Here is a 122464-nt window from a genome sequence, read left to right as displayed (position 1 = left end):
GATGGGGAAGAGGGGAGAACATGGTACTCATGATAAATGACCTCTTTTTTCTGTAAAATATGTGACAAGTTTCTCCCCTGAGAGTGTGTGAGGATAGATGGATAAGATCTGGATGAGCTATAATGAAGGGTTGGATAATGAGTTAATACTGTCTTGCATCGGTGAGGTCCCCCTTGAGGTTTTGTAACATAAAATTGTAGTAGACCCCTCCAGAATTGTTCTGTGATTTTCTCCACTTTCATTCAGCTGCATGTGCATAGAAGAAAAGGCAGCAGAAAGTTGTGGGAATTATTCAGTGGTGAGACTAGCTAGGACATAATTTGTGAAATTATAGGTGACTAATGATTCATAAGAGAAGGACAGCATAGAGTTGAATTAACAAAGGGATCAAGATGGAGAAGAGAAGAGGGTGGCTAATGCACGAGAGATGACCTAATATATGATAATTAAAATGTCAAGAGACTAGAGGTCTTGGGGTAGATTTAGAGTAGATTTTTGTATGGGAAGACAGAGGAACAGGTGAAAATTTTCTAGACATTATGGTTGGATAAAGGGATCTGAGAATTCTTGAACTTTGGAGGTGGGATATTTATAGGTGAAAGTAAGATCTAGGATATGATCATTACTGTGTGGGCCTGAGATGAAGTGGAGTAGTAGGTCATGGAAAGTGAGTAGGTTGAGGAACTGAGTGATTAGGATCATTGAGAAAGAGTCAATATACATTTTGAAGTGCCATAATATAAGGGCACAAGTTGGGGAAGAGAGAAAAATTGTGAGCCATATGTCAGACCCACTGAGGAAGGAAGGGGAGTAGCCTGGAGTTCTGTAGACAACAGTTACCAGGGTGATAGAAATGGATAGCACTCTGCTAAACACAGAGTATACAGATATAAAAGTAAAAATAGAATTCTCCCTCAAGACCTTACTTCATAATGGTGGAAACAACTCAGATAGGGAAGCAGTGTGAGGGAGTGGTCTTTTGGTTTGGAAAGTTGGAGGTTTGCTAAGAGGAATGATAGGAGAATAAATTTACATACCCTTTTCAGTAGCAATGGCAGTATTGACTTGACTGTGGTTCCAAAATCAGCCAGTGGAGGTGAGAAATTAAGTCTAGACCTAAATGTAATGGCCTACCCAAGGCACTCACCAAGCAGGACTTATGCTTCTAGTGCAAGAGTCTCGTAGATGAAAATTTTAAAAAACCATCCAAGACATGGTCTCTGGTTTGGGAGCTAAGGCAACTGGTGAAAATTTTCATGTCTTAAACCAGCTCACATATGGTTGGCCATGTGAGGTCCTCACCAAATCGTGATATCAGATACCGTGGAGGAGAATTCCAGAACTGAAAGGTTTAATTCCTCTAGGCCATCTGGTCTGGGTGGAAAGGCAGGTGGTGATAGAGGTGGCCTGTGAGACCTCGGGCAAGTCATTTAACATCTATGGGCCTCAGTCTATAAAATGAGATGGTTAGACTTGATTGACTTTGCAGTCCCAGATCTAAATCTTTGTTTTATGAATTAAGGAATCAAGGAGTTACAATCTGTGTTGTTAGAAGAAGAAACCACCCTGATGAATCCATGAATATTTTGAAGTATTCAAGAAGAATGGGCCATCATTTATCATTAATGTCAATAACATTAAATTACATATTTTCTGTCATCCAAATGTGTGCTCTTAAGATCCATAATTATCCTTTAGGGAGAAGGGGAGGAAAAAGTCAGCTTAGTAGTTAGAAAGTATCAAGATTTAAGGCTTGCCTGTTACACATACTAACCATATAACCATGGATGTCAATAAACTTCTGAGTGTCTTGAACAATACTTCAAGATTGCAAGTTTCAAACTACTTTGTCAAAATGCATCGGTGAAGAGTTTCCACAAATGGAGTTTCTCATAAAGGTAAAACTCCAGTTCTAGACCATGGATAGGGAGGAGAGGAGAAGAAAAAAAAGTATGTGACCTTATATTGTATTTTCTTGAGCTCTTAGTGTACCCTTTATTCACTTGGTATATGTCTTATGAATAGACATATATTACCCATTGTCTCCTCCATTAGAATGTAAGCTCCTTGAGAACAGGGACTATTTCCACTTTTTTTTTTATTTCTAGCACTTAGCAGAGAGTCTGGTACATAGCAAGCTCTTGAAATGATTTCTGATTAATGACTTAAGTGAATAAAATATTTAATGAAAATTGGAATAGTAATCCTGAATGAGAGGCATCATTTTTGCCTCAGATACATTAGAATGGTGAATAATTTATTAGTGAAGCACTTTACCATCTTCCTTTGCGATATTGATTTCACCTTTCTTGTCAGGAGGCTCTATATATTCATTTATTATCTATCTATCTATCTGTCTATCTATCTATCTTTCTATCTATCTATGCATGAACACACATATATAAGGTATGCATGCATATATATACACACACACATATATATCTTGCTTAGTTTAGTACATGTATATTTGTATGCACACTCACACTAAACAGTTACTACTTGAATCAATGAAAAAGTCTATCAACACCTGATACATGTGTGTGCATATATACATATACACACAATCACACACATTTTATGTGTGTATGTATACATACACATATACATATACATGCATGCACATGCCTGTATATGTGTGTATATATATATATATATATATATATACGTGTGTGTGTGTGTGTGTGTGTATGATCAGGATAATTATTGAAAAAAAACTTGGTCGGGGGGGAGTCATAAATACTAATTCACTGATTACTGATATATGAAGATTAAAAGAGATATATGAAGATTAAAACATCCCCATCAAAAAAGAAAGGAAAAAATATTAATAGATATTTTTAGAGCACTTGATAAATAAGCTAAAACATCTTTTATGTACCTTTGAAAAAAAAAGTTTTCACTTAAAAAGTAATAGCAAAGGCTGACAATCCCTAGACACCACTCATTTTGTCAAAAGTAATCTGAAGTAGTTTATCAACAGACAAAACCTAGGATATGGCTAAGATTCAAATTAAATGAAAAGGAACTCTATGGACAACATCCACATGAATCCACAACAATTTCCTGACCCTTCTAAATTCCAATGTCTTCCTTTTGTTAATTATTTCCTACTTTTCCTGTATATAGCTTGCTTTGTATGTATTTGTTTCATGTTGTTTCTACCATTAGATTGTAAGGTCCTTGAGGGGAGAAATTGTCTTTTGCCTCTTTTTTGCATCAGGTCATTGGCAAAAGAATTTGTTGTCAGACAGTCAGTCAACTGACAAACATTTATTAAGTACTTTTTATCCTACTAGATGACACAGTGAATAAAGTGCTGGGCCTGGAGTTAGGAAGACTTGTTTTCCGCAGTTCAAATCCAGCCTCAGAAGCTTACTACCTGTGTCACTTAACCCTGTCAGTTTCCTTATCTTTAAAAGGAGTTAGAGAAGGAAATGACAAACCAATATATTATCTTTGCCAAGAAAATCCCAAATGGGTCACTACAAGTTAGACAAAGCTGAAAGGACTGAACAACGAGAACCTTATTACATGCCAGGAACTGGGCTAAACATTGACAATACAAATAGAAGAACTAATAATAGTTCCTGCCATCAAGGCATTTATATTGTAATGAAAGACAATACTATATAAAAAGAAGCTGAAATGGGGAGGGAGAAAGAGAAGGTACTCAACTAGGTTCATGAGAGCCTAGAGAAGAGTAAGACTTGGCTGACCTGGACGCTGTTTTTAAAAGGAATTTCTAAGAAGAGCCATTCAACGAGATTGAATGATTACAGGGAAGGAAGAACACTTAAAATGTGTGCATTCTGAAGTTGGAGAGAATCCAGAGTACAGCATAAAGAGATGTAAGTTTATCCTTAAGTTCCAGAATTATTTTTCAATGCTTATTCAACAAAGTATTGGAAATTGTTCATGTACTGTAGACTGAAAATAAAACTAGAAAACTAGATACCAAGAAAGACATGATAAGGTTGCTTTAATTATATACCCAAAGCTTGCTATCTTTTTATGAAGTAACAGATGACAAATCCCCATACTACAAACACAAACTCCAAAATATCCTTGAGAGTTCAGCAAATAAACCATATTGGCAGTGAAGCACCATTACAGACAAAACTGTTAGATGTTGTGATATCAAATACTCATAATCTCTAAAATACATGGAACAAAAACTTAAAATATAGAAAACAAGCAAGAGAAATTAAAAACATATGGGAATTGGATGAAGTATTTGCCATCTCTGCCATTCTGCTACTATTGGAGTTGTCACAATAATGCTTTCAATGAGTTTATAGAAAATAAGCTTACATTCAAATATTCTTACTCAGTTATAAAAAACACAGTTATTTTATACACATATTCAATGGTCAGTATCCTAGTTTCGTTACATATCTTTCTACCTCTATTTCTAGTCAAACATGTCCTTGGTGATATATTTCATTTCATTTAAGGATTATAAGGTTTGACCTAATTTCCTCTTCCTTTTCAGTCTTTCTGAAGTTATGATCCTTCTGAGATGCTAGTCCTAGAACCACACACAACTATGTCATATAACAGGAAAATATTGGTATTAAAAAGATCATGTTTGTGGCATATAACGTTTGAGAATAACTGAAAGCATTTCACAGTTTCCCAAATAGAACTCAACCTGCTTTGCTTTTCAATTCTGAGCCCAATGTGCATCTGCCATGCCTGTCCAACACAGTAGTACTAATGGACAAATTCAATGGCCTGAACATCCAAGTTCACAAATATAATGATTACATGTAAAAGGATTGGCAATTCCCCCCCACCCTTTTTTTTCCAAACAAAAAGTAATACTTCGATTGAAAACTTATTCAGAGATAAATATAGAGATGAACACAGCACAGATGTGATGGCCTCCGATCACAAGAGACTTGAAATCCAAGCCAATTCAAAGATAAAACTAAATGAACAAAGATACCCAGAGAGAAACCTCAAATAAATAATATCGTTGTACCTGCTACCTTCTGATCACAAGATTTACTTCATTTTTATAAATGATTTTAATTTGCTCTGCTATAGGACTTTCATTCAGTGTGAGCTTGATAAAATATAATGTAATTACAGACAGGTAAACTAGGAAAAAGAAGGTGTGATGGATGCATCATCTCACACACAATCACTCCAAGAACCATTTTATTGAGGGAAGATAAAACTGCCATAGGAATTGTTCATACAGAAATGCTACATACTGGAAATTAATCCACACAGTAACTGATCAAAGTTAACCACCACCTCTGATTCTTCCCATCTGTTATATTGTAAGGATGATTCAGTTCTGTTTTCCAGACTTTGCAGTAGAACATACAGTAGAATTGTAATAGTTCATTGCAGTACTTAGTATGAATGAAGTACTAATGAAGACTTTTGGGACACATTCAAATGACTGGAATGTAAGAGTGAGTTAAGTACATATTAAATAAAATTTCAAGCTCCAGACAAAGCAGACTGAAGTGTTTCTATCTGTCTGTGAAAATGGGTATGCAGGGTAAAGAGCCTAGGGATGGGGAAGGGGGAGTTCAAGGAGCACAATAACTCTGTGGCACAGGCATATGGGCTTAGAATCAAGAATACTCTAGTTCAAATTGTGCCTCTTTTACTATCTGTGTGATCTTATGAGCAGTCATTTACTTTTTGGGCTTCAGTTTGTTCATCTGTAAAATGGGGGTGATAATAGGTCCTCCCTTACAAGGTTTTGTTGTAAGGCATCAAATAAGATAACATATATAAAGCACTTTGCAATTCTTAACATGTATCTTAAATGCAAGTTACAACTATTATTACTAATGCATATGTGGAAATAGTTATGAAATGAAATGAACATGGTGTGGTAGAAAGAGAATCAGAGGACTATCACTTTTGATGTTGGACAAGGCACTTAAGGACTCTGAGTTTATAACATGAGAGAGATAGATCCAATAACCTAGAAAATTCCTTTCATATTTAAAGCTATAATTCTAAATAAATTTAATAAATAGACTAGAAATTTTCTTTCCAACACATGGAATTCCTTGTTAAAAAAACGCATTGCAAATGTATTGACCAACTTCCATATTATAAAACAAATACAGAGGAACAATTTTGAAAGTGAAATTTGATAGATAAGTTAGGCCCTAGCATTCATTAATTGACTACTATGTGCATGTCAGTGATCTAGATACAAGTGAAGTAAAATCATCTATTGTGGTGCTAATGTGATCAAAGATCTTCCGGCCCATTCAATAGGCCTCAGGTGAAACTAGTTAAGGGAAGCTTGATTAGCAGAGGCTTGTTTATAGGCAGGCCCACACTCTTTTGCTATTAGGTGTTATGCACCAGGCCTTCACCCTTTTGCTACTAGGTGCCACAAACAAGGTATATATATCCTGTGGGCAACCATCAAGCTCAGAGTAGAGAGGGCTGCTAAGAAGACAGAACTGAGAGGAGAAGAGAGAACTATGAGAGACACAGAGAACTGGAAGAGACAAAGAGATGGAAGGAGAACTGGAAGGGCTCTGAGAACTGCAAGGGCTTTCAGAACTGTGGGTAGAGAGGACAAAGGCAAGCAGACATGCAGGATTTGTAAGTGAATGTTTGTAGGAAGGCCCCAGCAGAGGGGAAGGTTACAGGATGGCTTGGCTCCTTCCTGTGATATTGTGTTTTAATCTCCTTGTTGTTACATTAAGGTGGACTTAGTGGTTTTGGAATACAATTACTGCTATGTCAAATTGGGGTTATTGGTACTGGGATTTGATCCTCTGGTGTCTGAATAAATGTTTTACTTCTGCCTTCTATACAGACAGTCTCTTATGCTTTGCAATTCTGACCTATACAGGCATATTCATGGTTACCATCAATATCATGAATCTTGCCTTATTGATACATCTATATACTCAAGGAATTTCTATTCTACGTGGGTAAAACAGGTAAATTTAGTTACCAAATTTACAAAGTAAATACATATGTATTTTAAAGGAGAGTACTTGTGTTTGTCCTTTGTTTTCAAAGAAGACCATGACATCAGGAAAATGATGACATGACTTGCAGTTGACTTTGATCTGAGGGAGGGAGGGCTGTGCAAGGTCACCAGCCTCACTTTCTCCTCTAGAACCATCTGAGTCCAATGGCCTGATAGTCATCAGGAGGACTGGAGACGGCCCAGGATGCAATGGGAGACCCTGGCCCTTTTAGGCTAAGGCCTTTTCAGGTTCTCCCTTTGAGTGAGGTAATGCCCTTTCAGTGAATAGGCCTCTTTAAGAAGTGAGTCAAGGGATGGCTACTTTAATTAGAAAAAAACTCAGACTGGAAGGGGAAGATCCTCAAAGTTGCTCCTCAAAGGAGAAACAGTTACCATTGACAGTCACTGAGCCAGGAGTGTCCAAAATATAGCCATTAAGTGGAGCTTGGGCAGGGATCTATTGTGGTCCAAGCTGAATGAGAAAAGAGTATAGGAGGAAAAGTTTTAGCCTAAGCCTTGAATTGAGGAAGTGAATTTAAAAGATAGAGGCAAAGATATTATGACTTGCCATTTTAAAGAGCATGCAGAGGAGTTTGTATCAAATGAATTAACAAATGTAAAATAATTTGCAAAACTCGAAGTGTAATATGAAAGTTGTTGATGTTATTATTATATTCTAGAGGAAATAGAGAAGGAAAAAGGGCCAAGGACAGAATCTTTGGGTATACCAATTAAGAAGGAATTTTCAGATTGAAGAGAAAACTGGGGTGGGGGGGAGAGGGAGAGAGAGAGACAGAGAAAGACAGAGGGAAAGAGAGGGAGAGCAGGGATGAGATGATACCTATGAGAAACAAGGACAAGGTAATCAAGAGATTTATGCTGCATAGAGTCAAAAAAAGAATTCCAGATGGTAAAAAAGGAGTAATAAAGAGATCTATGGCAAAGCAGTTTCAATAGAGGGACATGGTATGAAGTTTTATATTGAAGAGTGAGTGGAAGATGTCTTCATGGAGACAATTACGAATAGCTTAGCTTGAGGGGGTGGCAAGTTCCTGGGAAGGTTTATTTGTTTTCTTAAGGATAGAGTAGATGTAGGCATATTTAATGGAAGCTAGATGTAGCTGGTGGATTAAAAGGAAGTGAAGATTAGAGGGAAGGGATAATTGAAGGATCAAGGGCCAAGTAGAGCCTCGATTAGAAGAGAACTATCTCTTCCTCTGAGAGTACAGGAAAAATGGAGAGAAAAGATGACAATGTTAAGGGGATTTGAGATACAGAATTAAGAAAAAGGAATAACTCAATAAATATTATTTCATTTTTTCCAGTAAATTATAAGGGCTGGTTTTCAAAATATACATATTTACAATGTAATCACCTTTCATTAATGATATTTGAGGAAGAGATAATAGGAAAGCAAATTCGAATCTAAAAGGGACTAAATAAACATTCTCCAGATATGCGCTAGTAAAGTGATTTGTACATTTGAATATTGATTTATTTCTCCAGGCTCCTGCAACTAAGGCTAGGTAGAATATGAATATTCATTATAGCCCTTGGTCATCCCTAAAACTTTGTTGACAAAGCCATTGAAAGTCATTCACTGTATTTGTTTATCTTGCCAAATTTGTCCCAGTTTAGCATCAGCTGGGTTCCTTAACACCAATCCAACTGCCAAGTTTACATCTTGCTTTAATAAACCTCCCACTCATTGTCCTCATTCTCCAGTAATGGGGTGTTAATTTTTCAAATGCATCTTCCCTGTTGTCATACTCACTGCGTATAAATTGCTCCTGGGATTCCAGAGCTATGCGTTCCTTTATTGTGTTAATGTTACCATTAGTTTTGATTGCTTCTTTAAGTGCCTTCTCATGTTCTTCTGCTGAGGGTATTTCAGATTCTCATTGTAGGTTTTTTTGAGCAATTTTACTTTAATGTTTTGTTTGTTTGCAATGTTTTCCTGATTTTGTACAGGAGCATTTGCTTCAATTTTCCTTTGAAGTGGATTCCAGTTGTGCTATGGGTGAAGTAGAAAGTGATTTTCCATCATCATGGACAGCTTTATATTTTCTTAATGGAGCTTGCTTCTCAGTTTCTAGGAGGTAATTTCCCTTATTTAGTAGGGTTTCACAAAAATAGAAAAGAACTCTTTCATTGTCTTCAGTCTTTGGAATTGTGTCATTTCATCCTTCAGATTCTTGTCTCTTGTGACATTATTCAGAACTAATACCAGTCACAGCTGTGACATAGCCCTGGTGAAATCTGGTTTATTTACTTCTCAATCACTATATTAGTTTAGTTTCTTCAAAAGCAAAGTCGCAAAAGTTGTTAAGAAGATTCAGAAGTGAATAAATTTAGAATTATCATTTTCAGAGAACATTATTTCAGGAAGGGTATGGAGGTGACCAGGAAAGCTGCTGATTAACTTGTTGAATTCTCTATTTGTTGAAGAGAATAAAGGATATAACCTTTGGAGTTTGGTGGGTATGAATGCTGTTATGATGCTGAGAGGATTCAAAGACCACCTCTGATCAATTCCTATTGACCGGGGCTATTTTTTACCATAGACTTGCAGATCAGAGCACAGCTAAATAGAACATGTGTGTGTGTGTGTGTGTGTGTGTGTGCGCGCGCGCGTCTGTACGTGTCTGTGTCTGTGTGTGTCTGTGTCTGTGTGTGTCTATGTGTCTGTGTAGGTGTCTAGAGATCCTTCTCCCTAGCCCCCTTCCCAAAAGTAACTTTGTAACTCGCTTCTGATGAAAAATAGAAGACGCACGTGGCAAAAGCTATCCATATGCTTGCCCAAGTGGTTTGAAGCTGACTCTTGGACTTCAAATTGCCATGTTTTGCTTTTGTTTTCTAAGCACAGATCAAAGAGAAAATACATGAATAAAATATATAATATGTATGTATGTTTTATGTATGTATGTATACGTGTATACAACAGTAAATATGAACCAGACACTATGCTATTCATTCAGCAATCATTTATCAAGTGCTTATTAAGCCCTACCCTAGTGTACTGGAGATAGGAATACAAAAGTGAAACATTCCCTTTAAGATGCTTGCATTCTAATAAAAGAATGCAGAACAAATAAGGATCAGGAAATGGAATTTGGGGCTGAGAAGTCATATAAATGGTGAGTTGAACCATAGGTAAATAACCATCACATCCTTTCTAATGGCAACAGTAATATGGATTTGAGTATTGATATCAGAGGAAAAAGCAGAAAAGGGAGGCAAGGAGGAAAATGTTATATGTAATGAGTTTTGAAGCATGTCTGGTCTGCCCAAGAGGGAGTCATTTATGTTTGAGACTGTAAGGCCTGCTTCTTGGAGACAGGAGAACTGGTACTTGCAGGAACATTCTGTGTTGGCCTACAAAGTTGCTTAGGGGCAATCTCTTTCCATTGACTGGATTGTTGTTGCTGTTAAATCACGTCCAGTTCTTTTATGGTGACCCATGTCAAACCATAACAGAGTTTGTTCTAAGAAAGAGACAAATGAATTAGGTTGTGTCCACGTTTTTAATTTCTCTCAAGCTGACAATATGCATTACATGGGAGTTACAGTACAGAATCGGGCCCTCCTAAGGGGGCCAGTCCAGACCAGGCTCAGTTTGGTGGTTGGGGGTACAGTTATATGCCCTTTAAAGAACAGGTTTTCCCAAGGTGTGCCAATCAATTCTGATTGGTCAGAACACTGGGAGATGGACTATATTAAAATGAGGGTCCTGGGGTACTGACTTAGGTCACTTAATCTTAGTCAAAGAGACCTCAATTTCCATATCACCTCTCTTGACAATAGGAAGGAATCAATATTTCCTAGACCTGTCAGGGCAACATAATGAGCAGGAATTGAGCCATTCCATTAGATAAAGGGGGTGGGGAAGCTCTGAGTCTCCACGATAATGATTACTAAGAAAAATCACTTTTCACACCTATTATGGGCTTTTTCTTAACAAAGATACTGGAGTGGTTTGCCATTTCATTTTCCAGTGAATTAAGGCAAACAAATGTTAACTGAGTTATCCAGATCACACAGTGTCTGCTGCCAGATTTGAACTCAGGTCTATCCTGACTCCAGGCCCAGTGTTCTATCTACTGAGCCACGTAACTACATCTTTTCATCAGGTTGTTTCTGGCATTTATGAATCCAGATAAAGGACTCACTAGAAGCAAGTGACACTGTGGAGGGGCTGAGGACCAAACTCCTCTCCTAATAGGTAAGAAGGTTATAAGGCTAATATGAGATAATGCTGTAAAGCACTTTGTAAGACTTAGTCTCTATAAATGCTTATTATCATCATCATCATTAAATTATCCTACAGTCATTATACCTCCAATATGTTATGACTTCACCTGGGTTTTATACTGCTCTTTTGTGTATCTCAAGTACTATTTAGAGAAAACAAACAAATCAAGGGCATTTTGGTAAATATTTAACATTGGGCTGGGGGAGGGAATTTATAGATAAATACATTTAAACTTAATCTGCATTATTAACATATTCTTAAATCTGCAAATCAATAACAACAAATCAAGCCCTGATTTGTAGAGACTGCTGATTTCTCAGATGTAAATGCCAACACTGAAAGTTTAATAATGTGCTGGCTCCTGCATACTCTTGACCTTAAGCCATGTGGACCCTAAAAATGAGGGGACACAAACTGTGGGAGCTTGAACCAGTGACAATAGAACAGAGACTCCTCTAACCCCCTCAGGGTACTAGAGAACTCTTTGTGGGGAGATTAGGGAATGAATATAACAGACTAGATGGTCATATGATTGGGCCAGAGAAAACCTCTGTTGCATACACATGAGGTATCAGAGAAGGCGGGAAGATGCTCTGGGCAGGCCATGGTTTCCTGGTGAATGACTGAAAAGGATGTGAATTATGAAATTTGTTAAGCTAGATATACTGAATTAGATGAACTCACATTCACCAATTAGGACTGCTCAGCCCAAGCATGGAATTCTAGATACAAGACGATTAACTTTCCCAGAGAATAAATTTTCCCTTACCCAAGCAACTGAGACATTGTCAGAGTTCTTGGAGAAGCAAATGGCATTGATAGACACATGTTTCAATGAGATTTACAGAGGGGAGAGCTATTAAAAATATGCTTTTTCAACCTTGGGACTTACCTTGTGAGTAATCTAATGGAGAGGCTTTCCCCAGTTCAAGAGATCAATTCCTATATTTCTAAAGGTACATCGCTTCCATATATTGCTTTTGGAGAAGAAAAATGATTGCCAACATGGGAAACAAATCTAGAAGACTAGAACCATGTTATATATGATAAGCCTGTGGAGGAATTATGGGCCTTTCCACCTCTTTTTGGCCACTCTTTCCACTATTGGCCACACTACCATTCGTTGTCCTCAGCTCACTGATCAAGGGAGTTGAAATACTCCTTGCTACCCATTGCCACTTTCAGGTTCTCCCCCTTCCTCCAACACTCAGTAACCTCTGTTGCTTAGAGGTTCATGTTATTCTTATTTCTGTACTATAATCTCCAATCCCTTGACCTCTCAAGTCTTTCTCCCAAGCCATTTCACCAGCACTAGCCACTTTCTCTTCTTCTCCACATCTTGACTCCTTGGTGAACCAGTTCAACTCTACAATGTCCTCCTTTCTTGAAGTTCTAGCCCTCTTATCCTAACATTGATTATATCCAGGCAAGCTTCAACCTTGGCTCATTCTTTCTACACAATGGTGGAGAAAATCAAGTAACTGTTTTTATTAAGTCCACAGCAAATTTATGTTGTATAAACTCAACTGGGCCATTATTGTTGCTAGGCAATGCTATTATACCTTCCTTATCAATACATTATCCCACTTTCTGTAGCAGCTCTTCCAAATCTTCTCATCCCTCTTCAAACCTCCCATAACTGCCCCTACCCTGACTCTCTTAGCTGAGAACCTTGTCTCATAGTTTACATGAAAAAATGGTAACCCCCCTACATAAAAAATTTCAGTGCTTTCCTATTTTTTCTGAGATTAATTAGAAAATGATCTGTTTGGCATTCAATGTTCTTAATAACCTAAGTCCCTCCTACCATTCCAGAGTGCATATATCTTACTCCCCAACACACTCTCTTTGATACAGTGACACTCACCTCCTGGCTGTTCTACTAATAAGACACTCCATCTGCACTCCAAGCATTTCTCTGGCTGTCCCCTGTGCCTAGAATGCTCCCCATCTTCCATTCTGCAAATTGACTTCCCCAGCTTCCTTTAAGTCTCAACCAAAATCCTACCTTCTATAGGAAGCCTTCCCTAAGCCTCCTTAATTTCCCTGTCTTACTTCTTTTAATTGTTTCTTATTGATCCTATGTATAGCTTACATTCCATTAGATTGTAAGCTCCTTGACATGTTATCTCTTACATTAGATTGTAAGGTCCTTAGTACAGGGACTGTCTTTTGCCTCTTTTTTGCATTCCCACAATGTAACACAATATCTGGCACAAGGTAGGTACATAAGAAATGTTCGCTGATTGATTGTTCAGATTGTAAAGATCTGAGGTGAAATGGGATTGCTAGTTTGACAGAATTTTTCCACCACCTCCACCCTGTTGTGTGTTTATCTTGGGGAGTAAGGGTCTAAGGGGCTATTTAAATGCTTTATGCTCTGATGAGTAAAATAAAGGCTGCCCCCACCCAATAGCGATATTCCGTAGTCAGGCCTGTTTGGGACTTGGGCACATATTGATATTAAGTCCATTAGGGGAAATCTAGCCATAAGCTCCCTTTACCTTTTTTCCCCCGAGATTTTCCTGTTACACTGTAGGTAAGGACAATGAGCCAAGAAGAGATAGTGACCCCTTTGGGGTCACCTCTCAGGATTAGAAGGAGATTGCCTATGATCAGATCTTTGGAAGGCCCTGGACCACAAATTAATTCCTTTAAAAATTTCCAGAGGATAAATTTATTCCGTCAGTTCCTGATAAGTCTTTATCAGAAGACTACTTCATAGTCCACAGGGGATAAGCCTAAGTCAGATACAGTAACCGGAAAGCATTTACTGGGAAGTTCACATAAGATAAACAAGAGGTAAACAAAACCTAGAGAGCAGAAGTAAAATCAATCTTGATGTCAACCAAGGCCAGTGTGGACCTTTGAAGTCATAATGATTTGCAGTCAGCTACTTTAGCCAATTTTACTTGGTTTCAGTCTAAGGATCAAAGAGTTTGCTCTACGCTCTTGTTGAATTTGTTCATTTGAGAGGCTCAGATCTCGATTATCTAAAGTTCTTTAGCAATGCAAGATTTGCTTCTAGCCTGTGAAAGTCAGAACTATTTCTAGTCCATATGAGTAGCTCAAAAGTTATATTCATCTTTTAGTATTGTGCAAGTCTATTTTTTGTGTGTTGTAGGGATGTAGTAGTAGTGGAATTCACCTGTTAGTAAATAATATATTTCTCATATTCCTCTTTGTATATCCACTTATAATGTTATATTTTTTCTCAAGAAAGAGAAAATAAAATGCTACATATGGAGTCTAATTGAACATCAATTCCAAACCATGGGTGTATACACACATACACACACATGCACACACACGCACAAGCACATTCACACAGCATAGATCTTATTACCCACCTACCTCTATTACCACCACCACCCATACCCATACACAAACACTCAAAAATCTCCGTTGGCTCTTATTTTTCTAGAATCAAATAGAAACTCTTCTAAATCCCTACACAAACTAACCTCAACTTATCCTCTCAGCATTATTATTAATTAGTATCCTTCACACACTATAGTACAACCAAATTAACTTTTGTTTTGCCTTCACAATCATTTCTGAATATGCCACCTCATTCCCACTCCTCCCAATAATTGAACTTCCAGTAGTATAAAAGAAAAAGAGCTAAGCAATAACAGCTGATATTATGTTAAATTCAGAGAAACATGGGAAGATTTTTATTCACAGATGTAGTGAAATAAACAAAGGGGAAAAAATATAGCAAAATAACGCTGACCATATATGATGTATGCAATGCTTTGTACTGCCCAGCCTCCCACACTTTGATGAGTGGAGGGAAACATATTTCAGCATTTGTCATCCCAGACTAACAACAGTGATTAAATTACTCAGAATTAGCTTTCTTTTAGTGTACTTTTTTCATTAATCATTATGCTGTATTTTGGTAAATATTTCTTTTCATCTTTAACTTTTATGGCATATATGCCCAAAGTGGGATCACTGGTTCAAAGGTTATAAGCAATTTAATCACATTTCTTTCATAATTGCAATTATTCATTAAAATAAATCTAATTATTTATATTAAATATCATTTAAGATCAGATATAGAATCAAAAGAGTTTGATTCTAAACTTCTTGTCACAATTTTTATTAACAGAATAAATATTTCTATAATTTCTTTGAAATGTCTAACTTCAGAGATTTCAAACTTCTTTAGAAGCAATGTTCTCTGATGTTATCTAAAGATGACATTGTTTCATTGGTTGGTGCACACTTCCAGTGTGGGAAGACATAGTCTCTCATTTTTTTTTTTAGTTCACCAAGGTTTTCCAATTGCTTTTGAGATATTGTTCCCTGTCGCTTTTCATTTTTCCCCCCAATTGAAGCTGAGAAATTCTCAGCATGGGAGACTGCTGCTTATTTGCAGGTTCAGCTGTTTTTCTTTGATAAAAAGTTGTTTTCACTTTGTTGGGTGTTTTTTTTCTTTTTTTCTTTGACCTTTATCTTCCAGGTTTGGGGGGTAGGGGAGCAGACACACAATCTTCACCTTTTTTTTTATTTCATGATCCAGAAGAGAGAGATACACTCTTTTAAGGGAACCATAGTCTTTTTTTACCTGGCTGTCACAAATTCCCATAATTGTAGTGATTGGTACGATTTAGAGTAATTGATATAATTAGAATGGAATTACCAGCTGCTTGGGGGTGTAATTTCCTTATGTTTTACCATTGTTTCTGTTTTCTAAGGGATAACAAAAAAGAAAGTGGAAGAAATGGGAAACATAGAACGTTGTTCTCCCCTCCCCCATTTGGCATAGAAATGTTCTTAGTGTTTTCCTTCACTTGAAGTAAATGAATTCAGCTTCTGTTCCTCCCATTCCTTGCTCAATTCAATTCAACTAACATTCCTTCCATACCTAGAGGATGACAGAAACTGTGCCTAGGTAGTAGAGAAAAATATAAAAAGTAAAAATTAAGTAGGCCCAGCCTACAAGTAACTTCCAATCTACTGGGGGAAAAAAAACAAATACAGAGATGATTGTAAGAAGACTCTATTAGGGGTGAGGGGAGTTTCCCTTGACCAGAGGTTCTTAACCAGAAATTCAAGAATTTGGTTTTTTTTTATTTGGTAACTATTTTGATATAATTGCTTGTTAAAAAATCTTGTGTATTCTATTTTGTGCATTTAAAATATTCTTAGAAGTGGTCCATAGGCTTCACCGGACTAACAAAGGGGTCCATGACACACATAAGAAAAGTTAACAATCCCTGTCCTAAACTTATTTGAACATATTTTTTCCCTTGTAGTACAGGTATAGCCACATCAGTGCCTCCTTGCAAGTCAACAGCAGCTTCTGATTGGTTTTGCAGTAACTGGAACTGCCTCCAAAATTATTGTCTAACTAGGACTCAGTAGACTGGAAAGAAATGCTAGCTCCAGAGACCAAAGACCAGGTTTGCATCTTACCTTTTATGCATACTGCCTCTGTGACCTTGAGCAAGTTCTAAGCTTCAGTTTATTCATCTGTAAAATGAGGAATTGGGGCTAAAAGTCCTCTGAGGATATTTCTACCTCTAAATCTATGACCCTATGGTTCTTATCAGAGGCGCTGTCCCTTTTTCTAATCTATAAATATGAGCTTTAAGGCTCAGTATCTTTTAGTCTTGTACCTTTCACTTCTGTATAAGGTAGAAAGGAACAAAGGAAAATTGATCCAGGTTCTAAGTAAAAGTAAATATTAGTAATGCATGCACATGAGAGTTACATATGCTTACTCACCTCATTCTGTTCACTGGTCAAGAGGGAAGACTGAAATTTCTACAAAAGCAAATAGCAAACTCAGTCATCTGCTTACTAGAAGAGATAGCATAGAAAGTTTAAGAAAGAAGACCTTCAAGTTCAAGAGATGATGGCAGCCAAAATATCAATAGTTGCTGTAAAAGTTGATGGGGCTTGCACTTGACCCAGGAAAAAAATTCATGGATAGTGTTCTTGAACAGCATCATTCCTAGAGAAAAAAACAGAGTGCCCACGTGGCCCCTAAGGTGGGAGAAACAGTGAAGTAGACCTACTTCTTAGAAAACAAAGGATTTGGACTTTGCCATACCCCAAACACACACCCTACACACTATATTACAATTAATAACTTGAACAATATAGGTTCAGTAAGAAATGATGTTCATCGGTCCAAAATATAAATACCATCTTGATGGGGCACTTATGAGGTATTTAAATGTTTTATGTGCTTTACACATTTTTATGGAGTCCTCTGCAATATTTTCATAGATATACATACATATATAGGCGTATACAAAGTCACAGAATCAGGAGACAGAGGAGGGGAGGGGGAGCATTTATTAGGCATATACTATCTCTATTTTCCAAATGAGGAAACTGAGGTAAACATAGATTAATTTACCCAGGATCCCACAGCTCTGAGGACAGATTTGAACTCAGGCCTTCCTGACTCCAGGACCAATGTTCAATCTACTGCGGCACCTGGCTACCTTGAAAACTGTAAGTAGAGTAGTTTGACTGGAATGTAGAGTACATGAAGGGTAATACTGTTAATTGGTTTAGAAGGGTAGATTTGGGCCTGTATTGTGAAGTGTTTTAAATGTCAAGCAGATAATTCCTTTCTTTTTAACCTTAGTTGTAATGTTGCCATTTCACAATGTCTTGTGGAAGAACCATTTCAAAGAATTCAGTCAGACCACTTCTAATCTAAGTATAGGCATTTATTGAGATTGACACCTCTCATGAAGCATGCTAAGTTCCAAGAGGAACCAGCAACTTCAATGAAAGCCAGATGGATTTTATAGGAAAAATATAATTATATAACAGAAATTATGAATATTAAAAAGGTAGGAGAGGTTTGTTAAGACATTAGATAACAGGGGAAAAAGGTCAGTGGGAATATGCAACTACCCACAATGCATACAGGAAAAAACCCATTTGAGAGGGATTGTATGTATAATGATATTATAATAATCCTCTCTATGTCATAGATTCACCTAAAGGACAGCTTTTTCTATTACTGCACAGGTGCCTACTTACGCAAAGTCCCTTCTATTATTTTGGGGTACACATCCTGCTTGGGCATCCTGGTGGTGCTGCTTTCTGTGGGAAATATGAGGAATGGGTCTGGGAACAGTGGCTAGACAAAATGCAGTGGTTGGGATCCCATCACATGGACACACCTGCTGTTCTGTGAGAAATATGAATTCATGGATACACCTATTGTTCTAGTGATCAGTGCAGCATATATGAGGAAGTTAGGATATTGAGTCCTGGGGGATGGAGGTTGGCTAAGTAGGGGAAGTGGCCATATTAAGTCTGGAGGCCTGTGGTGTGGTTAAAGCCAGATTGTGTGGTTAAATCAGGACATGCCTGCTGTTCAGTGAAGCCCATAAGGAAATTAGAGTATTGGAGCTGGTGGTCAGCTTTATTAGGATTCCATCAGGTAATAGAGAGTCATGAAACTTTTTGAGCAGGAGAGTGACAGCCTGCTTATGCTTTATAAATATCAATCTGGCAAGTGGGTGTATGTTGAATTGGAGAGAGGAGACATCTGAGACAGAGGCTTGTCCTTTTCTTCCTATCCTCATTATCATCGGTTAGAATTCCTTTTGCCCTTTGCGTACTGAGGCACATATTTATTGTGCTTTACTTACCCATGCAGAAGAACCAGACAGTCCAGAATGGATTTTTTTTGACCATCATTTTATTGGCTTTTATAGAGGAAGAGCAATGGGGAAGGCCTTACCAGATATACTAATTCTTTACAGAAAATACTTTTTCCTATACTTTAGACAATAAATGCCTGAGTTTTTGCCAGTGTTGTGGTAGTTTCATGGCATGGGGCTGTAGGGATCTGAAGGGCTCAGGTGTATTTTTCTCCTAATTATCATAAAAGGAAAACCCAAAGCATTTCATGAAATTCTAAAATATGACTCTCAAATTTTTACTTGCTTTATTCATAGTTTGGCATGGATGATAATGTGTCAGCATCAAAAGACCTAGGTTCCCATCTCCACTCTGTCATTTTTTAGCTGCTTGACTTGGGGAGGGGAGAGCAGTAACTTATCTTTATCACTTTCCTTAACTCTAAAATAGGGATAATAGTAATAACTATCCTAAGTTACAAAATTTTATGAGCAATACACATGAAAATGCTCCATAAATTCTACCATACTATACCAAAAAATATGGCAAGACGTGGAAGAACTAGAAATTATACTATCTTCATTCACATCCTCACACATACTCTAGTGCTCCTTATAGTTACCAAGCTCACAATATTTAAGAAGGAAAAATTGATGCTTTCTCTATGTACATATTTCCCACATGTTATTTTTTCTTCCTCCCTTTTGCTTCATACTTATATTCCTTACCAGACTCTTCTAAGAAGGAAATACTGTTTTGTTCAAGAGTCAACAAAATTATATTGTTGAATCATAGAAGTCCTTTGCAGTTAGACTCCCAAACCTCTATTAATAACCCTCCTCCCCCAATGCCTTTGAACTTTAATGGAATCTGGACTCAAATAATGAGTGTATTCTACAATGATTCATATTCTATTTCCTGACAATTTTGTCCCTGTCTTTCCATGATATCCTTACTCTTTGCAAAGTTTCCTTACAAATTTTTATCTGACATCTTCATTTTCTAGGGTCACAGGGATATTGCATACCATGACAGTGAATTTGGAGGGACAGTCCTAACCTTTGTACTTTCAAATTTTGTTACCAACCTTACTCCTTCCATCTGAAGTGACTATATGTTCGAGTTAACTTGTGTGTGTAGCTGAATCCTGAATTTTAAAGTATGGTATCTATTAGGAACTAACAAAACCTTACCTATTAGCCTTGGTGTTATAAAAAATCTTCGTGTGTTAAAACATAATTTTTGCAGTTCAAATAAATAACTGTTAAAACTGTGTTCTTTTTCCAAAGGAAAACCAATTCTCACTTTTTAGAGTTTTATTGTAAGCCCAGCAAGGAGCCAATACTCATCACTTTTCTTCATGGTATAAAACACCTCACACAGCTCAAAATTTAATGTAAGTAATTCAACTAACTCAAGTTTCTAATAAGTATATTTAACAAAAATGTTCTGAAGCAGGTTTACTGCTAACACAATCCGTCTTGAAGCTTTCCAAGTCTTATTTACAAATGGAGCATGAGAAATAAGTCATTATTTAATTACTTTTTATCATTAACTTATACAGGATCACGCCAATTATATTATTTAACTACAGTGTTGGAGTTTCTCAAACATGCCACCAATGAAAAATGATAGGGAAGGACATTGGAATTGATTAGTCTGCAGTTAAGTAAGTCATTTCCTATTTGGGAAATAAACTAAGAGGGAAAAATTTATTGCTGATCAATCATATATTTTTCACCATGCCTATATATTTCTTCAGTAGTTGTCCCTTTTAAAATTATCCCATTATTTTAGCAATAATTTCCCTTAAAACAGCTCATTTGGGGATCTTTTATTTTGTATAGTTTATGATGATGAATATGTTTATAGTAAGTGAATAAATAATTAAATAAAAATGTACATTGAAGTAAGGTAAAGATTGATTAAAATCAGTATTCAGGAATTAAATCACCTTTACCTTTCCAAGGAACATGTAACTATCATTAATTTGGGTTTATGTGGATTTAAATTTGGCTCTCTTTTACCTCCTTACCATTATGTTCTCTAAAACAGATTTTTGACAATATAAACTCCTCAAAGACCAGATATTCTGTATTTACCTAATTCTTTCTCTTTACTTTGCCTATTTTACTCTAAAAAGGCATTTATGACTGAACTAGGGGCAAGGAGATAAATTATAAGCAGTGGAGGAGCAGAGAGTTATAAATGGAATACTTGACCTTGAAACTTGCATACCAATTCAGACTCATGCTTAGCCATTGTGTGACTGGGTAAGTCATTTAATTAATCAACCAACTTCAATAAAATACCATTATATGTGCTTAGGTTCTATAAATACAAAGACAAAAATGAAAAAAGTGCCTTCCCTCTAGATTACATTATATTAAAATAGACACCATGTAAACATTAATAATATACTAAACAAATACATCAAAATTTAGGGGAAGATTTTTTTCTTGTACATATCTACTTGGCACTCCTTGAGAGGAGAGATTGTTTTTATTTATTTGTTTGTTTTGTCTTTCTTTGTATGTCCGGTAGCAGGGCATTTATGCCTGGTGCATAGTAAAAGCTTAACGACTGTTAGTTTAATGACTGATGTTCTTTAAAGTTCTGTATTTGTCATATGTTGAAAGGTGCTTATTCACCTCTCCATAACCTCTGTGTGAGATTCATTTTCACTTCTTTGGAGATATGTTTCATGGTCATAGATTAATACTGGTAGGATATTGGTATTTTAAAAAATAGACCTTTGTGGGAGAAGTTTAAGGAGTTCTGCAATTCCCTAAAGGTAATCCAATCTGCTCTATGTGTTTAATTTTTAAGACAATTTATTACCCATTTCTTTGTTTTTCCTAGTATATATGTATGTGTGCATTTGTGTGTTTGTTTGCATAGGTATATGGATATACACATATCTCTCTCTATATATATATATTATATATATATATAATATATATATCTGTATATATGTGTATAAATGCTGTAATGGAGCAGCAGATATGAGTGTATATAAATATATATACATATATACATACATATACATGTACATACGTGTGTGAGTGCACACATGGATTTTCTATATCTTATCTCAATTACACATGAAGTACTTTATTTTTTATTTTTTTTGTTTTTTCATTTAATATTTTTAGTTTTCAACATTGATTTTCACAAGATTTTGAGTTACAAATTTTCTCCCCACCCTCTCACCCTAAGATGGCATAAATTCAGATTGCCCCTTTCCCCAGTCCGCCTTCCCTTCTATCACCCCACTTCCCTCCACCCATCCCATTTCCCCTTACTTTCTTGTAGGGCAAAAATAGATTTCTATGTCCCATTGCCTGTATATCTTATTTCCCATTTGCATGTAAAAACAACTTTTTTTTTTAAACATTTGTTTTCAGGACTTTGCATTCCAAATTCTCTCCCTTCTTCCAACCAAGACTATGGCTCCAATCCAAGCAGGGCAAAGCAAGAGAACACTGTCTTAATGCCAGCAAAGAGATCCCTGATCTCTTGCTCTCATCAGCCACTTGATTCCCCCCACTCTGTGGGCCTGGGCCCTGAAGCAGCCACCTGCTGCTGCTGTTGCTGCTGCTGCTGCTGCCACTTCCACTGCAGCCACCTTCGCTGCCCTGGGGCTGCAGGCAGGGCACACACTTCCCTCATCCAGATCCAGCAGTTTTCCCACTGACCTGCTTAGTTGTCTTTGGTGTCTGTGGGTTGAGAAGTCTGGTAACTGCCACAGTTCAGTGATTCAGTTCCATGAGACCTCCTCTATCCGGTCTACTCTGGCCTGGTCTGTCCTGGAGTGGCCCAAATTGGGCTGCACTCTGCTCCCAACATGGAGCAATAGACCCTTCCCAGAGACCATGCAGGCTGTCTTGGGCTGCAGACTTGTTTCCCTCTGTCGTTACATGAGTTCTGTAGCTCTAGAATTTTAGTCATTTTTTACTGGTGTTTGGAGGAATTTGGGAGAGAGCTTAAATGAGCCCATGTTTTCAAGCCTCTATCTTGACTCTGCTCCCATGAAGTATTTTTTTGTTCCCTCTTTTAGAAAGAACCTACACATGAGGCAAACCTAAATTTCCCTTGTGTATTGGTACATGGGCTGTAAAGAGTCATGGAATGTTGATTTTAACTCAGAGAGAATCAATAAGAGTCTAGAACTTATATTTGATGACAAATTTTATGATAAATACTAGAAGGTAGGGTGCATTAAGAGCCAAAAAAGAAAACAAGTGAAGATCCATGTCTTCAAATATTTGAAGGCTTGTCTTGTAGAATAATAATGATAGCTGAAATTTCTAAAGGACTTTACAATTTAAAAAACACTATTGTATATATTATTTTGTAATTTATTTGCATTTTCTCATATATGTTATTTTATGTATGTAATCATCTTACTCTTTTAACAACACTTTGAAATAAAAGAGTATCTCCTTTTTTTATATATTGAGAAATCAAAACTGAGAATTTAACTTTTCCAAAGTTCCATGATTAGTAGAGGTAGTACACTATCTAATTCTGACACTTGTGACAAGTTGTGTGACCGTTGTAAATCACCTCTTTTCTTAAGATTGAAGAAATCCCCAGATCAGGAGTTCTCAACACTGACAAAGTCACAGATTTTTGCATATATGGCTAGTAAGTGGTTGAGCCAAAAATAGCACTCAATTCTTATTCTACCTAGCTATAGTAAGCAAAACTAAGATGCGTGTGGGGAGATTAAAGTGAGGCAGAATTTGTTTTACTGTAAGAAAAAACTTTCCAAATATTGGAGTTCTCCAATAATGGATATGATTGCCTGGAGATGTAGTAAGATATTAGCGGAAATGTTCAAGCAGAGATTGAATGATTATATTCAATTATCAGGAATATCGTAAGAGTATTTCTTCATTTGGTGGGATATTAGATTATATGTCATTACTGCTGTTTCTATTTTAAGATTCTATTTTATTTTTATTGCAATTAATAACTATCACAGCTTCAATTTTAATTATAAACATTTTAAACAGACATCTTTATGCAAATAGTTCTAGTTATGTAAATTACAAAGCAATCCCTTTGTTACTTTTAGTATTTCCACTCCTTAAAATCATTTCTTGTTATGTTGTTTGCTTTTTTTCTTTCCCCCTGATGAGTATATCCACTTTTCATTAGTCCTGAAATATCGTTAACATTTTTATTAGCCTCTTTAGTTTTGATTTTTTTCCTGAATCAATTTGAAGAATTTTTTGACAAAATAAAACTCCTATTTATTTCAAGTTAGAGAGCTAAAGTTTTAAATAAATTAAATAATGTGTTGTGAAGTATATTTTTACATTGTCAAGAAAAGGGGTAAACATAAACCATGACATTGGTATCCCAAGTACAAATTATTTACACATGATATTTTCATATGCTGAAGTTATATAATTGTAATAGCTGAGAGTTAAATAGCAATTTAAAACATGCTGGTCTCTTTAAAGGGGAATTATAAGGTCTTATGATGAAATTATGCTCCTAGTATGTTTGTGGCTGCTTGTCTTAGTGCTTTTAAGAATATTGTAAAAGGTCTTTCTGCTTACGTGTAGCAAAATTATATCACATAGAAAAATGACTTTAAATGTAAAAAATACTCTTGTAGTCCATGCTTAGTTAATTATTTTTAGATAATATACAAAATTTTTGCATAATATTCCTCTTATGTAGATCTCTATGTTTATTTTTTTAAACTGAGGCAAGAATCTCAATTGTATGTGATTTTCTCAATACTTGTAATTATAATCTCTGAGCTGGATTTTGGCAATATTTTCCTTCTTGTCACCCACATCTAAATGTAATGTCTAAAAATATTGTTACATTAATCTAAAAATCATTTGATGTAGGGTTATTTAAAATGTCATCATGTTTTAGGTCTGAAAGGTCAGATGCTATTAAGAATGATATAAACCTTCAAGTCCAAAGCATTTACTAGTAGGTCATATTGTTTATTCTCCTTTGAAAGAATATTTTGTTTGGCAGAGGTACTCATAAAAAGGTAAACTCAAGCCCAGCTCAAACTGTTAATGACACATACAAATTCAATATAACTTCCCAGAAATGTTGTTTTCATTGCAATGAAGGATTCTCCCATACACACCTATCAAAGGTGAGACAATCATGATATTTTAAAAAGATTGCTCATCCAAATACATTACAAATTAGCAGTTACCATTTCCAGTTCTCTTAGCATGCACCAAATATAACTGAAGGAATGGTATGGGTCAATGAAAATCCTCCTTGACTAGAGTTTTTAGTCAGTCATTCATCGTAGCTGGCAAGATTTTTGCCAGAATCCACCTTGATAGACTAATCTTTCAGCTGGAAGATGGTCATCTATCTGAGAGTCAGTATGGCTTCAGAAAAGGTTGAGGAATGATCAGCATGATGTTTGCTATCCAACAAATCTAGGGAAAATACCAGATGCAGAACAGAGGTCTGTCTGTACACAACATTCATTGATCTGACCAAGGACTTTGATACTGACAATTGTAACGGTTTTTGGAAGATCATGATGAAATTTGGTTGCCTTGAGAAGTTTATCAGTATCATAAACCAGTTCTGTGATGGAATGCCTGCACGGTTTCTAGATAATAGACATTCCTCTCACACTTTCCCAGTCATCAATGAAGTGAAGCAGGGCTTTGTGCTTGCTCCCATGCATTTTAGCATGATGTTTCCATTAGTGTTGTCAAATACCTTCTATGAGGATAAAAATACTATCAAGGCCAGTTATCACACTAATGGTTAATTATTTAACTTGGAAAGGCTACAAATCAAGACTAAAGTGGAGGGAGAGTTGGTGCTTGACTTTTTGTTTGTAAATCATTGTGCACTCAATGCAGCCTCTGAGACTGAGATGAAACAGAGTATGGATTAATTCTCTGCAAATTGTGTTAGTTTGGGCCTGACAATTAACACCAAAACAAACAAACAAAAACCAAAATAAAACACAGGAGAAGTTCTCCATCAGCTATCATCATGTCATCCATACATGGAACTATCAGTTATTGTAAATGGAGAAATTTTGCATTCTGTGGACAAGTCCACGTACCTTGGCAATATAATTTCGGTGGGTATAAGTATCAATGATGAGGTTGACACACACACATTGCCAGAGCTAGCTCAATGATTGGAAAACTCTAAAAGAAAGTGTGGGAGGGAAGAGGTATTAGGCTGCCTGGCAACATGAAAGTCTACAGAGCTATTGTGTTGACCTTATTGTTATATACCTGTGAAACTTCTACAATTTACCAGCACCATTTCAGGAAACTTAATCACTTCCATTTGAATTGTCTTAGAGAGAGTCTGAAGATCAAATGGCAAGAAAATGTGCTGAACACTGAGATCCTTTCTCCAGCTGCACTGTTAAACATTCAAACTCTATTGCAGAAAGCCCAGCTCTGTTGGACTGGTCCATAAGAATGCCAAATGTATGTTTGTCTAAAAGAATATTTAATAGAGAACACACACAAGTCAAGCACTCACATGGAGGTCAGAAGAAGCAATATAAGAATACTTTTAAGGTCTCTCTGAAGAACTTTGAACTTGATTGTGAGATGTGGGAGACACTGGTGCAGGACTGCCAACCAAGGTGTACCCACATCAAAGAAGATGTTAAATTCTGTGAGCAAAGCAGAATTGAAGTAGCTCCAAAGAAATGTGAGATGTGCAAATTTAGAGACACCTCCACTCCAAATGTTCATATGGACTATTTGTGCTTGACCTGTAGTAGAGTCTTCCAAGCTTGTATTGTTCTGATCAGCCATAGTCAGGCACACTGCACCTTGACCTGGATACAGTGGTGTCATTTTGGTTCTCTTCATACACAAAGGACAGCAACAATAATCAGATTTTCTTTAATGGAATTTTTGTCTAAATGTAGAACCTACATTGGATGGCATGCTATCTTGGGGGGGGAGGGAGGAGGAGAGGGAGGGAGAGAAAATTTGGAACCCAAAAACTTGTGGAACTGAATTTTGTAAACTAAAAATAAAAAAAAATTAAAAATAATTATATCTCACCATTTACTAGTAGCCTTAGGATTTTGCTTTCACCTATAACTTTCACAGACTGAACTTTTTAGGTTGAATTAAATTTGAAGTGCTTCATGATACATCAACATTTTGTAGCCCTTCCTCCAGTCATGTGCTATTTTATGTAGTGTATGATATCTGAAATTTTATTGATAATTATAACAAAACAAAGAAATATGAATGCCCATTAAATGAATGTTTAAATATTTCAATTACAATAAACATGCCATTAGAACAATTATGTCTTTGTCTTATATTCACTTATTTCTCCAAGAATACTACAAATAAACTTGATTTAAATTTTTCTCAATGCTTATTCTGTTTGGTTTGAGAAGCATTTTTAATGATTTGTTTTCCATTATGTTAATAATAACACAAACCAGCCAAGATGGCAGAAAAAAGGTAGGGAGTTGCTTGGGGTCTCCAAAATTCCCTTCCAAACAATGTTAAAATAATGCCTCAAGATGAGTTCTGGTGCAGCAGAACCCACAAAAGGATGAGGGGCAAAAACCTTTCCAAGCCAAGACAACCTAGAAAGTTAGCAGGAAAGGTCTGTCACAGAAGTGTAATAGTGGAACATGGTACAGCATGGACAATGAACCAGCAATCCAGCAGCAGGCCTTGGAGGCAACTCAGTTTGCAAGAGTGGATCCTGGAGATCTCAGCCCACAGAAAGTAAGGAGGTCAAAAAACAGCCAAAAGGAGATTACAGTGGTATCTTTGCTGGACTAGGTGCAGGACTCTATATTTTTGCCAACACATGGATCTAGGTCTCAGTCCCAGGACAAAGAGGAGCTCTAGCACATCAGAGCTTGTGGCTCCAAGGGATTAGGAACCCTGGTCATAGTTCCATGGTGAAAAAGAGTGCTTGTGGTCACTCAGAGACCAGAACATAGATCAGAAGAGAAGCAAACACACCTCTCCTTAGACCACACCACCTTGAAAGAACTGAAAACATACAACCCCTCACAATTGGTTCTGACAACAGCTACACATGCATGCATGTGCATGCGTACACACACACACACACACATAAACCCCTGAAGCTTGGAACAGTGCTTATAGTGCTTCCTCTACCCTGGGAGCAGAGACAAACATGGACATAAAGTTAGAAGTCAAGAAATAAATTGGAAAAATGAACAAACAACAACAAAAGGAAAATGATCATAAAAAGTTACTATGGTGACAGGAAAGATCAAAACACAAAAAGGGTGTTGGTCTGAGGCCCCCAAATAATTCCTAGAACATTTCAAAAAGGAATAAAAACAAATAAGAGAAATAGAGAAAACATTTGAAAAAGAAATGAGAGAGATGGAATAAAATCATCAAAAAAAAAAAAAAAACCAAGTCCCCAGCTTGGTAAAGGAGTCGCAAAAAATACTGAAGAAAACAACACCCTAAACAAGAAAATAGGCCAAATGATAAAAGAGACACAAAAATCCACTTTAGAGAAGAACTCCTTAAATAGCAAAATCGTCCAAATGGAAAAAGATATACAAAAATTCACTGAAGAGAAGAACTCCATGCAAAACAAAATTGATCACCTCAAAAAAAATGTACAAAAATTCACTGAAGAAAAGAACTCCTTAAAAAGTAAAATGGCCTAATGGAAAAGGAGGAACAAAAAATTCCCTGAAAAAAAGAATTGCTTAAAAATTAGAATTGGGTAATGAAAGCTAATGACCCCATGAGACATCAAGAAACAATAAAACAAAATCAAAAGAATGAAAAAATACAAGAAAATATGAAATATATCACTTGAAAAACAACAGACCTGGAAAATAAATTGAGGACAGATAATTCAAGAATTATTGGACTAACTAAAAGCTATGACCAAAAAAAGAATCTGGACATTATCTTTCAAGAAACTATCAAGGAAAACTGTATTGATAGTTTAGAGCCAGTAGGTAAAATAGAAATTGAAAAAAAACATCTACTAATCACCTCCTAAAAAAAATCACAAAAAGAAAACTTTAAGGAATATTAGGGCCAAATTCCAGATTTACTAGGTTAAGGAGATAATATTGCTAACATCCAAAAATAAAAAAATTAACTATTGTGGAGCCATAGTCAAGATAACACAAAATTCAGCAGCTTCCAAATTAAAGGATAGGAGGACTTGGAATATGTCATTCTAGATAGCAAAAGAGCTGGAATTACAACTAAGAATCGCTGACCCAGCAAAACCAAGTATGATCCTTCAGGAGAAAAAAAGAGTGATACCCAATGAAATAGATGACCTTCAAGAATTCCTGATGAAAAGACCAGATCTGAATAGAAAATGTGATTTTCAAATATAAGACTCAAAAAAACCATAAAAACGAAACTGGAAAGATATAATGTAAGGGATTCATTAAGGCTAAAGAGTTTACAGTTATCTCTCCCAAATCACAGGGCTCTAGGGCATGGCACCCCCAGGATCTGGAAAATCCAGGTAAAAATCCACCTTCCCTTCATACCAGAGAAGTCTATTTTTTCTTTTTCTTTTATGGGATGTTTACAGTGTTATTGTAAAATTTCAGTTAAGTATTTGGTCATATATAGTCTCTGGGTTGTCTGCTGGCTTTCATGTGCTGTCTGTGACTTCTGCAAAACTCTGAAAATATTTCCATCTAATTTCTTATGCCTACCCATGATATACTGAAACCATGATGGGGAAGGTCATGGTGCGAAAGTTTACATTCTTAGGTTGGAAAGATGATACTTGGAACTCCTAAGAATTTTATCATTTTTAGTGAAATTAGAAGGTGGCTATGGAGGGTATGAATATTAGTTGAATATGATGAAATGATATAAAATTAAGAGGTGAGAAAGGGGAATGCATGGGAAGAAGTGGAAGGGGGAGGTAGAATAGGGTAAATTAACTCACATGAAAGAGGCAGAAACAGCTTTTATGGTGGAAGGGAAGATGAGAGACTTGGAGGGGGAGCACTTGAACCTTACTCTCATCAAAATTGGCTCAAAGAGGAAACAAGATACACTCTTCAGTATAGGTAAGTAATGTAAGAGGGGAGAGGGAAAAGAGAAGGAATCATGCTAATAAAAAGGAGATTGGATTCGTGGAAGCTATATATAGCCATAGCTTCCATTGCTTTGTCTAAACACCTGCTTATTTACATCCACTGTCCATTTATCAATTGGTGAATGATTTGTATTTTTATAAATTTGACTCAGATCTCTAAATATTTGAGAAATGAGGCCTCAATCAGAGCAGCTTGCTGTAATCATAGTTATGACTACTGTGTATTTCCTTCCATCCTATTTTCCCTCATTTATCCTATTCTCTCTCTTTTTCACACTGTCCATCCTCAAATGTGTTTTGTGTCTCACTACTGCTTCCCCAATTGTGTGTTCTTGCATTCAAATGCTCATTTCTAGATTTTGCAAATATATTTATTGAAACCAAATCCAGAAAAAGAATACAAGTTTTACTAATAAATTTACAACTTGTGGTAACATGATACATATTGCTATTGAGTTACGAGCTTGTGGTAAAAGTTTTCTGAAATTAGTAAACTAATTAGTAAATTAGTAAAAATTCTTTTTCATATTAGAATGGTTAAATTCTTCAAATGCATTGGTAGTAGCTATTGGAGTAAATCCATGAAGATTTTAATGGTGCAGAGAAAATGACTGTACAAATTCGATGAACCCTATTAGCATTGATATGTGTAAGTAAATTAATTTTAATCTAAACATATTTTTATGAGCTTTCAGTGAGTTACAGGCTTGGATTATTTTATGTAAAACTATTTTATGTAAAAGTACAAGTCAGTCAGTTGGTCAATAATCATTTATCAAATGCTTAAGTGATGGAGATAAAAAATAAAGGTAAAAAGAGCCTCCTGCCATCGAGGAGCTCACTTTCTAATGGGTAAGAACATATCCAAACAACTATGTATATATAAGGAAGACTCAGTGACAGCCAGAAGATGGAGTAATAAAGAAAAAAATTGAGAAAGAAAGCAAGTGGTTTTTTTTGTTTTGTTTTAATTATAGAGCCTTTAATCCAGAGAGTACAGCAGAAAGGCTGTGTAGAAATGAAGTGGGACATCATTTGTCATGGTTGGGTTGGGAGTAAGGGAGAAGGTATGGGGGTTGACTGGAAATGGAGTGTTTAGTGTAGCAGTTAGAGGTCCAGGATCACTGCAATGGGGTGATTATGATATGTTGCTATGCTGACTAGCTCCAGTCATGCTGTTATGCTCTTCTACAAAACATATTGATGTATTGTATTTTTCTCCTTGTTCACAGAGTGATTTATTTACAAAAATCCTGCCATAGAGTCTAACATTAAAAAAAAAAACTTAGTTATAGATGTAGGAAATATTGCCCTTCACATGTAGCATAGGAGTGGTGTGTGGCTTAAAGGGAGGTAGAATTGACATCTCTAGCTTTTTCTCTCCCCACCTTTATCCAAGGGAGACTTTAATTCCTGCCAGGAGGGAAAGCAAGAGGTTAGGGCAGGGGACATTCTATTCTCTTTAGGGAGAGAATTTACCAGGTTAGAATTATATTTATTTGCTGTCTTAAATATTACTAGTCTAGCGGACATGATTTTTAGGTTTAATCTAATTTCTTATCATTGTTTCAGTAATTGGGAAGAAACAGGATCATACTTTATATCCATGGCTTGAGTCTCTTTCTACAAATACCAGTTCTACAACAAATACACATAGTAAATAGTCAATAAAAATTTTTATTCAAACAGCAAAATAAAAATCAGAAGAAATAAATTACAGAAAATATATATCAAACAATACAGTGTGAAGGAGTTCTCCCACTGAGAGGGAGGTAATTCAACTCAACCAAGAGAGAATGCTAGATCTCAATAAAGGGGAAGTTCTCCAAAGTGTCTAGTATAACCAACTGGGGAGAGGGACATGACAGAGGCCGTTAACCTAACTATTATGAAATTTGTGCTGTGGTACATGGACTAGATGATGTCAATAATTAGAGACTTACAGTGAGGTAAAACTACAGTTTATTCATTCAAGCTTGTGATACACCATCAGTAGTCAATGAATATATTTGTGTCATAATTCAGCAGGTGATATTTATATATTGTCCCCACTCAAAGCTATGTGAGACAGACAGAGTAATGAAAGAGGAATTGTGTTATGCTCTTTTGTCCTGTAGAAGAGGAAAGAATATCCTTATTAGCATAGTCATTCTCACTAGATCAAAGAGAATTGCCACCCTTTATCATATAAAATATAGAGAAGGTGCAGACTTGTTTCAGCAATCAAAGTCCTCTCAGTCCTCTTTTGCAATCATAAAGCAATTTAGAGGCAAAGGAAGATACTGGAGAAAAGTAGCCTGATTCAAACTGATTCTAAGCTGAGGCAACATAGTAAAGTGGTAAATACAAAATAAAATGGAGTTATCTACATAAACTCTCAACAGATCATTAAGCTCCTAAAATTTCTCTTTGAATATTTTTGAGCTCATCATCCAACAGAAATTTTTCTTTCCAGTTACTCATGATGTCTTAAAGAACCAAAGTGACAGCGTATTCTCAATATTCATCCTCTTCCACTATTATTATCCCCAATTTTATAGAAAAAAGAACACACTCAGAGAATTTAAGTGACTTCATAGTTCTAAAGCAGGAAATGGACTTCAGAAGTCATCTAGTACAATTCTTAGTTGTTTTGGTTTGTTTTTCAATCAATAAGGAAACTGAGGCCCAGGGACATTAATAAATTACTGAAGATCACAGAAGTAACATACACTATAAGTCAGATTTGAACCTAAGAACTCTGACCCCTGAGCCAATATTCTTTCCATTTTCCTTGATATCATAGGAGTATACTGCTTTGTGTGTGAGTAAGGATTTTAATCTAAGTCTTGAGGATTCTAAGTCTAGTTTTGTATCCCCTATGCCAGCTTCCATGGGGAATATTTTGTATTGGTTAATGTAGAATATTTGAGAAATCTAAAGACAAATGAGGAATGAAAGCATGGAATAAGGACATTTACACAAAATTGTAGGGGCTGAGCAGTGGATATTAATCAGGAAAAAGCAAAATAATCAGTAGATGGTGGAAAAATCAAACTATTGTGAGCTCAAGAGGTTTCTGAGAGTCATAGAACCTCTAGTTGTTTTTTTTTTTGATTGTCATAAATAGGGAAATGCATTTTATTCCTTAGCAAAATGGGAATTTAAAAAGACTGGTTGGTTGTTTTCCTTCATTCTTGAGGAAGACCAAAATGCTATCATTATGCTAGAGTCAAGTTTCAATGTGTCCAGCTGTGGCCGATCAACACAATTTGAGCTTGGAGTGCTTTACCACAGGTTGAGCACAAATAGCCCATGTGAACATGTGGAGCGGATATTCTAAATTTGTGCATCCTGCCTTTCCTTTGAGCTGTTTCAATTCTGTTTTTCTCAAAAAGCACAGCTCTTTCTTTGATCTGGGCATGCCATGCTGAGTGGTCCTGTGCCAGTGTCTTCCATGTCACACAATCAATTCTAAAGTTCTTAAGAGAGACCTTGAGAGTGTCTTTGTATTGCTTCTTCTGAACACTATATGAATGCTTGACCAGTGTGAGTTCTCCCTAAAATAGTCTTTTGGGCAATCGTACCTTTTGCATTCAAACAGTGTAGCCAGCACATCTGAGTTGCATCCTCTGAAGCAGAGTTTGAATGCTTGACAGTCAAGCTCAAGAAAGAACCTCAGTGTCTGGTACCTTATTCTGCCAGGTGATCTTCAGAATCTTCCTAAGACAATTCAAATGGAAACTATTCAGTTTCCTGGCATGGCACTGGTAGACTGTCCAGATTTTACAGGCATACAACAATGAGCTCAGCACAAAAACTCTATAGACCTTCAGTTTGGTAATCAGTCTAATATCTCGTCTCCCATACTTTCCTTCGGAGCCTCCCAAACACTAAGCTAGCCCTGGCAATGTGTGTGTCAACCTCATTATGTATGTGTACATCCCTGGAAAGCACACTACAAGGTAAGTGAACTTATCTACAGCATCCACAACTTCTCCATTTGCTATAACTGATGGGTACACTTTTGGATGGTATGGTGTTAGCTGATGGAGCTTGTGTTTTCTTGGTATTAATTGTTAAGCCAAAACGTTTTGATATAAAATGCTCAGCATCAAATAATGTAATCATTTAACAATATATATGTTACATATGTCTATATGCATATATGCTTATATATGTATGTTATATACCTATATGGTCCAAATCTTTCAAGTTTATCATGGAAATCCTAGGTGTTAAGTTATTTAATCACAGTGGACAGTAGTCAAACAGGAACAATAATGTTTCCTAGGAGAGACAAACCTCATGCTAAGCATGTACTGGAGAATATTAAGCCAAGAGGAAATAAACTTCTGTTTTCTTTAGTTTGCCTTGGGGTGTGGCAGAAATGTCTAATTGCCAATTAAGGGAAGCTGAGCTAAGAGCTACTTCTGTGAAAGAAGCTACCGTATATCAAGTTAAATTTGCTTAGCAACCCACAGCAGCTGAGCCCACAGCAGAGGGAACAGGTATGACAAATAGGTAATTCCTATGAACAGTTGGCTAGGAGGTTTGGCCAACTGAGCTATCGAAAAGAATATAAAGGATGAATATCTCACTTTAAAGATAGAGGACAAAAGCAAATTTGCAATTAGCTACAGAGGAGGCAGCTAGGTGGCTTTTTGGATATTCCACTGGACTTGAAATTGAAGGAATCCACTGATTGCTTCTTGAAAAAGATCCCAAAAAGAAAACTCCTAGGAATATTATAGCCAAATTCCAGAGTTCCCAGGTCAAGGAGAAAATATTGCAAGCAGCCAGGAAGAAACAATTCAAGTACTGTGGAAACACAATCAGGATAATACAAGATCTAGCAGCTTCTACCTTAAGGGATTGAAGGGCTTGGAATATGATATTCTGGAAGTCAAAGGACCTAGGATTAAAACCAAGAATCACCTACCCAGCAAAACTGAGTAAAACACTTAAGGGCAAAATATAGACTTTCAATGAAATAGAGGACTTTCAAGCATTCCTGATTTAAAAAAACAGAGTTGAATAGAAAATTTGACTTTCAAGTGCAAGAATCAAGAGAAGCATGAAAAGGTAAATAGGAAGGAGAGATCATAAAGGACTTACTAAAGTTGAACTGTTTTATTTACATTCCTACATGGAAAGATGGTATTTGTAACTCATGAGACCTTTCTCAATATTGGGTTATTTGAAAGTAATATATGTGTAGATAGATAGATAGACAGACAGACGGACGGACGGAACAGGGTGAGTTGAATATGAAGGGACAATATCTAAAAGGATAAAATTAACAGGTGAGAAAGGAATATATTTGGAGAGGGAGAAAGGGAGAGGTAGAATGAGGTAGATTATCTCACCTGAAAGTGGGAGGAAAAAGCTTTTATACTGGAAGGGAAGAGGGGGTAGGTGAGGTGGAATGAGTGAAGCTTGCTCTCATTGGATTTGGCTCAGGGAGGGAATAATGTACACATTCAGTTGGGTATCTTACTTACAGAAAAGTAGAGGAGAAGGGGATAAGAGGGACTGATGACAGAAGGGATGGCAGATTGGGGGAAGAGGTAGTCAAAAGCAAACACTTTTGAAAAGGGATAGGGTCAAAGGAGAAAATTGAATAAAGGGAAACAGGATAGGATGGAGGGAAATATAGTTAGTCTTTCACAACATGACTATTATGGAAGTGTTTTACATAATTATACATGTATAACCTATTTTGAATTGCTTGCCTTCTCAAGGAGGGTAGGTGGGGAGGGAAGAAGGGAGAGAATTTAGAACTCAAAGTTCTAAAAACAAATGTTTAAAAGTTGTTTTTACATGCAACTGGGAAATAAGATATACAGGCAATAGGGTATAGAAATGTATCTTGGCTTCAAGAAGGTAAGGTGAAAAGGGATAGGGGATGGAGTTAGGTGATAGAAGGGAGGGCAGACTGGGGAAAGGGATGATCAGAATGCATGACATCTTGGGGTAGGAAGGAGGGTGGAGATGGGGAGAAAATTTGTGGCTCAAAATAGTGTAGAAATGATTGTTGAAAACCAAAAATAAATTTTAAAAAATCTTTACACACACACAAATAACTGTCAAAATTTATGACCATCACTTTTTTTTCTTCTGCTTATTCATTTGAAAATTGTTTCTCTCCATGGTACTGAAGTTGCAGTTTGTCTTTCTCAAAGAGGACTATGATATCGGGAAGATGATGCCATGACTTGCAACTGAATTGGATTTAAGTGAGGGAGGGCTGTGCAAAGTTACAAGCCTCACTTTCTCCTCCAGATCCATCTGGGTCCAGTGGCCAGATATAGATCAGGACATTTGGAGATGATCCAGGATGCAGAGGGAGACCATGGCCTTTTTAAGCTAAGTTATTTCTGATTTCTCACTTTGAATGAGGCAATGCCCATTCAGTGATTAGGGCTGTTTAAGAAGTCAGTCAGGGGATGGCCCCTTTAATAATTAAAAAAATCAAACTGGGAATGGAAGATCCTCTGAGTTTCTGGCCAAAGGAGAAATAATTACTATTTACATTCATTCTGAGCCATGGGGGCCCAAACGACAACCATTAAATAGTACATTAATGACAGCCAGAGTGAACTGGATTTCAGGCATGGGCTTTAAGAAAGAAATCTACCTAGTAATCCCCAAGATGTCTAGGTAGGTTTCAGCCTTCAAAATGTACCTGCCTTTGGGCAGAGCACCCTTAGGTAAGGGGATGATATCCCATGTGGGGAGAGGAGAGGAGAGGAGAGGAAGAGTTGAGTTGCCCAGCTGGAACTGACCACTTGTGTCCCCAGTGGGGCATCTTGGACTATTCACAGGTTGCTACTTGTCCTTTGTTCTCAAAGAGAACCATGAGATCAGGAATAGGATGCCATGACTGGAGAGTGAATTGGATTTAAGCGATAGAGGGTTGTACAAAGTCTCTAGTCTCACTTTCTCCTCCAGAGTCCATCTGGGTCCAGTGGCTAGATGAAGATCAGGACAACTGGAGAGCCCAGGATACTGAAATAGCTAAAAGTCAGAGGTTTCAAAGCTACTGGATTGGTTCTCCTTAGCCATATCTTATAATTCTTCTCCCGTCTCTCATTATATACATATGCTAGCAACTATTAGTATTAAAGTGTTACCTGGGGCACTGAGAGTTTTAGTGACTCACATAGGCAGCATCTGTCAGTGTCAGGTCTTGAACCTAAGTCTTCTGGGTTCCAAAGCCAGTTCTCTATTCACTGCTCTATGCAGAATCCCTCTTAATACTTAATACTGTCCAAAAAGGCAATAGTCAATATTGAAGAATTATAGAAAGACAAACCCACTAATTCATTGTTGGTCAAGGTGTGAGTTGGTATAACTATCCTGGAAAGTGGTTGGGACTATGCAAATAAGTGACTAAAATCAAAATACCCTTTGGCTTGTTCATTATACTCTTTGAACCATCATTTTCTATATACCCCACAGCGGTTATTGACAAAGAGAAAGGCTCCATATAAAACAAGATACTTATAACAACATGTTTTGTTGTAGCAAACCACTGGAAAGGAAATGCATGACATAAATTGGGGAATATATAAACTAGTAGTGGTAACTGAAAGTAATGGAAGATATTACTGTGCTGTAAGAAATGATGAATGTGATAAATGTAGAGGAGCACTGAAAGACTTAGTTGAACTGACACATAGTGAAGTAAGCATGGCCGATAAAACAATATGCATGACAATGCATAACAATGAAAATGGAAAGAACAATAACACAGAAAATCGAAAGTCAATGTATCAAAATTATAAAGATCAGTCATGACTGTTCTTGGAGCTGAGAGGTCCACAAGTGTTGGACATTGCACATATTTTTGCACCTCTTCAATGTCTCCATTGGTTGTGCTATTTTTTTGTTCTCTTCTTTTTTTTACATATTATTTGTTATAAGGGTTGGAGCTCTGACCAAGAGAGGAAGACAGATTTTGGGGAAACTATGATGATGTAAAAAACAAGACAATGATAGAACAATTTTATAAAAAATAAAAACAACAGATATTGTCCTTTATTCTCAAAGAGGACCAAAATGACATCACTATGCTAGAGTCAAGATTCAGTGTGTAAAATTGTGACCGATAAGACAAATACAAGCTCAAAATGCTCCACCACAGGTTAGGCACACAGTCCATGTTAACATTTGGGGTGGATTCTCTAAATCTGTGCATCCTGTGTGTCTTTGAGCTGTTTCAATTCTGCTTTGCTCACAGAGCACAGCAACTTCTCTGATATGGGCATGGCATGCTAAGTGGTCCTGTGCCAGTGTCTTCCATGTCACATAATCAATTCCAAAGTTCTTAGGAGAGACCTTGAGAGTATCCTTGTATTGCTTCTTCTGAATACTATATGAATGCTTGCCCTGTGTGAGTTCTCCATAAAATAGTCTTTTTGGCAAGTATACATCAGAGTTGCACTCTGAAGCAGTTTGAATGCTTGGCTGTCCAGCTCAAGAAAGGACCTCAGTGTCTGGTATCTTATCCTGTCAGGTGATCTTCAGAATCTTCCTAAGATAATTCACATGGAAGTGATTCAGTTTCTTGGTGCTGGTATATTGGCCAGGTTTCACAGGCATACAATAATGAAGTCAGCACCCGTAGACCTGCAGTTTGATAGTACAATACCTCTTCTCTCCGATGCCTTTCTTTGGAGCTTCCCAGACACTGAGCTAGCTTTGGCAATGTGCACATCAACCTCATTATCAATGTGTACATCCCTGGAAAGTACACTACCAAGGTAAGTTAACTTCCCCCAGAGCATCCAAAACTTTTCCATTTGCTTTAAACAATGGTTCCATATATGGATGGTGTGGTGGTGGCTGATGGAGCACCTCATGCTCTTTTTTTGGTGTTGTTAGGCCAAATTAGCACAAACAGCAGATAATTGATCCATACTTTATTGCATCTCAGCTTCAGAGGCTGCATTGAGTGTGCAATCATCTGCAAACAGAAAACCATGTACCATCACTCCCTCTACTTTTGTCTTGGCTTGTAGCTTTTTCAAGTTTAAGAATTTACTATCATTGTGGAATTTGACCTCAATGCGTTGTTCATCCTTATTGAAAGCATTTGACAACATGACTGAAAACATCATACTAAGAAGCATGGAAGCAAGCACTCAGCCTTGTTTCATTGCACTGGTGACTAGGAAAGCACTAGAGAATTGTCCATTCTCCAGAAGCCAGGCAAGCATGCTGTCATGAAATTGACATACTATGCTAGTAAACTTTCTTGGACAACCAAATTTTGACATAATTTTCCATAAGCCCTCATGACTGACAGTATCAGGGGCCTTGGTCTGATCTACAAACATTGTATACAGATATCTGTTCTGCTCCTGGAATTTCTCCTGGAGTTGTTGGGCAGCAAACATTATATTGACCATTCCTTGGCCCTTTCTGAACCCGTATTGGCTCTTAGATAGATGACCATCTTCCAGGTGAAGGATCAGCCTATTATGGAGGACTCTGAAAAGAATCTTGGCAGCAATGACTAAGAGAGATACCCACCATGATTGTCACAGGACAATCTATTTCCTTTGCCTTTATAGAGATGGACAATGGAAACATCCTGGGGGATAATCTCCTCTTGCTGTATAACCTGGAAAATTTCAGTCAACTTTTGTATGAGCGATGGACCCCCTACCTTGTAAATCTCAGCTGGAATAGAATCAGCACCAGGTGCTTTGCCACACAAAAGGAGCCTAAAAGCATTCAAAACCTCTTCTCCTAGGGAGGGACTGACTTCAACCTGAGCTAAATGGTCAGTGGCCTCAGCATTGATTGATGATAGTCTGTTGAGAACACTATGTAAGTGTTCAGTACATCCCTCTATGTCATGTCCTTATCTCTAATCAATGTGACTCTGTCAGCACTGAGTAGTTGAGATATGTCTTTGGCCCATAAATGCCCTTCAGGGCATCATAAAAGCACTTTGGATTATTGCTATAAGCATAAAACTGAATTTCATTTGCCTTCTAACTGAGCCAAGAATTCTGCATCTTTCTAAGTTTTGCTTGTACTTTACTTTTGATGCAATTAAATGCTACCTTCTTAAAGATGGATGAACTATCCTGATGGTAAGCCCTGTGGAGTTTTCATTTTTCATTTAGCAGCTTCTGAACTTCCCGATCATTTTCATCAAAGCTGTCTCGGTGTTTGTGAATGTTCTGACCCAGATGAGCAAAAGCAGTTCTATATACCAAATCTCTGAAAACTGCCCATCTCTTTTCTCTTCCACTGTTGCCAACTGTGTGTTGGCTCCACATTCCCTCCAAGCTCAAAGAAGAGCTGTAATCTGTTGACATTAATTTTTGTGGTACTCATTTTGCCTTGAGAATACCAATTTTATTGAATGTGAATATTTAGCTTGGAGAGGATAAGTCTATGATCAGTCCAGCACTCTGCACCACACATTGCCTTTGTCATTCTCATATCCTGTCTCTCTCGTCTCCTTACAGTCACATAATCTATTAAATGCCAATGTTTCCTTCAACAGTGCATCCATGAAGTTTTATCATGTTTAGGTAAACAGAAGACAGTATTGGTTATGAGAAGGTCATGAGATACACAAGTCTTCAGTAGTGATTAACCATTGTTGTTGCTGTTTCCAACTCCATTCTTCCCAAGGACTCCCTGCCAAGTCTGACAGTCTGACCCTACTATAGCAATAAAGTCACACAAAATTATGTTTGTCTTCTTTTGGCATATCTATGGTAACGGTCTCTAGATCTTCATAACATCTTTCTTTGACCACATCAGGGTTCATTATGGTAGGAGCATAGGCCCTGATGATGGTGGAATGATGTTTTCCTGCAAGTGTCAATTACATTTTCATGAGCCTGTCATTTACTCCTTTTGGTAGGCACACTTGCTTGTTGATTAGATCAGTTTTCATTACAAAATCTACACCAGCATCACAGTGTTACCATTCACTGTGGCTACTCCAGCTCCAACTTCAGTAAGTTGCCCTTCATTTGCCAGCCTTATTTCACTCAGGGCTGCTATTTGGATGTCATACTTGCTGAGTTCTCTTGCAACAAGAGTTGTTTATCTTTCAGGGCTACTGGATTTTGTGTTTTCTATAAGTGTGAGCACATTCTATGTACAGACTGTAGGTGCAATTGTCTTTCACAGATGTTTTTGTACATTTTTTGGGTGTGTGTGTGTGTGTGTGTGTGTGTGTGTGTGTGTTTCAGCTGCAGAGTTGTATTCCTTGTCTGCTGTGGTTATCATGCCAAGGTTGGGTAAGCAGAGAATTTTTAGGGCACCTTTTCTAGCCCCTTCCCTACACCAGGATATGAGCAGTGTGATCCTATAAAGGCTGCTCAGAAACCTAGGGGATGCTGAATTCCACTGCTGCTTCCAGTGAGAAAAAACCCTATGGCCTCAGCCGCCTGTATGCAGGATTGCAACTTCACCTCCCAGTCTATCCGCACCTGCTGCTTTGTCACTTGCCTTTCACCACAGGACTTGGAGATTCATTTGTAAATGTAACAATAGTGTTCCTAGCAGCTGCTGTGGAGGTGAAAGACTAACATGAGACCAACAATAAGAGCACACAGGTTCTTTGATCTGCTTTTCTAAGGAAAGCAACTTTAAGGGGTTAACTATCTAACTTTAATTAAACATACATATATCATTCCCTTAGTTCAGGGGAAAAATCAGCACCCTGAACTTCAAAGCAAATACAAATAGAAATTACAAGCAGAAATTATATAAACAGAGCGAAATAATACAAATCAGCAGACAGGCTTCTAGCTGTCTGTCCAAGCAATATATAAACAGTTACCAGAGAGAGAAGCACCAACATCTGGATTTTCAAAGTGAGGCGTGTGGGGGGAAGAGGTCTTGATGGCTACCCAGAGTCTCATTTGGTCAAATCACTAACACTCTTGCAATGAGTGAAATCCCCAAAATAAAATGCCAACCTCAGATCCCCTTCTTCAGGATCAGAGAGCATCACAACCATGTGACTCAAACCCATGTGAACTACGTTTTCTTGTTTCTTAAGCTGGTCAACAAAGACTCTTGATTCAATCAAAGAAACAATGGCAACTCCCATCAAAGGCACTTGCTGAGAAGCAGTCAAACAAAAAACACCAAAATGTCCCACTTTGCTTGCCATTACATTTGAAAGGCAAGACTCAAAGGTACTTGGTTACTTTAGCATTCCAAGAGAGAAAAAAGTAAAAAAAAATCCTACTTTTCTTACTATTACAGTAAATTGGATTTAAGCAAGGCAATGTTTCATGAAGTCAGCAGCCTCTCTCCCCTCCAGAATCATCACAATCCAGGGGCAGGACAGAATCAAGATGAGTTAAATGGAACAGGTGGACATGAAATATGGAAAGCAATCCTGAAAAAGGCTCAGCAGTCATCACACAAGAGGTACTAGTCTTCCCTGAACGCACCCTACAGAGATTTTGGGGGAACTATGATGATATAAAAAAAGACAGTGATAAAACGATATTATAAAAAATAGGAAAAAATATGAATGTTGGTATTATCCATAATGAGGTTAAAATTTATCTGTGGAGTCACTCTATAATTTCTAGCAAGAACTATCCTTTTAAAAACTCCATTAACCTTTTTATTTAAAAAAAATGAGAGAACTAAAAAAATGAATGATTCAGAATTAGGAAAAACAAGGTTGTACCCCCAAAAAGCAAAATGAGAAGATAGCTCCCTCTGACTCATTTATAAGGATGGGGAATCCAGAGGTGAGGAACATGGCATATAATGTCAGATTTTTTTCAGTTTTGATTGTTTTTGTTTATTTCCTCTTTTTCTTTTTAAAAATTTTATAAGAAGAAATGGCTCTCTGGGATGATACAGGGAGAATGCCATGTAATGTAAATAAGAAAGTAATTTATTAAAACCATTTAATGCTTTTTAAAAAATAAAAGTTTGGCTTGCTTTGGGAGGTGGGAGGTTTTCTCTGACTAAGGATATTTAAGGGAAAACTCTGTCACCACTTGCAGAATTCCAATTAACCATTGTTCTTCTTAAAATGTGACTATCTTATGAGCCAATATGGTGGCTGGAAAGCAAGGATTTCTGTGAGTTCCCACCCAGGTCCCTCCAAACACCTATAAAAAATGGCTCTGAACAAATTCTAGAACTTCAGAACCCACAAAATAGCAGAGGGAAGCAGGGCTCCAGCCCAGGACAGCCTGGAAGATCATGGGGTAAGGTCTATTGCACTGACCTGGGAGTGGAATAGAGCCCAGCGTGGGCTGTGCCAGGACCAGTCAGACCAGGAGCTGGGGAGAACAGGCCCTAGCGCCCTGAATCAGTGAGCCGTGGCAGTTACCAGACTTTTCAACCCACAAACACCAAAGACAACAGAGAAAGTTAGTGGGAAAAGCTGCTGGGACAGAGTGAAAGGAGTTTGTGGTTTGTCCACCGCCCAGGGGGCGGTAGAGGAGGTGCAGCTACAGAACAGTTGCTTCCGGCCCCAGGCCCACCTGGTAGGAGGAATTAAGTGGCAGATCTGAGTGGGAATGCAGAGCCAGCTTAGATCTGAGTCCGGTCTGGGTTAGCAGTGCTTGGGGGAGGAGGAGCGCTGGTGTGGCAGAGCTCACTGTGTAGCTCTGAAAACAACAGCACATCCCCTCAAGCTTGGAACAAAGTACACTCTACTCCACAAGCAGTCACACCCCGATGAAAAACTCAAAGGTCAAGTAAGTTGGCTGGGAATGTGGCCAGGCAGTGAAAACACACTCATATTCAGGCTCAGACTTTGGAATCTTTCTTTGGTGACAAAGAAGACCAAAACATACAGCAAGAAATAGACAAAGTCAAAGAACCTACATCAAAAGCCTCCAAGAAAAACATGAACTGGTCTCAGGCCATGGAAGAGTTCAAAAAGTATTTGGAAAAGAAAGTTAGAGAAGTAGGCAAAAAATTGGGAAGAGAAATGAGAAGGATGCAAGAAAACCATGAAAAACAAGTCAATGACTTGCTAAAGGAGACCCAAAAAATACTGAAGAAAATAACACCTTAAAAAACAGACTAACTCAAATGGCAAAAGAGCTCCAAAAAGCCAATGAGGAGAAGAATGCCTTTAAAGGCAGAATTAGCCAAATGGAAAAGGAGGTCCAAAAGACCACTGAAGAAAATACAATTTAAAAATTAGACTGGAGCAAGTAGAAGCTGGTGACTTTATGAGAAATCAAGATATTATAAGACAGAAGCAAAGGAATGGAAAAGTGGAAGACAATGTGAACTATCTCATTGGGAAAACCACTGACCTGGAAAATAGATCCAGGAGAGATAATTTAAAAATTATTGGTCTACCTGAAAGCCATGTCCAAAAAAGAGCCTAGACATCATCTTTCAAGAAATTATCAAGGAGAACTGCCCTGATATTCTAGAGCCACAGGGCAAAATAGAAATTGAAAAAACCCACTGATTGCCTCCTGAAAAAGATCCCAAAAAGAAACCTCCTAGGAATATTGTTGCCAAATTCCAGATCTCCCAGATCAAGGAGAAAACACTGCAAGCAGCCAGAAAGAAACAATTTGATTATTGTGCAAACAAGATGAGGATAACACAAGATCTATCGGCTTCTACATCAAGGGATCAAAGGGCTTGGAATATGATATTCTGGAGGTCAATGGAGCTAGGATTAAAACCAAGAATCACCTATCCAGCAAAACTGAATATCATGCTTCAAGGCAAAATATGGATTTTCAATAAAATAGAGGACTTTCAAGGTTTCTCAGTGAAAAGAGCAGAGCTGAATAGAAATTTTGACTTTCAAACACAAGAATCAAGAGAAGCATGAAAAGGTAAACAAGAAAGAGAAATCATAAGGGACTTACTAAAGTGGAACTGTTTTGTTCACATTCCTTCATGGAAAGATGATGTGTATAATTCATGAGACCTCAGTATTAGGGTAGCTGAAGGGAATATACATATATAGAGAGACAGAGGGCACAGGGTGAGTTGAATATGAAGGAATGATATCTTAAAAAATCAAATTAAGGGATGAGAGGAATATATTGAGAGAGGGAGAAGGGGAGAGATAGAATGGGGTAAATTATCTCACATAAAAGTGGAAAGAAAAAGCAATTCTGTAGGAAGGGAAGAGGGAGCAGGTGAGGGGGAATGAGTGAATCTTACTCTCATCAGATTTGACTTGAGGATGGAATAACATACACACTCAATTGGGTATCTTACTCCACAGGAAAGAAGGAGGAAGAAGATAGAAAATGAGGGACAATAGAAGGGAGGGCAGATAAGGGGAGAAGGTAATCAAAAGCAAACACTTTTGAAAAGGGACAGGGTCAAGGGAGAAAATTCAATAAAGGGGGATAGGTTAGGAGGGAGCAAAATGCAGTTAGTCTTTCACAACATGAGTGTTGTGGAAGGGTTTTACATAATGATATGCATGTGGCCTATGTTTAATTGCTTGCCTTCTTAGGGAGGGTAGGTGGGGAGGGAAGAGGGGAGAGAATTTGGAACTCAAAGTTTTTAAAACAGATGTTCAAAAAAAAGTTTTTGCATGCAACTAGGAAATATGATACACAGGCAATGGGGCATAGAAATTTATCTTGCCCTACAAGAAAGTAAGGGAAAAGTGGATGGGAGGGGAGTGGGATAACATAATGGAGGGCTGACTGGGGAATGGGGCAACCAGCACATACGCCATCTTGGAGTGTGGGGGTGGGGTAGAAATGGGGAGAAAATTTGTAATTCAAACTCTTGTGAAAATCAGTGGTGAAAGCTAAAAATACTAAATAAAGAAAGAAAAGAAAGTAAAAAAGAAAAATACGTGACTATCTTTTAATTCCATGCTGCTATATATTGCTAATTATTTTCTATATATAAATCTCACACTTTTCATTAGTCTATAAGATCCTTAGAACATTATACTTGACCCATATTCATTTTACTACAAAACACAATTCTTAAAACTTTGTCAATAGTTGAATAAATGCATTTTAATTGTATTTTTGTTTTTAGCTTTAAATTCATGTGTAATTGGAACACCGAATTGTAAATTGGTCTGTTTTAAAGTTTCTGAGAGACATACTTCTAAGGTATAATGAAGAAGGGAAATAAAAGAAATTAATATGAAATGTTGCCTTATCTGAGCCATTCCATGGGTTGATATTGGATATTGCTAGACAGTCATTTGAAGATAAATTATCTTCCTGCTACATGTTCCTAACTCCTCAGCAGATGCAAAAAAGTAGTATATGGGAAAGAAAGGAGGTAAGGAAGACAGCCCCTGAGCCAATAAAAGTAAATTTTCTTGCTTGGAAGCAATATTGATGCAGTGCTAATAATCCTAAACTATAATTATTTTTTGTGTCATCCCTGAGATTAAGATTAGTGTTCTGACTTCAAAGTGGAAAATTGCTTCCTTATCCTCAGATGAGCAGTGAAGTACTGCGAACATAGTGAATAAAACTGAAAAGGCAAAAATAGTCTATTGTGGCCAATCATATTTTGCCATTTAGGACCTTGTGTCAGAGAAAGAAGGCAGATTGATGGGACATTAGGATACAATAATACAGACACATCACCTAATATCAAAGGTAGAAGTTTGTGTGATGAAAGATTTTTCTCTCACTAATGTTAACTTATTGCATAGCGAGTTCCCTTATGCAAGGCTATGCATGATGTTTCCAATTGCACTGACTTTTAAAATATCATTTATAAAGAAAAGTTTGACCTTAACATTTCAGCAGTGTTAATCAGACTAAATCAAAGAAAATACCAATTCAAGAAAGGCCATACACAAAGGAATGTAAGAAATATTCCCTAAAGTTTTAGAGTATGGATGAAATGAAACTAGCAGTATTTAACAAAGTTCTAAATTATCTTAATAAGGCAAAAAATCAGGACTAAATAAATAACCCATTCTGTCCTTGTCCAAAGTTTTGAAAGTAACTAGAATTAAAATACATTTTCAAAAGACCTACAAATGTCTATATTGATTTGAAAAAGTATTTTCCATTGCTATATCATTTTTCTTTTAATAAAATTCTACCATTTTTCCTCTAATCTCTTATCATTTTCTTGTTTATGATATCCATTTTAAATATTCCGTCTACATGAATGGAGAGTTGTGGTACAAAACAAAATAAAATACCAATATGTTCTCCTATTATATAAGCCAATCATGCAAGGTAGGTAATGTTTATTTTTTAATACAGCTATAAATTATGTCTAGAATTGTGATTCTTAGTGATTCTCATCTGAGTTATTCTTTGCTAATGTTTCAAATTGACATCCATTGATATATTGATCTTATGAACTTGATTACTACTGAAACCTACTATTTTCAGTCATGACTTCATCTATATACAAATCAAAGTGGACTGATGAAAAATTATTTTTTCTTTTCTTCCACAATAATTAACCTAAAATCATTCTTGCAGTTAAAAAAAGAATAAAAAGAGCAAAAGTCAATATACCTATACTTTAAAGGATATCAGACTTTAAGCATAAAAATGAACAATACAGAGTTTTCCTGCTTCAAAATTCTAATTCTTAATTGATTTGAACATATTTTTTCTCTATCTCACTTTTCTTTTCCTTTCTCACTCATATTCCTTTTCATGTCTTAAGCCATATTTTCTTTTAAAAATCAATAATTCTACCTATCCCTTTTTCCCCTTCTTCACTATGTATTTATATTTTCTAATTTATTCCAGCTTGTTTTACTGATAAAGTACCACTGTCTTCTCAGGCTTATAACCTTGGCATCATCTTCAACTTATCACTCTTCCATAACCCCAACCCCCACAACCTAATTTCTTGATAAGATCTGTTGATTTTACCTTCGTAACTTCTCTTACATATTCACCTTTCTCTAATCTTCTTAAAATATAGGTTTAACCATATTACTCCCTCATCATTCAATAAATTACAGTGGCTCCAGGATAAAGGATTAAATACTCTGCCATTCAAAGACCTTTGTAAACTGGTCTCTTCCTACCATTCCAGTCTTATTACATCTTACTTCCCTCCACATACTCTAAAATTTAGTGGCACTGATTTCCATGCTGATCAACAGACATGATACTCCATCTCCTGACGCAGGGTATATTCACTTGCTGTCCACCCCATGCTTAGAACTCACTCACTCTTCATCTCTGGCTCCTAATCTGCCTGGCTTCCTTGAGGTGCCAGCTAAAATCTCACCTTTACAACAAAACTTTTCTGATCTGCCTTAACACTAATGCTTCCTCTATGTTGTTATCTCCAATTGATCCTTATATATCCAATTTGTTTTCATTATGTCTCTCCTCAACAAACTATGAGCTCCTTAGGATCAGGGACTGCTCTTTTCCCTTTGTATCCCCAGAATTTATCACAATGCCTATAATAGTTGGTACTTAATAAATGTTTGTTGGCTAACTGATTGAGTGTTTAGCTTCCCTTTCTTTGATTCCTATAAGAGTGAGATTCACAAGATCTTTCTCCACCAGCCTTCCATGTTTGTATATCCTTCTGTGATGAGAAGTGATGAGAAGAAATTCCCATTGCTTCTTCATTTCTTCTACTTCTACTCCCCTGCCCTTATCATTCCTACTTTAAAATTAAACAATAGCAACTCAGAATAAAACCACAGCAGTGCTCTGTATTTGTCTACCTTCTGTGACCCATGTTGATATAAAGATTCTGAAGAGACAGTCATTTCTTCTTTCACTCTCCCCATAAAATCTAGTGGCTTCATATTACATCCAGGATCACATGTAACATTCTCTCTTTTGTATTTAAAGTTCTTTAAACCTCTTCCCTTACTACCTTCTCAGTCTTATTCCACTTTGTTCCCTTCTATATTCTCTCTACTCTAATGGCTCAGGCCTCCTTGTTATTCCTGGCACTGAACACCCTCCATCTCCTTTAGTCTTTTTTTTGGAGGGGGGAAGGCAGGGCAACTGGGGTTAAGCGACTTGCCCAAGGTCACACAGCTAGTAAGTGTGTCAAGTGTCTGAGGTCAAATTTGAACTCAGGTCCTCCAGGGCCAGTGCTCTATTCTCTGTGCCACCTAACTGCCCCCTCCATCTCTTGAATGTACTATTGCACTGGCTATGCTTCCTTCAAGACATTCCATCTTCTAAAGCACAGATACAAAATTAGTTTCCTTAATCCTCAAATTTGCTATATCTTTTTGGCTTAGATCTCACTTTCAATTAATTAATTAAGTTTTTTTTTGAGGGGTCCAGATCTGTGATTTCATTGGAGCACTCCCTGTTGTGGAAACTCAATCTACTGTTGCTCGTTGACAATTCATCTATATCTCAGTCTTAGGGAGCTGTCTGAGGGTACTTAAAGGTTAAATAGCTTGATCATAGTCATATAGGTTCTATGTGTCAGAGACAGGACTTGAGCTGATGTCCTGCTGACTCCAGTGGTGGTCCTCTAGCTAATATATTGCACCAACACATTCTTATTTTGTAATTTTAACTGAATATTTTGTACTGTTATTTATTGTCATACTTCCTCACTAAAGGGTAAGCTCAATAAGGTCAGATACTATGTTTTATGTAAATGAATTTCCTCTCCTGCCTCATACCATGTTTTGCATGTGAGTTATTTAACAAATTTGTTCAAAAATATCTTATGGCACTTTTCTTTTTTCTCATTCTAAGATCTTTTTGTAAGAAGACTAGACTGTAGAACTGACTGGAAAAGGCTCATAATGGAGAGAAAAAGAGGGTGATCAAAGTCTTGAACCTGGGGTCATGTAATACTAGGGATATTTGAAGAGGAAAGGGAATGCGATAGATGATGCACCATTGATTCTGCCCAGCTAACATGGCTAGCCTTATTTCTTAAACCCTTATTCCAAAAGAGAGGAAAAACACTAACTCTTCATTTTATTAGGCTTCTCCAGGGAACACCATATTTTGATTAACTTTGCAGGGTTATGGATGACAGAAAGGCTCAAAATATATGAACATGAAACTGTAAGTGCTGAGTCAAAAGAAAGTAGTAGGGGGCTTATTTTTAAGATAGACAGGTTTTTCATTTTGGTTGTCTTCGGAATGTCTTGATTCTCATACCCTTAGCAATCTTAGCCCGCATTGCATCAAAGTCTGCAGACAATAGAGACAGTAACAATGAAGAGTATGTTCAGAAAATTAAAATGTTCATGAATATCTAAGTTTCTATGAAGTCTTCATATGCAGTACATATATGTATTCTCATGATTCCAGTGTCAGTTCCTTCCAAATGACACATCCATTTGTCTTTCAGTTTTTCATTGAGATTTGAAATATTGCTTATATACTTTAAGTCTGTATGTGGGTTAGAAATGACTCTCATTGTATTTTTTTATTTCAGTAAAAATATTAGTACTGCATTGCCCAATAAAACTCAAGAACAAAACAATTTTACCTATGCTACATATTTTGGGTGTGCTTTTTAATCAATTAGCTTTTATTTTTGTTCAGATCTGTGATTTTATTTCTAAGGGAATGCCCCAGGTAAGTGAGTCAGTTTAGGTCACTAATTTCTGTTTAATTTTTCATCTTAGACAGTTGCCTCATTTAAGTGACTTGCCCTTGGTGATACAGTAAATATGTGTCAGGCACGACTTGACTCAAATTCTTACTGGCTCCATGACCAGCCTCTTATCTTCTAAATCAGGCTGCATCTTTTATATTATTTAACTTACAAAAATAGATATTTTAACTATAATTAGAAGGCTAAATTTTTTAAAAGCCTCTATATGTAACAGTAGTCATTAAGCACATTGCTTTTTTTAAGTCTTAGTAGTTATGCCACATAATTCCTTTAATATTTTACTCACTGATGTTTTAGGAATCAGGCTGTAATGAAGAGCAGGGCATTACACAGTAAAACCACAAAGTTTAAGTACACCATTGACAGGAGCAACTGACATCATTTTGCAAGTAGAATATGTATGCAAAAAATAAAGCACTCGGTAAGTGTAAAGCTATTACATCAAGCAAATACATTTATAGAGACTTGGAGCCGGTGGGTTGGCTCATTCTATATGAGATATCTGAATTATGTTGACAATCTAATAATGTGCCTGAGTAGCTAAAGGCTGATACAGGTCTTCAGCAGACAGTAATGTTGTTGCAACATTTTATAACATTAAAGGCATCATGGAGATAAATGAGACTAATATAGCTTTAAAATTATCATTCCTCTCCTTTTTAAAGAAAGATTTAAAATATATGAATATTATATATCTGTGTGAATGGAAATCATCATTCAGCCAATATGTGTGTGGATCATAAACACATTCATAGGGTCTGCTTTATACAATACATGCAAGTGAAGCTAATTGCGTCTGCATCAGTAAATGCATATACATATATATTTATGCATATACATATCCCTCACTGGCTGTGAAAACAGAATCATTGTCAGTGACTCCCCAGTGACTACTAAATATAATTTGATCTCCTTGCCTTGGCATTCAAGGCTTCCCATAAATTGGCTCTAATCTACCTATCCTCCTTATCCTGCTTCATATAAACTGTATTCCAGGCAAAGGGGATTTACTACTTACTACTTCCTATCCTTTTATTCATCTCCTTCTCCTTTCTCACAGCAAATAAATAAACAGACAAAAGTGTTAATATACTTGCCTTCCCTTCAAAACTCAACTCAATTGCTACCTCTTTCATGAAGACTTCCTTTACCTTGTAAGGTAACTTGTAACTTTACCTTTCCATGTATGAATTATCTTTCCAGCCTTAAATTTCTCTCAATACTTTATTTGAATCTCCCCTTTGCATATATTTCCTTTTCTCTTATATTTTCATCACTATTAGATTATAAACTTCCCGAGGGTATGTCATAGCTATCTTTGTATACCAGGACCTAGTACAATGGTTTGCATGTAAGAGATGTTTCATTAATATTTGTTGAATTGAATTATATATGAGGTTGTGTTGCAATGCTACTTAATATGCCCTTAATAATGCTAACTAAACTATTATGGATAATAAAGTGTAATTTGAAATTTGAGCATAATTATGAGAAGCAGGGATTCCTATTTTCCTATTGTATTTAAAGCATCATTATAACTTTAAGGAAAATCATAAAAATGACACTATATGACAAAAGTAATGAAGTGTGGGTGGAAGAGTCACTTGAGATGACATGCAAAATGAGGCCTTTCATGAGTCTATGTGATGGGAAATTAAATATTATAAAAATACTGCTCAGGGCAGCATTTTAGAAACTGTTTGAAGAGCTTATTTGATCCTGTTTTGAACAGTTCTAAATACAAGCAGTGATGTTTTCAATGCGAATACTTACATTTAATGAGTTAGGCCTTTTTTTAGTCAGAGACTCTAATAAATAACACATGTCAATATTCAAGACATTGTAATTATTTCAGTGCTGCTAATTATGCCCCATTCTGAAAGACAATGCACTTAGTTAGAATTTTTTCCCCAAACAGGAAGATTCCTTTTATGTCAGTCAAACCATTATAAATATTCACTTAAAATCATATGCATATTAGTTGCTCTGAAAATGCAGGTAAAATAATTTAGTGTAAAATATTGCAGTAGAAAGCACAAAACCTAGGTAGAGGGGACATGTAATGTTGGTTTCTACAATAAATAAAAGGTAACATAAATCAAAACTTGTTCATTTCTCCATCTTATGTTTTCTTAGTTGTTGAGTGTAAACAAAGGAAATGTTCAGGGGAAAAATGATTTAGTCATTTCTTTAATGATTCTTTTTTGACCTATTGTTATTTTGATCCATGTAAGTGGTGCCCTTGGAAAATCTTTTAATTCCATTTTTGCATTTGGCCATTTGATAGTTTTTCCAAAGGCAAACTACTTTTGGTTCCATTAAACAAATCCAATGGCATGTATTCATTGCCAGCCTCAACACTTTCAAATTAAGTTATATCTACTTATTTTAAAAGTATTTCTGCAAGTTTTAACCTGTTTATCATATTCTGTGAAAATATCTACCAATTCCTTTCCTCCTTTTTTTAAAGAATTGTTCATCTTTCCATAGTGGACTTAAGGCCTTGAACTCTACATTTTATTACCATTGCAGTAGTGTTTGTTAGTATAATTTCAAAATTTATTAGTGTTCATTTTACTGATCAGAAAGAGTATGCTAATGCTGGCTAATTACTTTGAATATTTTCTGTCTTTAACTTTGATTCCAGAATGCCAGGAAGTCTCTTCACTTAACATAATAACAGTTTCTCCTTCAAAACTTTATGCTCAGTGGAACTTGCCTGAAAGAGAACAAGGGATCTACAAGTATTAACTTCATTCATTACTTCAATTTGACCTCCAGATTCAAGCTCAAAGCTTTATTTTTCTTTTATCATTAAGTACTTTAAGGATTTTTCAGTTATCTAGTCTAAATATGTTTTGATATAGAAAGATCCAATAATATGATATCACCTATTTAAATCAAGTAGTTCATAATATTTTGGTATGATTCTTCTTTAACTTAGAATCTATAGTATTTAGGAAATGTGATAATGGATTTAAGGCTAGACAGTGTCATAACGGGCTGAAAATGTCTCTGAAAGATTTCACATTTTACATCAAATGATCTTAGGATTATTATTTTAGTGGCATTTTTAAAGAGATAACAATTTTCTTTGTGAATTTAAAGTATTCCAGTAGTCTTATAATACCTGGATCAATTTTTTATATTTATGGCACATGAATAAGCCATGACTTCAGAACTGAGTCAAAGCATTTATGAATACCAATAAAGACATCAGGAATATTGTAGCAGATGGTATGATGGAAGTAATATTTACTTTATGTTCCTGCATTTAATTTTTTTAAACTTCCAGATTTTTATGATTTGAAAGACTTTTGTCTTGGATCGTTTAGAGGTTCTGAATATGCATTATGATAACTTCAATTAAAACCAATTTCTTATATTTAATGAATCAATGATGGTGATTATGAGATATTATTGTTGGTGGTGACATGTCATCATTGTTTTTCTATCATTTTATTAATTTATCTTAATAAAAACAAAGGTATTATTTATCATTTAATTAATAAAATTAAGATATTTTATTTATTAATTTATTAGTTAACTTTGTTAATTTTATATTCTCCAAGACACTTGAATTCCTAGAACATGTATATGAAACCCTCCTAATCCACTGAGTTTCAAAAAGTGGCACGTATGCTGGCAGCTTGCAGACTTGTCCAAAGCCCATTTGTCTTTGTTATTTTATAAGATTGTATTTTAATATAATTTTCTTTATATTTTGTAAAGGAACATTAGCACGGGAAAAGAGTGCCACAGTATATGCTTTAGTGATATTGTAATCAATCTTCAGCTAATTAGTTTCCCTTTCTATATTACAACTCATTTGCAGAGGCATCTCATTAATCATTAAATAGGTATTCCTAATCCCACAGTGCACAAATGTCTCTTTCTTCTCCTTGTGAACTCTCCCTAGATAAAACTATCACTCTATCCTTCATGAAAACTAAGCCAATCTAATTTTTCCTTATTCTTTCCATCATTTACATTTACTGACTGTGCTAAGAAAAATTGTGAAATTACTGAAAAGATACTCCCCAGACTTCTCTTACTCTTTGCATAGTCTCTTTGTTGTTTTTGTTGCTCCTGCTACCGCTGCTGCTGCTAGTAGTAGTAGTGGTAGCAGCAGCAGTAGTAGTAGTAGCTGTAGTCATCATTATCATTGTCATCTCTTCTCCCAAACTTCTGGTACCCTCAGAGAGCTCCCAAGATGTCCAGAATCAATGTCTTTTTTTTTACATTTTCCTAGCAGCAGGTCCACATTCCAGGCCTGCCTCTTCTGTTGCAATCACCAGAACAATTTAGTGGCTAATTACTTTTAATCTATAGAATAATAACATCATAAGACTGCTAAGTTAAAGAAAGTCATCTAGTAAAATCTCTATGTAAAGTCTGAACCCTGTGTACAAATCTCAGAAAAATGGAATATTTGACAATATCCAGGAAAAGATGGAGAATCACTCTTGAGAAAGCCTTTTCCATTTTGGATTGAGCCAGTTATTAATTGTCATCATCATCATCATCATCATCATCATCATCATTGCTCCAAATCTGTATTTATTACTTTGCATTGGTCCTAATATGTTCCCTCACCCTCAAAGAAACTACGTCTAATCTTTTATTAACATGAAAATTCCTCAGGATTTTGCAGATTTTTGCTATTGTCCTGCCTTATTAATCATTAAATAGGCATTCCTGCATGATTTTCACGTTAAAAATGAGAGTTATCTTGCCTCCCATTCCCAACCACTACCATTAAGTCTTATTCTCTAGGATTAATAATCCCTGTAACTGATTCTGAGATGGCATGGTTTTCTTCCACTATGTTAGACTCACTGTAGCTTGCCAATCTCTAGGTCAACAAAGGTAGTACAATGGATAGAACACTACATCTGGAGTGAGGAAGACCCAAGTTCAAATATGAGCTCAGACACTTACTAGTTTTGTGATGCTGGACAAGTCACTTAACCCTATTTGCCTCAGTTTTCTCATCTGAAAAAAGGAGAATAAGTTTTTTTCATTTATTATTTCTAGAGGTTTTTGCTTTCTAATTTATTTCCCCTCTAATTTTTTAGCTTCTATGCTTTTGTGTCTATTTTAGGTTTATTCATTTGTTATCTTTCTAAAAAAAATTAGGGGCAACTAGGCGCCACAGTGGATAGTTACTGGAAATAAAATCAATAAAATAGCAAACCAACAATGTAAAATCACCATGAAACCAAAAGAAATAAAACAAAATAATGAGACATATTGTTCACAGTTATATGCTAACAAAGCTGAGAACACAAAGAAGGAGATTAATATTTAAAGCTATAAAATATACAAATTATTGGAAGACCACATAGAGATTTTAACTTCATCTCAAAAAAGGGGAAATACATCTATTCATAAAGTATTCTGTAAATGCAGTATTAAGTTCTTTATTATTTTATGTCTGTCTGCAATGCCATTGATTCCATTGTCAAAGAAAATCATTTAAACCAATTTGTTTCATATGAGTAAGAGGATATAAACAAGAATGCATATTTCATGAATTAATGAATGCACAAATAGAAAAGCATTTAAACAGTATTTTTTCCAATTATATGTAAAAATATTTTTAACGTTCATTTTCTTAAAAAAAGAAATTAAGTCCCAAATTTTCTCCCTCCCTCCTACCTCTCACCCCCTCTAACATGGTAAGCAATTTGATATAGGGTATATATGTACAATCAGTTAAGACACATTTCCACAATCATCATCTTATGAGAGAAGAAACAAACCAAAAGAAAAAAAACACACATACATGCACAAAAAAATAAAGAAAGTAAAAATTCCTTTGGATGTGGAAAGCCTTTTCTATCCTAAATCCTTTGGAATTGTCTTGGATCACTGTACGGCTAAGAACAGCTAAGTCGTTTATAAAGATCATAATACAATGTTGCTGATACTGCATACAATGTTCTCCTGGATCTGTTCACTTCACTTTGGATCATTTTATGTAAGTCCATGTTTTTTTTAATTTTTTTTGAAGTCTGCCTTATCATCATTTTCATGACCCAATATTATTCCATTATATTCATATAGCACAACTTGTTTAGTCATTCCCCAATTGATGGGAAACCCCTTAATTTCCAATTATTTTCACCACAGAGTTACTACAAATAATTTTGTTGATGTAGATCCTTTTCCCTTTTGATGATCTCTTTGGGATACAGATCGAATAGTGATATTGTGAGATCAAAGAGTATGCACAGCTTTATAGCATTTTGGCCATAGTTCCAAATTGCTGTGCAGAATGATTCGATCAGTTCACAACTCAATCAGGAGTGTATTAGAGTCCTAATTTCCCCACATCCTCTCCCATATTTATTATGTTCTTTTTCTGTCATAATAGTCAATCTGATATGTATGAGGTGGTACCTCAGAGTTCATTTCATTTGCATTTCTGTAATCAATAATCATTTAGAATATTTTTCATATGACTTTGATTTTTTCATATAGTTTTGAATTCATCTGAAAAATGCCTGTTCATATACTTTGACCATTTTATCAACTGAAAAATAACTTGTATTCTTATAAATTTGACTCAGTTGTCTATATATTTGAGAAATAAGGCTTTTAGCAGAAACACTTATTATAAAAATTGTTTCCCAGCATCCTGATTTTTTTAATCCTGGTTTCACTGGTTTTGTTCATGTAAAACTTTTAAAATTACCATAATCAAAATTATCCATTTTACATCTCATAATGCTCTCTATTTCTTATTTATTCATACATTCTCTGCTCCTCCATACAACTGACAAGTAAAACACTCCTCATTCTACTAATTTGCTTATGGTATCCCTCTTTATGTGTAAATCATGTACCTACTTTGATCTCATCTTGGTATAAAGTGTGACATGATTGTGTATACCAAGTTTCTGTCTTCTTTCTGTTTTCCCATTTTGCCAGCAGTTTTGTCAAATAGTGAGTTCTTATCTCAGAAGCTTGGATCTTTGGGTTTATCAAACACTAGACTACTATGGTCATTTACTACTGTGTCTTGTGTACCTAATCTATTCTACTGGTCTATCAATATTCATTAAGGAAGTTGCTCTATAGTTTTCTTTCTGTTTTGGCTGTTTCTGGTTTTGGTATCAGCACCATGTTTATGTCATAAAAGAGATATCTTCATCTATTTTTTCAAGTAGTTTATGTAGTATTGGAATTGTTCTTTAAATGTTTGGTAGAATTGACTCATCAGTCCATCTGGAGCCAGGGATTTTTTCTTAAGGAGTTCATTGATGGCTTGATCAATTTACTTTTTTCTAAAATCAGGTTAAGTATTCCATTTCTTCTTGTGTTAAAATGGGAAATTTATATTTCTGTAAATATTCATCTGTTTTCACTTAGATTATCAGAGTTATTGGCATAGAGTTAGTCAAAAATGCTTCTCATCATTGCTTTAATTTCTTTTTCACTGGTGGTGAATTCACCCTTTTCATTTTTAATGCTGGTAATTTGATTTCTTTCTTTATTTTACCACTGAGAAAAAGGTATATTCCTTTCAAACACCATTTGATTTTCTCCAGAGGTCTATCTTATGTAACTTTTCTAAAATTCTATTCACCTCCTTAACTTCCTTCTTGTGTATTTTGTGGCTAGATTTATCTAGTTCTGAGAGGGGAAAGTTGAGGTCCTCTACTGGTATAGTTTTATTATCTATTTCTTCCTGCAACTCATTTAACTTCTCCTTTAGAAATCTGAATGGTTTTCCATTTGGTGCATATATGTTTAGTATTTATATTACTTCATTGTCTGCAGTACCTTTTAGCAAGTAGTTTCCTTACTTGTCTCTTTTATTTAGATCTATTTTTGCTTTTGCTTTGCCTGGGGTCATGATTGCTACCCCTGGTTTTTTTTTTTTTTATTATTTCAGCTGAAGCAAAATATATTCTGCTCCAGTCTTTTACCTTTACTCTGTGTGTGTCTCTCTGCTTCAAATGTGTTTCTTGTAAACAACATATCATAGGAATTTGTTTTTTAATCCACTCTGCTATCTACTTCCACTTTATGGATGAGCTCATCCCATTCACCTTCACTGTTATGATGACTAACTGTATATTTCCATCCGTCACATTTTTTCCTGTTTATATGCGTTTCTCTCCTTTCACCCTGTCCCTCTTCCCCAGCATTTCTGACCACCACCTCCCTCAATTTCCCTACCTTCTATCAGCACCCCTTTCCTCATCCCCCTCCCCTCCTACTTCCCTACAGAAAAGCATTTCTTAAGCACCATCTAAAAGCAAATCACTGTGGCAAACAAATACAAAAATCTAGACAGACCCTACTCTTGAGGATCTCACATTTTGATAAGGGAGATAAAAAATGGGAGGTTTGTTTTCAGTTCCAAGTCAGATGGAAAGGTCTTTAATATGCCCTGGCAAAGTAGATGGTATTGCACCTTCCATACTAGGATTTCCATTGAATTAAACCCTATCAATTTCTTGTGTTGAAACATTTGACAATGCCACATGTTTTATAAAAAAATTATATTTTGTAGGTTTTTTTGCTTACTATTGATGAAGCTGTCAGAGATTTTGAGTAGTCATAATTAGAATTATATAGAGAACTCTAGTGGTAATCTTTTTTATGCTCACATATTAAATTTTGGTAACATCAATTTTGAATTTAGTGTTGGACGTGCTATAATATATTCATTGTGCTTTCCAGTTTTCTCAGAAAGTTTTATTAAGCAGGAAATTCTTTCCTATATAATAGGTTTTTTACTTTATTGGCCACTAAACTACTGAGTTCCTTTATTTCTGAATCTATCCTATCTAATCTGTTCTATTAACCTACTTTTCAATTTTTTAAGCAGTACCAAATTGTTTTAGTGATTAGTAGTTTACAATATAATGTAAAATCTAGAAATTTTGTTTTTCTTGTAATTCTCCTTTTTTTTTCGACTTTTCTTTTGACAGTCTAAATGGTTTTTTTGTCTAGATCTATAAATTGCCTCTTTCATAGTTTTATAAGTATAGCATTAAACATATAAACTGGTTTAGGTACTATTGTCATTTTTTTTTCTTATTTTTTTATTTTTTAAAAAAATCATTATTTATTTAAGATTTTTAGTTTTCAACATTAATTTCCACAAGAGTTTGAATTACAAATTTTCTCCCCATTTCTACCCTCCCCCCACTCCAGGATGGCATATATTCTGATTGCCCCTTTCCCCAGTCAACCCTCCCTTCTGTCACACCACTCCCCACCCCCATCCCTTTTTCCCTTACTTTCTTGTAGTGCAAGATAGATTTTTATGCCCCATTGCCTGTATATCTTATTTCCTAGTTGCATGCAAATACTTTTTCTTGAACATCTGCTTTTAAAACTTTGAGTTCCAAATTCTCTCCCCTCTTCCCTCCCTAAGAAGGCAAGCAATTCAACATGGACCACATGTGTATCATTATGCAAAACCCTTCCACCATACTCATGTTGTGAAAGATTAACTATATTTTCCTCTTTCCTATCCTATCCCCCTTTATCCAATTTTCTCCCTTGACCCTGTCCCTTTTCAAAAGCGTTTGCTTTTGATTAACTCCTCCCCCTATCTGCCCTCCCTGCTATCATCCCCTGCTTTTTATCTCCTTCCTCCTTTTTTCCTGTGGGATAAGATACACAATTGAGTGTGTATGTTATTCCTTCCTCAGATCAATTATGATGAGAGCAAGATTTACTCATTCCCCCTCACCTGCTCATTCCTCCCTCCCAACAGAACTGCTTTTTCTTGCCACTTTTGTGCAAGATAATTTGCACCCTTCTATCTCTCCCTTTCTCCCTCTCTCAATATATTCCTCTGTCATCCCTTAATTTGATTTTATTTTTTTAGATATCATCCCTTCATATTCAACTCACCCCGTGCCCTCTGTCTATATATATATGCATACATGTATATTCCCTTTGGCTACCTTAATACTGAGATCTCAAGAATTATACACATCATCTTTTCATGTAGGAATGTAAACAAAACAGTTCAACTTTAGTAAGTCCCTTATGATTTCTCGTTCTTGATTACCTTTTCAAACTTCTCTTGATTTTTGTGTTTGAAAGTCAAATTTTCTATTCAGCTCTGGTCTTTTCACTGAGAAAGCTTGAAAGTCATCTGTTTTATTGAAAATCCATATATTTTGTCTTGGAGCATGATACTCAGTTTTGCTGGGTAGGTGATTCTTGGTTTTAATCCTAGTTCCATTGACCTACAGCATATCATATTCCAAGCCCTTTGGTCCTTTAATGTAGAAGCTGCTACATCTTGTGTTATCCTGATTGTGTTTCCACAATACTCAAATTGTTTCTTTCTGGCAGCTTGAAGTATATTCTCCTCAATCTGGGAGCTCCAGAATTTGGCAACAATATTCCTAGGAGTTTTCTTTTTGGGATCTTTCTCAGGAGACAATAGGTGGATTCTTTTGATTTCTATTTTACCCTCTGGCTCTAGAATATCAGGGCAGTTCTCCTTGATAATTTCTTGAAAGATGATATCTAGGTTCTTTTTTTTATCATGGCTGTCAGGTAGTCCAATAATGTTTAAATTATCTCTCCTGGATCTATTTTCCAGGTCAGTGATTTTTCCAATGAGATATTTCACAATGTTTTCCATTTTTTCATTCCTTTGGTTCTTTTATAATATCTTGATTTCTCATAAAGTCATTTGCTTCCACTGGCTCCAATCTAATTTTTAAGGTAGTATTTCCTTCAGTGGACTTTTGGATCTCCTTTTCCATTTGGCTAATTCTGCCTTTCAAGGCATTCTTCTCCTCATTGGCTTTTTGGAGCTCTTTTGCCATTTGAGTTAGTCTATTTTTTAAGTTCTTATTTTCTTAAGTATTTTTTGGTGTGTCCTTTAGCAAGTCATTGACTTGTTTTTCATGGTTTTCTTGCATCGCTCTCATTTCTCTTCCCAATTTTTTCTCTACTTCTCTAAATTGCTTTTCCAGATACTTTTTGAGTTCTTCTGTGGCCTGAGACCAGGTCATGTTTTTCTTGGAGGCTTTTGATGTAGACTCTTTGATTTTGTTGACTTCTTCTGGCTGTATGTTTTGATCTTCTTTGTCACCAAAGAAAGATTCCAAAGTCTGAGACTGAATCTGAGTCTGTGTTCGCTGCCTGGCCATGTTCCCAGCCAACTACTTGACTCTTGAGTTTTTTGTCGAGGTATGACTGCTGGTAGAGTAGAGAGTACTTTGTTCCAAGCTTGAGGGGCTGTGCTGTTGTTTTCAGAGCTATTTCTACACAGCAGGCTCTGCCACACCAGTGCTCCTCCTCCCCCAAGAACCGCCAAACCAGACCGTGACCTAGATCTTAAGCAGGCTCTGCACTCTTGCTCTGATCTGCCACTTAATTCCTCCCACCAGGTGCACCTGGGGCCAGAAGTAACTGCAGCTGTATTTCTGTCCTCAGAGCTGCACCACCTCCATTGTCCCTGGGGCGGTGGCCAAACCTCGAACTCCTTTTATTCCCCGCAGCTTTTCCCACTAACCTTCTCTGTTGTCTTTGGTGTTTGTGGCTTGAGAAGTCTCATAACTGCCACAGCTCACAGTTTCAGAGCCCTACGGCCTGTTCCGCCTGGCTCCCAGTCTGGTTGGTCTGGGCACAGCCCATGCTGGGCTCTGCTCCACTCCACTCCCAGCGCCATGCATGATAGACCTTACCCAGCAACCATCCAGGCTGTCCTGGGCTGGAGCCCTGCTTCCTTCTGCTATTCCATGGGTTCTGCAGTTCTAGAGTTTGTTCACAGCCATTTTTATAGGTTTTTGGAGGTATCTGAGGTGGGGGGGAGCTCAGGCAAGTCCATGCTTTCCAGCCACCATCTTGGGTCCCTATTATCATTCTTATTATATTGACTTGGCCTAGCCATGAGCACTATCAATCATTCCAGTTAAGTTGTTCTTAATTTCTTTAAGAAATATTTTGAAATTGGATCAATAAAATAATTGAGTGTGCTTTGATAGCTATTTTAGATAGATATTTTAAATGGGGCTACTATTTATATTTTCCCCTCCTATATTTTGTTATTCGCTTGTAGATATCATGTTGATTTTTATGGATTTATTTTGTGTCCTGTAAATTTATTGTCTCAATTACTTTCTTTGCTGATTCCCTAGAATTTTCTAATTAAACCATCATACATTCAGTGAATTTTCAGCTTCATTTCTGCTTTGCCTATCTTTTTGCCTTTTCTTTTTTCTCATTTATTGCTTTGCAGGCTTTTGGAAAACCATGACAAATTACCCTTCCCCCCCAAAAAAGTGCATTGTTGATTTGCTCCTATATTTATTGGGAACTCTTAGTATTTCTCCATTGTATATCATGTTTGCTTTTGCTTTTTGAATAGATCTCTTTATTATGTTAAAATAAGATATTTAATGCCTATATTTTGTAGGATTTTTAGCTGAAATGAACAGTGTATTTGCCAAAACTTTTTCTCCATCTATTGTGATAATAATGTGGTTTAGGACCTTTTTTGTTTGTTTTTAGTGGATCAGTTATGTTTACTGTTTTCCTAATGTTGAGTCATCCTTGTAACACTGGTAGAAAATCAATTTGATCATAGTGAATAATTTTTTGAAGAAGAATTCCTAATAGATGATGATGAGGTCCTCTAGTTCCTTCTGTTCAGATTTTCATCAAGCCTTAAATAATATGAGAAAATATCTAAAATGATCTCTGTAATCCCTCAAATATTTGGCTTATTTACACAAGAAAATGAATTGGATAAAAATTTTTATTGTCCAGATAGATAGAAACCCATAAAACTGGCCCCTCAGTATAAAAATTCTGTAATTGGATGGGGGTGGTCATTGAGCTAGTGCCAGAATTTAATGAAGAGGAAAATAAGCTCAAAGAACTTTGGAAATTGTTCAGTACTTTTAATGACCCCAAGCTTCTCCCTGGGGGAGAAACCTGGGGGAAAAACCAAACACTCATTTCTTCATTATCAGGATTCTTCTCATCATGTTGACTGGGTGGGGAATATGTAAGAATAACAAAGTCTCTGAAGTCAAGAGTCAAAGAATTGAAAATAAGAGGTACATGGTAGACAAGTACAACCTGGAAGGAAAGAAGGGAAGGAGGGAAGAAGAAGGAAAAGAAAATAGGAGGAAGGGTGAAAGGAAGGAAAGAAAAAAGTGATTTATTACGCAGCTATTCTATGCCAATTACTTTACAAATATTGTCTCATTTGATATTCACAACAACCCTGGGAGATAGATGTTAGTATTTTCTCCATTTAATAGTTGACAATGTGAAACAAATGATAATTTTTATAATAATCAATATGATATATGTAATGAATATACCAATAGATTAGATTTTTCAGAATTGCCTCTCTTATGAGTCAGAATCTCAAAATACAGCATGAAATGATTAATCAAACATTGACCGTGCTCCCAAAATTACTGGCATTCTTGTGCCTATATACCGTAAGTAAAGCAAATCAAAGACTGTAGAACCTGTTCCCATCACAGAACTCTGGCACTGCAATCCAACAAGTAATGAGTCCCAAAGACTTGAGCAATATTGTTACCACAGGATTCCAGAACTGTTTTATTGTTCTCCACTCATGGTCTTCTCCTGGGAAATTGCTCAAGTCCTTGGAACAATTGTTTGTAATCCACCTTCCCCTCTACCTTCCCATTGTGATTTATGTATTTAATCTCTGTCTTCACTTCAGCAAGGTGGAATTTTGATCTGGAGAATTACTGATTTGCAAATTTGTTCCTCATAATGAAACTAATCAATTAAATGTCTACCTAACTAGTGATACTTCGTGGCCTGCTGTTTTGTCATTTGCAGGTTAGAGACTAACTCAGTAAAATCCTGTTAACAACAAAATAGAGGCAGAAAAAAGGTTGTGACATGCTCATGGTTACATCACTAATAAGTGCCTAAGGCTGGATTTAGAAATCAGGTCTTCCTGATACTGAGCCTAGTGCTCAATCTGCTGTGCCACTTGGCAGCCATTGTAAAACATTGCCAGTGAAGAGTTAACTCATGAAAGAAAAAGGAAGTAGAATTGTCATGCACCAAGTGAAGGGAAAATAGATAGACAGACCTCTTGTTCCAAAGGTTTCAAGGACATGTTAAGAATTCTAGAGAAAAGACAATATGAGTGCCCCATCTTGAAGTAACTACCCACATTTAGATAAAAATATCAAAATTTGTGATTATAAGCTTATTTGTGGGTCAACTGAAAAGAGAATGACAGGGTACTTATGAGAAATAGTGTGTACTTTATAATGAGCTGGATGAATTTTGATTCAGCCTTGTGAACATTCACAGAGATACATGGAGAGTTAAACCAGTAACAGATGAAGTGTTTATCTAAATGAATTTTAGGATATTAGATTAATTCTGAGAGTGATCTAGGCCTTGGGTGGCTCAAGAAATCCTTTGCCAAAATTGAATACATAGAGTAAATGAAGCACAAGGCCACTCTGAATTTTTCTTCTTATTCTGCATATATTTATTTATTTTTGACAAATCCATTAACACATTCATTTGGTTCTCGGCCTCTCCAGATATGCAGGTCTTGGCACCCAACTGTAGCTAGCATCATCACCACTGCCCCACTCCTTGCCGATCATGCTTATAAAGCAAGCACTACCCACTAGCTCCAGCAGCCCTCCAGTCATGTCTACCAGGTACTTTTACTGCTAGATGTTCCCCAGCAGCAGCAGTTGGGGCAGGTGGCTGCCTCAGCTACATGACCTTGAAGACCTTGTACAGCCTGGGCAGTCCCATCTCCCAGAGCACCAGCAGCAGCCTGTACTCCTCCCCTGATGGTGAGTAAGCCAGGCTCTTGCCAAGGAGCTACCAGGTCCCTGGGGTGATATTGCTCTTGGACTTGGTGCTCTTCCCTCTGGCTGATGCCATCAGGAGCTCAAGAACACATCACACCAAAGAGAAGATGGAACTGAAGGAGCTGAACCACCACTTCATCTACTACATTGAGTAGGTGAGCTTTCTGGAGCAGCACAAGACTTTGCAGGCTGAACTTGAGCATCTCAAGGGTCAGGGCATGTCATGCCTGAGGGACCTGCAGGAGGAGGAGATGCGGGAGCTGTGCTGGCCTGTGGACCAGCTCACCAAAGATGAAGCTCAGGTGGAAATGGAACAGGACAACCTGGCCATGGACATCCTGAGACTCCAGGAGAAGTTGCAAGAGGAGATGCTACAGAGAGGGGAAGCTGAGAGTACCTTGCAACTTTTTCAGACAGAATGTTGATGAGGCTTCCTTAGAAAGTCTAGACCTAGAACATAAAGTTGAATCCCTACAAGAAGAGACTATCTTCTTGAAGAAACTTCATGATAAGGAAATCTAAGATCCACAGGCCCAGAATCAAGAATAACATATTCACATCATCGTGGATGTTGTTGAACCCCAATCTCACCGCAGCCCTGTGTGATGTCCATCAGAAGTATAACGTAAAAGCATGGCTGCCAAGAACCATAAGGAGGCTGAGGAATGTACAAGCCAAAATTTACTGACCTCTTTGAAACAGCTAATAGAAACAATGATTCCCTAGGCCAGGCTTTTAAAAAATTATTACTATTATTGTTCAGTAGGCCAGATGAGGGAAAAGGAATAAGACACTATCAGTCACGTGCAGGATGAAATCCAGATGGAAAAGAAATGGTTCCTCACCTTTGTGAATATAAAGACCTGCTGAATGTCAGGATGACTCTTGATATTGAGACAGCTACCTACAGGAAACTGCCAGAGGGAAAGGAGAGCAAAATTACTTTGCTTCTTCCAAATTTTTTCTTTCCTGACTCTGAGGGAAACCAACATACCTAACTAAGACTGTTGAAACTAGAGATGGAAAGGTCATCAATGAAACTTCTCAACACTATGATGATCTGGAATGAAAAGTGCATACTGAGTGCAATAAAATGTTTCTAGCAAGAAGAGCAGAGTTTCCATATATTAAAGAAATAGCTTTTAAGTGCCTTTCTGCAGTTTTCCAAGAACACAAGATAGATTTGGATAGTTATAATGGAAGACTTTTTTAATTCTTATTAACTGACCCTCATAAAAGATTTAGAAAGTTTACAACAAAATCTAGTTTACAATGATATCTTGTACTACAGTTCTTTTTAAGAAGTGTTTTTGAATACCATAAAATTGTCCTTTTTTAAAATTTCCAGCCAGTCTCTGACCCCCCATTACTGCTTCAATAAATTTTTGGAAAATTAAAAAAAATCCTTTGCAATTTTTGTCAAGTTGCTCCATTTACATATGTTTTATTATTTCAAAACAGATAACAAACTTCTTGAGGGTAGCAAATGCCTTCTTTTTCTTATGCATCCATTCACTATGCCTAGTAAAGTGTCTTTAGCAAATGATCAATAAGTAGTCATTAACTAATGTTCATAGTCACTATGAAATACATTTTGATTTAAATGTGCTCATGTTTTATCACACACGACACATTATTTATGGTTTGTTTTTCTTTAGTTGCCTTTAGAGCATAGTTAATTGTAAAAATATTTTATGGGCCATCCTTGCTCCATAACTCATATTTCCCTTCTGGTTTTTGTTTGTAAAGCAATAAAGACATTTGGCTTGATTTCTAACACTAATTATTCCTACTGCAAAATAATCTATGATGGTGATTTAGCTGATATGCACAGGAAAGAGGAGGAAGAAAATATGGGAGGTTTGTGGTTTTGTAATCTGAATATCATGATTAAAACAACAAAGAGGCATTAAATAAGCACATTTTAATATCATTAGCAATGGTTTATAGTAGACTGGAGTATTTTCTAATTAACCCTTTTGTTTTAATTTTAGCTGCATATTAGTTTGTAGGTGTTTGTAATTTTTTAAAAAATTATACATGGTCTATTATAGAGGCCCATAAATTTGAATTTTTTACATTATTACTGGCATATCATCCATTCTTTGAGGCAAATAGGTTGTTTTTCTTTTAGTTTTGTTTTCCCTTCCCTGATCAAGAAGGACTTCTGAGTAAATAGGAAAGTTGATCTTTCTGAATAGGAAGTTTACAAAGTTAGATTGTGAGTTCCTTGAGAACAGGGAGTGTCATTTTCTTTTCTTCATATCCCTAGCACTTAGTACAATACTGGCACATAGTAAGTATTTAATAAATGTTTAGTAACTATATGATTAATACCGAAGAAAAAAATAGGCAGCAAAACAAAGTTAAATAGAATATTTGGTAGTCGGTCCTTTTTGTTTATTATAATCATGTTTACAAATAATTATAATCACCACTTTGGGTCTGCAGTTCTTGGTTTCAGTTTTATGGAACAAGTAATTCCTCCCAGGATAAACTGATTACTTCTAATCTTATCACCAAGCTGCTAACTCAAGCCTTAGATATAGAATATCTTAACATCTTCCTCAATCTCCTCTATTTTCTGATTGGAGGTCTGGGCAGTGGAGCCCTAAGCTGCTCCCAAGCATTTCTTTATAGAAAGAATTGGACTTTCAGCTAACTCCATTGCATCTGCAGCTCTGCTTGGTTTCAACTCCTTGGAACAAGATGTCCCATCTGTGGGCCCCTTGGTCCCCCAACCCCATTTTCAGCTTCCTTTTCTGTGTTGTCTTCCTCCATCAGATTGTAACTCCATGACGTCAGGGAGTGTCTTTCCTTTCCTTATATGTATCCTCAGCACAGTGTCTGGCACATAGTAGGTGCTTAATCATTTTTAAAAATTGAATTGAATCATAAACACGCTTAAAAATAATTCTGTGAAAGTAACTTTGCTTTGTACCTCACTATTACAAGGTGCAAACCCCATTGGCTTTGCAATTAGAACAAATGGGTTTGAGTCCTGCTTTTGCCATTATTTGTTTGAATGTATGTCATGAAAAGAGGAATGAATGTTGAGTCAGAAATCCTGGATTCAAATCTTGACTCTGCCATTTATAACCTGTGTGACCATGGATAAGTCACTAAATGTCTCTGGGAGTTCCTTATCTGTAAAATGAAGGGGCTGGAGCCAATGGAATCTAAAGTGATATCTAGTCTCAGGAGCATATACTCTCACTTCTTATTTGTAAATAGAAAAGAACAAAAAACAACGAGTCCAAAAACATTACAAATGACAGAGGAAAAAGAAATAGTTATCTATGTATGCCACAAGTCACATTCCATGAAAAAAATGACGTAGCTACATTCAAGGTTTAGTTGTAAAAAAAATTCACTTTGATTTCCTCAACAGATTGCTATAAAAATATTTACACCATTAGTAATATCTTCAGATTAAAAAGTGTTTATTATCTCTTATCTTTAGCAAGTGGTAGTTCTATGTTCCTCTTGTGACAATACACTAGCTCTTTACCTGGTGGTTATATCACTGGATTAATGAGGGATGACAAGTATCTTTGCCTCTAGTATCTTTTCAGTTAGTCAGTCTGTCAATAAACATGTTTTAAGTGCTTATTATATGATAAGCAACAACACAACAATGAGGTCAGCACAACGGCATTGTAGACCTTCAATTTGTTAGTCAGTCTAATATCTCTTGTCTCCTATACTTTCCTTTGGAGCCTCCCAAACATTGAGGTAGCTCTGGTAACATGTGTGTCAACCTCATTGTCAATGTGTACATCCCTGGAAATTACACTACCAAGGTGAATGAACTTCTTCACAGCATTCAAAACTTCACCATTTGCTGTAACCAATGGTTCCACATATTGATGGTGTGGTGGTGGCTGAAGGAGTACCTGTGCTTTGTTGTTGGTAATTGTTAGGCCAAAATTAGCACAAGCAGCAGAGAATTGATCCATACTTTGTTGCATCTCAGCTTCAGAGGCTGCACTGACTGTGTAATCATCTGCAAACAGCAAACCATGCACCATCACTCCACTTTGGTCTTTGTTTGTAGCCTTTTCAAGTTGAAGAATTTACCATCAGTGTGGAAGCTAACCTTGATGCCATGTTTATTCTCATTGAAAGCTGAAAACATCATGTTAAAAAGCATGGGGGCAATCAAATAGCCTTGTTTCACTCCATTGGTGACTGGGAAAGGACTAGAGCATTGTGAATTATCCAGAAGCCAGTCAAGCACGCTGTCATGAAATTGATGTACAATGCTGATGAACTTCTACAGGCAACCAACCCACACAACCAGCCATTGTGCCAACCTCATTGTTGTATGCCTGTGAAACCTGGACAATATACCAGTGCCATCCCAGGAAACTGAATCGTTTCCATTTGAATTGTATTAGGAAGATTCTGAAGATCACCTGGCAGGATAAGATACCAGACACTGAGGTCCTTTCTCATACTAAACTGCCAAGCAATCAATGTCTGCTTCAGAGAGTGCAACTCCAATGGTCTTCTCACACTGTTTGCATGCAAAACACATGCTTGCAAAAAGACTATTTTATGGAGAGCTCACACAGGGTAAATGTTCACATAGTGGTCAGAAGAAGAGGTACAAGGACACTCTTAAGGTGCCTCTTAAGAACTTTGGTATTGATGGTGTGACATGGGAGACACTGGCACAGGACCACTCAGCACAGCACACCCACATCAGAGAAGGTGCTATGCTCTATGAGCAAAGTATAATTGAAACAGCTCAAAGGAAATGCAGGATGTGCAAATTTAGAGTATTCAACCCAAATGTTCACACAGACTATTTGTGCCTGATCTGTGGTAGAGCATTCGGAGCTTGTATTGGTCTGATCAACCACAGTTAGTCACACTGAAATTTGAATTTAGCAAAGTGATATCATTTTGGTCCCCTTCAAGAACAGAGGGCAACAACCAACCAACCATACGACAAGCACTTGTTCTTGTCGTTCTTACGACAAGTAAAGTTCTGCCAAAAGACAATTCCTGCCCTCAAACAGGAAAGAATGAGCAACAAACGTGCCAATGAGGACAAGATACAGGATAAATAAATAAGATACTGGATAAATAGGAAATAATTAAAAGATGGAAGCCATTATAATTAAGAGGGCTTGGGAAATGCTTCCTCTAGGAAATGTGATTTTAACTGGGACTTAAATAAAGTGAATAAAGGCAGTATGTGGAGATAAGGAAGGAGAATATTCCAGGGGGGACAGAGAGAGAAAATGCCCAGTCAAGAGATGGAATGTCTTGTTCTTGGAATGGTCACTGTCACTGAATCTGAATAAATGTGGTAAGGAGTAGTAAAGTATAAGAAGACTGAAAAGGTAGGAGAGGGCTAGGTTATAAAAGTCTTTGAATGCCAAACAGGATTTTTCATTTGACTCTGGAGTTAATAGGAAGCCTTTGAAGTATATTGAATAGGGTTGGGGTCAGGGCATTGGCATGGTCAGACATATGCTTTAGGAAAACTACATTAGTAGCTGAATGATGGGTGTATTAAAGTGGAGAAATACTTGAAGCAGGCCGGCCCACTAGCAGGTTATTGCAGTAATCAAGGTGTGAGGTGATAGGGGGCTGCATTAGAGTGATGGAAGCATCAGAGAGGGGAGCATATTTGAGAGGTGTTGCAAAGAGGAAATCAGCAGGCCCTGGTAATAGATTGGGTATGGTGGTGGAGAGTTACTGAGAAATCCAAGATGGCTCCTAGGTTGACAGCCCCAGGGACTGAGAGAATGCCCTCTACAGTAATAGGGAAGGTAGAAGAGAGGGAAAATTTAAGAGGAAAGGTAAGTTATGTTTCAGACATACTGTGTTGAAGATATCTACTAGTCATACAAGTCAAGGTGTCTAAAAAGTAGTTGGAAACTGTCTTTATAATAATTTTATTTTCTCTGGTTATTCTATTTCATTTTTCTTTCTTATTCTGTGGTTCAATACCAAGAATTTATTAATGAAAAGAAGACAAGTTGCAAAAGGGAAGTTGAAAAGGCCAGTCTCTGATGTTTTATAGACATTATACTCTGTGTCTTTAGGATCTTGTTACTTTCGCTGTTGTGTAACTATTGGTGCAACATATCTTTTGATAAAGTAATTGGGATCAGAGACTCAGTCATGCACATGCGCTTATTTGCTTTTTTTCTGCTGTCTCTCTAGTCCCTACAAAAAAGCACTTCGGTTCACTGTGCCCTAGAGTATAAAATAAGAGAGTACTGAATGATTCCTTCTGAAATTTGACTTTTGAATGTCTCCTAGAACTTTGAGTTTTCTAGTCCTCAAGCATCTAGGATGCATTGTGGGAAGCTGCTTTAAAAAGTACCCAGGTTGTGTATGGGAGAAACAAAAATCAAATTAAAGTATAAAATTCCACACAGACAAGCAGAGTTCTTTGAGATGTTGTTAAAGCCACTTAGTTATTCGGCTTTCTCATATAGAGAGGTTAAGCTATCGCCGTGATTTGAGTGACTAGTGGATATTTCATTTCTAAAGCGCTGTAGCTAAGCTGGGTAGTCTATATCTGGGTCAACTCTGAAATACAGCTAAATGAAGTGTATAGATTACAGTTATGACAGGGGCTCTGCTTTAGTCAAAAATTCCATTTTTAATCATTAAAAGGTTGTGTTTTATTTGATGCTAAATAAATTGTAGCAACAGTTCAAAGAATCATAATTTATTTTCCTGTTGGTTCTCATGATGAATTAGAATATCAGCAGATTCCACCAGGTATCTCAACTGTATAGATGCATCTCTATGATGCAGCAGCTACTATACAAAAGAATATAATTTTTTTTCAATTTATGGTCAGATAGTAGCTGGACATAGAGCTAGTGCTTAATACTCATAGGGTTTACTAATTCATTAGCTTTGAAGTATCATTCCATAATACTCTACATCCTGCCCTTCCTCATTATGTGATATTAAGTCATTTGTAAAACGATGTTAGTTATCTCCTCTGACTTTTTAATGGCCTCAGCATAGGATAACAGCAGTAAGATCTGGGATGAAGGAAAAAATAATGTTATAATAATGACAAAGGACATAAATAGATCCCATCTTAAAGACTCCTTTTTTGAAGCAGGGTCCAAGGGAGGGACATAAAATGTCATCTTTGGTGGAATGATGAGAGTTAAGGTTCAAATCCTTAATGACATGAGTAGAAGGTAAGATTTTTATCTTAATGCAATTATTAAGGCAACATGTTGGTGGGGAAAAACATAGCTTGACAGATAATTCAGTAACAAAATACATGTTAATATATATCACTGTATTCATAAATTTTAATGGACCTATTTATCACAGCAAGGACTATTAGAGAATTCAGTAGGCTTTCTGCCATTGTGGCAAGATGAATGATGAATCAGATGCAACAGAGGCTTCCTTAATAATTTATTGGGTCATGAGTTATGGTTTTATTCAATTGAAAATTATTAGATGGGTTTGCCCCAGGCAGAGAGCATGGTATATGGAAGAAGAAAATAGATTAAGCAAACACTCGATGAGTTTAATCATTTCAAACAGGGCAGAGGATAAAGGGCCTGACATATTTGTCATTAGTTCAGCTGACATTTTTACCTCCATACAACATAATCACAAGATGGAAATTGTCAGTGCTCCTCAAAAAACATGGCATTCATAATGAATAATCTGGAAAATTCATCATTTTTACAGAATTTTTTTCTGTAGTGAAATCAAGGTGTGTGTATGGGGGGGCAACTCAAAGGGTTTCCTTACCAATCTCACCTATGCCTCTACTCAAGTTTTCTGGTGCATATCTTCTAGTTCAATGTTTTCTATAACACCGTGCTCAGATTTGACTACTATGAATTTAATTGTTATTGCTACAAGTGCTATGCATTGCATAATAAATAGCCACTAACAGTCCTGATAGAGTCATTTGGCTTATAAAATTATATCAAAATTTACTTAATGTAATAGAACTTACCATTTGTACATATTTAATTTCAAACCCTACAGTGATTCAGGACACTATTTTATATAATGATGAGAAAATTAGAATGTGATAGTTCATGATATAGACATCATTAATAGAATGACTGAATTAAATTATATTGGTCATTAAGTCACTGGGTAATTTATTCCTTTCCTTGTCTTGGATTTAAGGTTATATTGTAAATTCTTTGTGCCTTAGAAGTTTCCTTTTCTTAATTATAGTTTTAATTTCACTTATGAATTAGACAATCAAAATAAGTCTGTATTACTTTTCTTGTTGGTTGATTCAAATTTCATATGGCTTTTATGCAGTTTATTTTCTATATATTCTCTGATTCAATGTATGGTTCTGATTGTTTCTCAAAGAAATAAGAATTGTTTACCTTAAACATGAGTTGAGTTCCCATGTAGTTTACAAGGACATCCATTTTTGAATTCAAAATTTAGAATTTCAACAACATTTACTGTTATAGATCAGTGGAGTAAGGGAGAGGGACAGTGGAGGAGGAATAATGGAGTAATATATTTTGAATATATACTGAAAAATAAACCTGCTGGCTTAGGGTGGCAACATTTCTAAAATTCAAGTCATGTTTGTAATACTGAAGGGTTTGTTTGTTTTTAGTGTTATTGCAGTAGCTTAAAGATAGCACTAGGAAAAATGAAATGATTAGTATGCATCATCCTCCTGAAAACATGATTTAACTGCCAGTATTGAGAGATAATCAAAGAAATAGGAAAGTAGATTAAAAACAAACAACTCTCATTTTACTTTACATCATTAATTACTGAATATTCTGAAGGCAAGAAATCTCATAGTAGATAGGCCCAATATATGTATTAATATGCTATGACAGGTCCAATGGGATTTCCATCTGCATTCTTTTCCCTCTTGGGTCCCCCAATACACATGAGGAATAATATGAGGCAGCAAAAATGGAAATCACATCTTGAAGTGAACTGAAATGTGTGTGTGTGTGCGTGTGTGCATGCATGTGTGTGTGTGTGTGTGTGTGTGTGTGTGTATTTGTTCAGCAGTAGTCTTAGCACTTCCATCCACCTCAGGAGGCTCAACAAACTTTAAGAAAGAATCCAGCTTCTGGGCTAAGAATTCACTATTTCACAAAAACTGCTGGGAAAATTGGGAAATGGCATGGCAGAAACTGGGCACAGATCAATCTTACACCATATACCAAAATAAAGTCAAAATGGGTTCATGATTTAGGAATAAAGGCTGATACTATAAGCAATTTGGGAAAGCAAGGAACAGTTTACCTATCAGATTTATGGGTAAGGGAAGAATTCATGACCAGAGTTACAAAATGCAAAATGGGTAATTTTGATTATGTTAAATGGAAAAGTTTTTGTATGAACAAAACCAGTGCAACCAAGATTAGGAGGGAAGAAATTGGGAGAAAATCTTTACAACCAGTGTCTCTGATAAAGGATTTATATCTAAAATATACAGGGAACTCAGCCAAATTTATAGGAATACAAGTCATTCCCCAATTGATAAACAGTCAAAAGATATGAACAGGCAGTTTTCAAAGGGCAGAATTTAAAGATATCCATAGTCATATGATAAAATGCTCTAAATCACTATTGATTAGAGAAATGCAAATGAAAACTCTTAGGTACTGCATCACTCCTGTCAGATTGGCTAACATGACAAAACAGGAAAATGATAAATGCTGGAGAGGATGTGGGAAAATTGGAACATTGTTACATTGTTGGTGGAGTGGTGAAGTGATCCAGCCGTTCTGGAGAGCAATTTGGAACTATGCCCAAAGGGCTATAAAAATATGCATATCCTTTGACCTAGCAATACCATTTCTAAGGCTATATCCCAAAGAGATCATACGAGTGGGAAAAGAACCCATATGTACAAAATATTTATAGCAACTCTTTTTCGTGGTGACAAAGAAGAAATCAAGGGGATGCCCATTAATTGGGGAATGGCTAAAAGGTTGTAGTATATGAATGTAATGGAAAACTATTGTGCTATAAGAAATGAGGAGCAGACAGACTTTATTATAACCTGGAATGACTTATACAGATGCTGAGTGAGGGGAGCAGAACCAGGAGATGATTATATATGATTACAGACACACAGTATCTGTAAGGACTAACTTCGATAGATTTGACTCCTCTCATCAATGCAAGGTTCAAAGACAGCTCCAAAAGACTCATGAAGGAAAAGGCTATGCACATCCAGAGAAAGAATTATGGTGTCTGAATGCAGACGGAGGGAAACTTTTTGCTCTCTCTCTTTTTTTTCTTTCTTTTTTGGTTTTGTTTCTCCTTTCTCATGATTCATTCCATTGGTTACAATTCTTCATTACAACTGGGCTATTATGTAAATAAGTTCAATGTAAAGGTATATGTAGAACCTACATTGAATTACATGCCATCTTGGAGGGTTGGAGGGAGGAGTCAGAGGGAGAGAAAATTTGGAACCCCAAAACTTGTGGAACTGAATGTTGTAAACAAAAAATAAAAAATAAATTTATTTTAAAAAAAAGACAAAAAAAGAAATGATGCTTCTCTAATGGTTCAGAAAATCTCTCAGCTCACTTGGTTTTTTGGCTGTCTCTGAATTATATATCTGAGTCTGTAAATAGCACGCTAAAAGTATTGGGAGAAAGGGACTTGCTCTTCTATGAAGAAGAAGAAGAAGAAGAAGAAGATGATGATGATGATGATGATGACAATAAAGTAATGTGACAAGTTACATATTTTTGAGGTTTCAGATGGATGCTAATAGTCTTTCTTCTTATGGTTTGGAACTTGTTGAATCAAAGTTCCTCCTTTGTTGAATAAATGAATGAATGAAACAAAAATTATTCAGCATTTCAGGCCTTCTGCTAAGTGCTAGGAATACAGATATAAAAGGAGAAGAAATTCCTGCTCTCAAGGAGCTTACATTCCCAAGAAACCCAGAGTGGCAATACTGGTCACTCTCTTTCCCAAACATTCATCCTGTTTCCAGTAGAGTCTATGTGGACTCATCCTGGGAAGCAAGCTATGTGAAGATGAGACCTTGTAGCTGTCCTGCTTTTTTGTTTGCATCCCCAGTGGTCATCACAATGCTTTGTATATATGAAGCACCTACTGAGCACTTTTTTTCATCCATTCATCCATTCATTTATTGGAGAAGATAATACATAAAGAATGTGACTAGGGGAATGTGGCCAAGATGGCGGCTGGTAAGCAGGAACTAGTATGAGCTCCGTACCGAGTCCCTCCAAAAACCTATAAAAAATGGCTTTGAACCAATTCTAGAACAGCAGAACCCACAAAACAGCAGGGGGAAGCAGGGCTCCAGCCCAGGACAGCCGGGATGGTCTCTGGGTGAGGTCTATCCCACATGGAGCTGGGAGCTGGGAACGGAGTGGAGCAGAGTCCAGCGTGGGCGGCGTGGACCATCCAGACCAGAAGCTGGGCGGAGGGGGCCCTAGCGCCCTGAATCAGTGAGCTGCGGCAGTTACCAGACTCCTTAACCCACAAACACCAAAGACTGCGGAGAAGGTTAGTGGGAAAAGCTGTGGGAGTAGAAAGAGTTCGAGGTTCGGCTTCCAGCCCCGGGGGCTGCGGAGGTGGGGCAGCTACAGCTGTTGTTACTTCTGGCTCCAGGCCCACCTGGTGGGAGGAATTAAGTGGCAGATCAGAGCAGGAGTGCAAGGCCTGCTGAAGATCTAAGCCCAGTCCGGGTTGGGGGTGGTGTAAGGAGCAGTGCTGGTGTGGCAGAGCTGGCACCTCCCCCCGAAACGTGGAATATAGAACTCTCTAGTCTACAAGCAGTCATACCCTGCTGAAAAACTCAAAGGTCAAGTTAGTTGGCTGGGAATATGGCCAGGCAGCAAAAACGCACGGAGATTCAGTCTCAGACTTTGGATTCTTTCTGTGCTGACAAAGAAGACCAAAACATACAGCCTAAAGAAGTCAATAAAGTGCAAGAGCCTACACCAACAGCCTCCAAGAAAAACATGAACTGGTCCCAGGCCATGGAAGAGCTCAAAAAGGATTTGGAAAAGCAAGTTAGAGAAGTAGAGGAAAAATTGGGAAGAGAAATGAGAAGGATGCAAGAAAACCATGAAAAACAAGTCAATGACTTGCTAAAGGAGACCCAAAAAAATACTGAAAAATACACTGAAGAAAACAACACCTTAAAAAACAGACTAACTCAAATGGCAAAAGAGCTCCAAAAAGCCAATGAGGAGAAGAATGCCTTGAAAGGCAGAATTAGCCAAATGGAAAAGGAGGTCCAAAACACCACTGAAGAAAATACTACTTTAAAAATTAGATTGGAGCAAGTGGAAGTTAATAATTTTATGAGAAATCAAGATATTATAAAACAGAACCAAAGGAATGAAAAAATGGAAGATAATGTGAAATATATCATTGGAAAAACCACTGACCTGGAAAATAGATCCAGGAGAGATAATTTAAAAATTATTGGACTACCTGAAAGCCATGATCAAAAAAAGAGCCTAGATATCATCTTTCAAGAAATTATCAAGGAGAACTGCCCTGATATTCTAGAGCCACAGGGCAAAATAGAAATTGAAAGAATCTATCGATCGCCTCCTCAAGTAGATCCCAAAAAGAAATCTCCCAGGAATATTGTCGCCAAATTCCAGAGTTCAAAGGTCAAGGAGAAAATACTGCAAGCAGCCAGAAAGAAACAATTTGAGTATTGTGGAAACCCAATCAGAATAACCCAAGATCTGGCAGCCTCTACATTAAGAGATCGAAGGGCTTGGAATATGATATTCCGGAGGTCAATGGAGCTAGGATTAAAGCCTAGAATCACCTACCCAGCAAAACTGAGTATCATGCTCCAAGGCAAAATATGAACTTTCAATAAAATAGAGGACTTTCAAGCTTTCTCAGTGAAAAGATCAGAACTGAATAGAAAATTTGACTTTCAAACACAAGAATCAAGAGAAGCATGAAAAGGTAATCAAGAAAAAGAACAAGAAAAAGAAATTGCAAGGGACTTACTAAAGGTGAACTGTTTTTTTGACATTCCTACATGGAAAGATGATGTGTATGATTCATGAGACCTCAGTATTAGGGTAGCTGAAGGGAATATGCATACATATATGTTTATGTATATATATGGGTGAATGTGTATGTATATATATATATATATATGTGTGTATGTGTATATATATATATATATATGTAGAGAGAGAGAGAGAGAGAGAGAGAGAGAGAGGGAGGGAGGGAGCAGACACAGGATGAGTTGAAGATGAAGGGAAGATATCTAAAAGAAATAAAATCAAATTAAGGGATGAGAGAGGAACATACTGAGAGAGGGAGATAAGGAGAGATAGAATGGGATGGATTATCTCCCATAAAGGTGGCAAGAGGAAGCAGTTCTGTGGGAGGAGGAGAGAGGGTGGATGAGGGGGGAATGAGTGAACATTGCTCTCATCAGATTTGGCCTAAGGAGGGAATACCATACATACCCAATTGGGAATCTTACCCCACAGGAAAGAAGATAAAAAAAAATGGGGGGGGATGATGGAGCGGAGGGCAGATGGGGGTGGAGGTAGTCAAAAACAAACACTTTCGAAAGGGGACAGGGTCAAGGGAGAAAATTCAATAAAGGGGGATGGGCTGGGAAGGAGCAAAATATAGTTAGTCTTTCACAACATGAGTATTGTGGAAGGGTTATACATAATGATACACATGTGGCCTATGTTGAATTGCTTGACTTCTTAGGGAGGGTGGGTGGGAAGGGAAGAGGGGAGAGAATTTGGAACTCAAAGTTTTAAAAACAGATGTTCAAAAACAAACAAAAATGTTTTTGCATGCAACAAGAAAATAAGATACACAGGCAATGGTGCGTAAAAATTTATCTTGCCCTACAAGAAAGGAAGGGAAAAGGGGATGGGAGGGGAGTGGGGTGACAGAGGGGAGCACTGACTGGGGAACAGGGCAACCAGAATATATGCCATTTTGGAGTGGGGGGGAGGGTAGAAATGGGGAGAAAATTTGTAATCCAAACTCTTGTGAAAATCAATGCTGAAAACTAAATATGTTAAATAAATTTTTAAAAAAATGGAAAAAAAAAGAATGTGACTAGGGAAGATTATTTTGTTCTGAAGAGTCCAATGTTGATAAGTTGATCTATAGGGCAATCAACTGACATACATTTTCCCAGAATTAATGGTATTATTTGACTAATATACTCAGAGCATGAGGTGGTGACTGTGATGGGTTGGGTCGGAGGAGAGTAAAGATGACAAGATGGCTTAGGTGGATTACTGAAAAAGATGTGAAAGTAAAGTATGATTTGATGTGTGAGACCACCTAGTAGAAATAGACTAATTGGGTTAGTTTGTATCCACTCAGACACCAATCAACTGTCCTGCATTTTGGGGTTGAAACTCCAAAGACGAGTATGAAATTTGCCCAGATAATAGGGGTATGGATTCTGGGAGTGTGTAGTCCAGGTCAAGGATGGAGGGCAGTGTCTTAGCTGTAGTAAAGAAGGCAGCTTCAGAAGGCAAATGACAAAATGGCCAGTACAAATGGTTAATTGCTAGATGGTATACGAAGGTGAATTACTGTATGGTTTCTAGGGTCAGACATCTGACAATAGATGGACCATATTAGCTTTCACTCACTCAATCACCAAAAGATCAGGCTTGGTCCTAAGGTGGGAACTAAAAACAAAAAGAACCAAAAAACAGATATTATCATCCTCCAATAAAGGAGCTATTTGGAACAGAGAGAGAGAGAGAAAGAGAGAGAGAGAGAGAGAGAGAGAGAGAGAGAGACAGAGAGAGAGAGACAGAGAGACAGACACAGAGACAGAGACAGAGAGAGCAGCTGACCCTGCCTTGCTCTGATTCTCCTGTAGCTTAGTTTCTTTTGTTTTCTCTTTTTGGACCAGAACCACATGAGGAAGGACATTTCAATAAGTTTAACATCTGATTCTAAGCACATAGTAGGAATATGATATATGTAGTCTTAGAAGACTTGAAATAACCTATGTAATTCTTTCTTGAATCAGCATAGTCCTTAAACACCAAATTTCTGATTAAGCTCTTGAGGACCCTTCAGCCTCTCAAACTTCATGCACTTTAACATTGCTTTGGTAGTCATGAATTCTAACAGTACTAACACTAATGGAAAGATTTGCTTTTCTAAATATAATAGAAGTGCAACATTTAGCTATAAGATCTGTTTTCTTTGTACTTTTTCACTTTGAACTTCAGCTACATTTAAGTTCTTAGATAGCTTGTTAGTCAATTCATATTAACCAAGACTAGTAGTCAATGCCTTTATATTAACTTACATAACAGAGCATATAGTTGAATTAAAAGCAATGATCATAATTCTCCCGCACTACAGCCTTTGCAAAATTATTTTATCCATCTTCCTAACATCTAAAATCTGGTCCATTAACACTTACAAAAGGCAGTGAACTGGTACATTAAAATTAAAAGCTCATATACTGAGCCAAAACTAGCAAAACCATGAATCAGTAACATTTAAGTATAATACTGCTGGTTGTTTTTGAATGAAATTAAGTCATTAGTACATATTGACTTTCTGAAGATTTGTTTTTCTATTCCGCTAAAATAAAATACCTCTTTGGGCTGATCGATAAACAAGAATTGTTTTGTAAGGGAGGGGTCTAGAAATAATCGTTTATGTGACATGGAATTTAAGAAGGCTGTGAGCTTTCTAGCCTGCAGCTATTTTGCCTGAGCTAACTTCATCAAGTTTAGGCAATTATTTATGCACATCTATCTTTCTAGCCTAATCAATTTCTGCACAATTTTTTCAGCTGCAATGGAGCTTGGCTAGGAGAAAATAAAATCTGTTATTTTAGGCCCTGGTGGATTTTCTATTACATCCTTCATTAAAATAAAATTTAAAAAAATAGATGTATATCTATCTCTCACTGTTTTCAAAGAATGTTGTGTCTTCTCTATTAACAATCTTCATATACACTGAGTTACAGTATCTCTAGTTCTTTCTAAGGTGTCATTTGCCTTCTAGATTTTTAGGATGTGCTAATGTTTGACTGCACTTATTTACAATAAGCCCCAAGAAATAGTTTTTCTTTTTTTTTTCTTTTTTTTTTCTTTTTAGTTTACAACACTAATTTCCACAAGGCTTTGAGTTCCAAATTTTCTCTTTCTCCTTCTCTTCCCTCCCCCTTAAGACAGCATGTAATCTGATATAGGTTTTACATATGCCTTTGCATGGAATTTATTTACATAAAAGTCCAGTTGTAAAGAAGAATTATAACCAAAGGAATGAATCATGGGAAAGAAGAAACAAAACCAAAAAAGAGAGCAAATACTTTGCCTCAATCTGCATTCAGACTCCATAATTCTTTCTCTGGATGTGCATAGCTTTTTCCATCATGAGTCTTTTGGAAGCGTCTGAACCTTGCATTGATGAGAAGAGCCAAGTCTATCAAAGGCAGTCCTTATAGATACCATGTGTCCGTAATCATGTACAATGTTCTCCTGGTTCTTCTCCCCTCACTCAGAATCAATTCATATAAGTCTATTCAGGTTGTAATGAAGTCTGTCTGCTCCTCATTTCTTATACCACAATAGTATTCCATTACATTCATACACCACAATTTGTTTAGCCATTCTCCAATTGATGGGCATCATCACTTGATGAGTTCCAATTCTTTGCCACCACAAAAAGAGCTGCTATAAATATTTTTGTACATATTCGTCCATTTCCCAATTGCATGATCTCTTCGGGATACAGCTGTAGAAGTGGTATTACTGGGTCAAAGGGTACTCATATTTGTATAGCCCCTTGGGCATAGTTCCAAATTGCTCTCCAGAATGGCTGGATCAATTCACAACTCCAGAAACAATGTAACAATGTTCCAATTTTCCCACATCCTCTGCAGCATTTATCATTTTCCTGTTTTGTCATGTTAGCCAATCTGACAGGAGAGATGTAGTACCTAAAAGTTGTTTTCATTTGCACTTCTCTAATCAATAGTGACTTGGAGCATTTTTTCATATGAATAGATATCTTTAATTTCTTCCTCTGAAAACTGCCTGTTCATATCTTTTGACTGTTTATCAATTGGGGAATAACTTGTGTTCCTACAAATTTGGCTCAGTTCCCTGTATATTTTAGATATGAGGCCTTTATCAGAGATGCTGGTTGTAAAGATTTTTTCTCAGTTTTCTGCCTCCTTCCTAATCTTTGTTGCATTGGCTTTGTTTGAACAAAAACTTTTCAATTTAACATAATCAAAATTATCTATTTTGCATTTTGTAACACTTTATCTCTGTTTGGTCATAAATTCTTCCCTTCTCCATCAATCTGACAGGTAAACTATTCCTTGCTTTCCCATAGTGCTTATACCATCAGCCTTTACTCCTAAATCATGAACCCATTTTGACTTTATTTTGGTATACCATGTAAGATCTATGCCCAGTTTCTGCCATATTATTTTCCAGTTTTCCCAGCAGTTTTTCTGAAATAGTGAGTTGTTATGCCAGAAGTTGGACTCTTTGAGTGAGGCCCTCATTTCTGAGTGACCTTTCCTAATTTCTCTAACAAAGATGGCATAATAGCTCAAAAAGAACAAAGGATATTTTAGATTGATTTTAGATGGCCCATAAAGATGAACTTGGCTGTTGATATTCTGAATGTGAGACTATGTTCTAATGAAAATCAAGAGATATATTAATGACGGAACATAATCATGTCAATTCTTTATTCTCTCTGCAAATAATGCCTGAAGACAAAAGGAAGTTCGTGACCAGAAAAACACATATAAAGGACAACCAGTCAAGTAACGCATTTATTAAATGCCTACTTGCCAGGCAAAATTATAGGTACTGGGGATACAAAGACATAAAGGAAATAGTCATTATCCTCAAGGAGCTTACATTTGCTTGAGGGTAAATTACATGTGCATATATAGGCATATATGCACAATATCAATACAAGATAATTTGGTGAAGAAGGAATTAGTAACTAGAACAGTTAGAAAAAGGCTTCAAGGAGCATTTAATAATTGAGCTGACCAAAGAAAAGCCTTGAGAGTTGAAGAGGCAGAGTTAAGGAGAGAATATATTCAGGAGAGGGAGATGAATACAAAGTCATGGGGAAGGGAGATGTACTATCAGGAATTGTAAATAGACCAAGTTGATAGGGCAGTGAAGTAAGATAACAACTAGTCCAAGAAGACATTTACATGCAAAAAAGGAATTCGGGTTTTTTTTTTTTATTCTAGAGGTAACAGGCAGCCATTAGAGCTTATTGAGTAGAATGACCTGGTGAGACCTATGGTTCAGGAAAATCACTTTAGCAGTTATATAGTGGATAGATTGGATAAAAGAGGGATTTGAGGTGGGATAGTAATTAAAAGGCTATTTTTAGAGTCTTAAGTGAGAGCCAATGTGGGCCAGAATTAGGGTGGTGAGCAGAAAAAAAAAAAAAAGAGACAGACTTAAGAGATGTTGTAGAGACAGAATTGACAATACTTGAAAATATGTGGGGTGAGGAAGAGGAAGGAGTTCAAGATGAACCTGAGCTCAGGAACTTGGTAACTAGAAGGATGGTAATTCAATCAACAGAGATATGCAAATGTAGGGGAGGGGAGTATTTAGAGTTGAAAGGTATTGAATTGTTATGTGGATATGTTGAGTGAGAAATTCCTCACATACATCAGTATAGAAATGTCTAATAGGCAATCAATGTAGGATTTTTATTCAGGAGAGACTTAAAGGAGGATATGTACATTTGAGGATCACTTGCTTAAGCATAAGGTCAATAAATAGACCTGTGATTTCTTTAGAATAAGGAATACCCAAATGAGGAAATTTCCTCTTCTAATGCAAGTTGGCACTTTCTTTTGTCAAGACTAATTTGTTTATTTTTAGTCTTCAACTTTCATTTCAATAAGATTTTGAGTTGCAAATTTTCTCTCCATCTCTCTCCTCCCTCCCACCTCAAGATGGCATGTATTCTGATTGCCCCTTTCCCCAGTCTGACCTCCCTTCTATCACCCCACTCCCCCTCTCCCTTTTCCCCTTTCCCATTACTTTCTTGTAGGGCAAGATACATTTCTACACCCCATTGCCTGTATATCTTATTTCCCAGTTGCATGTAAAAACAGTTTTAAACATTTGTTTTTAGATCTTTGAGTTACAAAATTTCTCCCTTCTTGCCTCCTCACCCACCTTCCTTGAAAAGGCAAGCAATTCAATATAGGTTATACATGTATCCTTATGCAAAACACTTCAATGATAGTCATGTTGTGAAAGACTAACTATATTTCCCTCCATCTTGTCCTGTCCCATATTTATTCAATTTCTCCTTTGAACTTGTCCCTTTTCAAAAGTGTTGCTCTTGACTACCCTCTCACATCTGTTCTCTCTCCTATCATCTCCCCCTCATAACCCTTCCCCCTTACTTTCCTGTAGGGTAAGATACCTGATTGAGTGTGTATGTTATTCCCTCCTTAAGCCAAATCCACTGAGAGGAAGGTTCACTCATTCCCTTTCACCTCTCCCCTCTTCCCTTCCATTATAACAGCTTTTTTTGCCTCTTTTATGTGAGATAATTTACACCATTCTATCTCTCCTTTTCTCCTCCCAATATATTCCTCTCCCACCCCTTAATTTTATTTTTTAAATATCATCACTTTGTATTCTACTCACCCTGTGCCCTCTGTGTATATATATACATATATATATATGTATATATATATATATATATATATGCATATATATATGTAAATTCCCTTCAACTACCCCAATACTGAGAAAGATCTCATGAGTTACAAATATCATCTCTCCATGTAGGAATGTAAAAGGTTCCACTTTAATAAGTCCCTTATGATTTCCCTTTCCTGTTTACCTTTTCATGCGTCTCTTGATTCTTGTATTTGAAAGTCAAATGTCCTATTCAGCTCTGGTCTTTTTATGAAGAATGCTTGAAAGTCCTCTATTTCATTGAACATCCAATTTTCCCCTGAAGTATTATACTCAGTTTTCCTGGGTAGGTGATTCTTGGTTTTAATGCTAGCTCCTTTGACCTCCAAGATAGTGTATTCCCAGCCCTTCAATCCCTTAATGTAGAAGCTGCTAGATCTTGTGGTATCCTGATCGTGTTTTCACAATACTCAAATTATTTCTTTCTAGCTGCTTGAAATATTTTCTCCTTGACCTGGGAACTGTGGAATTTGCTACAATATTTCAAGAAGTTTTCCTTTGGGTATCTTTTTCAAGAGGCCATCCATGGATTCTTTCTATTTCTATTTTACCCTCTGGTTCAAGAATATCAGGGCAGTTTTCCTCAGTAATTTCTTGAAAGATGATGTGTAGGCTCTTTTTTTGATCATGGTTTTCAGGTAGTCCAATAATTTTTAAATTCTCTCTCCTGCATCTATTTTCCAGGACAGTTGTTTTTCTGATGATATATTTTACATTGTCTTCTATTTTTCATTCTTTGGATTCTGTTTTATAATTTCTTGATTTCTCATAAAGTCATTAGCTTCCATTTGCTCCATTCTAATTTTTAAGGAATTATTTTCTTCAGTGAGCTTTTGGGCCTCCTTTTCCATTTGGTCAATTCTGCTTTTTAAGGAATTCTTCTCCTCATTGGCTTTTTGGACCTCTTTTGCCATTTGGGTTAGTCTAATTTTTTAAGGTGTTATTTTCTTCTGTATTTTTGGGGTCTCCTTTAGCAAGGCGTTGACTTGTTTTTCATGATTTTCTTGCATCTCTCTCATTTTTCCCAATTTTTCCTCTACTTCTCTTACTTGATTTTCACAATCCTTTTTAAGGTTTTCCATGGCCTGAAACCAATTCATCTTTTTCTTGGAGGCTTTTAATGCAGGATCTTTGACTTTGTTGTCTTCTTCTGGCTTTATGTTTTGATCTTCTTTGTCAGCAAAGTAAGATTCTATAGTCTGAGGTTTTTTATGCTGTCTGCTCATGTTCCCAACCAATTGCTTGAATTTTGAGCTCTTTGCCAAGGTGGAACTCTGCTTCCAGTGTGGAGATAGCTCTGTCCCAAGCTTCAGGGATTTTGTGCTGCTGTTTTCAGAGCTACTTTAAGCACCTATAAATTTGTAGTTCTTCTGAGGAGGTGTGATCCAATGAGAGGTGTTTAATCCTCTCCTGGCCTGTGCTCTGGTCTGTGAGTGATCTCAGGCACTCTTGTCTGCCTTGGAACTGCTAGTAGAACTCCCTCTCCACAGCCACCACAAGCTCTGCCACACCAGTGCTCCTCCTCACCCCAGGCCTGCCAACCAAGACTGCAACCCAGATCCAAGCAGGGCAAAGCAAGACAATCCTGCTTCAGTTCCACCAAAGAGATCCCTGCACTCCCACTCTGATCAGCCACCTGATTTTCCTCTTACCATTTCTGGGCCTGGAGCTCTGGACCCCTCCACCACCCCAGAGCTGGAGCCAAACCATGCCCTTTTCTCACTGAGGTCCAACAGAGTTTTGCCACTAACTTGCTAAGTTGTATTTGGTGTTTGTAGGTTGAAAAGTCTAGAAAGAGCCATAGCTCAGTGATTCAGTGACTGAGGCCTGCTCCACCTGGTCTGCTCCAGCCTGGTCTGTGCCAGCATGGCCCATGCTGGGCTGTGCTCCGCTCCCAGCACAATGAGACTGACCCTTCCCAGCAACCGTCCAGGCCATCTCGGAATGGAGATGTGTTTCACTCTGTTATTTAGTGGGTTCTGTAGCTCTAGAATTTGTTTAGAGTCATTTTTACAGGTATTTGGAGAGATTTGGGGGAGAGCTCAAGAAAGTCCCTGCTTTTACCCCAGCATCTTGGCTCCACCCAAGTTGGCACCTTCTTTGCAAATTAGAGATTTAAAGAATTGCCTAAAGCACTGAGAAGACTTGCCTAAGGTCTCATAGAAATGCACCAGAAGTGGGACTTGAAACCAGACCTTTGTATCTTAAGGGTTGGTTCTATATCCTCTATGCTATATTGCCCCTCAAATTAAATACAATTAAATTCTATGATTTGAAATATCTACCTATCTTTCTCTCTATTTGTCTGTCTGTCTATCTGTATTTACCCCTCTACAGTCTACACTTTGGTCAATTTGAAACTCCATTTCCTATATCTATGCTTTTGCATTCCATGCCAGATCATGCTTTCTCCTCACCTTGATTTCTTAGAATCCCTATATAACAAAGAGCTAAAGATAATGCACGGAGTATTCAATTGATGTAAGCTCCTTGGTGACATTGGAAAATATCCTGTAACTGGTGTTAGTTGATTAATCATGTGGAGAAGAGCCATTTTGATTGGTTGTGGAGAAAGAATATCCCTTTTTAAAATTTTTAAAGGTTATTCTATTTGTCAAGTGGAATTGTGGCACTAATCACTGGCAGTCAATAGTGAAGTGAACATATCAGAATGTGAACTCAAGGCAATAGTGTTACAGAAGAGATACTCCATATCCAGAAAAAGTACTTTAAATACTGAGGGGAGGTGTATAGTCAGTTGTGCTCTGGGATATGACATCCAGAGTGTCAGTATACCTAGTTTTCTTCAAGATTTAGAACTTACCTGTTTCTTTCCCACCCTTAGTTTACTTTGTATATGCTTTATATATGTGCATGTTTTCTCCTTAATTATAATGTAAACCCTTTGAGGTCAGTTTCACTAACATAATACCTGTCATATCAATCAATAAACATTTATCAAATGCCTACCATGTTCCAGACACCTTGGTAAGCACTAAGGATACAAAAGAGGCAAAAAGTGAGGCCCTAACATCAAAGAGCTTTCACTATAATGAGAGAGACAACATGCAAACAAATATATACAACTTAAACCATAAACAGGATAAATAGGAAATAATTAACAGGAAAAGCACTAGAATTAAGAGGGATTATTAGGAGAGGCTTACTGTAAAAGGTGGGATTTTAGTTGGAACTTAAAGGAAGGCAGAGAGGTCAGTAGTCAAAGAGGCAGAGGGGGAGCATTCTAGGAATGGGGAACCACTAGAGAGAACACTTAGAGCTGAACAGGAGGAGTGTCTTGTTTATGGAACGGCCAGGACCCAGTTCCACTAGATCAAAGAGTAAATGTTAGGGAGTAAGGTCTAAGACTGAAAAGATGGTATAGCTTGTGAAGGACTTTGAATGCTAAACAAAGCATTTTGTATTTTTTCCTGGAAGCAATAGGAAGAAGCTGGAGTTTATTGAGGGGGGAGGTGTGACATGATCTGACTTGTGTTTTAAGAAAAACACTTTGGCAGCTGAACGGGTAATGGATTGGAGTAGGAAAAGACTTGAGGCAGGCAGTCACACCAGCAGGCTATTGAAGTAATCAAGGTGTCAGGTAACAAGGGCCTATACTAGAGTGATGTCAGTGTCAGAGGAGAGAAGGGTGCATATTCAAGAGATGTTTAAAAGGTGAAATTTTTGATCTTGGCAATAGCTTTTAAGTGGTGAATGCCTCACTTTTTCTATAAAATCTCAGCCAAGATTCTTAGCTGAGAGAGTAGGGGAAGAGGGAGAGATGGGAAACTTGAAAAGGGATAAAAACTTTTGGAAGAGTGGCTCAGGAGAGTGGGATAATGCATTGATAAAAGAAGGCATAGTAGGATTGGCTAGAAGCATTAAGGGTCCATTTGAGATTAAGTAACATAAATCTGTAGTGGACCCAGTCAGAACATGTTATTTTCTCTATCTTCATTCAACAGCACATCGGCAAGTTTGGAGGCAATGAGTGATGGGAGTGATCCAAAACTTAGGCTTGGCTAGGTATAATCAATAATATAAGGGGTCTAGAGATCTGAGAGGAAGACAGTGTAAAGTCAGACTGGTTCACCAAGTACTCAAGAGGAGGAGAAGAAGAGACGATAGCTAGTAGAGGAAAGATGTCCCAGGAAAGATTTGAGGGATCAAGGGATTGGGGTTCACTGTACAAATTTATACAGGTTTATATAGGGAAAGGCAGAGGGAGAGGTACAAAGCCAATGCATTATGTTTGGATAAAAGGATTTTGGAATTCTTAAAGATGGAGATGGTACATATATGGGTGATGGTAAGATCAAGTGCATCATGTGTGGCCAAGGTGCTATGGAAGAGTAGTTCCTGGGAGGTCAATAGGTTGAGGAACTGAGTGGTGAGGATATATGAGGGAGAATCAATATGTATGTTGAAATACCCTAGTAGGAAGGCAGGTGTTAGGGAGGACACGAAGCTGTAGGTAGGTTTAGAACTCATTGAGAAAGAAAGATGAGTTACCTAAGAATCTGTAGATAACAGCTACCATGATTTTGATTGGGTGGGTAGTAGATAAGAATAGTATGAACTTCAAAGGAAGAGGTTTCTAAGTGTTTGAGGAAGTGGAGAACCAAGAAGTGGCAATGGGGGGCAAGAAGCATTCTAATTAATCTGCCTCAAAAAGCAAGCCAAGGAGAATCTGTGAAAGTACAAGCACTTTGAAAAATCCTATTGATTAATTGATTGATCTGAGATTATGTGGTTACTTGGTTTTTTTCCACTTAATTGAATTTTATTTTTCCCAAATACATGTAAAGATAGTTTTCAACATTCATTTTTATAAGATTTTGAGTTTCAAAATTTTCTACCTCCCCACCCCTTTCCCAAGACAGCAAGTAATATGATATAGGTTATACATGTACAATGATGTTAAACATATTTTCACACTAGGCATGTTATGAAAGAAAAATCAGAAAAAAAAGAGGAAAACCACTAGAAAGAAAAAAAGTGAAACAACTGTATTTAAATCTGCATTCAGAGTCCATAGTTCTTTCTCTGGATGTGGATAGTATTTTCCATGATGAGTTTTTTTGGAATTGTTTTTGATCATTGTATTGCTGAGAAGAGCTACGTCTGTCGTAATTGATCATTGCATGATGTTACCTTTGCTATGTACAATGCTCTCCTGGTTCTGCTCGTTTCACTCAGCATCAGCTTATGAAAGTCATTCCAGGATTTTCTGAAATCTGCCTGCTCATCATTTCTTATAGCACAATAGTGTCCAGTTACATTCATATATGACAACATGTTCAACCATTCTTCAAATGATGGGCATCCCCTCAATTTCCAATTCTTTTCCAACACAAGGAGAGCTAATATAAATATTTTCTACACTTGGGTCCTTTTCCCTTTTGGATGATCTCTTTGGGATGCAGACCTACTAGTGCTATTGCTGGATCTACACAGTTTTATGGCCCTTTGGCATAGTTCCAGATTTCTCTCCAGAATGGTTAGATCAGTTCACAACCCCACCAACAATGCATTAGTGTCCCAATTTGCCCACATCACCTCCAGCATTTATCATTTTTCTTTTCTCTCATATTAGTTAATGTGATAGGTGTGAAGTTGTACCTCAAAGATTTTTTTAATTTGCATTTCTCTAATCAATAGTGTATGATTATAGATAGCTTTAATTTCTTTATCTGAAAACTACCTCTTCATATCCTTTGACCATTTATCAGCTGAGTTATGGCTTGTATTCTTATAAATTTGACTCAGTTCTCTATATATCTTAGAAATGAGGCCTTTATCAGAAACACTGGCTGTAAAAATTGTTTCCTAGCTTTCTTCTATCCTTCTAATCTTGGTTGCATTGAATTTATTTGTGCAAAACATATTTAATGCAATCAAAATTATCCATTTTGCCTTTCATAATGTTCTCTATCTCTTGTTTGGTCATAAATTCTTCCCTTCTCCATATAACTGAAAAAATTATTTCTTACTCTCCTAATTTGCTTATGTTAGCACCCTTTATGTCTAAATCATATACCCATTTTAAATTTATCTTGGTATAGGGTGTGAGATGTTGGTCTTTGTCTAGTTTCTGCCATACTATTTTCCAGTTTTCCCAGAAGCCTTTTTTTTAGACAAACAATGAATTCTTATCCCAGAAACTAGAGTCTTTGGGTTTATCAAACAGTAGATTTACTACTGTGTCTTGTGTATCTAATGTATTTCACTGATCCATTGCTATATTTCTTAGCCAGTACCAAATATGTTTATGATTGCCACTTTATAATGTAGTTTTACATCTCCTACAGCTGGGCCACCTTCCTTTGTATTTTTTCCCATTAATTCCCTTGCTATTCTTGACTTTTTTCTTCCAGATGAATTTTTTTATTATTTTTTTCTAGCTCTGTAAATTTTTTTGGTAATTTGATTGGTATGGCACTGAGTAAGTAAATTCATTAAGGTAGAATTGCCATTTTTATTATATTAGCTTGGCCTACCCATGAACAATTGATATTTTTCCAATTGTTTAGATCTGACTTAATTTGTGTGAAAAGTGTTTTGTATTTGTGTTGTTATAGTTCCTGGGTTTGTCCTGGCAGGTAGACTTTCAAATGTTTTATATTGTCTACAATTATTTTAAATGGAATTTCTGTCTCTTGCTGCTGGACTTGGTTGGTAATATGTAGACATGCTGATGATTTATGTGGGTTTGTTTTATATCCTGCAACCTTGCTAAACCTGTTAATTATTTCAAGTAGTTTTTTAGTTGATACTTTAAGTATACCATCATATTATGTCAAAGAGTGATAGCTTCATTTCTGCATTGCCTCTTCTAGTTTGTTCAATTTCTTTTTCTTCTCTTATTGCTAAAGCTAACTTTTCTAATACAGTATTAAATAATGGTGGTTATAATGAGCATCCCCTTTACAGACAATGCTTGCCAATGGTTTTTGATATATACTGCTTATCATTTTAATGAAAATGCCATTTATTTCTATGCTCTCCAGTATTTTTAATACGAATGAGTGCTGTATTTTGTCAAAAGCTTTTTCTCCATCTATTGGGACAATCATATGATTTCTATTAGGTTTTTTTTTGTTATTGATATGGTCAGTTATGCTGATGCTTGTCCTAATATTGAACCAACCCAGCATTCCTGGTACAAATCCTACCTGGTTATAGTGTATTGTCCTTGTGAAAAGTTGCTATAATCTCTTTGCCAATATTTTGTTTGTTTTTCACATAATATTCATTAGAGAAATTGTTCTATAATGTTCTTTCTCTGTTTCCTCTCCTCCAAGTTTAGCACCATATTTATGTCATAAAAAGTATTTGGTAGGACTCTTTCTTTGCTTATTTTTTTCCCAAATAGTTCATACAGTTTTGGAATTAAATATACTTTAAAGGCTTGGTAGAATTCAATTGTAAATCCATCTGGCCCTGGAATTTTTTTTTCCTTAGGGAATTCATTGATGGCTTGTTCAACTTTTTTTCTAAAATGCGGTTAAGTATTTTATTTCCTCTTCTGTTAATTTGGTCAATTTGTACTTTTTGTAAATGTTCGTCCATTTCAGTTAGATTGTCAGATTTATTGGCATACAGTTGGGAAAAATAGCTATTAATTTTTGTTTTAATTTCCTCTTCATTTGTGGTGAATTCACTCTTTTCATATTTGATACTGGTAATTTGGTTTTCCTCTTTCGTTTTTAAACTAATGATCATAATAAATAACTATTTTTTAATAAAACCAGCTCTTAGTTTTATTAGTTCAATAGTTACTGACTTTCAATTTTTATTAATTTCTCCTTTGATTTTCAGAATTTCCACTTTGGTATTTAATTGAAGATTTTTATTTCATTCTTTTTCTAGCTCTTTTAGTTGTTTGCCCAATTCATTGATCTCCTCTTTCTCTATTTTATTTATATAAGCATTTAGAGATATAAAATTTCCCCTAAGAACTGCTTTGGCTGCATCCCATAAGTTTTGCTATGTTATCTTATTGTCATTCTCTTAAATGAAATTATTGATTGTTTCTATGATTTGTTCTTTGACTCTTTCATTGTTTAGGATTAGATTATTTTGTTTTCAATTAAGTCTTTGTCTATCTTTCCACAGCCCTTTATTACATATAATTTTTATTGCCTCATAATCTGAAAAGGATGAATTTAATATTTCTGCCCTTCTGCATTTGATTGTGAGGTTTTTATGCCCTAATACATGATCAGATTTTGTGTAGATGCCATGTACAACTGAGAAAAAGGGATATTCTTTTCCATCCCCATTCAGTTTCTTCCAGAGGCCTACCATATCTAACTTTCCTAAAATTCTACACACCTCCTTGACTTCTTTCTTTTTTATTTTGTGGTTAGATTTATCTAAGTCTAAGAGGGGGAGGGGGAGGGGGAGGTCCCCCACTAGTATAGTTTGCTTTCTATTCCTTTCTGTAACTCACTTAACTTGTCCTCTAAAATGTGGATGCTATACCACTTGGTGTATATATGTTCAGCATTGAGATTACCTCACTGGCTATGGTACCTCTTCATAAGATGTAGTTTCTTTTCTCATCTGTTTTAATTAGGTCTATTTTTGCTTTTGTTTTGTATGAGGTCAGGATTGCTACTCCTAGTTTGTTTTTTTTTTTTTACCTCAGCTGAAGCAAAATATATTCTGCTCCAACCTTTTACCTTTACTCTGATTCAAATGTGTTTCCTGTAAACAACATACTGTAGGATTCTGTTTTTTAATCCACTATACTACCCACTTCTATTTTATGGGTGAGTTCATCACATCCACATTCATAGTAATGATTACTAATCTTGTATTTACCTCCATCCTGTTTTCCCCTTTTTATACTCTTGTTTCTCCTTTCACCCTGTCCCTACTGACCATTGTTTTGCTTCTGTCTACCACCTCCCTTTTCTTTTCCCTTCTCCTCCTACTTTCCTGTAGGGTAAGATAAATTTCTCTACCTTAGTGTATATGTTATTCCCTCTTTGAACCAAATTTAATGAGAGTAAAGTTCAAACAATACTCACCCCCTCCTTATTTCCCTCTCTTGTAATAGGTCTTTTTTGTCTCTTCATGAAATGTAATTTGCCCTATTCTGTCTTCTCTTTACCTCTTTTCAGCCCTTAATTTTTTATATCATCACATTAAAGTCAACTTATACTGACATCCTCTGCCTATGTATAATCCTTTTAACTGCCCTAGTAGAGATACAATTCTCAAGAATGGTAAGTGTCACCTCCCTGTGTAGAGATGTATTTCAACAATCTGACTAGCAGCTGCTGTGGGGGTGTAAAACCAACAACAACCAGGTAACAGAATGCTGCATGCCCAAGTACTTTTGATCTGCTTTACCAAGGAAAGCAACATTAAGGGGTTGACAATCTTACTTTAATCCAGCATACAAATACCATTCACTTATTTCGGGGGAAAAAGCCAGCACCCTGAACTTCAAGAAAAATACAAACAAATTACAAACATCAACAGACAGACCAAATACAATTCATAGTTACCAACATCTGAGTTCAGCCAGGTAGCTCATAACAACAGCTGGCCCAGAGTCACGCGGCACTCCTGCTGTGGGTCAGGGCTTCAGAAAAAGAGAAAGCCAACCTCTGGTTTTATATCTTTTTCAAGGTCAAGGGTGAGTCACACATGCAACTTACCCATGTGATCTAAAATCAACACAAAAAAGTCGACTTAAACCCACATGGTCTAAAAGCCTCTGATGTCGCAAACATGTCACTCAAACCCATGTAAATTAGGCTTTTCCTTGAGCCAAGGAAGTCGTCAAAGACTCCTAATTTAATCAAGGAAATAAAGGCCAAACTCTTCAAGGGCACTTGGTTGAATTAAATGCTAAGAGCCCATTTTATTTGCCCATACAAGATGTAAACAGTTTAACCTTATTGAATAACATGTTTTTCTTTCCTGTTTACCTTTTTATGCTTGTCTTGAGTCTTGTATTTGAAGATCAAATTTTCTGTTCTGCTCTGGTCTTTTCATCAGGAAAGTTTGAAAACAGCCTATTTCATTGAATGTCCATTTTTCCCCTGAAAGATTATGCTCAATTTTTCTGGATGTAATCCAAGCTCCTTTTCCTTCTGGGATATCGTATTTCAAGCCCTTTAATCCTTTAATGTTGAAGCTGTTAAGTCCTGTGTAATTGTGACTGTGGTTCCATGATATTTGAATTGTTTCTTTCTGTTTTTTTACTGTATTTTCTCCTTGACCTGATAATTCGGGAATTTGGCTAGAATATTCCTTTTAGGTTTCATTTTGGGATCTTTTTTAGGAGATGATTGGTGAATTCTTCCAGGCTCTTTCTTTTTCCTTTTTGATATGGCTTTCAGGTAGTCCAATAATTCTTATATTATCTCTCTTGGATCTATGTTGTTTTTCCAATGAGATATTTTACATTTTCTTTTTTTTTCCTTTTCAGTTTGACTGATATTCTTGATATATCACAGAGTCATTAGCTTCCACTTGCCCAATTCTAAATTTTAAGGAATTATTTTCTTTAGTTAACTTTTAAACCTCCTTTTCCATTTGGTGAATTCTACTTTTTAAGGAGGTGTTTTCTTTAGTTGATTTTTTCCCCATTTGGTCAATTGCATTTTTTTAGGAATTGTTTTCTTCAATTAATTTTTGACTTTCTTTTTCCGAGCTCTTGACTCTCTCTTGCATACCTCTCATTTCTTTTCCCAATTTTTCTCCTACTTCTCTTATTTGCTTTTTAAAATCCTTTTTAAGCCCTTCCAAGAAAGCTTTTTAATCTTAAGATGAATTCACATTCCTGTTTGAGGCTTCACATGCAGGCATTTTGAGAGTGTTGTCCTTTTCTGAGTTCGTGTTTTGATCTTACCTGTTACCACAGTAGCTTTCTATGGTCAGCATCTTTTTCTATATTTTACTCATTTTTAAGCTTATTTCATGAGTTTCAAACTTGAGTTCTGTTTCTAGGGCACTGTCTTGGCACTGTCCCAAGCTTCTTTTGCTGGTACCCAGAGGCCTGGTCACTGGCTTTATGTGCTGGACCTTGGGTAATGGTGGCTTGCTCACTGCACTGGGATGGCCCAGCCTAGTCCTTCCTGTTGTTCTTGGGGTTCCTGGGCTGGCAATTTGCCTTCTGTGCTGAGGCTAAAGGCCTCACACCTGGCCTACTGTGCCTCTGTGGTTACTTGTTAACATAATATGTAAAACTACCCTGTGATTAACTTTTATCAAAAACATGAATTATCGTAAGAACAGATGACATTGTCTGTATATAGGAAGATAGATGCTTTCCCCCACCATATTAGGAGCAATGACATTTTTACGCTTGAATTAAGGACCCTGAAAAAGAGTCTGTAGCTTGTGGTATACTGCCCCTTTTGGGGATACTCATGCTATGTTGTTAAAGCTCTTGATATATCCCACCAAGGGACAAATTTCTTACCTATTATCAAGTCCACCATAACACTTCTATAGAAGCCCCGCTCCTACCCTCTTTTGAGTCTTTTCCAACCACTGTGGTCTTCTCATCTGTACACCAAGCCATCATTATTTTCCTCCCCTTTTGATTTTAGAATTGACTTCAGGAAATCCAGAATCCTTGGTCTTTAATTCAGCAGCAAGTAAAGCCTAAATATAATGTACAGTGTGAGAGACATCTTGAACTCTCTTACAAAAGTTAATACTATGAGGAAGAAGTCACTTTACTGTATTCCAAATTTGTTATACAAATGGTTACTCATACTTATTCGAAATGGTGTAATTGACATAATGTGCTTTCTTTCCTTACAGAGTTATCAGTCTACTTCCTATTGCCCACCAATGACCATCTTTCTGCACAGGGAAACTAACTTTGATGTCTTTCACTTTCCTCTTGATTTTCAATTTTGATTTTCAAAGCCTATTCTTAAACGTCTTTCCATACTCTCTGCCTTCAAAAGTCATCTATCTTATTTTCTTTTCCTCTATGTTTTGCTTTCTGATAAATGTGGTTGCATTAATGTGTTAATGGGAATTTTAATGTGTTATTATAGTACCCTTCCTGTATTTATGGAACTCTCAATTCTATGTCACAGACTCAAAAACTACTCTAATATTCTTGGATGCTTCTAGCATTGAAATATAGATAAATCAAATATTGAAAGGGCAGTCAGCCAAAATTCTGGGAGAGGACAAAATTTGAGCATTCATCAGTTTAAACTCATGGCTGCTTGTTCTAATTTCAGTGAAAAAAAAATTACAAGAAAGAAACAAACATCCTCTAGAATGAAAAGCTTGCTAATAATCCAAGTGGATAAATGAGACACTTGCATACTCAAATTATTCTAACATTGATTTGGTGAGAAAATGAGAATCATCTGATCTTTCTTAAGTCCAAGGAAGTACCTGTTCATTGCTCCTGAATTACAAAGACCCCAAAATCAAATTAAAAAAAAAACTGTGGAGAACTGCTTAAGGATGACACATGATGGATTATCACATTGCCATGCCAGAAACCCCACCATACCTCAACTATCATGTGATTTTATGAATAGAAGATGTATTAATTAGCAAGGGGAATAAAAAGAATTGAGATCATTAGAGTGATTATAAACAATGAGTGTTAAAAGTTATGCAAAACTATCAAGGGAAGAATACATTCCTTCCAAAGAAGGATTTATTGTGTTTTTGACTTTGCAAATCGAATGGGATAATTGCAAATTAAGCTTATTATCATTTTTATGTCAGCAGTTTTCCCCCAAACTTCTCACTGGGAACACTGAAAAATAAGGAATTATAAATGGGTGTGCTTCATTTCTGAAATACATCAAATGTTAATGCAGCATGGGTAGCTATTTCAAAAAGCAATATGAGCATCTGTGTTTGGGGAAAATTTTTCAACTGATATAGATAGAGTTTTATTCTGAGTATAATCATTTTTTCTCATTATTTTCTTGATTTCCTTTCTTTTGGGACCTACAGAGGAGTGGAGGGTAGGAGAGAAGCAAAGAATTTATCCACATGATTAAATCATTTGCCCAAAAACAAATAGCAATCACAAATATCAACTAAAATGCAAATCCAATGGTTCTTTTTCAGTTCTTATTCTCTTCGTTGAATGTATAAACTATATTATTTACATTCATTCTTGTTTTTGGTACCCTAACCTAGTGTAATCCTAATTCACCTTCATTTTTTTCTCTTATTTCTTCATTGGCTCTCCTTAATCTTTCTGTCCCTTATTTTTGCATATTTTCAAAGTTCATATCTTAGACACTTTTTCTATTTTCCTCACACTTCCTCTGAGGGACCAATCCCAATTCCATATTAAACAAAAAAACAACGACAACAGCACAGACAATAACAACGACAGAATTTTCTAGATAGAAAGCTCACAGAGATGACCTAGTCAAACTCATCTGAAGAAGCATCCTCTCTCATCAAATCAGCAAGTGATGATCTACTTCTGCTGTAAAACCTTCAGTAATGAAGAAATCACTCACTTTCAGGCATTCCATTCCATTTTCATATTATTATAAACTTTTATTTTGCCTTTAAATTTAAGTCTGTCATAATTTTTCCACATATTAGTCTTAATTTTGCCGTAAAAGATCAAGCTGAACATAAGAACTATTGAAACAATTTGAAACTCTGCAACTATGCCCTCTTTCCTCCTCTCTCCATTTCATCCTCATCCCTCAAACGCACACATGCATGCGTGCCGTCTGTAGGTTAAGCATTTCTGCTTTGCTAAACTGAAATATACACATAATATGGTTTCCATTACTATCAAAATTCTTTTAACATTCTTTTTCTAGCTTTTTCAGTTGTATGGCCAATTCATTGATCTCCTTTTTCTCTATTTTATTCATGTAAGCATTCAGAGATAAAAAAAAAAAAGCTTCCCCTAAGAACCACTTACGCTGCATCCCACAAGTTTTGGCATGTTATCTCATTATTGTCATTCTCTTGAATGAAGTTACTGATTGTTTCTGTGATTTGTTGTTTTACCCACTCATTATTTAGGATTAAATTATTTAGTTTCCAATTAATTTTGGTCTATCTTTCCAATGGTCTTTTACTGCAAATAATTTTTGTTGCATCATGATCTGAAAAGGATACATTGACTATTTCTGTCTTTCTGCACTGAATTGTGAGGCATTTATGCCCTAGAACATGGTCAATTTTTGTGTATGGGCCATGTATCACTGAGAAAATCCCCATTCAGTTTTCTCCAGAGGTCTATCATATCTACCTTTTCTAAAATTCTATTCACCTCCTTAGCTTCTTTCTTGTTTATTTTGAGGTTAGATTTATCAGGTTCAAAAGCGAGAGGTTGAGGTCCCCCGCTAGTATAGTTTTGCTCTCTGTTTCTTCCTGTAACTCCCTTAACTTCTCCTCTAAGAATTAGTATGCTATACCACTTGGTGCATAGATGTTAAGTAATGATATTACTCCATTGTCTATGGTGCCCTTTAGCAGGATATGTTTTCCTTCCTTATCTTTTTAAATTAGATTTATCTTTGCTTTTGCTTTATCTGAGATTGCTACACCTGCTTTTTTTTTTTACTTCAGCTGAAGCATAATATATTCTACTCCAGCCTTTTACCTTTATCCTATGTGTATCCTCCATTTTCAAATGTGTTTCTTGTAAACAACATATTGTAGGATTATGGTTTTTAATATATTCTGTTATCCACCTCCATTTTATGGGACAGTTCATCCCATTTGCATTCACAGTTATGTGAATGTCTTTTTCTCTGTCTTTTTCTCCATCTTATCCCCCCCATTTATGCTTTTATTTCTCCTCTCTTTCCCTCCTCAAAAATTTTGCTTTTGACCACTGCCTTCCTCCATATTTCCTCCCTGTTAGCCCCACCCCCTTATCTTACCCTTTTCCCTTCTTACCTCTTCTCTCCCTTCTAACCACCCCACCCTTTTCTTTCCCCTTTCCCCTCCTACTGCTTGTAGGGCAAGTTTGATTTCTATATTTAGAAGAGTATGTTATTCCCTCCTTGAACCAAATCCAATGAGAGTAAAGCTCAAACACTGCCCTTCTCCCTCCTTTCTTTCCCTCTACTATAATATGTTTTTGTGCTACTTCATGTGATGTAATTTACCCTTTTCTGCCTCCTCCTTACCTCTTCTCCCATTACAATCCCTTTATATCCCTTAATTAAGTTTTTTGTCATCACGTCAGTTAATTTATACCCACACCTTCTGTCTATGTATATCCCTTTTACATGTCCTAATAACTATATCACTCTCAAGATTAACAAACTTTATCCTTCCAAATAGGGGTGTAAGTAGTTTGCCCTTGTTGAATAGCAAGGGTTTTTTCTTCTTTTTTTGCTCCCCTGTTTACCTTTTTATGCCTCTTTTGAGTCTTGTATTTGAAGATGAAATTTTCCACTGAGCTCTGGCCTTTTCATCAGCAAGGTCTGGAATTCCCTTATTTCACTGAATGTCCATCTCCTTGCCTGAAAAATTATGTTCAGTTTTGCTAAATAGTTGATCCTTGGTTGTAGTACAAGTTCCTGTGCCTTTCAGAATACCATATTCCAATCCTTCTGATCTTTTAGTGTAGAAGCTGCAAGGTCCTGTGTGATCCTGACTGTAATTCCACAATATTTGAATTGTTTCATTCTGGCTGCTTGCAGTATTTTCTCCTTGACCTGATAATTCTGGAATTTGGCTACAATATTCCTTGGGGTTTTCAGTTTGGGATCTCTTTCTGGGGGTGATCAGTAGATTCCTTAGATGACTATTTTATCCTCTGGTTTTAGGACCTCAGGGAAGTTTTCTTTGATGATTTCTTGGAAGACACTATCCAGGCTCTTTTTTTCATCATGGCTTTCCAGTAGAGCAATAATTCTTAGATTATCTCTCCTGGATCCATTTTCCAGGTCAGTCATTTTTCCAATCAGATATTTCACATTTTCTTCTTTTTTCATTCTTTAGATTTTGTTTGACTGATTCTTGATGTCTCATAGAATCATTAGCTTCTACTTGCCCAATTCTAATTTTTAACAAATTGTTTTCTTCAGATAGCTTCTGAATCTCTCTTTCTGTTTGAGCAATTTTATTTTTTGAGGAGTCATTTTCTCCAGTTAGGTTCTGTAATTTTTCTTTTACCTCTCTAATTTGGTTTTCAACATCCTCCTTGAGCTCTTCCAGGGACGTTTTTTGGGTTTGAGACCAGATAATATTCACATTTGATATGTCAGATGCAGGTACAATATCAATGCTGTCCTCTTCTAAATTCATATTTTAATATTCTCTTTCCCTACAATACTATCCTCTGGTCTTTTTTGAATTTTTCTAGTTTTCTTCTTCATAGCAGTTGCCTTTTTTCTGGCTTTTAAAGCGGATCTCTGCTTCTGGGGCCCAGGGGGCTCTGTCTCAAGCTTCTTGTGTTGGGAGCTATGGGTCTGGTTATTGGCTTTGTGTGGAGTTGCCTCTGGTTTTATCAACTAGAAGCAATATAATGCTGCAGCTCCCCTGCTGCTGAGCTGGAGCTGGCTGATGGGTGCCAAGGTCTTTCTGGGTTTCCCTAGGCTTACACTGAAGCTCACAGGGTGAGGTATGGGGGAGGGGTGGTCTGGCTGCTGGAAGTGTCCTCTTCCCCAAGGCTGCACTATAACGCTGATGGTCTCAGCCTTCAGTCTGCACTAGTGCCTGCCAATTCCCCTGACTGTGCAAAGTCATGCCTGGGGTCCTGGTGTTGGTGCTTACCAGCTCTACCCCTCTGGGGCTCAGGAACTCCCACTGGTCTGCTGAGCTCGGGCTTGCTTGGATGCCTCCCTTCCTGCACTGGTCTCCTTCCACCACCACAAAAGGGGCCTGTCTCCCTAACTTCCTGAGCTAAAAAAATGAGCCCCTACTTTTGGTTCCACTATTCCAGGGTTTTTTCCTATGGCAGTATTCTCTGGGTTATTCAAGGGAGGGATAAGAGCAGTTACTCAGTCATCATGGCCCCTGGAAGTTCAAGAAAGTGACTTTGAAATGTTCAGTCTGTGGGCTGATAACCCCAGGAGAAGCTGCTACTGTGGCCACAGGCTCTGCACTTTTGTCTCACCTAGCTCCAACAGACTCCTGTCCTGAGCTGATAGGCCTGAGGATCATCACAGGGGGAAATGATTCAGTCTGCTGGGCCTGCTCCCACTCCATTATGGTCATGTGTAGTTCCTCGCACTCAGTGCTGTCCCACCCTGGTACAATAGAACTTTCCTGTTTACCTTCCAGACTCTCCTGGGCTGGAAATCTCCCAAACTCTGTCTCCTAGTGGATTCGACCTCTCTCAAATTTGTTCAGATTCATTTTTAAGAGGTATCTGAAAGAATTTGTGAGGGAGCTCTGGTACATCCCTGCTTTTATTCTATCATCTTGGCTCTGCCTCCCAAAATTCTGGTAACATTCTTAAGTTGCATTGCATTTTATTATAGGATGTCAAGCAAGAAGATGCCTTAGCAGTCGCCTAGTCCAATTCCTTTACAGATGAGGAAACTGAGGCACAGAGAGACTATTTAACTTGCACATAGTCATACAAGTAGCAAATGACAGAACTGGGTTTTGGAACCAGGCTTTCCAATTCTTCTTTCCTCTATGCCACAAGGATACATTGTCAGTGTCCCTTATAATATTGGTCATCAAGAATCTAATACAGTATTCCAGATGCAGTGTGACCAGCACAGATTACAGCATGATAATCACCTCTTCAATTCTGTGATACTCTGTTTCTATTAGTGGGGTCAGGTTGCATTAGCTTTTTTGTCTCCTCCACAATGCAATGATTCAAGCACCAATATAAGACATTAATGGGGGAAAGAAATATCAACATTAATAACTTAATTTTGAAAATGTTCCTAATTTCCAAATGTTTTACATATATTATTTCATATGATTATCATAACAAGATTACTAGGTCAATATGATTGATTATTCATTCAGTTATGCATTAAAGAATTCATAAGTGCTTATTGACAAATTTTAATAATTCATTTTCAATATGACACACATCTATGATTATGTTGTGCTATACTGAGTGATTCTCCTGATGACTATATTCACCCTATGTTAAATGTGCCCAGATTGCCATGTTTTTTGAGTTTTTGAATGAGGTTTTCTTTTCTATATTCTTTGTCAATCACTCTAAAGTTACGAATTACATCTGTTAGTGTGTCTGCTTCTATCATTATTTCCAGTGCTGTTTCTTATTGGTTGTTTCTAGTCCAGTGCAGCCTAGAAAATGAGGTAACAAAGCTTATTAAAATTGTCTTTGAGCAGTAAGTAAATGTTCTTGAAGCAAAGGTATGAATTTTAATCCATGGACTTCATAAATTGTATTTTGTGTAATCAAAACTATTGTGGTTTATTTTATAATGCTTTACTGTGCCTCATATAGTTAAAATCATTGAGTAAATGACTTTAGGGTAAGTGAGATAGATATTTGTAGGTTACAACATCTGAGAAAGTAGTGACTTGATTGATTGTTGGGGTTTTATTGGACGATTTGTATGCTCTTTATTTTTAATGTCCAGATAATGTCTTAAAATATTTTCTCATTTCTATTTCTTGAGGGTATAGAAAGTTCTATTCTCAAAACTAATCATAATATTTTAGTAAGAGTAGAAGTGACAGAGATGATGTTGCAATCTATTACATGTGTACTTAAAGTAGTCATATTTGAAAGTCCTGGAGAAAAATATTATTGCAGAGGTTTTTTTTAAAAGTTTGAATTTTTTTAACTGTATTACTCTATTATAGAGCTTTCTTCATATTTTACTATTGCCTACATTTAACACATACTTAATATCACCATTCATATTCATTTAACTTTTGTAATTCTGTAGGAATTTTATTTTAATTTTAAAAAATAATTATGATAATTTATTTGACAAATGAATATATTTTCACAAATGTTTGTCTTTATTATGGATTGAGCATTGCACCAGGTGCTCAGAAGTTTTAAAAAAGTGTTGAGATAATATTGTGGCCCTCTGCATTGGCTCTGTGAGTGGAGAGAAAGGACTAGACACAAGAAATGTTGTGGAGGAAGAAACAAGATTCGGCAATTGAATGGATATGAAAAATGAGCGAGAGTGAGGAGTTGAAGAGAATAACTAGTTTGCAAACCTCGAAAACTATCTACTTTGCAGATAATTCCATAGAAGGATAGGTAGATAGATAAATATATAGCTATATGTATGTATATATACACATACTTGTGGATGTGTATATGCCTGTGTGTATTTCCCTATACATGCAAATTGTAATACTTTTGGAAGTGCTAATTGTGAGTTTCTAAATGCCTGCTGATTATCTCTTAGATATTCTTCTTGCACTTCAGCTTCAATATTTCCAAAATTGTACTTATGATCTTACTCCCAAAATTTTCCTCTCCCCAACCTTTTCTATTTCTGTTCATGTGATTACCATCCTCCCAGTTACCTAGGTTTTAAACTTCAAAGTTATCCTTGAGTCTTTTTCCCTCACCTCTAACATATAATAATTAATTATATCTTGTTAATTCTATCTTTATATTATTTAATCCACCAAACCCTCCCTGCATTTCACTCATTAATACCATGCTACTTTAATCCCTCATCATTGGAGAGCCATCACGGTATAGTAGATAAAAGCACTGGACTCCGAGTTAGCAGAAATTCAAATTCTACCTTTTACCCAACTAGTTATGTGACCATGAGCAAATCCTTTCAACTTTCTGAGTCTATTTGCTCATATATAAAATCATTGTTGCCAACTTATAGGGTTATTAGAGGAAAATGCTTTACAACTCTTAAATTACTAGGAAAACATGGTTTCATTACTTCTTCTTGCCTGATACATTTTGTAGCCTACTAAGTGGTCTTCCTGTTTTTACCACTGAGATCTCTTTCTAATATTTTATTTTCAGTTTTATTAATCATCACTCTGATTTTCAGGATTTCCATTTTGGTATTGAATTGATAATTTTTAATTTGTGATAAGGTTCTTGGAAATTACATGTGTCATCTTCCCATGTAAAAATGTAAACCATTTATCCTTATTGAACCCCACATGATTTCTCTTTAATTTTTACCTTTTAATGTTTCTTCTGAGTTTTGTATTTGAAAGCCAGATTTTCTATTCAGCTCCAGTCTTATCGTCAGGAATGTGTGAAAGTATCCTCTATTTCATTAAAAATCCATTTTTCCCTCTCAGGATTATACTCAGCTTTGCTGGGTATGTTATTCTTGGCTGTAATCCTAGCTCCTCTGCCTTCCAGAATATCATTTTCCAAAACCTCTGCTTCTTTAACTTGGAAGCCGCTAAATCTTATGTGATCCTGTCTGTAGCTTAAGAATATTTGAACAGTTTCTTTCTGGATGCTTGAAACATTTAAATTTTTAACCTGGGAGCTCTGGAATTTGGCTATAACATTAGTAGGAGTTTTCTTTTTGGGACTACTTTCAGGTGGTGATCGAGGGATTCTTTCAATTTCTTTTTTTAACTTCGAGTTGTATATAAGGCAGTTTTCCTTGTTAATTTCTTCAAATATGATATCTAGGCTATTTCTTCAATAATAGTTTTAAGGCACTGGTTTGCCATTTATTTTTCCAGTATGTTAAGACAAACAATAGTTAAATGATTTGTCGAGGTTCATATAGCCAGTAAGTATCTGGGGCCAGGTTTGCACTCGGTTCTTCCTGAATCAAGGTCCAACACCCCATTCACTGAGCCACCTAGGTGTTTCGCACCTTTTTTATTGTTTGGCAAATTCTGGGATTTTTTTAAAGTACTATTTTTTTCAATATTATTTTTGTGCAATATTAGGAAAGCTATTAGCATAATTGACCATATCAACAACAAAACTAGCAGAAACTATATGATCATCTCAATAGATGCAGAAAAAGCTTTTGACAAAGTACAACACCCATTCCTATTAAAAACACTAGAAAGCATAGGAATAAGTGGAACCTTCCTCAAAATTATAAATAGCATCTACCTAAAACCATCGACAAGCATTATTTGTAATGGGGATAAACTAGATGCATTCCCAATAAGATCAGGGGTGAAACAAGGATGTCCATTATCACCCCTATTATTCAATTTGGTACTAGAAATATTAGCTGTAGCAATAAGAGAAGAAAAAGAAATTGAAGGAATTAGAATAGGAAAAGAAGAAACTAAATTATCACTTTTTGCAGATGATATGATGATTTATCTAGAGAATCCTAGAGAATCAAGTAAAAAACTACTTGAAATAATAAACAACTCTAGCAAAGTTTCAGGATATAAAATAAACCCACATAAATCCTCAGCATTCCTATACATGACTGACAAAGCCCAACAGCAAGAGATAGAAAGAGAACTTCCATTCAAAGTTACTGAAGGCACTATAAAATATTTGGGAGTCTATTTGCCAAGACAAACCCAGGGCCTATATGAACATAACTATGAAACACTTTTCACGCTAATAAAATCAGATCTAAATAAATGGAGAAATATCAGTTGCTCATGGTTAGGCCGAGCTAATATAATAAAAATGACAATTTTACCTAAATTAATCTACCTATTCAGTGCCATACCAATCGAACTACCAAAAATTTTTTTTACTGAGCTGGACAAAATAATAACAAAATTCATTTGGAAAAACAAGAGGTCTAGAGTATCTAGGGTATTAATGAAAATACATGCTAGAGATGGTGGCTTAGCCACACCAGATATTAAACTGTACTACACAGCAGCAGTCATCAAAACTGCCTGGTACTGGTTAAGAAACAGGGGTGTGGATCAGTGGAATAGGATAGGTACACAAGTAGGTGAAATCAACAAGTTTAGCAATCTAGTCTTTGATAAACCCAAAGAGGCCAGCTTCTGGGCTAATAATTCACCATTTCACAAAAACTGTTGGGAAAATTGGAAAATGGTAGGGCAAAAACTGGGCATAGACCAATATCTTACACCATATACCAAAATAAAGTCAAAATGGGTTCATGATTTAGGAGTAAAAGTTGATACTCTAAGTAATTTGGGAAAGCAAGGAATAGTTTACTTATCAGATTTGAGGAAAAGTAAAGAATTCATGACCCAACAAGAGAGAGAGAGCATTACAAAATGCAAAATGGATAATTTTGATTATGTCAAATTGAAATGTTTTTGTACAAAAAAAGCCAATGCAACAAGAATTAGGAGGGAAGCAGAAAATTGGGAGAAAATCTTTGCAACTAGTATCTCTGATAAAGGCCTCATCTCTAAAATATACAGGGAGCTGAGCCAAATATATAGGAATACAAGCCATTCCCCAATTGAGAAATGGTCAAAGGATATGAACAGGCAGTTTTCAGAGGAAGAAATTAAAGCTATCTACAGGCATATGAAAAAAATGCTCTGGATCACTACTGATTAGAGAAATGCAAATCAAAACAACTCTTAGATACCACATCTCTCCTGTCAGATTGGCTAAAATAACAAAACAGGAAAATGATAAATGCTGGAAAGGATGTGGGGAAATTGGAACATTGTTGCATTGCTGGTGGAGTTGTGAGCTGATCCAGCCATTTTGGAGAGCAGTTTGGAACTATGCCCAAAGGGCTATAGAAATGTTCATACCCTTTGACCCAGCAATACCACTTCTAGGGCTGTATCCCAAAGAAATCACACAAGCGGGAAAAGGACCCATATGTACAAAAATATTTATAGCAGCTCTTTTTGTGGTAGCTAAGAATTGGAAATCAAAGGGATGCCCATCAATTGGGGATTGGCTGAACAAGCTGTGGTATATGAAGGTGATGGAATACTATTGTGCCATAAGAAATGGGGATGATGCAGACTTCATAACAATCTGGAAAAACCTACACGACATAATGCTGAGTGAACGGAGCAGAGCCAGGAGAACGTTGTGCACAGCCACAGATATATGGATTCCGTGAGGACCAACCCTGACATACTGCGCTTTTCTCAGCAACCTAAGGGGCAAGGACAACTCCAGGGGACTCACGATGGAGAATGCTATCTTCATCCAGAGAGAGAACTGCGAAGTTTGAATACAGATCGAGGCGCACTACATGCTCGCCTTTTTTGCTTCTTTTTTTGTTTTCGTTTTTGGGTTTTTTTTTTTTGGTTCTGTCTCTTCTTTCTCATGATTCATTCCATTGGTCAAAATTCTTCTCCACGACTTGACTAGTGCATAAATTAATTCAATGCGAAGTTATACATGACAGTTATATGAGATTCCATGCCGTCTTGGGGAGGGAGGGGAGAAAAACTGGAACTCAAAACCATGTAGAACCGTGTGTGGTAAACTAAAAATAAATAAAGAAATTCAAAAAAAATATTATTTTTGTGCCTCTTTTATGAAGCTGTTAGTCATCTTTTCATAATTTCCTTCCCTCCTTCTCATTACTTTACACAATTTTCTCTCTATCATTCTTATGTGATTTGGAAAATTATTTTTTTAGCTCTTCCAGGAATTTTTGTTGGGCTTGTGTGTCCATTTATCACTTTTTCTTTGAGGCTTTGCTTGTGACTGTTTTGATATCATTGTCTTCTGACTTTGTATCTTTATTTTCCCTGACACGATAGTAGCTTTTTATGCTCAGGTTCTTTGTCCTTTTGGTGTTTCCTCATTTTTCCAGCCTATTCCTTGACTTTGAACTTCAAATTAAAGTTGGGCTCTGTTCCTGGCACACAGGGTGGAGAGATGAGTACTGTTCCAAACATTTGGATTTTTTGCACTACAGTTTTGAGGGCTAATTATTAAGGTTTAGAAATTTTCCAAGCTTTTAAGGTCACGTGATCCAGGCAGAAAGATGATGTGATCCAGGAGGATCTACTCTTCTGATCCCTGTTCTGATCTTTACTCAGGAATGCTCCCTGATCACTTGCAGCATCAAGTGATACTACTCTTCAGGGCCTCTACTCCCTTTTGAATGAAAGTGCTCTTCTATGCCCTTGAACTATGACCCAGAAGTGGGTATAGACAATGGAGATGCCAAAGTGTCTGGTCCTGAGCCCAGTGTTAGCACACGGTCCTCTCTTTTTGATGAGTTGCCTGCTACATTTACTGTTTCTGGCTTGAGAGCTCCCAAAGCTGGTGCTGCTGCTGTCATCACCACCAAGTAGCACCACTGGTGCTGCATGCACATGCACTCTGGGCCAGCCACTCTCTCCTTCTGACCTCCTAAGTTGTCTTGGGCTAGAAGAAAGTCTCACTCTAACCCTTTGTTGATTATACCATTCTAGAATTTGATTCAGGCATTATTTTTAAAATGTTTGGAGGGGAATATTGGGAGAACTTTACTATGTGCCTTCTCTACTCCTCCATCTTTGCACTGCTCCTGAAGTCTAATTCTTCTCTACCTAAGTTTAATGATGTTTATACTGACTCCATTCTAGTCCCTCCAGTCTTCATTCTCCTCAGTCCTCTTTCCACTATGCTCAGTGGAATCTCCCCTATTATTAATGAACTCTCCTTCATCCTAAATCTCTTGTTCTCATATTCTCCTATCCTCAAATGTCAAAAGAATCCTAGCTATAATTCTTCTGCCATTATCATATCATAGTGTACCCTCCCAAATGCTAGTTATTCTCTTATAATATTTGACTAACAGGAAAAAGAAAGGAGTTGTCATACTTTTTGCTCCCCAATGCTACTTCCAGAGTTTTTCTCGGTCTTTCATAGTTACTAAACATGTTTCTTTTTACTTCATCCTTTCTATATCCTTGATGCTGTACTATCTTTCCTTCAAAGTCATTGTCTTTCCTTCAAAATAAATTTAGTAGCAGCCTTATAGCCCTTTTCTTTCTCTGTCTCATCTTTTGTTCCATTTGAACACTGTCAGTTCCTCAAGCTTCTCAATTTCCATTACCTCTGTGTCTAGTCAACTTCCACCTCACATAGAAGTTTAAAGGACTATGAGGAGGCAGCCAGGTGGCTCAGTGGTTAGAGTGTGGGGCCTGGCCTCAGAAAGATGTGAGCTCAAATTCAGCTTTAGACACTGTGTGACCTTTATAAATCGCTTAACCTCTGTTTGTCTTAACAAACTAGAGAAGGAAATGGCAAAGCACTCCAGTATCTTTGCCAAGAAAGAAATACCTCATGTACAGTATGGTCAATGGGGTAATGAAGGTGCAACCGTGGCTGAACAAGTGAACCGCAACGATAGCAACGACAAAATTATTCTCCCTAGTCTCCTCTTTCCCAGCCCGAAGATCCTTCCATTGAATTTGTCCCAAGTAAAGTAATTCTTTATTATGGCTCTATTTCCAGAAGAGAAAGGAGGGAATGACATCAAGAGTACAGGTAAAGTAGTTGGCTTTGACAGTGAGATGGTCTACCTCTTCCTTGGAATTGAATTGAATTCTCAGTCTACATCATTTTGCCAGTAAATGTGCTGTGTCCCTCTCATCCAATAAACCCATTTTAATTTCAAGGTTTTTTTTTTCTCTTCTTGGAACACAGTACCGAAGTTTGAAAGGTTTTCTTTCTTTTATCATTAAAACTTCTCCTGAAATTTCTAGTTTTCATATTCAACAAATATAGAGGTGGTGATTTCCTGTGATAAAGGTAGATAAATATACATATAGATATATCTATATAGATATAAATCAGATATCATTATAATAGCACCATAATTTGATTACCCTGGGGTTTCTTTCCACCTTCTTATGTACGTATTCATTTATTCCCCTCCCCATTTCAATTGTTTATTTATTTAAAAAGTTTAAATTCTAAATTCTTTCCCTCCTTCCCACCTTTTCCCCACCCATTAAGAAGGCAAGAAACATATCAGTTATACATGTGAAATCATAAAAAAACATACTTCCATATTAACCACATCATAGAAAAGCAAGAAAATTAAAAAGTGAGAAAATTATACTTCAATTTGTACTCTGAGTATGTAAGTGCTCTCTCTGAAGATGAATAGCATTTTTTCATCATGAGTTCTTTGGAACTATCGTGGATCATTGTATTAATCAGAGCAGCCAAGTCTTTCACAGTTGATAATCACTGTAACATTACTCCTGCTGCATACAATGATCTTCTGCTTCTCCTCACTTCCTTTTGCATCAATTCATATAGGTCTTGGCATGCCCCCCCACAATGAATCCCCTTTATTATTTTCTTATAATACAATATTACTCCATCACAATCATGTTCTACAACTTTTCCAGACATTCTCCCCTCAATTTCCAGTTCTTTGTCACAACAAAAAGAGCTACTATAAATCCTTTGGACATATAGGTCTTTTTCCTTTTTCTTTGAACTCTTTGGGATACAGACCTAATGGTAGGATTTCTGAGTCAAAGGATATACATAGTTTTGTGGCCCTTTGGCAAAGGTCCAAATTGTTCTCAAGAATGGTTGGACCACTTCAAAATTCTATCAACTTTTCATTAATATGCCTATTTTCTCTCATCCCCTCCAGAATTTGTCATTTCTGATAGGTTTGAGGTGGTACCCAAGAGTTTTTTAATTTACATTTTTATAATCAGTGATTTATGGCATTTTTTCATCTGACCAAAATAAACTTCCTGTTGATATCCTTTGATACTTTATCAAGTGGTGATGTTATGCCTTGACCCCCCTCTCCGGTTTCTCCATCTTGCCCCAGCTCATCCCACTGTTTGTACTCCCATCTCCACAGACCCCACTGTTTGTGTTCCCTTCTCCATGGAAATCTAATTGTGTTCTTTCCCTTTAAATATTCTTTCTCTTCCCTTACTCACTACTGTTCGATTTGAGTAATTACTCCGAACAGTCGCGCACTTCAACAAATCCACATCTAAATTTATATCCGGGTCTTGCTCACTTTTTTCGGCACAACAGTGACTGGCTCTTATTGTCAAAAATTGGATTCAGTTACCTATATATTTGAGAGAGGAGGACTTTATCAAGAAAGTTGCTATGAGCTTTTGGAATATTATTTCATTTTCCATGGTATATTTTAGCAAAATGTAGTTTCTCTGATTATCTCTTTTAATTAAATCACTTTTTGCTTTTGCTTTTTCTGACATTGTGATGTCTATCTCTGTCTTTTTTCACTTTAGCTAAAGAGTTACACATTCTCTTCTAGCCCTCTATTTTAAATCTGTGTCTTTCTATTTAAACTGTGTCTGTTATAAATACCATCTTCTTGGATTTTGGTTTCTAATCCATTCTGCTATCTGTTTCTGTTGTATGGATAAAGTCCCATTCACAATCACAGTTATGACTACCAGCTGTGTTTTCCTCTTCACCCTGTTTTTTCAGTTTATTGTTGTTTTCTGTTTATCCTTTTCTTCTTCAAAATTGTGTTTTGCTTTTGATGATTGCCTCCTTAATTTGCCCTCCATTTTATTACCCACCCAGTTCATAGCTCTTATCTTCTTTCTCTTCTCTTTCTTGTGTAAGATAAATTTTTTTACGTGTGTATGTATGTATGTATGTATATGTATGTATATGTATAAATATATGTATGAATCTGTGTATGTATTTTTCCCTCTAAACCAATTCCAGTGAGAGTGAGGTTCAAGCACTGCCCACCACCAAGCCCATTTCTTACTACACTGTAAAAGTTCTTCCTTGTGTGCCTCTATTATGTGAAATTTTTTTTCCCATTCTGCCCGTCCCTTCCCTATTCTCTCAATCCGTCCCTCTTTCTTACCCAACATATTTGATTCACATTTATACCCTCTGTCTATGTAGATTCCTTCTAACTGCCCTAATAATAATAAAGTTCTTAGGAGTTACGTGTATCATCTTCCAATATAAAAACATAAACAGTTTAACTTTAATGAGCCTCTTATGATTTTTCTTTCATGTTTAACTTTTTAATAATTCCTTTGAGTCTTTTGTTTAAATGTCAAATTTTCTGTTTGGTACTGGTATTTCAAACAAAAATACTTGAAAATTCTCTATTTCATTAAATATCCGTTTTCCCCAGAAGCATTATGCTCAGTTTTGCTAGTTAGATTATCGGTTGTCATCCTAGCTTGTTTGTCTTCTGAAACATCATATTTCAGGCCCTCCCCTCCTTTTATATGGAAGCTGCTAAATCTTGTATGTTCCTGACAATGGCTCCACAATATTTGAAATAATTTCTACATGTTTCCAATATTTTCTCCTTGACCTGGGAGTTCTGGAATTTTGCTATAATATTCCTAGGATTTTTCATTGTAGAATCTCTTTCAGGAGGTGATAAGTGGATTCTTTCAATTTCTATTTTATCATCAGGATCTATTATATTAGGGTAATTTGCCTTGTTAATTTCTTGAAATAGGATATCTAGGCTCTTTTTTATTGTTAATTTCAGGTAGTTCGATTCTTAAATGTTCTCTCCTCAAACTATGTTCCAGGCCAACTATTTATCTGATAAAATATTTAACATTTTCTTCTATTTTTTTGCATTCTTTTGATTTTATTGTTTCTTGATGTCTCTCTCATGGAATCATTAGCTTCCATTGCACAGGTCTAAATTTTTAAGGATATATTTTCTTCAATGAGCTTTTATATCTCTTTTTCCATTTGGCTTATGCTGCTTTTTAAGGAGTTCTTTTTCTTCAGTGAACTTTTGTGCCTCTTTTACTGAGCAATTAATTTTCTTTTCACAATTTTCTTGCATTGCTGTCGTTTCTTTTTCCAATTTTTCCTAGATGACTCTTATTTAAAAACAAAACAAAGCAAAACAAACAAACAAAAAAAATCTCTTCCACTAATTCTTGTTGGGCTTGCTTCTAATTAGCATTTTTCTTTGAGGCTTTGATTAAAGCTATTTTCACAATCTGGTCTTCTTCTGAGTTTGTTTTTGTCTTCTCTGACCAGTGGTAGCTTTTTGTGATGGGTTTGTTTGTTTGTTTGTTTTCTGTTTGCTTCTTTTTCAAATCTACTTCTTGACTTTGAACTTTATGTTAAAGTTAGGTTCTCCTTTACTATGCAAAGTCAGGCACTATCCCAAGATTCAGGCTTTTTCATGCTGTTGTGTTTGGAGCTAGTTTTGGCAGTATGTAAATTTTCTGTGCTTTCAGGGTAGTGTGATATGGGAAGAGATGTGGTCACTGTTATTCCGGTCTTTACCAAAGAAATTTTCCTGCTCCCCTGCTGCTGCTAGCGCTAGCACTCCTCAAGACTCTGAAATTGTGACCATGTCTGCTGTTTTCCTCATACCACAAGGTCTAGTGTCCCTCTGTATTTTGGAACTTTGGCCAGGTCCCCTGCTCTCTTTGAGCCTCAAGCACTAGTGCTCCTCTCTGCCTTGAAACTATGGCCAGGGCTCCCGCTCCCTTGTGAATGACTAAAAGTGCTCCTCTATCCTTCAGAACTATTACCTAGAATTGCATATATGCAATGGAGGTACCAATCAGCTCCAGTTGCACCCAGTGCCAGCAAAGGGTCTTCTGTAATCTCTTTCTGACTAGCTGTCCAATGCCCTTACTGTCTGTGGGCTAAGAGTTCCCAAAGCTGCTGCTATTGAAGTTCTTGTGGCCCTCTCCCAGGCCTAAGGCTGATGCTGCTGCCCTGTGTGCTCTGGGCTGCCCTCACACACACCTTGGTATCACAGAACTCTTTTTCTATTGTCCAAGTTATCCAACTCTTTATAAAAACTGAGTTATCTTAGTTACGCATTCACATTAGAACTAAGGTTAGATTTTAGATGGTCTCCTAAAATAGGATTAAAACAACACTCATAGTTGGGAAATCATGTGAACTTTCTAAAAGTAATGGCACTGAAATTTCAGACTAAAGCGGTATATATAAATTCAAACCATATTTGAAAGCATAATGAGCTTTTAGTCACTCAATCCTACCCTTTTGCATTTCCAAGCCTTCCTTGATATATTTGGAGGAAAAAACTTACTACCTAACATGTGTCTCTCAGGATTTCTCCCAATCACTATCATTAATGATTTTTATTGACTTACAAATTATTTCATGGATTCATTCTGTGTTTGAATATTTGTCATACCCTTAGCATAAGTATTCTCATTAATTGTCTTAGGTATCTGCATATAAGTCAGCTTTCTTATCCCTTAGTCTATAATGTGTAGAGTCTGAAAAAGTGCTTTTGATAATGGTCATAAAGATAGAGAAGGCCTAACCTTAAAAAAAATGGACTGATTTTCTTATCTTATTCATCACCTTATAATCACACTTTATACATAAAAGCTAGGTGCATGGAGGGAAATAAAGTCATTCCCTAATCATTTATTATATGCCAGGGGTATAATTACCATTATAAGAAGCCAAGTCAACGGGACAAAATAGTATATTTCTATTATTGTAACCATTAGTTATTAGTAAGAACTTACTGAACACACAGAGCTGACCTAAAATCTATGTCATCTCTAAATTACACATGCATTATATAGGGCTCCCAAGGACTAGGGAATATTTGTTCCAGTAAAACAAACACAGGTCTCTCTCTCTCTCTCTCTCTCTCTCTCACACACACACACACACACACACACACACACAGACACACACACACACACACACATATTTATCTTCTTCTTTAACTGGGGATCTCTGTGTGCATTCAGCAGTTAGGATGGTATCCCACGTCCCACACATTGAGAGAATGTATTGTAAGAGAAAGAACCCTGGGCAGGACTCTTGGAAACCTGAGTTCAATCTTAAATCTGCCATGAATTGGGTCATGTTATCTTGAGAAACTCACAATATTTCTGGTTGTATCTGTATTGCCTTCATCTTCATAAGTAAAATAAGAAGTTTGAATTAAATGTCCAAAAATTCCACTCAGCTCAGAAACTATTTTAATTTTATTTTTTAGACTTGTTTTTAAATGTCTCCTAATTATTGTTAATTGGTTTTAGTCCTCTTGATTCTTCTCTCCACGGCATCTCATAGCTTGATGAGTCTCTTTCTGGCTACGTAAGCTTCTGGAGACATTGGTGATTATGAATTACAACAAGTGAACCTCAGGCAGCATCCACTTCAAGCACATGGCTTGGAATTTCTTTCATTCCAAAGGTAGGAATTAGCAATTAGCTTGTATTTGGACCTGATTGAACTGCTAAAAATACTGAGTCGAAACTGCCTAAAGGTAATGGATGCACTCAAAAGTCCTGCATATTGTTGAAGTACAACAAGTTTGATGTTTTGTTTTGTCTTTTTATTTTGTATTTTGAGAGTGTTGGGGTGTTGTTGCTTTTTTTAATCTGACAATACATAATTTGTGGCATTCAGAAATATAATTTTTAGTTTCTGCAACCATGGAAACCAACCAGCAAGATGAAATTGATACAAAAGCACAAAACAATGTTGTAAATTTATAAGCTAATTGCAGACAGCCCTGAGAGAAATGCTTGCAAGATATCTACTCAGAGTTAGACAAGTAAAATAATTCATATATAGTTACTGATATGCATGCTCGTCTTTATTTTACATTGAAAAACAAAACAAAACAAAACAGGAGAGCCACCTTCACAAAAAGATAGAAGATTGTGTGGGGAAAGATCGATTGTAATTGAGTTTCTGATTACCATTTTTCAAATAGATCTGAATTTTTATTTTAAAGAAGGAAGTAGCTCTAAGGGGAAAAAAAGTAATGAGGAAACAATTTATGGTCGCTAATAGGATTTAAAACTTCTTAAGCAATAACACGAAATCACAATGAAAAATTATAGGATTAAAAAGCCTGCAGTCCAAAAAGTCACTTCATAATTCCTCCAATTTAATGATATATAAGCAACTAATGGATAGAAAACAATAAATAAAAACTGAAATCAATCTCCAAAGGAATTTTTTTTTGTAATTATGTCAACATTATAGGCTAAATGAATACACATAGGGTTGTTTGTTTTGGGTTTTCTTGAGAAGTTATGAATCTTTTTAGTGATTAAACAGGGATAAGTATAACAAGTCATATGAATTCATGTGAAGTAAGAAGAATAAGGAAAATAATATATGTGACTAAAAATGTAAATGGAAAGAACAACAATTTAGTGATATACATAGCTGCGAATTTATAATGACCAAAGTTGGTTCCAAAGCAAGAATTATAAGAAGACACTTTACCTTATTTCTTTGAAGTGAAGGTGGGCTTTGGCAGGCTGAATACACTGTCAGACATTTTCAATATCTTCAATAGTATCTGGTCACTGGATCTAGATGGTTCTGGAGGAGAAAGTGAGGCTGGTGACCTTGCGTAGCCCTCACTCACTGAAATCAAAGTCAACTGCAAGTCATGTCATCATTTCCCTGAGGTCATGGTCCTCTTCGAAAATGAAGGACAAACATAACAACAATAGTTATAATAAACATTTTTCCCATTCTTTTTAATTTTTTTACTATATTGACTTTACAAAGAGGGTGATGCATGAGGATATGTAAGCATTGTAAAAACCAAAAGATATTAATAAAATGTGTTTAAACAAACAAACTGTAGCAACAATGTTACTAGCAGCTGCTGTAGAGGTGTAAGGCCAATAACACCAGCGCACATAAGGGCTGCTAGCACAAGTTCTTTGATCTGTTTTTCTAAGGAAAGCAACTTTAAGGGGTTTACAATCTCACTTTAATTAAACAATCATATATCATTCACTTAGTTCAGGGCAAAAAGTCAGCAACCTGAACTTCAAAGAAAACGCAAACAGAAATTACAAGTAGAAATTATATAAACAGAGCAAATAACACAAATCAGCAGACAGGGCTTCTAACTGTTTATCTATAGCAATAAATACATAGTTACCAGAGAGAAAAGCACCAACATAAGGATTTTCAAAGCCAGGGTGCTCTTTAATGGCTACCCAGAGTCTCTTCTGGCCAAATCACATGAACACTCTTCCAATGAGTGAACCTCAAAGCAAAATGCTAACCTCAGAACATATCTACACTTCTTCAGGGTCAGAGGGCGTCATAACCATGTGACTCAAACTCATGTGACTTAGGGTTTCTTGTGACTTAAGCAGGTCATCAAAGACTCTTGATTCAATCAAAAGCAAGGCACAATCAAAGGCACTTGATTGCCTTAGTGCTGAGAATCAATCCAAAAGGAAAAACAGGGAGAAGTCCCACTTTGCTTGCCATTACATTCCACCTCTCAGGGTCCTTGGCATTAAGATCTAAATGGCCATGGATCCTGGAACAAATAGAGGCACTATACTTTGTGATCCCAGCACATGATAACTTATTAGTAAGGTGGCCACATAGTCTTAAATAAAACATATCATTCAGTATATCTTATAGCTTTTCTTATATACCCACACGGCATATATCATTGTTCAATAAACTAAACCATAATGTTCATAGCAACATCCTCTAGCAAAACATCACTCATTAGCATTCCCCAAAATACTTGTTTACACAGGCAGGGGGTCCTAGGCCAGGATCTTCCCTAGCACAACATATCATCCTTAAGGGGTGGCAGAAAATACAAACACTATCCACCCTTAGCTTATAGCAACTTACAATCTCCTCAGTCAATACAGAGTATCCAACTAAAGTCCTCTATCTTTACTGGAGGTTGACTTCCAAACCCCATAGTTCCTTCTATGGGGGCTGGCCACTCCCAGCTCTTGCCTGGGTTCACACGCAAACAACTCTCCATTCCTGCTCTCACCTCACCAGAGTTTGCAGGCAGGCAGTTTTCTGCTCCTCTGAACTCTCAGGGGTCTCCTCTGTGCTCTCAGAGGCTCCTCTGTGCTGTCAGAAGCTCCTCTGTGCTCTCGGAAGATCTCCTCTATGCTCTTGGAGGGCTCTTCCTCCTCCTACTCCATGGCTCCACAGAATCAAAGCTACCACAACTGGGAAACAAACAATTATCCCAGCCCTCATACTTTCCTTTCAGTTTGCAGATCCTGCCCACTACACCATTTTGTAACAATAATGTTGTTTGCAGCTGCTATGGGGGTGTAATACCAATAACACCAGCACACAGGAGGTCTGCTAGCACAGGTTCTTTGATCTGCTTTTCTAAGGAAAGCAACTTTAAGGGGCTTACAATCTTACTTTAGGTAAACATACATATATCATTCACTTAGTTCAGGGATAAAAGTCAGCATCCTGAACTTCAGAGAAAACACAAACAGAAATTACAAGTAGAAATTATATAAACAGAGCAAATAACACAAATCAGCAGACAGGGCTTCTAACTGTCCATAGCAATACATATATAGGTACCAGAAAGAGAAGCACCAATATCTAGGTTTTCTACCCAGGGGGCTCCCTAATGGCTACCCAGAGTCTCGTCTGGCCAAATCACATGAACACTCTTCCAATGAGTGAGCCTCAAAGCAAAATGCTGACCTCAGAGTATATTTATACTTCATCAGGGTCAGAGGGTATCACAACCATGTGACTCAAACTCTTGTGAGTTAGGGTTTCTTGTGACTTAAGCAGGTCATCAAATACTCTTGAGTCAATCATAGGCAAGGCTCAATGAGAGGCACTTGACTGCCTTAGTGCTGAGAGGCACTCCAAAAGAAAAAATAGCAAACAGTCCCACTTTGCCTGCTGTTAAACAAACAAAAAAGCCACAGATATGGAAAATCCCTTGCTATACTTTTTTCTTCTTTATATTCTAATTTATAGTTGTTTAACACAACTAGAAGAGGAACTGGATGGTAACAAAAAAAAAAGGAATTACTTAAACAATCAGGATTTGGCCATCAAAACATTTGTGGATTTGGGTGTATTTATATGTATATATAAATGTATGTGTATGTGTATATACACATATACATGTGTGTATGTACGTATATACAAACATGCATACATGTATATTCACACACACACATCTATATGTAATATATACATATACATATACATATATATATATATATATACACACACACACATATAAATGACATACATCCTAGACATTGAATTTATAATAAATAATGAACACTGGAACCATATTAAGATTGGTATGACTCCACTGAACTTTTAAAAGTGATATATTTTAAATTACCTGTCTACAGATTTAACACCTAGCATAATACCTACTACTTATTTTCTTCATATAGGAATTTTTATAGTACTAGATAACAATCTACAAAATTATGTTATTGCACTGAAATATTGTTTACATTGTTACAGTTTACACTTTTCCTAACAGTGGCTCCTCCCTATTCCTCAGGACCACCAGATGCCTTTTGTGCATTTCTGATAGAAGTCAACCAAGGATCTCTTTGATCCAGAACTAATAAAATCTGTGGAGGACTTTCCTATAATTTTCTTTTTTTCTGGAAGCCTGGAGATTTGGAATTCGATGTGAGTGGATTCAATGTATATAGTTTAATAGGTCTTAACCTTAGCATAGTCAATAACACATACCATCCCCTTTTGCTCCCTTCATAACAATGTTTATTTCTGGATCCCTATTTCCTAATTAGTTGTGATCATTTACAGGATAAATCTATTTAAATGATTTCAAGTCCAGGGCTAGCTTCAAGTCTAGGACATTTAATCCATTTGTATGAAATGAATTACAATAGCCTAGTTGATTGCAAAGAGTTAACATGTAATATTCATGCAGGACAAAAAGAAACAGATGGATGAATAATGTCTATTGACAAGATTATGGTTTTTAATTTGGGAATGGAACTGTCTAATGAAAATTGAGTTCTTATGACCAGGCAAGCCATGCTCTGCTTACACGCACCCCCTACCACATGCATTCTGGGGGATATTCAGGCATGATTGTGGTGTTATTATCATGTGAAGAAGAGGATCCTTTTAATTGACTACTAAGTTAGAAAATAAAATGTTTACAAAAAGCACCGACCAACCCAAGCACTTCCTTTTTCCTTCCTGGTTATGTTCCAGTACAGAGGCAAGGAATGCTGTAAACTACTGGGTGGTGGTGAAGGGTGGTTTCTGGACATGGACCTTTGTCCCTGCCTCTTTGTGTTTGTTCTTTCTGGCTATTAGGTGGAGGAGAATTAGAATAGACTTGAAACTTATGGGTTTCAAAGGATTGGTTAAGGGAGCCACTAGAGATTCTGGGTCTGGTGTTCCTTCCACATTTTGCATACAGCTGTCTTTCATTAAGATAAAAGTACCAAGAATCCAGTTTGACCTAGCAGAACAGTAGCTCAAAGACAGACAAGAGAGAGAAATGGCAACTTATTTATTTGCGTACAACATTCAGAAGGGAACTCCGTGTGGCAAATGTCTTATAGAAACTGCTTTAAGTTTAGGCTTACCTTTCTCAGGAACTAAAGTGGTATAGGGAGAGTGTGTCTACAAAATTAGGGGAAAATGCTTTGACTTTTGTATCTTTATACCAAATATTCTTATGTGAATATGATTGCTGTTACTGGATAAATAAAACTAGGGTATTAATCATTGTGTTTAAAATTTTTATGTACCAATGTATGTATATACACATGCACATATACATACATACATACATATATACATACATACACTGGAATGGGATAGCATTATTAAAAAAATCAGCCTCAAGATACTCTTAGAATCCTGAGGAGGACATGTAGCCTTGCTTTGGGAATCTATCTTGATAGTACGTGTGTGTGTGTGTGTGTGTGTGTGTGTGTGTGTGTGTGTGTTTAGATAATAAATCCATAATCCTGCTACAGTTGGATGGACAATGATGGATAGAGCTAGTCTATCAGAAGATATGTTGTAGGCACTGTGGGTGGACAATGAACTGAGACCAAAGTTGAATAGGACAATGAAATTAGATAGTATTTTAATGACTCCAAGAATGGGCTCAAAAAAAGATGTATGTATCTCTGTCTCTGTTATCCTCTCTATTTGTATATTTGCATCAATATTTATCTTTGTTAAATATATTGAGATAGATTTTATAACTATATACAAAGATAAGTTTATATCTATACCTATATCATTCTCATATTAAAGCATATTGTAATGGATGGTGTGCTCAAAAAGACCTGGGTTCATGTTATGTTGCAATCAATTATTAATTGTGTGACTGGGGTAGTGGATAGAGTGCCAGGCCTGGAGTCAGGAAGGCTCACCTTCCTGAGTTCATATCTGGCCGCAGACACTTACTAGCTATGTGACCCTGGACAAGTCACTTAACTCTGTTTGCTTCTGGTTGCTCATCTGAAAAATAAGCCAGAGAAGGACATGGAAAAGCACCTTAGGATCTTTGCCAAGAAAACCTCAAATGGGGTCCTGAGTCAGACATGATTGAAAAATGATTGAAATCTCATAAAAAGGGATGTGGTTGAAAGTAGTTGTCACTTAACAATTAAAAATCTCAGTTCCTTTACTTGTTAAATGAGCCTAGTAAAACCTACCTCAGAGATATGGTATAAGGCTTAAAATTGAAAACATTATATAAATAGCAGTTATTATTAAAGATTTAATATTCTTTCAGTGGTGTCAGTGACAAGTTGCAGAATACTGTAACTTCTGATCATTTAAAATTATGCTTTATCAAATGAGAAAAGGAGAAGCACATGGAGAGACTGAGAATGCTGTATTATATTAATGACAAATTACAAAGGAGAAATTGCATAAAAATGTCATAGATGACGTGTAATTGTAAAATGAAGTAAGCCAGGCCTTACCCAGTCCCTCTAGCCCTAGTGTCTTCCCTTT

At 36.5% G+C, this 122464-nt stretch overlaps 1 pseudogene; it reads left to right on the top strand.

The window, feature by feature from the left end:
• Window positions 1–27493: 27493 nt before the first annotated feature.
• Window positions 27494–66326, top strand: LOC118836048 (annotated as a pseudogene).
• Window positions 66327–122464: the final 56138 nt, after the last annotated feature.

This window comes from Trichosurus vulpecula, chromosome 1 (assembly GCF_011100635.1).
Source record: "Trichosurus vulpecula isolate mTriVul1 chromosome 1, mTriVul1.pri, whole genome shotgun sequence".
In the NCBI taxonomy this organism is placed as follows: Eukaryota; Metazoa; Chordata; class Mammalia; order Diprotodontia; family Phalangeridae; genus Trichosurus; species Trichosurus vulpecula.
This window is presented reverse-complemented; position numbering and strand designations above follow the sequence as displayed.